The sequence below is a fragment of the Numida meleagris genome, chromosome 6 (assembly GCF_002078875.1).
Source record: "Numida meleagris isolate 19003 breed g44 Domestic line chromosome 6, NumMel1.0, whole genome shotgun sequence".
In the NCBI taxonomy this organism is placed as follows: Eukaryota; Metazoa; Chordata; class Aves; order Galliformes; family Numididae; genus Numida; species Numida meleagris.
The window spans coordinates 52,670,051-52,814,229 of record NC_034414.1 but is presented as its reverse complement, the minus strand read 5'-3'; the positions used below and the strand labels follow the sequence as shown (position 1 = coordinate 52,814,229).

General features: G+C 40.1%; 2 long non-coding RNA genes across 2 annotated transcripts; both read right to left on the bottom strand.

Moving 5' to 3' along the window:
- On the bottom strand, positions 88,955–123,480 carry LOC110402057. The gene is made up of 2 exons (XR_002440870.1): positions 123,381–123,480; positions 88,955–89,128 (listed from the first exon to the last, which is right to left on the bottom strand). It is a non-coding gene; the product is annotated as an uncharacterized LOC110402057 (long non-coding RNA).
- On the bottom strand, positions 124,682–143,921 carry LOC110401716. The gene is made up of 3 exons (XR_002440551.1): positions 143,695–143,921; positions 130,200–130,261; positions 124,682–125,212 (listed from the first exon to the last, which is right to left on the bottom strand). It is a non-coding gene; the product is annotated as an uncharacterized LOC110401716 (long non-coding RNA).

Below are 144,179 nucleotides of genomic sequence, written 5' to 3'. Positions count from 1 at the left end.
TTTATATTTCTTCTAAAACTATTTATGGATTTCAGCCAATCCTGTTTCCAGCCTCAGTAACATCCTAATAGCTACTGCACATGGAGCAGGGACTCATTGCAGAGACCTCACTAGGAAAGTGAAAACTACATGTCAGTAGCAAACAGGAGAGGAGAGAAGAAAACAAAAATGAAATTTTAAGACAAAAAGAACAGAGAGGGCCCCATTTGACAGCTTTTTAATGCTCATCTTAATATTGGCACCCAATTACCATAGTGATTGGCATCTGATTGACAGGATTACGTAATGGAGCTGTCTCTGTAGAGCAAGAGCCATATTTTCAGACATAAAACATCACTTTGTTACTGGAGATGGGGCTAACATGCAGTCTGCTCAGATCAAGGGAGGGTTTTGAACAGAATCTTCTATATTAGCAATTCCTTCCCAGTGAAATTCAAATGAAAGACAAATAGCCATCAGGACTTCAAGGCTGTCTAGACATCTCATCATCCTCACGGCCATCTGACAGAGCCTGAGGCAGCTGCCAGGCTGGCAGCAAAGAGTGCCTATTGAGTTAGCGAGGTGGCACCCTGAGGCATTACCAGATTAACTTCAGACCTGGAAGTGTTGCTTTCAGAAATGTCTCAGAAGAAAATTTTATAATGATGGTGGTAATAAGATAGAAGGAGATTATGATTTTTCTTTTTGAGATTTAAAATAGTCTGGTTTTATTAACAGGGACACTGTGCTTGGCATGACCTGCCCCTGTTTGTTCTGCAGGGCAAATGATGTCCTTTGCTGTTTTCCCCACATGGTATTCACATGTAATAATGATCTCACTTCTACAGGTGCTGTGTTGTATCTAGGATTTACTCTACTTCCCTTGATTTTTGAGAATGAAGTTTTGTTGTCCCTGCACAGATAATCCCTGGATTTGCCCACACATCAGTGGTTTTCACATGGACATTGAGGGAGCTTTCTTAGATTAGATGAAATGGGATGAGCTTCTTCAGGGACTGAACCAAGGAACAATGTGGTTGGAGTGCTCCTGATCATTCCCTTCCCTACAGGAGGCGCTCCCTAAATCTCAACTGACTTTTATCCCATTCTCAGCACCCAGTGGTGTAAATCAGTCCATAATGGGTCTTCAGAAAGAACTACTGGACTTCCTACCTACCATGCTTGAGAGCAATATGGTAATAGTCCTTTGGTCCTCGGAAGTAGGATCCCAGGTGCTACTCCAAGAGCAGTAAAACTCACCAGCTAATGAGCAATTGTCCTCTGCCGCCCTAACTGTACACTAGATTAATCATCAAGTTACTGCAAAGCTAGGGAGGGATCCACTGCAAAGTATGAGCAGCACAGAGCACATACCTGAATATGCATACAAATGCATCTGGTCAGGACATCATTGCGCGGCTAAAGACAATTGACAACTTTGGGAAGAGGCTAGAGGATAGGGGAAGCTTGTAGGAGCTGTCGTTTGATTACTCCAAAGAAACACTGAACACAGTGGGGCGGTGAGGGGAGCTTATTTCCATAGGTAGAAAATTAAGTTTCAATCAAAGGTTGACTAAGTTTTATAGAGACAGCTGGATATGATACATCTAACTCTTTTCAGATGATTTTAAAAAGTGTCAGAAAATCCACACAGTTTTTACGCCTCCTTTATCCGGCAGTGTTTCTCTATCATTTAGTGGGACACGGAAAAAAGTCCACTGAACTCAAAGCAAAAATGTCCACCAGAGAGAACCAGGTCTGGACTTTCACAGAATAACTTTATAGGCCCAAGTGCTCAGTGAGCCAACCTTGGAGAGTAGCAGCTCTCCTGGACTACATGCCAGAGAGTGTTTCTTTATAAAGATGCTTCCCTTTGGACTTCCAGCAATGACAACACCACCTATATGCATAAACACACATACAAGCGGTGGAGAAGTCATCCATCTTAGAAAACGTGTTCTGCCTTCTAAGTGTTTCTGAATCAAAGACTGATAAATAAAACATGGGTTCAATGTTAAAAGGAAAAAAGAGCCCTTTTAACAGATTAAAGTGCTCACAGTGCCTGACACTGTGAAATAAGAGTGTTGAGCAGCAGGGCAGTTAAGAAAAAGGACTGGTTTCACTGACAGGTACAAGCTGTTGTGTGTCTTGTAGCAGCCATTGCCATTAAAAAAAAAGAAAGCCAGAAGCTACTTTCCTGGCAAAGCCCTCCCAAAAGGTAACAAGCTATAACCATATGTAACTCAAGTTTTGCCTGTCTCTCGCTAAATGTTGGGAGGCAAAGCTTCTCTTTCTGATGGAAAGGGAAGAAAATGTATTTAAGCCCAGCAAAAACAAATAAGCAAACAAAAGCAGCATCCTTTCTCAGGCTATAATGGTTTATTCCAGCAGGAGAGCCTGCTATTTTTTTTGCAGCAATTCTTTTTTTCATCAGTGTCCTGCTGCTTCCTAAATCCTAGTGCACTGGCTCACGTCCTTGACTATTATTTCCAATTGCTCCTCAGCATTTGCAACAGAAAGGTGATAAAGCCCTATGCACTTTTCATTCCTTCAGGACTGTGAATAGGAAGGCCAGGCCATCTGAAAGCTGTATTTCTATAGATTAGAACATTTCTCTAAACAAAGTAGAAAAGGGGGAGGTGGGGGGACAAGAAGACTAATTAATTTTGTCTAATCAGAAAAACTGATCATTAAGACTGATTTTTTTTTTTTCACCCTCCCCTTCTCCGCCTGTTGTACCTTAATGGAGGGGAGGGTTACAGCAGAGGTCACTGAGAATCCTCCTGAATATTTTATCAGTTCTGCTTCTTGTGGCTTAGCCTACAAAGACAAGCCCCTCTGTGTGAAGGGCACGGAGCTGAAAGCAGGGGGAGGAGGGATAAACCTGTATCTGCCCTTCCTTTCCTTTCTGACCAGAACATAAGCTGCGGAGGTAGCAAACAAAGAACTAATTTTTGTGCACCATTAGGATCACACTTGGTTTGGAGCCTTGTTCTTATTAGCAAAACAGGGCACAATCAATGTGAATGAGAACCAGATGGTTTTGCTCTCAGGCTGGTAAGGAGCAGTTTTATTACTCCAGCTAGCATCCCGTAACCTTTTAGGACTAATTTGCCCACCAATTCCACGGATTTGATATGTTGCAGCAAGTAGCAAGTCTAGATTAGAGCAGAAACAGGCTGCTCTGAGATGCTCTTTCCCTAATGCAGCAGTACAATGTCACCATGCGGTGACCACTGTGGCAAAGCCATATTGCTGCCACTACAACATGAAAACAATTTCCACAGAGTTGTATAAGCCATCTCCAAAATGCTTAGAACAGCAAGGCATATGACCAGAAGTATATAGAAAACCTATAAAATTAAATTGCATTATTTATTTGTGATAGCCCTATTTTATTGATAATGACATCCTGCCCCAGGATGCTGTTATAAGTCTGTATTGTACACTGATAATAGCCATCTGCAATCAGATGATGACTTCAATATCTTTCTAAAATGATAATAGAATCACAGAATCATTAAGGATGGAGAAGATCACAAAGATCACCTAGCCCAACTGACAACCCATCCTCATCATGAAATTCAAAACTGATAGGAAGAAGTAATGCAAGAACATACTTTTCACAGGAAGCCATTCTGACCTTCAATTTTTCAAATGTGCACCTTTTCCAAAACTGTGAAAGACGCTCCCACATTGGTCAGAAAGGCTTGGATTTCCCATTACACCCTTTACTCAGCAGAATTCCCAAGTGCATGCAAAAGGTGATGCACTTCAACCGTTAAAGCCTGCTATCAGATCATGTGCAGCCTAGGACTTTTCACTTTTTATTTGTATTTGTTTACTCACTCACTGTAAAGCTAACAGCCTGTGAACTGAGAGCTGAGGTCTCTTCACTTGCTATCTGCTGTCAGGTGCAGAGCATTTGATCTTTCTTTGCCCACATGCTCCAGTCCTGACACACAAGGAGAAAGCTGCAGCTTCTGCTGACACTGACAGTTAACACCAATTAGGCCAGCAGTTTTGTGGAGTAAACATTTGCCCAGTGGGAGCCTGAAGGCAACCAGCTTACTTCCTATAGGCTAATAGATAGCTATTAAGTAATAATGATTTACTGACCTCAGCTGGACTCTGTCAGATGACCTAGATTTCATCAGTCTTCCCTGAAGACTTCAACCTACTAAACCTGGGACTTGTGAAGAAATAAATGTCACCCATGACTTAGTTTATTTCTTAAAAAAAAAAAAAGCTATAGAATATCTTTTTAAATCTTCTTTTACCCTGCTAAGGGAGATGAGCAGAATGGGATATCAGATCCATATTCCACAGGAGCAACTCTTCCTCCACAGTATCTCATAATCCTTTCCCGTTCTCCACAGACAGACCAACAGTAATTGGATTAGCAGCAGGAGTTGTGTGGCATCAAATAAAAGCAGTAGTAAAGAAACTGAGCCACTAAACCCTCAGCTACTAAATGCAATGCAGGCACATGTTTAACCAGTGAAAGACAGGTTGAGCAGAGGGCCTAGTATTACTGCTCTACAATGAGAGGTAATGGTAATTCCCCTTAAGTTGCACCAGGAGAAGTTTGGGTTGGATATTAGGAAAAGTTTATTCTCAGAAAGAGTGGCACAGGCTGCCTAGGGAGGTGGTGTGGTCACCATCCCTGGAGATGTCAAAGAAACATGGGAGAGGTGGCACTGAGGGACGTGGGCAGGGTGGGGATGAGTGTATGGTTGCACTAGATGATCTTAGTGGTCTTCTTCAGCTCTAATGATTCTATGATTCTGTGATACTATACTTTGGCATCTGGAGTCCAGGTCCCTTGATGAGCGGCAGATGCATGCACAGGTCCAATGGGGTACTCTCAGTGTTTTAGGATGTTAAATGCTAGTAAAAATAAATAAAGGAAAAGTGGTGTTCCCAAGTTGTTAGGAGCAAATTATAAAGGTTTTCTTTGTCTGACCCTTAAAGCAGCAGCAACTTACTCTGTGTGCCTTCTTCTCAGTCAATCTCACCTCTCTAGGAGGAAGGGGGTCCTTTTGCAGGTGTCTAGTGATGGACAATAGAAATCCCATTCCTTCTAGAAGGGCTGGAGGTGCTCCAGCAGTCTGACCAACTTAAGGGGTCAAATTTAATCACAGGAGTAAGGAGAAAACATGCAACTATCTCCTCCCTCTAATTCTGCAAAAAAAAGTGTCTTCTTTTTTCTAATTAACAAATAGCATTTTCACACTATGGCATTCCTAGCTCTGCTGACAAGTCTCCTTTCCCTAACACAACACTGCTTCTTTACATTCACCTTATTATTCCCCAAGGTATCTCACTGCAGCCTTGTGTGCCCCACAGAGTCATGGAAGGCTGCAGTGCAGTGCTAGACATGTCTGCACCATGTGTAGTGGGATGAGGTCCAAACACACTGATGTTTTTACTTATCAGGCACCGGCGCTTTTATGACTGCTTCTTTCCTGAAGCAAGCAAGCACTGTTGCTTTTGGAGTCAATCTCTGAACAGATGGAGTTTCGGGAGGGTAATAAAGAGGAGGGCCTTGCTGAGAGGGAGTGGGGAAACTGCTCCAGCAGAAATCAGAGAGAGGTAAGGGCCTGGTGCTGGGAGAGAAGGGTGGTGAGAGGGAAGCAGAGTGATTTTAAAGGGCCAGACCTTGAAACTCTAGGGGCTGACATCAGTGGCTAACCATGTCCCTCAGTGCCACATCTACCCTTTCCTTGAAAACCTCCAGAGACGGTGACTCCACCACTTCCCTGAAACATCAAACCCTGGCCAACCTTGACTACAGTTTGTAATTCCGTGCTGGCTGGCTCTGTGTCACAAGACATCCTGTGCATCTCCTCCAGTTAAGAATGTAATTTCTCCTTCAGACTAGTTTCTTGTACTCAGAAAATACCACAAATTCATGAAGTTACAACCTGGATCTCCTACCCTACAACAGACTGGAGCCTAGCAGAGTTGATAGAGAAAGATTCTAATAGGGATTATTTTGTTTCTTCAAATTAATTTGTTTTATTCTGCAGAGCACTGCAGGACCAAGCAAAGTAGAAAATCTCCATTTTCTCAGGTTGGGTCCATTCCTGAAATGTACAGGTTTCTTCTTGAAGTCCACTTTGCAGCTACCGTCACAGTCCAGGTAGAAGAGGCAGATGTGGTAGAAAAAGGTGTAAGAACTAGAAAGACAGTGAGGAAGAATGTCTCCTCAAGAGAGACGATGCTAAAGCCAGCCAAAACTGCAGATTCATTCGTCTTCGCGTTTCTGTGTCTCCCAAAGCCATTTTCTATGCATATCTTCCCTCTCTTTTCTTTTACTACAAATAGATGCTACTGTCTCTGCCATGCTATAAACTTTTTATTAACCCATTTAAAGAATGAATATATTTTAAATAAAATCTCCCAACTGTTCATCCAAAAAAATTACCAAGTAAGGTACTCAGTGTATACTGATGCAAAAAGTGACTTTCGACACTGAAGCTTCCCAGCCTCCTCTACTAGGCAGCAATTTTTGTTTTAAAAATAATGTTTCCTTTGTCAGCTGCATTCTCACTTAATGATGTTGAAATGATTTATGGCAGAAGTACATACAATGGTAACATTGTTATGTTTAAGTGCCTATTTTAGCTCTAAGCCATAGAGCTTTCACATTCATTTGCTAAGAATATTGTTTGGCATGTTTTTTGTTGGGCATGCTCTTTTTTTTGGATGCCTTCCTTTACCTCCTCTCTCTCTCTGTAATGAACGTGTTTGTTTTCACAGGTATTCATTAAGTCGCTGTTTAATTTTTGCTGAATGGGAATACTGGAAGTTTGGCAATTTCTACACTTTCTTATATTCTTTCTGCAATGTAGCAAACTATGATATTTTGGTCCATCTCATTTTTAGCTTCTTTGCACCTATTTGCTGAAATGAAGCTCCAAAACTGATGATTTTTGCAGTGTCTGAGGCCCAGTATCTTGGCTTCCTCAAAAAGAATTCGGAGAGAAGGGTAAGTTTTGATCTCGGAGCTGTGATTTAAACCATTCTACAAATTTCTCCCCCAAAAATGACTTTGCTACCATACTGCTATATTGAACAGGTCACACAAGTCCATGTCCTACTGTAAAATATACCGGTATCTCCATTGCAAATGGAAGAAAAAGTGTTCAGATGAAAGAAAGTAGAACTTTGTTATATCAGAGGAGAAGTTAAGTCTTGAAAACGAATTGCAGGCAACAGCTCAGAATGTCCTCGGGGTCCCTCTGACCCATTGGAGTGGTATGAAGGCACTCTGATATCAGTTTCCCTCTTGATTTTGCTCTTCTGATTAAAATCTGAGCACATCATTTACATTATTTTATAAAAGAGTTAATTCTGTTCTTGCTATTCAGGAAACTAATTTCTCCTGCTCATGGATGTTCCCCTAGACTGAGCAAGCTGAAATTCACTCCAAGTAACCAATTTCTGAAATTAAAGAAGCCCCAAGTTTAGCATTATTCCCAAATCTTGAAGGGAAAAAAAAAAAAAAGATTTTATTTTTTTGCTTTAAGAAAAATGGGTGAAGCATGAAATTGAAACTAGCTTTGCTGGATAAGACGAGTAAAGATGAAATCTTTTGTCTTCTGAGAGGAATAGCAAGCATATCAGTAAAGCTGACCCTTCGGCCTCCTGAGAATGCTAATCAGGGTACCCTACCAATATGGTCTTGTTCTGCATTGAGTTTTTTTTATCTGAGATTGGATTTGCCATCCACGCCAGGTCAATGGGAAACAGCAAGGTCTTGTTTATTGATAGAGCACTGGTCTGGTGCTCCTGGTGCTGGGGTCCAACCACTGTCCTGGTTTTCACCTCTCCACGTCATTTACGTGCCATGCCAGCCTTTTGGGTTTTAGGAGGAAGTTCTTTGCTGTTGTGTTCCTACAGACATTATTAACTCACTTCTCTTTTCAAACTGATAATTTTCACTAAAAATACTCATACCGAAAATGTTGAAAATCTCTACCATTTAACTTACTATTTACCTGTGCTAGTGGTTCTTGCTGAAATCAAAGAATCCTTTGTGCTTACCATGGCTCCATCATAGGTTCACTCTCTAAGTTGAATACTTCACAGATTAATAAGGCAAGACAGACCAAAATGAGAAAGTGCAAAGGCAAGTAACTTGCAGGCCATGTGCAAAGGTAAAACCACTTCCTTGAGAACATATAGCAGGTTATTGCCAGAATCAGGGACAAAATCCACAGCTCTCCAACCTCACTCTTCAACTTTCCCCTTTCTTATTATAACCCACATTCTGGATTAAAAGAAACTGTTGACTTGAGTAGTTCTTTTTTTGCCAAAAGAGCAGGAATAATGTAAAGTTAGCAAATCTCACTTAAACCTGAAAATTCAGCACTGCAGACCACCATACAGCAGTAAAAGAGTATTCAATAACGAAACTCCCATTAGTATGCTTGGAGTGCTTGAATAAATACATTATATCTATAGATGCTTTTTATTTTTATTTGCTTTAAGAATAACTTTAAATTGGAGGTATACAATTCACACTGTTTCCTCCAAGGATGGTAATTTTTCTTCCCTCTCTCTAAATCTCCATCCCCTTTCCACATCTCCTTGCTTGTTGAGCTGGTAAATGACTGCATTTTTGCTAATTGGCCATCTGATACACTCCTTGCTGGCAAACTGGCTGCCACCACTTGGCGTAAGTGAATAAAGTGCTGAATGGTAACTGCCTTTCCCTCCACACAGCACTAATCTGAATTGTTGATCCCTTATCTGGAGCCAACTTTCGCAATCCTTTTAGGATGCTCTGTCCATCTGACAAATTTAGTTGAATATGGAAAAATGTTACTGGGGGGATGACTGCCAAGACACTGTGGTCATGCAGTTGTCTTTCCTATAAAAGCTGAGATAAACATTTCCTGATGGCAAGTCTAAAGTGCATTTTGAGGGGCGGTAAAGATTTGCCCCACTGGAGACAATGGAACAAGAGCCACTGCCAATCCAAACACCACAGTGGGATTGATTACAGTGTTGTCTCTTAGGCAAGAGAGCAGTGCTGAGGGGCTTTATAGGTAAAGGGAGACCTTCAGAATACAGCTTGAAAGTGATCTAAGAAAGCCAACATTCATACAGACCCCCAAACCATCATGTAAGAGAAAACAGGCGGCACCAATTTAGATTTGATTTGACATCTCATTCCTTGTGCATTTTCTTTTTACGAATGTATTTCATTGTCTTTGTTCATTGAAAATTAGTTTCAGGCCTGTCAATGACATTTGTTTCATGATGAAATTAAAGAAAAAAAGGAGAAGGGGGAGGGAATTTGTGACAGAGATGGTGGAATCGGTGCTGGAATTCATCCCAACCAATTTCCCTGAAACAAGAAAAAAATAAACAAATGCCCATGATGTTTCTCAGGATTGCTCCATATTCTGCTATTGTCAGAATTACCATGCTGGGAGAGAGGGAGGGAAGGCATTCACACTGTTGCCTGGAGTCTGAATTAGGAGGTTAGACACCCTGAATTCCCTTACATAGTCATTGGAAAAAGAGATATCCCCAAAGGCTAATTCAGAGCACCTCAGGGCATGGCTTCATGGGGTAAAGTTAGCTTATGGTTGATGCCTCAGTAGCAATGCATGCCCCTATCTCCCTGTTCCCAGTCAGGCACTGCCGCCAGAGCACTCAATGTCTCATCCTCTGAGCTACTTCAGACAAAACTAAGCCAGGAATTATGGGCTGTTTCCTGAATTAAGTTTGTTTCCAAAAGGGGAAAGCAAGGAGGCACTGGCAGAAGGGATGCAGCCCTCCTTCTCTGAGTGGCACCAGGCTGCTGTATTGTCTGTGGGTCTACAACTTACCCAGGGAGCTCACAGAGACCAGGTTTTGACTCAAACACCTCACTTCATAACCTAAAATAAGGTATTCTGAATACCTTCTACTGCACCAACAAGACAATCATTAATGTCCTATTGCTGTCTTGCTACAGCCTAAAGGTTTCTTTCAGCCAACACTCTCAACATCGACTTGTCTTCTCCACAGCAATCCCCACCGTTCCCTCTCCTGGCAAAAGACCCACAAAAGGGACTGGTTACTCACAGCATGTCTTTACCTATCTCTTCCCGGACTCTGTGCATTATGAAATACTTTCTTCTCCGAGCTTTTATTTTTTTGTACTTGATTATACTTTATGTAACATCAAGCACAGGATTGCTGCTGGTTCCCTTGTATCTATCTATTCCTGGTCATTTCTGGACCCTAGCAGTCCAGGGAAGTTTTATTTTTATATGCACCCAAGACCTACAAGGAGATATATTATGTGTGCTGAGCACCATGTTCACACTTCACTTTCCCAAGCCTTCAGTCACTTGCTTAATAAAAACCTGATATTCCATGCACACATATTAAGTGAAAATATGGACTAGCTCAGCAGTGTAAGAGATGATTCTTCATCTCAGCTATATGCAAAATATAAAATTCACCGATTCTATCTAACTTACGTTTTTCTTGCGTCGATCTTTTGATATTTTCCTGAGCAACCGGGAAGAGTGTTCAGAGCACAACGGATGTGCATGTATCCACAACCTCCTGGAGTCAAGAGAGGATCAATCCAAGGGTATAATCTACTATAATCATGTCATTTTAGGGGGTGTCATGGTGTCTGAGAAACCCCTAAAGATCGGCAGGTTCAATATGTGGGTTATCCATGTCCCCTGGGCACTGGAACAGGGTGCAGGCCTAGGGTGACACTAAGTGCCTGCGTTGAGCATCTTGAACCATTCACCAGATGTCTTTCCATTGGCCTCAAGGGAGCTGAGAACAAGACCCAAATCTCTAAAGAGGTACAGCAACATCTCTCACAAATTAATGAATAAAATTGAGTGGCAGTATTGGCACTAAACTAAAGTTGGCTTTGACTTACATTGACCTAAATCACAATCGACTTTCTACGTATTCAAGAGATTTCTTGCAGTAAGTAATAAATGGTAATTTATTATAAATGGAGATTTACCACTAAATGGTAAATCACTCAGGGACATGACCAGCTTAATGCTGAGAGCAGCATGGCTGATTTTACTCAGCTACAGTAACTAACTGGTGCAGTTCCACCATTTCCAGACCTGAACCATCTTTGCATGACTTTCCTCAGCTCCTCCACTCTCCAGGTCAGCTTTCCTCGAGCCACCACTCTGACCAGCACTGCACTTGGGTGTACAGATTATCTGAGAGTCCTCCTTCTCTTCTGTGATCCCCATCCACTACGCATAAATCCAAGCTCAGCCATGTAGTTCAGATAACATGTTGCAAACTGCCTGAAAAGAGAGGAATTCTTGCAGAAGACGCTTACTTTTATTTGTCAGTATACTTGTTCTTCCCAAATAAAGGCATTTAATATACCATGAGTTGGTTTGCTCCCCCTCCTCCTCTTTTCATTTAAGGGCTAATTCATACGCAAGCTAATTTGTTCTGGCTATTATCACAATTTATTTCCATTGCTACAGGGCAGCCAATAACTTTAATAAAGGAGGTTCCAGTTACCCAATCTTCCCAGTTAATAAACTGCATTGAAAGACCCAGAATGAATTGGCTCCCACATGCTACAAATACAGAAAATTACCATGCTGTAGTGTTATCACTACCACGCAGGTACAATTAAATGTGTGTTATGCATGGAGCTGCACAGAACATTACCAGTAATGTCAAATGCAATTAAAAAGGAACTATTGTGTGATTCCATCTGAAAAATAAGCCTTTTCCTATGTACTTTACTGGATTAGTCACTGGATAGTGCAATATTGAAGCGTTTGGTGCTTGGGATTCAAAGGAGAGCACTAAGTAAACAAAGAAGCATAGCCTGCTAGAGACATGGTTAATTGTGAGGAGATGAGGCCTTCCTTCTTGGGTGAAAGCATGAGATATTTATTTCCTGCATCACTGGAACACTGTTTGATCATTAATACTGACCTTACTGGATATAGGCTCTGTTCTGAGGCTGGCAGGTTTTGTTCAGCCATGTGCACGATCCTTCTCCTCCAGAAGTGACAGTTTTATGCAAGTCAACTGCTCGGTTTCATAGATCATCTTTCCATCACGTTCTGCTCTAGTTCTTCACCCTTTATCTTTAAGTCTCAACCTTCTTTTTATACCCCTGTCAGCCCAAAGACATCCCCTATCCATGCTATTGCTACATTAAAATTGTATCTTCCTAGAACTCAGCTGTTTGAAATAAAATCCTCTCTTGCGAGCCATTTCTTTATTAAATAAATATGAGCTCAGTATTTTGATTACTTTCATTTGGTGATTTCTTTTGCTTACAATGCAAAATTGCAGTATGTTTGGACCAAATTCAGTGATTGAAAGCTGAAAGTCCTACTAAGTCTCTGCAAGCTCCACTAATCATCCTTATTCCAGTATGTAGAGACTTATCAAGTCAGGACAGAGTTCGGGAGGGAAACTCTGAATTGCAGATGTCTTAAAAGACAGCAGAAAATGAGATACACTTTTCATTTGACTGTTATGCATAAAATTCACAATCTACCTGGTATTAGAGGAAGATTAGCTTTGAAGTTAAGAGGATAAGCTCAGGAACACAAGTTGGGAGGAGACCTTGTGGGTCTCTGAGGGCTGCTCACATGACTGTGGGTTATCACACCTCAGCATGATACTGCCCATTGACTTAATTGCAGCAGCTTGTGCGAGCTCTTCTCCCTGCAAAGCAAAACGAGCCCTGGCCCAAATGTGCACATTTGCCTTGAACTGTGAGAGCGAATCAGATAACCTTTCAGCCAACAAGCAGTAACTGTGTATGTCCCAGCAACCCCATGTCTCGCACATCCTATGACTGGGTGCCTGTGATCTCACACATCGTACAATCCCCTGGATTACATGGTCAGAGTTGGGTTTTAAAACAAAGCAAAAACTCCGTACTCTGCTATGGTTTTCACCATGCTCTTTGAAATACCTCTAAAATAAGCATGATGCTCCTAAAAGGAAGGATGAATTAAAAGCTAAGTATAGATTCGCTACTGCCTTAGAATGCTGTGTTGCATGTTGGTCACAGTGTCAGGCTTTGGAAGAGAGAAGCATAAAATAAAACATTTCTAAGACCATATCCTTAGACAGAATAAATCTGCCAAGCTCTGTGGAGACCACTGGAGCTACAGTGATTTACTCCTGCCAGTATCCAAGCCAGTATTTTCATCCTTTCATTGCAAAGTTCAGAACAATTGGAAGTTTGGTCTAAATGTCAAGTCAACAATAGTTCCGTGAAATTATTCAAAAATCTCTCCTTTAAGAAGAGTGTGTTTGAATATTTTCTCCCTTAGCATTGTTGAGGAGTGCAGCTCTTGGCAGTCAGTTAATTGTGGATCATCTTCTCACGCTGGAGATGTTGAGTGAAATTTAGACTGAGAGTTCACAGAATCATAGAATCATTAGGGCTGGAAAAAGTCTCTAAGATCATGAAGTCCAACCCCAGCTCATCCCCACCATGCTCACTGACCATGTCCCTCAGTGCCACATCTCCATAGTTCTTGAACACCTCCAGGGATGGTGACTCCATCACCTCCCTGGGCAGCCTGTGCCAATGCATCACTACTCTTTTGGAGAAAAAATTCTTCCTAACACCCATCCTGAAACTCCCATAGCACAACTTAAAGCCATCACCTCTTGTCCTATCACTGTTACATGGGAGAAGAGGCAGACCCCACACCACTACAACCTACCTTCAGGTAGCTGTAGTGAGTGATAAGGTCTCCCCTGAGCCTCCTCTTCTCCAGACTGAACAATCCCAGCTCCCTCAGCCGCTCCTCATAACTTCATCATACCATCCCCTGTGGGGTTGTGTTCCTTCATGGTTGTTGCAGTAAGCAATGGCATCTGGAATGTGGATGTGCTCTGTGCAGGCAACAGCAGAATGCAGGGGGCTGCCAGTTGCAAAGCACATGCTGACGTTGCTTAAACTGTCATGCTACTGTGGTGTTACAGTCGTATCAAATGCACTGCATGCCATAATATTGGGTGGGAGCAATTACAGCATGCATAATCACTGCCTTCCTCTCCCCCTCTCCTTTCTCCTCAGCCCAAGCTCCATGTGCATGTTATCCTGTGGGTGAAAGCTAATATAATATAAAGAAAATGGCACGATTCCCTAACGTCCGCATCATGCAGATTGATTTGCATTTACTTGTAACTGAAAACACATGGCTAGTCACAGCTTAAGAGAAATAAAAAGGATTACAGCAACCTGAGACCATGACTAAAAGGAGTTACTCAGCCCCTGCACTGTATCATTTAGCTTCACAGTGGAACAGATACCTAATCTAACATACAACAGGCCATCGATAATCAAAGAGTTTGTTGCTCCCCAGCCAGCCTGGAACAATCACTTAAGCATTTGGCATGACAGATATCCAAGGCTCGTTTTGAAAGGGGAAAGTAGCACCAAAGGGAAAATCTAGGTAGGAAAACCTTTAGGAAGCTGATTGAAATTGCAGGTGACAAGGGGATTGATGGCAGCTGCAATTAGGCGGCCTCCAGGAAGTAAATAACTGTTGCAGATACAAAGACGTGGTTCTGTGCGGGACATCATAGCCATGCCCTGGTCAGGCAGCAACCCACTCCCTTCTCTGAGGCAGCAGAGTGATTTCCAGCAGGGCTCCTGCTCTGCACCTCATTGTCATTCAGAGAAGCCCAGCACTGAATATTTTCACTGTGCTCATACCCCGATGAGATTTTTCTGCCACGCCGCAGTCAGTACAGTGGCTGAGAAAATTACTTGTGAGATGCTGGGCTTCAAACCATTGCCTTAAGTAGACTCCTTTGGCTGAATTTAAAGCATGATGTGATTGCGGGTGTTTGTGTCCTTTGCTTTCCTTTTCTTACTCGCTTGCTTTCTTTTCATTTTCTTTTTATTTTATATTACCTTAAAAATTCCTTCAGACTCTGGATTGTTTGTTTTTTCATAGTTCTGGGCTCATCAAATTGATGGATAACTATAATGAATCCCATGACTGCACTACTGAAATTATCTCAACCACCAAAATGTCTGTTTAATCTACATCAGAGTAGCTGCGCTTCTTTTGTGCCTGGATAAATCACGTAAGCATAACAAAGTACCTTGAATGTTCATTTTCAAAGATCTGAAAAGAAGTTGTCTTGTCTTAGTGGAGTTCTGTGGCTGGCAGCTGTCTGGCAGTCTTTCTGAGGAAAAAAGGTGAGGGGGGAGAAGAACGGGGGAGGATGAAACTTCTCTCTCTAAAATAATTCTTTTTTTGTATTACAATCTGAATGGTGAACATTTTGTTTTGCTTTAATTTCTATTGCCAGTCAATCAATATTCTGACTGAGAGATCTGAAGATGCTTTTAGGAAAAAAAACACTTGTTTTCTTCTTCTTTGATTATCCTTTCTTTTTAAGTGGACAGTTATCTATCTGAGGCAGCAAATACCCCACAGATGTGGGCACAATTCCAGTCTTACTGAAGTGAGGTCTGAACATAAAAGGCCAAAGAAACACCATGAATGCAACAGCAGTCCCTGCAGTTCATGTCTGCCTCCATATTTGCACAAGGTCATGGTCCATCCAGGAGCAGCCAGATTCTGGAGTCAAATTTGAAGCTGTGGGTGCCAGAAGACAACAACTGAGCCTCCTGGGGCACATCCCCTCTGTGGCACTGAGCCAAAGTGTGGGGATCTTCTTCCACCATTGTCATGGTGGGGCTTGGGGTTCAGGCTCACCCAAAGCCATGCCACTACCCCACAACCGGCCTCCAGGCTCCACAAGTGGGAAGAGGTGGGGACAAGCACTGCCTGAGCAGGGGCTCCCTATCTCTGCTGATTCAACCAAACCATCCCAATTGACATATTCTCCACCCTTACGGTTTCCCTGCAAGTTGCCCAAGGTGTCAGACATACATAAATTGAGGAAAGGTTTTGTAACTTAAAGCAAGTGACCTTTTAATTCTTCTAGGATGATAAATGGAAATAATAACATTAAATAATTTCCACCCAAGTAAAGTTGTCTGGATCTACATTTCTGTGTTCTATTACAAATCTTAAATAGAAAAAAAAAATCTAAACAATATTTCTCTGTCCTTCGTTCCTTAAGACAATGGAATAACATGTATTTGTCATTCACTAAACAAATATCTCTGTGCAGGATATAAAGGAACCACAAAAACTGACAGATGAAGAGATTCATTAATCACAAACACAATGAATAATAGTTTTTAAAAAAGGAAGCACAAAAGACCACAGAACATGGGGTGTACGTGGTGGATCATGGCAGCTGGGAGCCTTGACTATGATGCCTGCCCCATTCAGAATAACCTTTCCTGGAATATGTCCTATTGGGTTTTCTGTTTATTTCAATACCCTGCTAGTTTGTTTGTCATTTAGAGCAGTCCAACTGGCTGTATTACCTGGTGAGATGCAAATAAAATTTAATAGCAAACTTTTAAAAATGTTTATTTAATTGTACTGCAGAAATGTTTGGTTAAAGAAAAATATTCCCCCCACAGCCGTATGGTTTCTGTTTGAAGTGCTTTTGGATTGAACTCAAGGCATTTGGGAGTTTGCCAGGAAGGGGTGTAAACAAGGGAGGCGTGGAGCTTTTATTCTTGGAGAATATATGGCTGATCCAGGGTTCAGCAGCGCCAGGATGTTTGTGTTTCAAATTCAAATAAGACACACACTAGCAATAATTAAATTGGGAAAAAAAAATAATGCTGGGATCATCTTGTTGTACAAGTTAGATAAGAAATGAGTTATTAATTTATGTGGATCAGCTACTTGTGAGAACACGGTTGATCCTTGTACACCTTCAGTACTGTACACTCTGGACTCACCCGAGTAAGTATCTGATAATCAGCAGGATTTGATTACAGCAAAAATAATCCTAATTTCATGCTACTCTGTTAAGTGCTAGTTCTAATTCCAACAAATACATACAAAAGTCTTTTTTTTTTTTTTTTTTTTTTTTTTTTTTTTTTTTTCAAGAAGATATGTCACACTATTAAAAAGTAGGGCTGGAAGATCCTAGGTGAGATACTCTACCTTGTTCACCTAACCCCAAAGCAGAATCTACTCACTTCTTTTAACTTGTTCGTAAAAACCTTAACATTCCTTCTTAAATGATGGAAATGTCACAATATTTTGTGGAAATTTCTTCTGCTACCCTGCTATTTATCATCTAATGTTTACATTACACCTCCTCTCCTGCAAGTTAGGCAATAACTCATTAGTCTTTGTTCAAGAACATTTCACATTCTTGGTATTTTATCATCTCTTTTCTAATAGAAGCCATACAGTTCTTCCTAAAAGGGACCCATTATCTGGACTGTTGATCATTTTTGTTGCTCTCCATTTGATACCTTTTCATTGTCTCACCTCTTTTCTAAAGTACAGTGCCAACAATATCAAAAGAGAAGCACTGCCTTTGCAGAGCTGCACGGAAGGATTCTTTCATGTGACTTTTATGTGCAACTCTCGTGTTTATACAGCCCACTATAATGTTTATTTTTTTGCAGTCGTGTGACAATGTTGACTAAAGTTCAGTCTGTGAACCCTGGTAACCTGCAGATCCTGTTTCATAGAGCTGATGCCCAGCAGACATTTTGCCTTCGGTGTTTGTATAGTTCATTATCTCCACTTAGTAGTGTTCACTTTTCTCTGTTTTCATTGAATTACATCCAGATTTTCTCAGCTCATTTCACCCATTTGTCAAGCAGATTTAAAATTCTAATCCTGTCCCTGAAAACGATTGCAGTTCCTCTTTGCTTGATATATGTCCACTGAAGATTCCACCACACCTCAAACTGGGGGTAATCTTCATTAAATGTAAGCCATTTAACAAATACTGTGTCCAAGAACTAGAAGACGCTTGTCGCATGTCCTGGAAAGCTTAGAGAAAGGTCAGCTTCAGACATGGCTCTTGAAAACAAGGTTCTTAAGACGTACAGTCAGAAGGTTTTGGACATAGAGAGAAATGACAGTATGGCCCAAGCTCATGGCTGTCAGTTTTTCATCAAGAGTTTAGGAATGTGTCTACCCAGGAGTTACCATATCGGCACAGCCCTGCTGCTGGTCATCCTATGAAAACTCAAAGTGGAAGCCATGAGCTGGGCTCATGATCCACCTGTGTAGCACAACAAGCCCACAGAAACTGTCAGGCACATATGTAAATATATTCTGGTATGTCATCCTTAAGAATGTGTACTGTAACACATGGTTAAAGTGAATTGTATCCTTATATGTAACACATTACACATTTCTATTTGATATATATATGTGTGTGTATTTTTGCCCGTTAGAAAAATAATTAAAAGCCCTGCCCATTTCACTTAGAGACAATTGATACTACGCTATCTATAACTGCTGTAAAGGAATTCATGGTACAAAGCACTCTCTTCTACATCCGGCCAAATGCATATTGCATCTCCCTCTAGTGGCTTAATCTACAAGTCCATTCTTCAGCAGTAAGTCTATGTGTTGGTACTAACTCTACTTTCTTGTCAGAGACTGGAACATAGCTCACCCATGTGGGAGATAGCTCATTTCTGAGTGTATCTTTCTTTTGAGTTATCTTCTAGTTCTTAAGCTCCTGACAATGTTTAAAGTGTGCCTGAATTCTCTACTGTAACACAACTAAACCGTGGTTTTCATATAAGTAAAATTACATAAGGATAAAATTGTGGATTTCCAGTCTAAAATTAGCTTTGTATTAAACTAACAGAAACAATGAGACAGAGGCCAAATTTCAAGTATGTCAGGCAGCTTTGTATCAAATATTTGTATTTTTCTTTAAAAGACCAGAGGCAGCTCAGAGAACAAAATGATTTTTTGAGCTTGGGGCACTCGGCACATGCTGGTAAGCTTCACAGATCTACAGCCAAAAGAGCTTACATGGTGTATGCACCACATACGTAATTGCCATATTCTTGAGTTGTGGCTTATGATCCTATGTCAGACACTTGTCTACATCACTCACACTTGCGCTACTTGTTGTCAGACTTGCAAGTAAGTCATTATCCAACTATTCAGCTATAAAACAAAGCACTCATGATTCTGAGTAATTTCTCCCTTCTATTCCCCTCAATGAAATGTTCCATATGCCACTGAGCACAACACGACCACACCAGATGAAAGCCAACAACTTAACTACCCTCTTTGTTCATTAGACATTCAGTGCCTCTCTCCAGTCCAGTGTCCTTCCTCCAGAAAACACATAAAACCAAGGTCTTGGGCACTTGTGTTAATTAACATTCCCATAGTCCATTTTTGCAAAAGTAGAGATAATAGTCCTGGTGTGTTGGCCAACTTCCAGTGTGCAAATTACATTCAGCTTACCTCAGATTCCCCTGGCAGCTGGAGGTGGCTGAGGTATTCAGATGTTCCAGATGTTTAATATCTTTATTAATGATCTGGACAAGGGGGATTGAGTGCACCCTCAGTAACTTTGCAGATGACAGCAAGCTTGGAGGAAATGTCGATCTGCCTTGATGTAGGAAGGCCCTTCAGAGGGATCTGGACAGGCTGGATCTCTGGGCTGAGGCCAGTGGGATGAGGTTCAACAAGACCAAGTGCCGGGTCCTGCACTTTGTTCACAACAACCCCAGACAATGCTACAGGCTTGGGGCAGAGTGGCTGGAAGACTATGTGGAAGAAGTGGACTTAGAGGTGCTGGTGGATGCTTGGCTAAATATGAATCAGCAGTGTGCCCAGGTAGCCAAGAAGGCCAATGGCATCCTGGCCTGTATCAGAAATAGTGTTGCCAGCAGGAGCAGGGAGGTGATCATCCCCCTGCACTCAGCACTGGTGAGGCCACACCTTGAGTACTGCGTCCAGTTTTGGGCCCTTCACTACAATAAAGATATCGAGGCCCTGGAATGTGCCCAGAGAGGGACAACAGAGCAGGTGAGGGGTCTGGAGCACAAGTCTTATGAGAAGCAGCTGAGGGAACTGGGATTGTTTAGTCTGGTGAAGAGGAGGCTCAGGTGAGACTTTATAGCTCTCTACAACTACCTGAAAGGAGGTTGTGGCAAGGTGGGGGTTGGCCTCTTCTCCTGCATAGGTAGTGATAGGGCTAGAGGGAATGGCCTCAAGCTGCACCAAGGGAGGTTCAAGTTGGATATTAGGAAACATTCTCCAAAGGAATGATCAGGCACTGGAATGGGCTGCCCAGAGAGGTGGTTGAGTTACTGTCCCTGGAGGTGTTCAAGAAACGTTTAGATGTTGTACTGAGGGACATGGTTTAGTGGGGAAGTGTTGGTAGGTGGATGGTTGGATTGGATCATCTTGGAGGTCTTTTCCAAACTTGGTGATTCTATGTTTCTATGATTCTATGATTCTCCATCCTACTCTGTGCCATGCACAGACAGTGAGCTCAGCTGGGACCTTTGATGTATAGGGATGTGGAAAATCTCCCCTTTTGAAAAAATGCTACCAGCTAAAGGCACAGTCAAAGATGAGAACTAATACATGAAGTTTATCTACAGCTAATAAGGAAAGCACTGTGTTTATTTACTTCCTACTGAGTAGTACCTAAGAATAAATTAGTAAGCTTTCCCATTTTTCTTCATTTTCAGTAGACAGCTACTCTTATAAATCACAAGCAACAAACCTGAGACAGAAGTCTGTAACAAAGCCATAATTATGTCTTGCAATTTAGGTTTCATATTATTAGCATCTGTATCTATATTCACATTATCCATGGTCCTATACAAGACATTCTTCTTGTTCCAATGTCTCATGCAAAGCTAGCAGAAAACTAAATGTGGTTTTTGAATAAAAAATTGGGGCTTTTTTTGTTGTTATTGTTTGTTTGCTTTTTATTAAATTTTAAGCTGAAATACCTGCACTTTAAAAAAACTTTCTCAATGTTGACAGGAATACAAATTCTGTTTGGGATACCTGTTTTGGACCCCGAGCCCAATGCTAAATACATATGGCAGAGAATTATATCAAAGTAAAAAAAACAGTGAAGCAAAATTTTGCTAAGTAATTGCTTCAGTGAAGCTTTTCCATCTATTTCTACTTAATCATAAATCCATATTTCTGCTGGGGAGGACTGGAAGACTGTCGGTGGATTCTCCAGGGTCCTTTCTGATGCTAACATGCCCTCTTCATGATGGAGTTATTCCTTCTGTCTGGGGCTGTCTGGGATATGTGTAGAAGATTCCCTGAGAACTCAGAATCCAAATACAGCAAATTGCAGCAAAACATTGTCTCCCAGAACCCACTTGATAAGTCAATGTGATTACTAAATTGCAGAAGAAAAATTCCTTTGATGATGGCTTTATAAACCCCATGGCTGCTATGTCTACTACAGAAGTTCCTTAATTTTCACCTCATTCCACACTGTTGAGGTCTAGGATTCAGTTGCAAGGTCACCATGTAGGTCTGGCTAAGAGCTGCCAGGAATCAACCTGCATATTCACTGTCAGCATGCTCACTTTTATAAGTGCAAAAGAAAACCTGAATGGAGGCCAGAATCTCAAAAAGAATATTGATGGGTCATAAAAATGCTCACCTAGCCCATTCATTTGTCCCTGCTGATGGCAATACCATCACTTTAGGAAGAGATAGTAAGAACTAATTAAGCATAGGGCAGCGTTTTTTTCTGTTTTCTCTCTCACTTTCACTCGTCAGTCTCAACATTATATGGATTACATGACAACAACGCAGTAGAGAGGGAGGGAGGACACAGTGCAGCACAGGGGAAAGCAAGGATGCTCATGCTTCCAAGAAGTCCAACACAAAATTACGCTAAAGGAAATCAAATTGACTATTACAGATTTTAACCCCAAGCTGTTCTGAGGCCCGAATCTCAGCTAAAATCATGCAGTCCTTTTGTTTCAAGGCAGCAGACTGACATGGATATAAACTGTTCTCATAGACAAATCTTAAGATTAAGAAGTGGAATTAAAGGATTCTAGATGACAGAAAAGCTATTTCCTGCTCAAATCCCAGAGACTTCCTCACTCGCTGGTTAATTCTTTCACTGTAGAGTTATCTTACATCTGTCTCAAAAGCTGGCAGGACAGGATGCCTACTAACCTCGTTAGTTTGTTCATTATGCCATCGACAAAGATTATTATCGCTCTGCTTGAAGTTTTAGATCACCACTTCTTTCACTAAAATAGAATAATTCTCATTATTAACATTTCAAACCAATTAAGAGATATTTATGATACTCTACTGTATTTATCTGCAAGATGAATTCATCCATCCTAGGTTGTGGATCCCTGCTTGATCTTAGATTATTATGATTTGTTTGTTTTATCTGTATCTCAGAGATTTATATTCTGAAACTCTTCCAGTGGCACTTACAGATATTTGATTACCCAGGTGATAAACCTGTTCTGCTTGTAAGTTTCTTATAAAACTTCATTACAAGTGAAATTAATCACTGTAGATTTTAATGAGAAGAGAAACAGAGGCACCTATTTGATGGACTGTGTTCAAAAAGCTGGGTAAGCTTTATATCACTCTATATGATAATAAAAATTACAGTGTAAGACCAAGGTCATATCATAACACATGAGCAATAGCACTGTGTGCTCACGGTACATTGACAAAGGATGCTTGTTCAGCTTTATAACTCATACTGTAACCTTTCTCTGCTTCTTATGCTCTCCTAACACATTTGCAGTGCAGCTATCTAGCTGAAAATAGAAAATACGTTAGGAATAGATGGTTACATTTAGTTCCAGTTAACTCACGAAAAGCCTGTCACACATGTCTACATGAATTTGGGATTTTCAGAAGTAGAGGCCTGTTCAAGATCTATGTTCAACTAAAGGGATGATATGGTAACTCGTATATATTATCATTTATATTCTTATTTATCTCTTGCTCAGTCCTTTGAAATCCCTTGAAATCTCCAGAAATAAAGTAGATTCTGCGGGAAGAAAAAAGGAATAGCACGGTTTGTTATGTTCAGAAATCCTCTGTCAATGGGGAAAGAGTAATCACAGTGAAAAGCTGTTCTGTTCAGTATTGGAAAGGAATATATCACTCATTGTTTTGTTCAGAGCAGGAAAATAAGTGTTAAATAAAATACTTTTAGCTAGTACCTACTGGCGCATGAAAGGCAGTAATACGGACTTGTCTGGAATGAGCTGAAGGAGGAGTGTGTCCTACAATGGCTCTGAGGCAGCAAAAGAGAAATTTTTAACAGTGCTCTACTACTGCTTGCCCATGGAGCACTCAAGCAAAAAGAGTCACTTACACTTTCACATTGTCGCCCATCTACTTAATTCTACCCTGCAATCCTGGCAAATGAATATTATACAGCTGAGACCTGCACGGAGGTTTCCTGGCCCAGTAAGTAGAAGCCATTGGACCATGAACATAAACAGATGTTAGCACATGTGTGATTCACTCAAAGTAGCTAGCTTGGTTTAGAGATGTTGCTTATAAATGCATAGAAGATGAAATGATGAAATTACAGTAGGAAACTAATTATATCCAATTCCACCAACAGGCATCCTGTTCTTTATAATTTTTAAGGTCTTGAGCCATCTCAGTTCGGTAAAGCTAAAATGAGACTACACTAAATATAACAAATATTTCTCTCACTAAACAACCACATAATACAAGATACAGAATCATACATAGAGGCAACAAGAATTGCATTGTCTCTTTCATCATTGCCATTAGGATCAGATTCTGACCAGCTGGCAACTGTGAAGCTCTGTAGCTACATCATTTTATAACAGCAAAGTCTGACCACTTGGTGCTGGGGAAGTACAGAAGGAATCTGCAATGGAAGACAAAGTTTTGTTCAATTGGTTAGATGCAAGACATATATTATACTTTGACTTTTTTAGGAAGACAAGAACAGATTTGAATGTCTCAAGTCCTAGACGAGGAATTTGTGATAAAATTATTCAAATGTGCGCAGCACCAAAGCAAGTCCATACATAGCTGCTTTGCAGAGTAATTTCATGCAGTCACGGGTGAATGTGATTTTCTTACCTGAACATGCAAGATGAGATGACATATTTAAGTGCTTTATGTGATTAAGTAGACAAGGTGGCCATTTTTCTGCATTTATGCAGAAGCAATAAAAACGCATGGTCACACATCAAATCATAGGGTCAAAAATGCAGTTACTGCTCAGGCAAAACTCCCATTGATGCCTGTAGTTTTTATTGAACTTGGGCAGCAAGCCTTCTTTCATGCTTTGTTCTTAAATAGCACCATCAGGTAGCTAAGGTAAGGAGAAAAAAAGGCAGTCATTTGAATCCCCCAAGACTGTTGCTTTTGCAGTCCCCAAAATCATGAGGATTCAGCCTGTTTTTTAACTTTCTGACACCTGAGCTGGTGACTTGAAACAGGATCCCTGTCAAGACAAACAACACTGCTCTGGTTGAAGGCATTCAAGAAAGTTTTGGGCCTGTTTAGCTTTCTGACCCATTTACGGCTTAAAACAGCAAACAGCTGAGCACACTAGCTGTACAGTGAATGAACTGAATGGCTAAAGTTTGAACCCTTTGAAGATCGTGTCAAAAACAAGGGCTCCTATTCTGTCATTTCTTTTGCTTGACTACTTATTCTGCTACATACTGTGCATGAGCAAGGGTTTAGTCCATTATATTCTGTATTAAGTTGAATTTCATATAATTGTAGAATTGTCTGAGTTGGAAGGGACCCAAAAAGGTCATCCAGCTCAACTCCTCTGCAATGAACAGGGAAACCTACAGCGCCCTCAGGTGCTCAGATCCCCATCCAGCCTGACCTTGGGTGTCTCCAGGGACGGGGCATCCACCACCTCTCTGGGCAACCTGTGCCAGTGCCTCATCACTCTAACTGTAAAAAAACTTCTTCCTTATATGCAGTATAAATCTCCTCACTTTTAGTTTGAAACCACTTCCCTTCTCCTATCACAACAGACTCTGCTAAAGAGTCAGACCCCTTCTATCCTACAGCCCCCCTTTAGATACTGATAGTCCCCTTTTACATACATTCAACTTAAGGTTGAACAAGCTCTATCTACTAATATCAGAAATGGGAAATAATTTTCTTTTTTTTTTTTTTTTCACATTACATCCTTCTCAATTCCCATACCAGGAAGAGCAGAGAAGGGGATGTTCTCTCAACCAAAAATACTCTCCCCTTTGTGAAGCCCCGCAGTTCTAACCAAGTCAAACAAGTCGCACACCAGTGTACTGCACAGCACTCTGAGCCTGCCAATGCTTGCACTGGCTAATTTCAGACTTGGATAATAACAATGAAACATGATGGAGCTGCTTGACATTTACAAAAAGGTGCTTGTTAAAAACAGTTCCTCCCAACTTAATTAACACTAAAACCCTTTAGGTGTTCCACCAAGTACATATTAAAACAGCTGTCCTTTTCTCTGAAATGGAAGTAAACTAGAAGTGAGCTTCAATAAAACCAATGGACTATGACTTCTTCCAAGCACAACTATAATGAAATGTTACTGCTGTAATATCCAGCTAAATAAAGACTGGTGAGCTGGCTGGGCCAGCTGCAGTGGCAGATGCAGGCAGGATCGTGGGCTTTAAACAATGCTACCACTGAATAAACACAGACAAGGGGATAACATTTCTACACCTCCCCAGTTTCCATGAAATTAGTTTTTGTTATTCTAAATCCTAAAGTTGATAATCTTCTCACTATAAAATGAATGGCAGTAACTATTTCATAAATGGTATTATAAACTACTAATGGTTATTAGTCAGGGACGTTTAGAATAATGGGACACCCAGCACTGGAAATTACTTTACATAGTGGAGGAAGCTTGGTGCTTTGGCTGTTGAGATAGATCACCTGTTGCTTTCACAAGTGATTAGGTTTTTTTCCTGTATCCCATGCTTTCCTTCTTAAGACAGTTAATGCATGAGCATATCCAAACTGGAATCCTTCCTTATGGAAATACCCCATTAAATAATATATTAAGAAATGTCTGAAGTTAATAAATTCAATACAAATATATGTTTCCTGGGTTAGATGTGGTCCAAAAATATTATGTATGTCCTACAGGATATACTGAGGTTTTAAAATTAAATGCCATCCCAAACTGAGGTCAAAGTTTTAAAATCTCTTTTTTTTTTTTTTTTTTTTAAGAAGAAAGACCTTGATGTTTTGTCTATTGCATATGGTATCATCTAGCAGCATGTACATGAAAAAAAGAAACAGAATGAGAAATATTTGGCAATAATATTTATGGAAACTTTTGAGAAATTGCTGTGATCTTGTGAAATGTTTGAATGTTATCAGTGTTTTCCAAAGAAAAAATATTTAGTGCTGTCAATCTCATGACAAAACAGATTCAAAAGAACATAAAAGAAAAATAAGTACCAAAATTTACTATATATCCCAATCTAAATGCCAAAACATATAACTTTCCAAGCTCAGAACCTTCCATTATCCTGTAATCACATGGTGTTCAAGGGCTAGGTTCAGATATCTATCTCATCCTTTCAGCATTCATTGCATTTTATCTTCTTTAAAACTGAGCCTTTTGACCCAATAAAATCAGTATGGCAAGATCAAAATCTATATGGCTATAGGATACAACAGTATGTTTAATAATAATAGGGCAAATTTGGTTAACCTTGCTCATATTTTGTAACATTTTACCCTAAAATGTGTTCCACTGAAGTCAAAAGACAATCTGAGTAACAAAGTGGCCCCATGCCACAATGAACATGGTTTAGTCCTATCCATGTGCATTTTATTGGATACTATTTGGCCAGCATCCGAACAGATGAAGTACTACTATTGTGGAAGATAAATCGTCACAAATTCACCCTGTCATCTAAGCTCATTTTTAGAGTATTTTCAGGGAAGGAGCTCTAAACTCAGATAAATATTGAAGATGACACTGAAAATAACCAGTCATTGGGAAATAAATGAAATGTGCATAGATATTGCTTTTAAAGATAAACTTGGTTGCCAGGATTTGAGGGTGCACTTAACATAAGCCATCAAAATGAAACTCAGTTTATTGTACAGGGATTCACATGGAGCCTACTGAAGAGCACTGCGACGATTTGTGGGTGCCCCTGGGGCCTGCAGGCTTCTCCAGAAGGCAATGGCCAATCTCCTTAGGCACAAGCAAGAGCAGAATGGGGCCACAAGCCAGAGGAAGGCTCTCTCAGTCCCCTGTTACCTTTTCACATCATGCATCTTCCCTCTCTTTGTTCATATGAATGAAAAGGACTTTGGTTTTATTCTCATTGTAACACCCCCATTTTCTAGTAGGGGAAGGACAAAAGTGTTGGGAAGTATTAAGACCTTTGAATTTTAACAAACAGGAGGAAGCAAGGGAGAAGCAGGAAAGATCCCACTGTTTACATAACTACCCTATAGCAATCAATTTGGGACAGACAACAGGCACAGATACTTGAATTTTATTATTCTTTGGACCAGACACAACAGTTTATCTTTTAAGAACAAACTCAAGGGAACGCTTCCTTCCCTCCCTAGCATCCTGTTACTGTACTATAAGACAGGAGTGATTGTTTACCATTACTTATAACATATTATCAAACAATTAAGCCCCCTTCAACTAACATGATGGATTTGTAATGAATTTGCTTAGCAAAATAATTCATGCATAGATCCTTACCAGATATCAGTTACCTGTTTCTCAAGATCCAGGGCACCCATCAATCAAAAGTGCCCAGATCTTTGTTAATTTAGAAGCAAATTTTTCTACTTAAGAAGACTTTCTAGTAAAAGAATTTGCAGACAATAAAACAAAGCATATAACCCTAGACTTTTCCTACATTTCTGCTTTAGTACCCTACTTAGTTACTTGATTGTATAATAAAATTATAATTCTCAAATAGCAACATCAGTTTGTCACCATGGAAATGAATATCTGACCTCACAAATTCTTCACTGCAGTCTGAAGAGCTACTGACATTTCCTTAACCTCTACTTTCTTAAAGAAATATCAGTTGTGTCAAGAACAATGATTAAGATTCACATGAATGTAAGAAGCAGTCATTTCATTTTCATACACTATAATTTCTTAATCCACTATTTTCTGGGAAAGATGAACTGGTATTGAATAGGCGGGCTTAAATCTCAAGAGAGACAAATTGAGTTCGTGGCTCTTTCTTCTCCCTGATTCCAACTATGTAGCTTATCTGCAGACCTTTTATATTTCTTAATAAACAACTGAACTGGTCAAAAATAAATGAAATTGCTCTCAAAATTTGTGCTAATCAACGCTAGCAGTATTGCAGCATCCATCACTAGGAACATTCCTTTCCCTCTGTATCACAAATTAAAACAGCTATTTCCAGTCAAGCAGAAGTACTGATTGAGAGAATGATCATTTCTTTCCATCACTATAAGCTAAGTTCAGGCAGTTTGGGGCTGGCTTTATGTATGCATTACCTTACAAGCCAGAGGTCAATTTACATCCACAGGTGTGCACGTGCACATCCTCATAGCTCAGAGTGAGAGGATAACCTGCAGTCAACACACATGGGTATGACCATGTTGATATGCTGGGGAACCCTGAACAGATTTGCTAACTGGAGAGAGTTTAGTAAATCACAGGTTATCCAGCTTCATCCAAATTACATCAAGGAATCATGCAGAGTTGTCAGTTTAAGAGCTGACTGCATACTGCTATTCTCTCCCTCTGATGATGTTAAAACCTGAAAACATTCACCTTCTGGCTGGACCATTACAATGTTTTTTTCTCATTTTTCAATTTTCATAATTATTGTCAGGAATGTATCAGGGTTGCAATTTTTTCTATTTTATCTTTACACACAGATTGACTGTTTGTTCTTTCCAAGGACATTTTCCTTGCTGTCAGACAATAACACGATCAAATAAGGGGGGCTTAAATTCTTTTACTTCTTTGCAATTAGTGAACAGACTGAAAATGGAAACAAAGCATCTTATTTATGTCTTTCTTCCCCCCATTACAGCAGCCTTCAGACAAGCCAAACAAAGCATTTTTAGCGCTTCACATCATTATCGTTGTGCTTAATGAAATTACGGAAATTTGTTAAAGGGCTGCCAGTCTCAGTCTACCGCAGCTTACACTGCAGATGGTTAGCAGCCACAAACAATGGATGCCCATGCAAAGCTGCAGTTTTGTGCTAGGCACTGGGACAACATGGCCAGAAAAGCTATTTTGAAGAGATGAAGGTGTGTGTGAGAACTCACTCCTACATGGGGAGAAATTATAGAAAGCCAGAGAGCAGCTAAGGGTACAGTTCTCCAAAATATGGGATGGATACCATATATTCCTGTCAAGCCAAAGCCAAAAGCATGGCTTGAAAGCTTCAGCTGAGTGTGCCTGAGCTTGTCCTTTGCCCTACAGGTTGGGCAGACCCAGAAAAATTCCTGTTACAAAAAAAAGCGCTGCCAAAACATCCTTCTCAAGTCTAGTTTCTCCACCTTATGCCCTCTCAGGTGTGCTGCTTCAGCATATGTGGATAGCACATCAGAATACAACAGAAAGTGAATTTATTTCGGTATGATGCTCCTGAGACAATATCAGTAATCCTTCTCTTTCTTATTTATTGTACTGGTGTTCTACTTCTTTATGTTGAACTTAACCATTGTCTGCTCAAAGAAGTATGGAGGAACTCATCCCTCGTAAAATAAGTAAAATTATGGGTATGTTTTCCTTCTGCTGCCCCTCCCTAATGGGACTGTTGCCATTTTGAATAATGAATCTCTAGTTTAATTCATCCTTCTTTTCTGCAAAAACTAAAGAACTGCACTATAAATCATTCAGAAAAAAATAAATAACTTTTTGTCTGTTATGCCTGATTAAGTGTTCTTTATGCTTATGCCCTTCTCAGGAAAAATAAAATAAAACCTGGAATACCACTTGAAATGACTTCATCTTTTGTTTTTATTTAAAGTGTCATGAAAAGAAAGGGTTATTGAAGAGGTAGCCAAATACCCATAGAAAAGGGTCAGACTTCAGGACCCTCCAGCCCATAATTCAGGTAAGCAGGGACAGAAGCTAGTCAAAAGTCAAGCAATCAAACAACAATACTGAGACATATTTTTGCACTTCAGAATGATCAATGGATATGATTGTACAGAAAATACCTACTCTAAAAAAAAAACAAATGGAAAATATAAGCACACAAAATATGGAAAACAGTTACTATGAAGGCAAGGTATTGTGGTTCTGCTTTAAATCAGCTGTGAAATGTTGCTTGGGGAAAAAAAGAGTGAATGTTTATTAAAGGCCATTCGTCTATATTTAACTACATTCATCTATTTCAATACTCAGTCTTTGAAAAAGAGGGATGGCAATAAAGGGGAAATGCACCTGATGTCTGCTTAGACCAGCAGAGAGTTTTAATTTCAGTATACACCTGAAATCTGTATTTTCAAGCACTGAGCTCTTTAGAAGGGTCTTTTCAACTTTAAGAAGATCAGCTTTCATGATCAACCTTGGCTGCCATTCACATGTCAAATGTGAATACAGGCTCATCCCTTGTCAGGCACCATCACCAGGGCACACTGGGCCACACAAGTCTGAATGTGCACCAAGAGTTGGCTCCTCGCAGCACCAGGCAGGTTGGCTGTGAAGCTTTATCTAGGGAGGAGGCAGATCACTCAGTCCCTCCTGCACCTCCATGGTTAACACTCAGCCTCATAGCCACAGCCAGACAATTAGTATCTTCTGCTGTTAGCCTTTGTGAGCAATCATCTATAAACTCCTGGAATCTGCATTATGAGGTGGCCTTCTCATTCTGGTTATTTGCACAAAATCACAGTGAATAATACTCTTATTTAGCTGCTAAAAATAAAAAATAATAAAATAGAAGGCACTCATTTGCTTCTTTCAGTGAGCCATCTTTCCTGAGTTTCTTCCTTTATGAACTATATGTCTGATTGGCCTGAAATTTGATAGAATTTCAGCTAGGCTGTGATCATCATTTAACTCTCATATGCATAATACAGCATGTTTTTGACAATTTCTAACAGCTACTGAGAAAGATCCTTTCCTGATAAAAACATGCCTTGGCAGTCATGTAGTAAAATGTTTACCCACTTGTCCACATACCAGTTTGCTAGTATTTTTATGCTCACTCTATCTCCAGGCATGTTTGTTAAGTAGGATACACTGCTGTGCAAATGCATTATGCTATCATCTGCAAAATAAATTGAATATGGAAGGTTTAAACCACAGGTTAATAAAGAGCTGTAAACTCCACGAGTCAGTTCAAGAGTTGAGAGTAAAACTCTCTGCCTCATGGCTAACTGTATGCCTAAAGGGAAATGAAGTCAAGACCAGGATGCTTGCCAGTGCTTTCAAAGCCCTAGGGAAAGGGCACTGCTGTTGTTCTCACTTAACACTATTCTGTGAAGGATGTTATTTTCCCCAAATTTCATGAGTATAATTTAGTAATTTGCTAGTGGGGTAAGAAGCTCATTTTCACTGCAGTCACTGCCGTGTTCACATTAGGTGCCTTGTAATTTTAGGTAGTCACTAAATACAAAGAAGATTCATTGGGTCTAGTTTCAGGCACAAACACCAAGGAGCACTTGAAAACAGAAAACAACACGGACTGTATGGGAAGAGGATATTCCATCAAATTCAGTTCAGTCATGCTAAGTAATAAAGAACTAAGAGTTTCAATAAATTTCAGCATTTTCCCAAACCAACTAAATAATTGTTACTCCAGTAAATATTGTTCTGATCATCTTTCTCTTTGGTTGTTCAGTTTCAGAGAAAATTTGCATGTGGGTTGATTTTCATAGAGTATTTTTATAATGCTACATGGAACTGAAATTGAAAAAATGAGGAATGAGAAGGGAAGAGAAATTAGAGGATATATATGGAAGAGGCCAAAAAAAGAGACTGAACCATCTTTACTGAGGTGGGAACTATCAGTAAAATTCCTGTAAAAAAGATGTGGGGACAGAACTGACTGATGTTATCTAGATTTACAACCAAATATTTGTTATTTGCTGCTTTTGGGATGACACATAACACCCAATGGGACAGTTGTGTGGGCTTCAGAACATACTCAAATCCATCAGGGAACATGGCAAAATGCAAAAATGCAAAGTGAAAATCCCTATAATGAAGGACAAATTAGAAGAATTTCTACAATGAGCTGGGAACTTCTTATCTAGAAACTGAAGAAGTGGAAAAAAGACTTGGATGAATCAAGGAGGTAATAGTAGGAAGGATTCATAAGAAGAAATTGTATTAGAAAGCTGTTAGAAATGGCAGCTGTCGGGTGCTAAAGTACTTCTGGCCTGAAAAAGAAAATGAAATGAAAAAAAATGTCTAAGATGGTAAGAATTTCTTAGGCCAGCTCAGTCATCAGATCAATTAAAGCAAGGAACTGCACCGATATATTATCTCTTTTAGACATGTCAGTGATTAATAACCACATAGGCTTTCATGCAATGCAACTGTGAAAAAATAAATGCAATTTACTGTGTCTCAGGCAGGGCACTTAAAGAATGGGGAGCATTGTTATTTTACAAAGAAATGCTAAGATTTCATATCAAATCAAATCCATGAGTTGCAGTCAAGAGAGAAATTTAAGCTGAACTAGGTAATTAGAGGAATTACTAATGTGATATGGAGAAGACCATCTTCAAGATAAGCCTGTTAATTTACCAAAACAAAGGCTGAGAATTAGGTAAGCTTGTTCACTATAAAAATATTGGAGGAGTAAGCACTAGGAAAAAAAGGGAGTGATTTAAGGTGAAAGAGTGTTTGCACAGGATATATGATCATGAAACTGAAACAAGAAGCCCAAATGAAACATCTAGACGGTAAACTTAGAATTTCTCATCTATCAAAGAAAGTAGATTCTACAACAGCCTTGTGGAGAGATGGGTGGGAGCAGCCCCAGACCACCAGTATTCAACCTGATCCAAGAAAAGAGGATTGACACAATGGTCTGAATATTTTACACAGTTACATTCCCAATTTTTTTCCACCATACAGACATCAAGAATTATTAATGCAAGGGATGAGGTGGAGATTGTGGATAGGAAGCTAATGAGAGAATAGAGACAATCAACAATTAAGTGATTGGTCTTACAGTGCCAATATTGAATGCTTGCAGAGAGACTCAGAGGAAATTAGTTTTTATCAGGTACGCTTGCATGTTTCCTGTCAAAAAGATTCATCTGGCAGTAGCAAATAACTCAGATCCTTATTTTAAAAAGTCACCTTAAAAACTATAAATTTACTGAGTAAATTATTCAGTATGGATTGTTCATGCAACTCTTCCTGTGATATGTGAGAAGAATGAATTCAACTATTTTGAAATCATATACGTGCTCTTCTTTTTAATCAGCAAAGTTCCAGAGATAATAGAATTTATTCATGAAATTTACACTTCAGTGGTGTAAGAAAATGATACAAAATCATAAATGCGAGATCACAGAAAGTACTGAAGCAAGCACTGGCCTGTAATTCAGCTGAGGATTTTGTTTACTTCATAAGCCATCATAAATTTCAGATACAGTTGCTGTATCTCAGTGACATGGGTAGCATTCGGAGGAGCCCATGTGCCATGAGGATATTTTCCAGAATGTCTGGTGAAAGCACTGTTCCTGGAATTGCCTTTTAAAAGGCCTGCCCATAAGCCAGTGAAGGATGTGGAAGAATTCTTTCTAATTCCCTTGGGTTTTGAACAGCGCATTTAATATCATATGATTGCTGAAGCAATTTTATTGAATTTCAGAAATTGTGTTCTCTTTTGAGGAATTGGTCCAATTTAGTATTAGAAAAAAATAGCATCTAACACCCCCCAAACAGACTTCATACATAGATTATGAATCAAAAGCTATCTTGCAGTCTGGCCTTGAGAAGAAAATTGACCATGGGGCTTCTTGTTTGATCCAGTCCTTAATAAAAACATCATAACTTTTTTTCAATGATTAAGAGTCAAAAGTAAACTCTTCTAATTGTTACAGTGAATAATTTACTATCACATCATAGCCCTTACGTCAAACGTGAATTTATCTATTATCCGCCTTATTCACAAGAGTATATCTAATATTCCAGTAATCTTCAGTTACTCTATGTAAACAGTGAGGAACATCAGTTTTGCCATAGCACCTCCTGCTGTCAGATGGTCATTTATTGGGATCACTGAGTTATTTTAAAAGACTACTTCCCTGTGTTGAAGTAGAACAAACATTCTTCACTCCTGAATGTCTGGTTAGCTTCTTATCTGTATAAAAATATACTATTTTTGCAGCAATCCACTTATCATGCTATCCAGATAATTCCCTATCAGTAATTTGTCTTCTTCGTTATTTGCCATGCCATCCTACATGTCATCTGCAAATTCTATCAGAAATGATTTTAAGTTTTCTTTCAGATCATCAACAATGTTCAAGAGTTCAGGAAGATGAACAGCTCTCAGCAGCCTCTCAGCAGAAATTCATGTACTTTCTAGTGATCTAATCTATAATCATATTGTGAGACAGCCATTTATATCCATTTTAGGTGTGTCAAGAGCATTTTAATCATTCTTTTCACTTATCAAACAGCATGTATCCCAAGCCAAACGCCTTAGGAAGCCTGAGTATGTGATACACAACAAAGCAACAATGCATCCTCATTAGGGAAGGGACAGTCACATTTTAACTACTGTGTAGCATGATGCTTGCATTATTGTGGGACCTACAGCCAAACTATGATCCTTTGAATATCTGGACATGTACGCTGTATCAACATTGTGACCTTTATCAAACAAGTTTAGAGTCATAAGCTTGTACTCAGTTTGACAAGACTCATTTCCTACTAACTCAGCCTTGTTATTTTAGCCTCCTTTCTTTCTAAGTTAATTGAAACCAATACTAGCCAGCCATTATTTAGCTTGGGAAGAATGTCAGGCCCCTCTCAACTACTCTATTCAAAGTATTAGATCAACATTAGTTTCCCTTCAGTCTTCTGGATCTTTTCAATCAACAATATAAAACTTTCCAGACAACTCTTTTAAGACTTTTGCTTTCAAGTTATCTAGATAAATATTCAATATCAATTTAATTTAATGTCTTTATTATTAATTGACAGAAAATAGTTTTCTCTTCATTGGATAAGATTAGTGAAGGATATGGTTTTGTCCCACACATAGAATGTGAAGATGTATCCTTTCTCTAACTTCTATCTAGTAAGGTACCAGAACAATCACTGATATTTCTTCAGATCTTTTGTTCTCATTAGCCTTAATTCTGTAGGCTAAACATTTGCCTTTTTCCTCCTTTTACCAGATTTCTGCAATCTCCAGTTTCTAATTTCCATTCTTTTCTAGTAAGTCCTCAACAGTTTGACCTATTGTAAAAATAGGTGGAAAATAATACATATTTTTCCCACCTGACAGATTGTTTATTGGTTTTGAGTTGCACAGACCTAATGGAAAACACAGATGCCACAACAAAGTAGTGTTGCTTTCAGGCCCTTATTCAAGTTACCTGAACCTGCTCAGTTCAGTTCTCTGCTGTTTCCTCTCTATTCCTGAGCACTGGCAAGCAATTCTCTCAGTGGGACATGCACAGCATGCAACATGTCCAGAAAGCAGTGGTAGAAGAGCTCTGGGAACAGAGGGGCTGATGAGACTGTAAGAGATGAGCAAGCAGGAATTGGATAGGGGCATAAGGTGGGACACCAGGGCTGTGATGTGCGGTCCTGCCAATACTTACAATTCATGGGCCTGTAGTAGCTTCTCTATTATGCGGTCCTGCCCTGCTCAATTCATTCTGGCCATACACCTGCTTGACTTCCCGTCCAAGTGTCTCTTAAGTCTCCCCAGACAGAATCACCTTTTATTTGGTATGCAGGTTATGATACTATATGAAAGAGCAAAGGTTCTCTCAAGGTACTCTCTTAACATCAGGAATCTTTCAAATACAGTCATAGATCTAGCCTTGTTTTAAATTCATGTGGCTTGAAAGTCAAGGAAAGAAATGTTCATGCAGATCTTTGCAAAAGCAAACCACCTTGATTTGCATGTGACTTTTCACAGCTGCTTGTAAAGGAACACATTTTTATGATCAAATTGGTTTATCTTTGTGCAGGAGGAGGTTTCTCTCTTTTTTTTTCTTCCTCCAGATGTCTCAGTCGAGAAAGACAATGAGTCTCTCTGGGGAAGAAGAGACCTGTGGGTATGAGGGCAGCTGGAGTGCAGATATGATGTCAGATGTGTTTTAACACAGCTGGTGGAATGCTATAAAACCAGCATTTAGTGTTTGATTGAGGAGGGATTTGCATGAATTCCAGATGTTCATATATGATCAATCTTGCTATGTACACAACAGGTGTGTCCCCATGTACATGTAAAACAAAGCCTGCCTAACCTAGGGAGTGAATAAGGGCATGCTTGCTTTCCTGAAGTCTGTTGTTTACTTTTCCATCTAGATCTCATGTATCAGGTCAAACACAGCTTCTGTCAGGCTCATGAGATTAATACTGGACTTTATGGCCGCTACAATGACGTAATACCTTGACTTCACTGAAATTGAAGAATCTGTACATAAGAAAATGAAGTTAAAATGACAGTGACTAACAGTAACCTGTCTGAGCCTTTGGAGATGGGCACAGATGCTCATATTTCAAGATATAAACCAATCTTTGAATTGGAGGTGAAGGAGTCTTCTCTATAGGCAAGTCATACCACATTTGTTACTAAAGCCTTTCTTGTCATGTCCTTTAATGCAACTGCTACTAGCCAGGGTCGTAGACACCCTTGAGAGAGTTGGATTTCTGGCTTGAAATGGAGCAGTAGTTCCTGAGTTCCTGTCAGTCACTATTAATTTGTTTCATTATAAATAAGATTGGGATCAAGCCCTTTGTATTTCACAGAGAGCAATGGCTCCACTCTTTCCAAAGGCATCAGCATTTTAGTGTTAAAAAGCCTAATGCCCTCATGTAGTCTCAACAAAAGCTATACATGAGGACTATTCTCTGTGGACTAAACCTTTTTTTCATTCTCCACAAGCATTACAGCTTAAAGCTACTCACAATACAGAAATGTGACTAATGAAACAGAAACCGGGAGCTGGAAAGTACCGGGATTAAAGCCATGCACAAACCATTAGTTTTAGCTGGAAGGCTTCAGGAAACCAAAGCCAGCAGACTTGATTTGTTTGGACTTAGTGGCTCTGAAGCTGGGACACTGGGTTTGTTGCTCAATTGCTGCCACTCCCCCTCCCTCCCCCCCACCCCACAAGAATTACTGCACTTGAAATTCTTTTGGTCCTTCAAGCCAAATATGCCAACCATTGGAGGCTTAACTTTCAAAAGTATTTCCATTGGCTCCAGCTGAGTCAGATTTTAAAATCACACCCTTGTCTAATCACATCACAGCGAATCTAATCATCAAAGACTGGAAAGTGGGCCCTGTTTGGGCACTGACCATGCTGCCATACATGCAGAGACACAGAGAGTGACACAGCTTGGATAAAATTTCTGGAATGTGCAGAAGCCCGCAGTACAAACTGGAAGTCTCTGAAGCAGTGGGGGCAATGGTAGACAGCGTTAGTATCAAGATGGAAGTCCCCATGGAGCTCCCAAGCCCATGAGCCTTTCTGAGCAGGCAAGCTCGCTTGTTGGTGCACAGCACCACACCAGGGCAGCTCAACTGATTCTGAGGCAAATAGCCACAGTAGCAGGTGGACAAACCATGAACCATGGGTCTGTTTGCCATGCTCCCACTGATTGAAAGGTTCTGTGGGTATTCCCTCAGTTTCACCTTTCCCGGGGGGGCAAAAATCAGAAAACCAACCTATTAAAAAAAGAACTAGGAAATAGGATTCTTGAAGATATTTATGACTCACAGAACTAGCATGATTCAAATTACTTCCCAATGAAATGCTGCTCAGTTCCTCACAGAAAAGCACTGAGATTCCACTCACCATTTTCTATTGTTTGCAATCCTCACATTAAGGCCCTTATTTCAGTGCAGGTACTTTCTGGGTAGTCACTGAATGACATGCAAGCAACATTTGGTTTGTTAAACATTCATGGTCATATTCTTTGAAAATCTCAGCGTGGTTTTACCAACCAGCTATATTTTCTCTTCACACAGATAGAGCATTCTGAATACCAAATAATCCATGAAGTGTGTTTAAGCACAGTATTAGTGGAACAAGATTTCTGCATTATTTGTGAACTTTCCCATGGGGGAAAAAAAAGGCAAAGCTGCAATAAATCTCCAGGTAAATCTTGCTTTAGTGGAGATCAGTCAGAGACACGCTTCATTCAGAGGCAATTAATTTATTTCTAAAAACAGTAGAAAATATTTCCATCAGTCCCAGGATTTTGCAGAGGATGAGGAAAGTACTATACTGGATTGAATGCAATTTCTTAGCACTCTAATGGCAAAATAAATGTTATTGCGCTGTTGTTCATGTTGGCTGCAAGGAAAGCACTAAGCAAGTAAAAGATCCCACAGTTTCTCCATAAGGGCAAAGTATTCCTTATTGTAGGAAAATATATGAGATTCTACACTGTGACAAGAAGAATCCTACACAGCAGAACTAATGGGGTGGCATCTAGATGGTCTCTTCTCCCTGTGGGTAGTTTAATAGAGTATTTTAGCTGTGAGAAAAGGGAAAATCACTTGTGCTGGATTATGCCTTAAAGAAGGAAAGCCTTTATTTAAAGGCGACTTTCACTGCTTATTTTTTACTATAAGAGAATGTAATTGGTTCTGACCAAGATACGCTTGCTTCTTACCAGCTTTTAAGTCAAAAACTCCTCAGCCAAAAAGCTGTGATTTCCAAGTGAAAACAAGATAGAGGGCGCTGCCGTGCTCTGGACTCCTGTGCAGCTCTACTATGCTTTCTGCTGTCTGCAATCACAAAAAGGACAAGATTCATCTCATCTGTATGTTGGTGCCCATAGTACACCTGCCTACATCACTGCAGGTTGTCTCAGTCCTATCCAGTCAACTCCGTCAGAGAGGACAACCAGTGATTCAGTTCACTCCAAAGAAGGCACCTACATTTCTTCATATGTATCACACCTTCACTCTCCTAAGTACACTGAGCAAGCCTTTTTTTGAATGCAGTGAGAGCTCAGGATGACAAACTTGGATTAGATACTTTTATTGCAGTGACACAGATTTCAGCAAGATGAATTACATCTGAAATACCTGATGTTGGTGATGGCGATAGACTAGTTGGAATGAGGGAGCAGAGATAATGCCTCTTTCCTTCAGGAGTTGAAAGCTGAGCTGATTTGGATGGGAACTGGAGCTAGCCTAAAGCTTCTCAACTTTTTGCAGCCAAAGAGGAAGTGTTGAATTGTCCCAGCTACAGAAACTCTGCTGGGAAATGGAAGAGCTGAAGCACCAGGAGATTTGCCACCACATGTCCAATTTGTGGAGTGTGGGAGGTGGCTATTCCTGCTGGGCAGGATTCTTCTTCTCCTCACTGGGTGCTGATGATTTGCACACTTAGTCCATCCACATACATGACAAAAAATAAAGACAATGGGGCCCAGGTCATGTTTGGGGTCAAGTTCCAACATGTGAGTCTAGCCGGCACAGCTGAGTACGGCATGTACCTTCGTATCCTGCAAAAGCCAATTGCTGGTATTGCAGAGAATGCTTAATGTGCTATGGTAAAACAAGTTTCAGCAGCTGTTTCAACATATGCAGCTTAATGCTATGGGAAAAGGTACACAAGATGTACCAAAACCAAGATGTAATGAATATTCCCATTGGGGAAGACGCAGAGGAAGAACAACACGTTTTAATAAAAAGAAGGTGTTTTAAAAATAAGAATCTAAAGATGAATTTTCCTGAAATGTTCATACTATCTGTGTTGATTTGTAAAGACATCTTCTGGCTTTGATTCTTTTTTGAAGGGAAAAATAAAAAAAGCAGCAGTAGTCCACCTGAATTAGGACATCTATTTCCATTCTTCCATTAGCTCTCTTGCCTTCTCCTCCTTTAAGAAACAGCCATGAAAAGGATCCAAATTATCATAATCATGCCATTTCACAATGACATACTATTTAATTAATATTAAAGAACCAATTTGGATATCAGTTACAGCAGTGTATATCCAGTAGATTTTTTCCAATGTCAATGGCATTGCAGCAATATATACCTACAGTGAGCTCAGAATGAGTCCTAAACCTTTTGTTATTTCCTGGAAAATGTAATTTCTATTCATTTACCTCATTCTGAATTTCAATGAAGCCTCTAGTATTATCTCTCAATTCCAGTTTTAAGTACTGGTAGTAACCTGCTGTGTGACATAAAAAATATCCAGCCTTCTCTCTTGCATTATATGCATCAGTTTCCAGTAAATAGGAACGATCCTGACATAATCTTTGAGAGCATGTATTCAACAAGGTTAGAGGGTATTTTGTGGTTAATGTATGTATGTTACAGTCATATTTGGATTCAAAGCCAGTTTAGATCACAAATAAAAGTAAATTATGTCTCATACCAACTCCTATACCATAAGCCATCAGTACAACATAGATATATGACAGCACTTAATGAGGAAAGCCTAGAATTCATGTAATTTACAGAAATGATAGATTCAGAAACTATCCAAACTTAATATTAGTTCAGGGTTTGCTGCTGCTTCGCACCACTGTAACACCGAGTAATTGGGCTGCTCATCTGGTCATATGATTATGCTTTAATGAAAGAGGCAGCTGTATGGGAGGCTTGGATGCACAGAGCATATAGGATCAAGACTTGGCATGTAGCTATTAAAAATGCTTAGGGTCGTATTCAGATCAGCTTCTGAGAGTTGTAACTCCATTAGCGTCATGTAAGGATGTATTTAAAACTAGAAAGAATCTTCTCTTTGGATTGCCTTTTTAACCCAGTATCTTGATCTTAAGCATTCTGAAGAACTGTAAGTGAATCCGCATCCAGAATTAAATTGCCAGTAGCTACTCTCGGAAATGTCAGTAAAGATAACTTTGAATCTGACATATTGTTAGGTTAGGATCGCCCTTGCGTCAGAAAGATTGAAATTCTTTGCAAAGCATCATTAGCTCATGTCTCGTGCTGTAGGCAGGAGAAATGAGCATTTTACATTTTCAAAAAAAGTAAACAGTAGTAATGACTGGGAACATTTGTAGAAAGAAACGGCCTACTGTGTTTATAATAAGGAACACTAACTTCTTCAGTAGCATACATGATCTTTTAGACACTTTTGCCCTCCACAGACAAGGCCATTACAGAAGACTACAAGTGGAAATTTGGTGTGTCTCTCTATCTTTGCATATAATTTATGATTCCCTTCTGTTGCATTCTTAAGAACTCTGCAGATCAAAGAGAAAAAGGAAGAAAGTGCAATGTAACCTCTACAAAAATGCAAACAGCATAATTATGCCAGACAGTAACAGAAGTACAGTTCCGTCATCTCTCCAAATCAGTGAAAATGAAAAGGGACACACGCAAACAATCAAATAAAGAAAAAATGAGGAATAAAGGAAGAGAAAAACAATCTTGCACCTCTCTGCTCTTAGCATTTTTAAATAGGGAACATTCTTCAATGCCAAATCTGTCAGTTCGTATCCTGTAATTACTGCCGGCCATATCTTTTCCAGTGGATATTATTCTAAATGCATAACATGAAGACGCCAAAGCTCTTGCGGTTAAATGTGACTGAAAGGAATACCATTATATGTTGATTTATATTTACCATTCCTTGTCCAGATACTTCTCTCTTCTTTGAAGTATACTAGAGATTATATGCAAAACTGCACAACTTAATGCATTGAAGAAGTTTGATGGTAACACTTAAGATGCCACCATTTTTCCAGGGTTCCTCCCTGTTGCAATTGACAGAGGTGTTTTCTGAGAAACCAATTTCAGACATCTTAAACTTTGCCCATTTTCTCACAGCAAGGCTAACTTCACAATCTTAGGAAAAAATAGCGAAGGAAGAGGGCAACTGTTAGTATTTTTACCGGGAAATGAAACTATAAAAATAAAAAGAAAGGATCCTGGCAAGTTTCTGCGTACAGCTATGTATCTGTTGCAAACAAAATCTAGAGCACTACGGGCCTTGTTTGAGGGGCATTCAATTCACATGTGTCCAACAGTTTTGGACACTTCCAGATTCCAGTGAAGTCAGTGCACAGATTCTCAGATGAATCAGAAACCCAGCATACTTGGGCTAGAAGTATCCATCCCAGCATGACCTGGTTGCAAAAGTTAATAGATTGTCAAGATCAGAAAATCTCGATGTATATCCTTCTAAGCTGCCCCAGTAGCAAAGGAAAATATGAAATGAATCTCTTTCAGTGACATCTAAGGAAATATGTCCTAGCACTGGACACCACTGAAAAAAAAATCTCTCTCTGTCTTTTTTGCACTCTCCTTTCAGGTATTTAGACACACTAGTAAGATTCCCCTGAGCCCCCTTCTCCAGGTTGAACACTCCCAGATCTTCCAGTCTTTCCTCATAAGAGAGGTTCTCCAGTCCCTTGATCATTGTAGTAGCCCTCCATTGGACTCTTTCCAATACATGAAGGTCTCTCTTGTACTGAGATCTTTGCTAGCTGCTATTTTCAGCCCATTTTCTTTGAGTTGCCCAGTGGCAGGTTCAAGACTTTTTTTTCTCCTGTCCTTACAAAGGAAGGACTAGCCACTAATTTGTGTCCAGTAAGTGTTAAAGCACAAAATTAAAGTTGAATATGAAGTCTAACATGGGAATGGTTAAATTCAAGACCACTTTGAATAGGAATGGAGGAAGGGGGACACAGTAACTTAGTGATTCAGCTTCTTGGAATCACTGGCAAAGCAGTGACGAAAAATAAATAAAAACTAACAATTCCTTTTAAAAAGTGAACCAAATACAACCACATTATCTCAGTTGTTACTGTGTTTCTGGTGGTTTGTGTGCGAGCAGTCATGTATTACATCAGATTGCCACATCCCAGGTACTGGATGTCAAATCAAATAAATAAAATCAAATAAAGCCTAGCAAAAATCAGACTTAATATGATTCATCACACAGAACAATCAGTATGTTGCAACTCTCTGCAATCTGTGCTTGAAAAGATGCATATTTTCCCTTTCTAATCTATATTTGCAGAAAAGAAAACAACATCTTAAATGGGAAGTGTGTTGGATATAACATAGATTGTGGAGTGGAAAAGAATTTTTAGAAGAAATAAGCTTGTGGATAGTCTTCACTCTTTAGGAATAAAATTCAGAAATCTTTTCAGGTAGGATAAGCAGTCACTTCAGTCACTTTAGTCTGTCATAGAATGGCCTGGGTTGAAAAGGACCTCAAAGATCATTGAGTCTCAACCCCCCTGCTGAGTGCAGGGTCACCAACCACTAGACCAGGCTGCCCAGAGCCACTTCCAGCCCGGCCTTGAATGCCTCCCGGGACGGGGCATCCACAACCTCCCTGGGCAAGCTGTTCCAGTGCGTCACCACCCTCTGAGTGAAAAACTTCCTCCTAATATCTAACCTAAATCTCCCCTGTCTCAGTTTAAAACCATTCCCCCTTGTCCTATTGCTATCCACCCTAGTCTAGTACAAGGACATGTTTCCAGGACTACACAAGATGCACGATGTCCTTGTTTCTTGAATATTTTGTTTCAGTGAGCTGATAGAACTCTTATGCAACCATCACATAGCATATACTGGCATGTACAATCATTATTACATTTTTACTACTAGCTTGGATTAATAATTCATTAATAGCTTGAATTAATTTCTTAATAATTTTTATAATTAAAAATCCTGCATATTGTAATAACTAGGAGAAAAGATTAAGGTTAATTAAGGATTTAGAATCAGCTGGTGTAAAGCTAAATTAAGATGTGAGATAAAGAGCACTGCAACCATGATTTGAAGTCAGACTGAAAGAGAAGGAAACAAAAAATCATTTCTTGACTCTGTCTTGTGACAGATCAACTCATGAACTACCAAGGTTTGCTGGTATGTTTTAATTAAGAGTAATTTCAACTGCAAATGCTGAGATTCTCATAGCTATCTCCCAGTATACACAATTCATGAGAGAGTTCATTTGTCCTTGCTGTTTCATACAGCATATGCTAAAAAGGTGCTCTGTGTAACAACTGACAGTCTTTCCCCTCTAAAAGGACACTCTTGCTCAACTCAGCCCCTCCCAGAGAAATCTACAGGTATGGAAGGGAAAATTACCCTTCAAGACTGGCCAGGATTGGTGGCTTGCAAGTGGCTAGTAGTAAAAGGCAGCCAGACCTCTTTTTTCCAGGTGTAGGGTTATGCTGTGGGTTTGGTACAAAGGAGGGCATAAAACAAAGCCAACACCTCTGTGTTCAGTGATGAACATTACAGATGTCCATACTGTGACTGAGCCCTTTTGGTCCAACCAGGGCGGACGTGACCCCATGTGAGGTGTGGCACAGTGAAAAAGGTTTATGAATGACAACCACCTCTGGTCCTTGAGGACACAAGTGTTACATGAACACGGCAAAGCATTCATCACAGAGAGACAGAGCAGTGCACATAGCCACAAAACAAAACAGAAATTTTCCTCTCCTCTGACTGAATCTACTTGTGAGCTGCAAAATAACAACCTGAGCCCACTTAGTAAACGAGGGATAGATGCCAAACAATGTCATTAAACAAACAACAGCAGAATCAGCAAATCTGTCCTCCAAAAACCTTTTCCCTGTGGTAAGTTAGTGCATGAGGGAGGCACAACAGCCATATTAATTATTTTGGGTGATACATTGTGCTTCCAGTAATTGCTTGTACTGGTGTCTTGGAGAATTTGAAATGACGGCAGCAGCTGTATTTCATGTTGCACGCTGGTACAGTGGAGCCTCCATTTATTATTTATATTTGCTTTTTTTCCACTTATATTTTGTATTAAAACTTGTAGTATCTTGGCTTCAGAGACCATGTTCCTTGTTTTGGGAAGTGTACTCAGTCTGGCTGGGATGGATTTACCTTTCCCCATGCTGCCCATATAATGCTGCACTCTGTACTTGTAGCTGGAACAGCATTGATCCCGCACCTAAGTTTTGTGTAGTGCTAAGCAGTGATCGCATAGAATTAAGGCTCTCTCCAACCACACCCTGAAGTCAGTAAGCTGGGGACAGACAAGAGGTAAGGAAGGGGTATTGGCAGGGCAGCTGACCTTTTCAGGCTGAAAGAGCTGGGGTTTTTCAGCCTGGAGAAGAGAAGGCTGTAAGGTGATCTGATAGTGGCCTTTCAGTATTTAAACAGGAGCTACAGGAATGAAGAGGACAGACTCTTTACCAGTCTCCAGTGATAGAACAAGGGGAGATGGTTTCAAGCTTAAAGAGGGTAGATTTAGGCTAGACATAAAGAAAAAGTCTTCTACAGTGAGAGTGGTGAGGTTGCCCAGAGAAGTGGTAGATGCCCCATCCCTGGAGACTTTCAAGGCGAGGCTGGATAAGGCCCTGTGCTTATCCCTGTTCATTGGAGGGGAGTTGGACTAGATGGCCTTTAAAGGTCCCTTCCAACCCAAAGGATTCCGTGATTCTCAGATTCAAAGTCAACCAAAGGGATAATCCATTCCATGGCTTGCTGGGTATGTGTTATTGCAGACTGAGAAAGGATGGTGACTGGGGATGTTTTATTTATGGTTTTAATGTTCATGCATGTGTCTGTATATTGTCCTGAAAGACACGGCATAGTATATATTAAACGTCACTACTCTTCTCAATGTGGTGTTTGCAAGCAAAAAATGTCATTCGTTTAAATTACCTACTTTTCATTAAAATGATAATCTCTAAATATTGTTTGGACCTTGAATCATACTTCCCTCGTTGGAATTTATTGAGTATCGCTCTAGTTTCCACTAAGTGAAGGACTATAATAACAAAAAGCAATGCATCAGAGCTATGATACAAAGCACATACTTTTTATGATCAGATACTGCAGCTGTTATATGGAATATTTTGCTCAGAATAAATGTGACAGGCTCTAGAGACAGGATTAGTGAATCACTGAGCTCTGCACTTCTTCCAGTCTCACTCCAGGATGCTATGATATGCCTGTATACACATATAAATAACACTGACATTACATCTGTTCTTCTCAGGTATGGGGAGGAAGAGAGTAAGGACAGATGTCAGGAAACTTCAGTTATTACTAAGGAACTACTGAGCCAAGGAAAAAATTGCTCTTATTTCCTTTCTAGAAGTGGATGAATACTCTCACCACCAACAGTCTGTGATTTTCTCAGATCTTTTCATTCCACTAGACACAAAATAATATCTATGGATAATCCTTGCTCAGTCAGGAGGAGTTCACGGTGTGGGCTATTTCAGATCCTTTGTGTAGCACATGGGTCAGATCTTGCCTTTGTGTCCCTGGATTTTCCAAATGCTTTCCAACTACAAACTTCACCACTGGTCAATGCATGCAATGTGTACCATGCAACTTCCAGCTGATTTACTAGGAATACTGAACCCACTGCAAGTCCTGTCTACAGATGTCAGTCTGCTGACTGCAAATGAAGAGAGGTCCCAAGACTTCAGCTGTAGGGGTTCTTGGTAGTTGACATGGCTCTTGTGGTGGTCCCTGTATAGCCACCACCGGTCCCAATTCATCTGGCTGATGGCTCCGAGATGGGATTTCTGGTACTGCTGTGCAACACGTGGATCTAAGTTCCTTTTTCTCTGGGTGGATGCTATGTTTTGAAAGCCAGACAGTGTTATAGTCCAGAATACACATAACAAAGAGAATGATTTTGCTTCATAAAGTTTATAAAGCAATAATGCAAAGATGCCAAAGTAGGAACAAGTCCAGATAAAAACCTGCATTTGAACAGAGACTCTGGGCTTATCTGTTGGCCAGCTTCCCCCACATTAATAGCTTTCTTTTCTATCGTGTAAGCTACTAAATATATTGCAGTAGTCTCTGTAGCTGTCACAGGAATGGCAGGTGTTTTTACTCCTCAGACAGAAGCATGAATATTATCCCTATCTCTTAATATATTTATACAACTTCTTTCATACTTTACCTTACAATCTTTAGTGTAGTTACCCTTACAACATCCCTGGGAGGTAAGCAAGTACTGGGAGGTGAGGAAGCACTTTCCCCATTTTATAGGAGAAATGAGACAGAAAAGAGATACAGGACAGCTGGGCTTTTACAGCATGTAAACATCTACTGCTCATTTAGAAGAAAAATAAAACCTCTGCAGAATCTTTTCTTATTCATGCATGTATGCTGTGGTAGTAAATTGAGGAGGTGAATACCAGCATGCCACCTTCAACCTCCAGAGCAGGCTTCTCCTGGGGATGACACAGTGCTCCTTCTCCATAAAGACAGGGCTTTAGCCCTAATTGGCAATGATACTAGTGGTTTTCCATTCTATCTTGGCCCATTATCTACAACAGACCTGTAATATAAAAGATTTTCTCTCATAGGGTTCAGATACATATCATAGAATCATAGAATTTTGGAATGGTTTAGCTTGGAAGGCACCTTAAAGATCATCGAGCTCCAAAACATCACCATGGACAGGGACAACACCCACTAGATTAGCTGCCCCAAATGCCATCCAACCTGGCCTTGAACACCCCCAGGGATGGGGAACCCGCAACTTCTCTGGGCAGCCTCTGCCAGTGCCTCACCACCTTCTGAGTAAAGAATTTCTTCCCGATGTCTAATCTAAACCTACCTTCTTTTACTTTTAAGTCATTACCCTTTTTCCTGTCATTACACTCCCTGATAAAGAATCCCCTTCCAGCTTTTCTATATGCCTTCTTTAGATACTTGAAGGCTGCAGTGAGGTCTCTCCAGAGCCTTACCTTCTCTAGACAGAAAAAAATCAAGCTCAGTCTCTCTTCATATCACATTCCCTTTCAAAGAAATCAACACTGAGGTTTTTACACAGGACTGGCTTCTCTAGCTAAAACTTGATAGCAAAGAAAACAATTTAATTGAATAAAGGACTATGAGAGAAACAGGCAAAAGCAGTTCAGAAGTTATCAACAACATTCAGTCTTCAAGTGAAGGGAAATCTGATTCAATTTGTTTAGCTAAAAGGTATTTTTAATTGTCCAAACAAGCCATAGTTTGCTTCAGATTAATTATCCCTGCATATCTTTATATAAAGGTAGCATCAGTCAACAATACTCTGCGGGTCTGCTTTATCAGCATAATATGGACAGTTTTTGAGAGTGTTGATTCTTGTGGAAAAACTGAACAAAATTTGTCTATCAAGTAGTAAAGGCATTTTGATAATAGACTGTGACATTCCATTTATCAGCACAAAGCTCTTTTTTCTTTCAATTCAAATTGCATTGTGTGCCATACGTGATAATTACATAAAAAGAGGAAGATAATAAATTAGATGAAAGTAAGTGCAAGAATCCTGAATTTCAACTTGTCAGATTTTGTGTTTTGGTTTAGGTTTTGTTTTGAATGAAGGCATGAGCAAATATTTCCTACTGGATAACAAAACCTTGATTTACAGCAGCCACAAGGAGGAAATAAAGAGTTCGCACTCATTCTGTGCTTATCCTCTTATAGCTTCAGTTTGCCTTTGAGGATGTTTTTTTCTATCTGAACTTTAGAGATCCCAAAGAAGGACTCTTTAGAATACTTAAAATATATATTAAGCAAAACTCTGCCTAGAGGTCAGTGTCAAGCTTTCACCTATCTCAGAGAGCACTTTTCAGTCTTCTATGTATTAGTCTTCTCTACAATTCTAGATGTATAGACTTGAATAATACAGCAGGCATGTTTTCCTTCTAAGAATTGACCACCATCATCATACAGCTACTGCCTGTTCTTCACATGTTGACTTTGGCCTGAAAGGTACTGTAGAAATAGCCAGCAGAAAAGATAGAAAACCTTCTGTTCTTATGACCCTGCTGTTTGACTGAGATGACTTGACCAGTATGGTGGAGATACTGGCATTGCTTTCAGCTGCATCCTGTTATCTGGAGAACAGAAAGCAGCATTACAATTAACCATGGCTCATTAAAACCTTGCATAGTTGCACAGGACATTTCCATTTTTATGGGTATATGGTGTCACTGCTGTAGACATTTATCTCATTTACACTAATAACAGTGCCACTGCAGTCAGTAAATGCATGACTACTTTCCGATCAAAAAGAAATAGCGATCCAATATACCTCATTTTTGTGTTCTGTTATAACAGGGTGATAATGATGTATGAAGGTAATAGTCAAAATCTATTTACAATTTAAGTTGAAGAGCTGAGCTGGATAAATGTTACTGCTCATAAAGTTAGTGAATTATTGATTTTTGAACACAGGTAAGGTACTTTTGTTTATTAACATTCCTTTAATGGCTGGTGATTCTGCTGTTCTTTGTATTATAAAGTAACAACACATGGCAATTCATTTTCCGGAGAATTTACACTCTGAACAGGAGGAAAGGTAGGATTTTCTGCAGATCCCTATGGGAACACTAAACTTTGCATGAAGTGACATTCCCAAGTTCATAAAGGCAAAATGGAAAACTACTTTTATAAGTAGGACTGAACTCACATCTAACTCTGTACCTTAATTACTGCATCAATTGTGCTTTAACATTGAAACAATTACTTTTTCTGAGGTACAGGACACCAAAACAGTGTATATTAAATGGGTAATAGATGATAAGAGAAGAACTTCAGGTTCTTGCCATGTGCTTGGATCATCACTATCTACAGTTAAGGAGACCTGACAAATTCCATTAGGCTATTTTGGTTTTTATCCAATTCTTAGAGCAAACAAGTTCAGGATGTAATTTCTCTTGCCCAAATTAGGCCAAATCTTTTTGAGAAAACTTTAGCTACAAATAGTCCCCACATCTGTGGGAACAAAGGGACAGAGAAAAGTATTTTTTGTTTTGCCTCAGTGAAAAAATAATTACATCGGTTCCGCTGACAAACTGCCATACCACTACAGGTGGGAGGACAAACTTGAAGATTAAGTTGGGTCCTCCATTCTGAAGAGCATACTTTTTATTTACCTGGTGACTGATGATTTTTTAATTCAGTTAATGCATGCTCATAAAAGACTTATTAAATAGTTTAGCTTCCAAACTCTAAAGAGTTTATCTGCCCTGAATGTGGCCCTTTCCTTTATTCTCTCAAGAGATGGTAGAGGATTTCCTCCAACAGGCTCTTTACTAGGCAATGGTGATGCTTCTTACTGGTGCCTGTAGATATTTCTGTCCCCAGAAACTGATCATTCTCCACCTCTCCTACTTGTCTTTAAAATCTCAGACATTACTGCAGACTTTTTTCTCATAAAGAGATAATGCACTACTGCATTTTCTCCTTTTCAAGACACTATCCTCCCCTGAAACGTGTGCTCAGTGAAAGCACCCATTTCTGTCTTGGAGAAGAATGATTTCAATTTCTTTTTGCTATTCTTTAACCTACTCCGGAGATGGTGCAGTAAAATTCATTACAGATGTTGTCATTTTGCCTTTCAGTTCTACATTCACAAATAAACTTTTCACTGCACAATCAGTACAAAATACATTGTAAAAGATGATTTCACATGATCAAAGGCAGCTCATTCGCGCACAGGAGTAAAGCATGTTGATGATAGAAAAGTATATGTCTACTGTTTGGAAGTAATGCCATATCCGAGACAATGCACACTATCTATTACCTGATTAACAGGCTCTCCCACTCAAAGTAACAAAGATAAAACGCTTGGCAGTTTTGTTATTTTGGGCACGCACTCCTCCACGTGACACAGACATGTCAGCCAGAAAGATGTGCTCTCACACACGCTGTTTACATTACTTGATTCATGTTACCTGTCTAGATTTCCAAAACACCTTTTTTTTTTTTCCCCCTTTACTACTGGCAGCATTGTGAATGACCCTGGAGGAAACATTTTATGAACTATCTTTCAGCTGCTTCTTGTTATTTTATATGTTTAAAATGACAGTTTATGCCATGTCTTTTTAGTGGTCAGACTAGCAGTTCACATCCCAGTATGTCCCACCTTCATATACAGAAGCTACATGAACACTTTCCATAGAATGCAACACCTAGTGGAATAGCAAGATTTTTTCATTCTCATTTTCTTTTTACAGTGTTTTAGAATTCATATACATGCTTCCAAAGACCCATTTGGACCATTCGCAGTAGACATATGTACACAGCTCTCTGAAATCTCCAATAAGTTATCTGGCAAAACCCAAGTAGATAGTCTCCCACATTACATGGTCATGTTTAAACCAGCTGCTCCAAGCTAGATGGAGCACTGCTTTAAATTTCAAAGCCCTCATCCAGCTTCCCTGCATGTTTAGTCTAGGGAAGAGGAGACTGAGGGGAAACCTCATTGCTCTCTTCAAATACCTGAAAGGTGATTGCTGTGAGAGCGGAGCTGGTCTCTTCTCAGTGGTGACAGGTGACAGGACAAGGGGAAATGGCCTCAAGTTGCGCCAGGGGAGGTTTAGGTTGGATATCAGGAAAAACTTCTTTACAGAAAGGGCTGTTAAGCACTGGAATAGGCTCCCCAGGGAGGTGGCTGAGTCACCATCCCTGAATGTGTTTAAAAACTGTTCAGATATGGTGCTCAGGGACATGATTTAGCAGTGGGTTGTTAGAACAGTACGGTTAGGTTGCAGTTGGACTTGAAGATCTTGAAGGTCCTTTCCAACCTGAGCAATTCTATGATTCTATGTAGCCAACCAGATGTAGATGTAGAAAATGCTGTGACTTCATATTCACTACATATCTCTACCTCAACATCCTTGCCTCTTTTTCCTATTTATAAACAACAAAGTATTCATCCATTTTAACATCAAGAGACATATCTGAAAAACTAGCTTGTATGTACCACCATCCCTCATGCTTCTGCCAGTTCCTATGCATTATTAAGCCCAGAAAATACTAATGATGCTGACCAGACACAACAAAGGATCACTTCCTTGATTTATCAAGCATTTTCTCCTAGAAATTTAGACAAAGTCCTGATGGTCACCTTTCCATATAATACATTAGCCTTCATAAATTGAGCATGGAAATGAGACACTTGTTACTTTCTAGCTATTAAGCTCTCACTCCCTGGTGGAGTTTGTTCTTCTTCCAGTTGCTCAGATTAGCTTATTTTGAGAAGACATTTCTGCTCTTTGAGAGCACCTTTCTCAACTCCTTCTGGCTGGCACACTATGGGAGTTGAGATGGGCTGGTACTAATTGCAGCACCTTTCCTCTCCTCATCTCTTGTTCCAGTCATAGCTTGTCATGCTCTCCTCTGGAAAGGGGAAAAAAGAATGCGATGGATCATTCTGTTTCTGGGGTGAGGAAGCACCACAGATCACAGAGAGAGGAAAAAGTTGGCAAGTATGGTCACTCCCAGGCCTGTAATCTTCCTCCTTGAGTACAAAAGGCTGTTGTGCACAGTGGTGACAGATCTGTCCTTTGGATTAATTTCAGTTGCTGTCATCCAAGGAGATGAGGGTGGTCTAGAACACATGGGACCTTTGGCAGAGGGAACACATTCCTTATTTGCAGGTTTAACAGTTCACCCAACCCTCTCCAGCCAAGAGTTTAGCTCAGAAGTGAAGTCTGGTTTCAAAGTCTCATCTACTTATCCCCAAGCCTAACTAATTTTTTGGTTCATGTGAGTCATGTTTAGCCTCCTGTGACTAGTTTTAAGCCTTCACAGTTATAAAATGCATTAGAAAGTTCTTGTTGTGAAATCCACAGCACTTCCTGACCTGCATTTCCAGACCATAGAGTCCACATGCAGAACCTGCTGAACTGAGGCTGTGTCACACTGACACTCAGGAGTCACTTAGCAGGGTTAGAGAGAGTATTCAAATGCCAGCAGTATAATTTTTTTCCTACCACATGAGCCATCCCATCTGGGCTGTCCAGGTGAGTAGGACAAGACAATGGGTCATCTGCTCTACTGAATCTGTTGAACAAGATTTAACCCCTCTGACTAGGAATGATCATAAGGATAGCCAGAAAATCTCCTTCCAGTCACAAGTGAAATTTGTTGCCAGTATCTCTCACTTGTTCAGGACCCATGGTTTGGGGATCCGGGTGGGACAGCTTTCCTTAGGATTCCTCTGGAATCCTTCTTTTGACTGCTCTTGGCATAACCAGACATGGTTATCCCTGGAGATCCATCACAAAGATACTAGGACCTCTTTCATTTCATTTCTTACACTTTCTTGGTAATGTTATTGGCTGTTATTAGGGCCCTGAATCAATTAATTCTAATTGCCATTCTTTTAAGCCCAACTTGGCCAGTGAAAGGAAAATAATGGTTTTCCATTTTCATTTTTATATTTCACAGACCTCTAAGGTACATAGGATTAGATGCATTTATAGGTACATCTCTTGTTTTTTGAAGAATTACTGGCTTTCACCTGTTTGATTCAAAAGCCGCTGGATTCATAGGAATATTCTCCCTGCAGGCACAGGACAGCCAGGGTTTCACTTTGTGCTGCTTGGTCTACTTCTTACTCTTGCTGGTGGTGGAGGACACTTTCCACAAGATGATCAAGTAGATGCTGAAAGTGCTTGAACAGTGGTGAACCACCAGCTTTATGTCTAGCTGTCCTGGTGCCCAAATGTAAAGAACATTCATTTTCCTGATCCTTCTTCTTTGTGCTCTTCTGGGTTTCTACCCCATACTCCTTCTTAACATCATCCTCTTTCTAATGGGTGACTTTTCTGTTGTCATCTTTTGCTGTGCTAAGACATGCAAACAATGTTATACTAAATAGGTAAGTTACAGCTGATCTCCGGACCAGAGAAGAGAATCTCATATCCTCTCATAACGCTGCAAGCCCTGCATTATCATGGGATTTGAACATCTTGAAATGGGCAAAGCAAGACCACGTCAGATCAGCACTGAGATAGAACATTTAAAATACAGGCAGAGGCCTAGGTAGCAACATATCTTTCTACAGAAGGAATGTTAAATGAGCATTTGACTAATGTTTCCAGAGATGAGAATGGTTGAATGCCAAAACACGGTTTTCATAACCTTTAAACCTGAACTATGTAATTGTTGCATGAATCAAAAGAAAAATCAGTGACAGAAATGAACAAAGAAAATCTGTCAGTTATGTAGAAAGGGGAAAGATTTAAGTTGTGAGCAAGACAAAAAAAGAGTAGAGGGAATTCAAACGAAGCCAAAAAATAATAATAATAGTGTTGAAATTAAATTATTTCCCTAGGTTGAAAAGAAATTTCAGTTATAATTAAACAGCCTATACGCATGTGAACTGCTGTCATCTAGAAACAATTATAATCCTTCAGTGGCTGAGAAAACAGATGCAGTCCCTCTGTATGGCTAAATTAAACCCAGTTCTTTCTCCCCCTTTGATAAGACATCCCAAAGTGAGCCAGTGTACACAGCTATTACACACTAATTAGTGAGACATGGCACAGTCTCAGATTACCAAGCAGCCACACGGCCACAGCCCATTTCTGCCTGCCTATCTGTCCCCTTGCATCTCACTTCATAATAGCAGATTCAAATAGCTGTGCAACAGCAGCCACAACGGTCTAAAGAGGCAAATTTCATAGAGACATGAAGTACCTTTTATTAGCCAGTTCGTATCACTGCAAGAATTGATCAATCTTTCCATGTCTTTCATCTTTCCCAGAGATTTGTGTGCCTAACATCTTGTTCTTTTTCCCAACTACGTTTGTTACTTGAATAAAACATTTGTTCTCTCTCTGTGAACTTGCTTCCTTTATATCAGATCCAGGAGTCTGAAGCCATTCACTCCCTCTTCAATCCATGGGGAAAGAGTAATTATTCTACAGTTTTAGTGACCTATATGATCGGAGGAGGAGAGCTGAACTACTACTCTACATTTTTTTGCATTTCAAACGAAAATATCTTGCTGCACTTTGGCAATATTGAAATAGCCTCTTGGCTGTCAGAGGTTGTCCGTAGGACTATCATTTTGTAACACAGTCTACAAAAAGTGAAACGAGATGACCCTGAGATGGGAGCAGGGGCCTGAAGTCGTTTCTTTTACACCGTAAAGCTGCTGAAAAGACCAGTAATTGGAAACTGCACTAAAGATGTTGATAATAGGGTTCACCTCTCTTGCCAATGCGATAGCTGGTAGAGTTACCTCTGAGGTCATTAATTAGTCTATTTTAAATGAACCTTCCTCCATGTAACTTAATCTCACTAAACTTTCTAACTTCTGCCTTGTCTCCATTTCAGGCATATGGCTTTCCCTCAATGAGGCTGTTAGCACGATAATTCCTTCCTTGCCAACAGCAATCAAGAAGTAATAAAACAATTTGAAATCTTTATTCATACATTAGATTTTCCTATCAAAAAAGATACATTTGCATCTTAAATGCAGATTATTAAAAAGCTGCTGATTTCAGTATGTTGTCAAATTTAGTGAAGAACACAGCGTGCTTACTTCTAAGGCTCATCTCCGCTTTGCTTCTTTTCCACAGGCTTAGAAAGACAGAGTCGCTTAATGAACCTTTGTTAATATGCACATTTATATGATCTGATTGGCCCCTGCAGCAGCCTAGAAAACCTGTGAAAAGACAGCTGCTGGAATTACTGAAAACCTCTCACTAATTGGAATTATTAATTGTTTACAGTAATATTTACCACAAAGAGAAAAAAATAAAGGCTGTGATAGAAAATCCCTCTATTTTCAGAGCAAGGCAGGCTGCTAACAAAATGACACGGCTGTTAAATCACACATGATCAAGTTTTAATTATGTGTATTTTTTTGTATCAATCCTACAGGTAAGATCAAAGTGTGTGTTTCCTATGAAATGTATTGCTCTTCACTTCTGGAGCCCTTTCTTCCAGGTTCTGGGCAGCCTGATTAGTAGTGTGAGGGTGCAGTCTGCTCTGTGCAAAGGCAGCCCGAGGAGGGGAAGCATTTTGCTTTGCTTTTCAGTCAAGGGACCCAAACTTCAGAGTGCCGTGGGCTGCCTTGGCATCCTACCAAGAGGCTCAGGGCTGCCCCTAATCTACATAGACATTTGCATAAGTGCTTTTTCTTGTGTTTTTTTTTTAGTTTGTATTTTTAATCAACAGTGAGACACAACGAGAGTGTATCCTAGTTGGTTTTGTTTGTTTGTTTTTAAGTTTGAGACTCTTGGAAGCGTTCTTGGCATGCTGGTACAGTTTTACATGGCAGACACCCTTAGTGCAACTCATGCATCGAGTTTTGAAAGGAATAAAGCAGTGCACAGCACCAGTGTTTATCCTCCACTACATGCCAGTCTTCTTTGGTACTGCACTCCTTGGGAGAAAATCCCCTTGGGTACCCCAAGGGGAGATCTTCACTGTTTTTTGACATGTAGGGAATTGCACTTGGGGGCAGTGAAAGAGCTCTTAAACGCAGGATAGGAGTGAATGCTGTAAAACATACCACAGCTTGCAACTCTATACCCTGTTCTCAAAACTTATAGGAAAGAGCATGGGGCTGGGGAGGGGTTCAGACATTTCAGATGTTTTGGGTGTTTCTGTACCTACATATTAGTTGTTCTGTGGCTTAAAGGAAGGAGAATACTTCTCAGCAAATCCCGCACCCCTAAGAAATCACCCAGCATATAAATCAGCTGCTCTGGTTGTTTGCTGGAGATAAATATAGGATTTGTCTGTTTGCCTATCTTCCAGAAGAGATTATTAAGAACTGCTTGTTGATCGAATGCTTAGCTGATCAGCTTTCTCCTCAGTACGTAATACAGGAGTAGTCCAAGAAACCTGCCTCATGAACTTTAACTATTGGGCAAAATATGATTTTATGTCTGCTGGATTCATTGAAGTGCTTTGTGATAAGCACACTGTAGGAAGTCCCATATTACTGAGATCTACTGATTGTGTGTCAAAATAAATCTTTGCTTCTAGTTGTAGCAACTGGGCATCACAAGGCCTGCAACATAAGGGTACTGTGTCTCAGTTCTGGCATGGATTTCTTTAATGACATCAAACAATACTCTGTATTGAAAAGTGCCACCTCCATTACATGCCTAGCCATAAACCACCCATCCTTCCCCCAGATTCCCACAGCTTCCAGTAGGAGATTCCCTGGATTTTCTGTAATGCAAGGGCCCTTCACTACATGGAGGAAGGAACATCGCTAGCAAGTTGTTAGGAAATTGAGAGTTTGGCAGAGATGGGAACAAGGGGGAACATGACCTGGTAAAGTTCAGTGACGCGCCACATCCTTGCCTCTCAGCAGCAGCACTGGAAATTCTCCCTCCTTTCAAGCATAGCCCAAATGGTTTTATTCACATGTAGCAAGTAGGGGAGGTCCAGATAAGGCAAGACTTCAGCACACATACCATAAAAGCTCAGAAACAACTCAAATAAAATGAAGAAATGACTAAAAGAATCTACCAGTGACTACATTTCCATGTCATATTTCAACCAGTTTTGTAGTTCGAAAGAAGGCAGTGAGATGACTCATGTTGAGAGAACTCTTGAAGCTGACAACACATTTCAAAAAAATATTTCCAAGGTCAGCCTCCCTCCATTGCTTCCTCACAGTGGTACGCAGCTTGCAAGCCCCTGAGCACGCAGTAGCTCTACAGACTGACCTTGCCTGAGAAGGACTTCCACAGTGCAGTAGGCAGAGTACAGCTGCCTGAGGAACCGCCTGCCATCCCTAAGCAGCCCCATGTGCAATGCCAGGAGGCCATATCTATGAGACCTGTGTCCCAGGACAAGGCACAATCTCCCCTGCAAGAAACCCTCCAGCCTGAGAATGTTTTTTATGCATATTCAAGGTGAGAGCATATTCTTAATGATGCTGGAAAACAGACCTTACACAAGCAATCCTATAGAAATACACAGATATAACTGCTTCAGATGAAGCTTCAGGGAATGGGGGGGGGGGCGGCGCAGAGTTGGTCTGTAAACCAAATCAGCATGCGCCATGAGAATATACAGCCAAAGAAATGTATCTAACACAAAGCTCAATTATGTGTATGTATTTCATAAAAGGCCATTTCCTAATCAGTTGAGAATAGAGTGCTGGGAGGACTCAAAGATAATCACCAGCGACTCTCAATGACGTAACACTTATGTTCCTACACACTGGCACATGCAGGCAGACTTTTCTAAGAGACTGCTGGCACATAGCTGGTTTGCATGAGGCAATGCATTGCAAGCAGACATGAATGACGATGTTTCAGATTATTCTGAAAAGAGAGATACCAGGGAATGTCTTTTTTCCCCCCCCTCAGTTGCATGCCTGTTCTGAAAGATCAGACTCTGTTGGGCCTAAGAAGCCTTGAGGAGTTCCAAGATTTGGGGTTTTTTGACCCTTGGAAACCTGCCTTCATAAAATTGTTACTGTCTTACCTGTTCCTCTTGGAGGAGGAATCAAATGAGATACATGGGAGCCAAATCTTCTTTCAGATCAAGTGAGTTTGGTAGACGTTTTTAAGGGAAGGCACAATCATCTCAGGTATATTCCATACAATCATGTCGGGTGGCAAGCCTCCAAGTGCAAGCTAGATGTAAATATAGTTTTATAAACCACAGGTGTAGATCACCTATCCAGAGCTCGTCCAATCCAAAGGAGGTGTAAGACTCCATCTTGGTTAACTCAGAATAGAGGATGGTAATGTGTGGAAGTCACTTTATTTATCCCATTATTCCCTCAGGAGTGCAATGACATCAGTTACTTGCAATACCAGTAATTTTCAGTCCCTAATGTAACTATTACCTCTTAAGGTTACCTGCCACATTTCCTTCTTTATCTCATATATGGTCTCCTTTGCACTTCACCTCCCTCTCTTTAAACTAGGTACTGCTTTGCTGTCCTTCTCACAGATAATAAATTCTTTATCTCCATTGTTATACTTGGTTCTCCTAGACAAGCTGGGGCCTATGGCCCTATAGTTAAGTCCTTCTCTTGTTTACTGCTCCTCACACATTCCCTTCCTACGAGCTGTCTCAGCAAGCTAACTCACTCTTCTGCATTTGCCTGGCTTCTGGCCATGTGGCAAAGTCTTTCGGCCTTAACAATACATTTGCTATCCACAGCACACCATTTTGCATTCAATTGCAGCTTGTTTTGTTTAAAAGTTAACACTGCAACACTACGATCTATGTAAAAATCAGTAACAGATTTATTAACCACCCACCTCACCTTAGATTATAATGGCTCTGATCTCATCCTTGGAAGAGCGAAAGAATAAATCTCAGATGTCTTGCAGGTTGTGACTTCATTTTTTACTGGACTTCAGAGGTGAAACAGATTTATGAATACTTCAGAGGTCCAGATTAAAAGCTGGAATTCATTGGTATTAAGGTTTGGTCTGTTGTATATGGCTGTAGCGATCATCAGTATTGATTAAGACTCTGGCCAGTGTTCGTATGCTTTCAGCTAAATATTTGCTTCCTGTATGTTCTAGCACTAATTATAGAATATCTCCATAATATATTTAAGATCTGTAGCCTATGGAATTAATAATACCTTCACCTCTAAGAATTAGTATTTACCACGCTTTAGTAGATAACTGGCTGTGGATTTTAACTTTCTCTATTTGAGAGCAAGAATGATCCATTCCTGGTACAAAGAACACATGGTTTATTACAGTGAAGCACAACACTGTTTATTGTTGCTGGGAGAACCCTTCCAACCCCTTATAATTATATGTCAGAGGAGCTGCTTTGAGTTGAACCTTTTTAAAGAGAAATTGATGTTTCACTTATTATCCAGCATCTGCACACAGAGTGCCAATCAAAAAATCTACCACTACAAAAAGCTTGTTCCTACCCTTAGATTGCTTTACTATGCCCATTTTTTTTGTTTTCAAATATGGTCAAAATATTCTGAGCTCTCTGAATACATCTAAAAGATTTATCTCACACTCAGAGAGAAATTATCAGGGAATATCCTGAATCGCAAAGGACCCATGAGGATCATTGAGTCCAACTCCCAGCTCCACACAGGACCACCCAATACGTTCACTATCGCTATCCTGAGCAGTTTAATGGTACTGCATCCCAGATGGATACGCGAGATTTTAATAACAGAAGAGATGCAAAACCTAATTAATCCCAGTAAAAAGGAAAGGAAGTAGAGTGAGAAGTTTCATGACTCGGCGCTAGTGTGGGCAATCTTGCATTGCTAGAGCTGATGTGATCTTGCGCACTTTTTGTAGGCTGCTGCAGCAGCATAATCTTGTCATGCTGTTATGACCTGCATTATACTGGGGATGTTCGCATGGTGTGGCTGTACCTCACGCACACTTTCTGTTTTATTCTATCTTCTGCCACCATGGTCGCACCAGGGTTGTGAAAGAGTGATGATGGGATGAGCATTTTCATGTTTAGCCATGGCATTGGGTGGTGAGAATAGTCTGGAAATACTTTGTGCAATATTTTAAATCCTGGATGATCTTCATGTAGGTTGCTGGAAATAACAGCTTTGGGCTTGGACACCAGTTCCGCAAATTCTTATCATAGATGCCCTGGATGAGCCTTTCAAGCCTTGTTCTCTGCATCTCCCTGCCTCAAGGTAGGGAAAACCGAATCCAAGTAATTTCTGATAGCTGTTTGACTCATCTATCCTTAAAGACATTCAGTGTTGGAGACTGCACAATTTTGCCAGACAATCTGTTGCTGTTCTACCCTGTCCTTGCCACTGAAAGCATGAAAGTATCTGCCAGGCATTTCACAGGAGATGGTTTCTTTCAGTCTTTCTTTGATGTGGATCCTTTGTGTAGGATGTGGGCCAGGGATGAGAGGTTCACTCTGACAAGTTAATTCCCAAATATTCTGGGTGCTCTCAATGACATTCTGCTGTCCCTCAGTGAAGCAGAACATATGCTGTTGAATCTGTGAACTCCTGCGTGCATCACAGGAAGAGCAACAGAAGACTGTTATCAGAGGCTCCAGTCCCTTCCAAACATTGTATAAACAAGCCTTGAGTAACTACAAAATCTAGCAAACTGCAATTACTACCTCACTACCCTTCAGTAAGCATCCCACACCAGATTCCTCTACGGTCTCCCTTGAGGCACAGTGAAGAACACCAGTTCTTCTTGATATAAGATGTTGTTCTACATTTGTGAGACAATGACTGTTTGACCCTTTAGTTGTTAGAAGACAGGGAAATACCCTTGGAAATTTGACAAGCTATAAATACGTTCCTTTTTGCCCAGAATTACCAGGATTATATGCAGGGTTGTACAGAAGGATTATTGCATGAATGGGTCTTAGTTTTGCTCACTGCATGCGCAGTTCTGTCATTTCTGATCCTGGATAATTTTTTTTCCCCCCAGCATCAGCATTTTAGAGGTCATAATAAGCAACTGAAAGGTAAGAATTGATTAAAGCCTATTTCAAAATGCCATGGATCTCATACAACTCCAGAAATCCTCTTCTATTTTAATTTCCAATGGGGAGGGAGGGAATTAAATTATGCAAATCAGCCACAAGTTGCTTAACCTTTCTGAGTCCACCTTACCTGGGAGGTGGAAATAAGCGCATTACCAGCAACAGAACAGCAAACCCATTTGGGAAGTTCTAATTGATCCTCCTTACCCCCTCCATTGGCCCAGTGAAAATTACTGTTTGCAAACTTCTTCTCTTAGTGCAGCTAATTTCATCCCAGGGTTTTGAGCTGTGAAGCATGCTGGATGCTTTGCAAAGACGATGATGTAGAAAGTACCATACTCCCTCCATTCTGTCAACTACATCGACATGGCTGTGCGTTATTAATTACTGATGACAGCCAATAAAATCAAATAAGCACATGTGCAAATGTTAATGGATGAAAATAAAACTAAATAATGTTTTAGCAGGCTCTGACTGCCTTGATGTTGTTTTACTGCCACATCAGACAGTCCTCATTGGGGAAAAGACACCAAGTTCTATAACCTCTTCAGCAGGAAAGATATACAAAGGGTTTTTCATAGGTAATTATTTACAAATTCTCTACAACCATTCTTCCTCTATTTTTTTATTAACCTAATAAAATATATTACCTAGAGAAAAGCTCAGGATATACAGCAGTTAAATTTATATGTGTTTTTCTAGTATGACAAATATTTTGTTATAGTTTGCTAGCAATTATTCAGAATAACGCAAACAGCTTGGGATGATTGTAGCCTTGTGAATTGACATTTGAAATATTTATAAGTACAGCCATGCTGCCATATGGGCCCTCTTTGGAGTTATCAGTCACCGCATCCTATTGCTTCTGCGACTTGAGTTCACATCCAAACACTGTCTGGTTCTGTCACTTGTGGGTGTGCAGCTCTGGGCACTGCTCCTTGAGCCACAGCTGTCAGCCACAACAAAGAAAGCAAAGGCTCGCCATGCACATTTCTTGCTGAGGCGTTCTACACACCCCTGCTTAATGCCTGCATGTGCTGTTTAATGTAGCACAGTTCATACAGCATAATGGATCTCTCTGAAAGTGAGTTTTAAATGCAAAAGCACCCATCACTGATCTTTCACTTTGAATGGTGTTATTATACAGAGGGCATCTTTCCTTGACCTGCTGGTTTACAGGGTCTCTCCTTATCGTGTAAAATGCGTACAATGGCCTGGTTAGCAAAAGCAGGACGTGTCATGTCATTGTTTCCTCCTAAAATGAGCTTTTCCTCTCTTCCATTCAACAGCTTATGAACAAATAGCTGGTATTTACCCATTCAGCAGGGACTTGCATCTGCACAAAACTCTTATTGCCTTCACTAAAATCACATTCAGTGAAATGACAGGGTCTGTTCTGAGCATAGCCAGGCACTAAAACATATGTAGTATTCTTTCTTTAATTAATTAGTAGTATCTGTGAAGTCTTTGATGTCACAGAAGAAGGTGAAAATTTCTCCTAGCAAATTCAGCAAGGTCAGGGTTTCTGTCCTGGGAATTCAATTGAATGCAAGAATCATTCAAAACTATAAAGAAAAATAAGAAAAATTAGGAGGGGAAAAAAGGAGAAAAAGGAGGAAAGAAGAAAAAGAATAGAAAAAAGGGAAAAAAGAAAAAGAAAAGAGAAGGAAGAAAAATATTTCTACAGTCACAAAGACTCTTTTCTCATTTTAAATCATCATTAAGTAGGAGAGAGTGATATTTCATTACTGATGTATTTTATGTCTGCACAGGAGAACAAACCCCAGAGTATTCCCAGGCTCAGTGTATCCACAAAAAAAGGGGGAGATGAGGTAGGAAAGGGAAAATCACTTCTTGCTAGTTCTGGGGAATTGCTTCAGGCAAACCAAGTGAACAGCTCAGAGAATTAAGCTCCCCAAAGCATCTTTTTTCCTCTAAATACAAAGGACTTCACAGATCCACTGACAACTCCGGCCTCCCCTCATCTGTCTCATGCTCACAACAGTGAACATAAGCATTATGGGCTGGTGTTGGACAGACAGCTTCCTAGATGAGGCAGTGGAAGTGAATGAAAGCCTGACCAAAATGTCTTCAGCCATGGAATAGTCAGAGGGAACAGACATGGTAGGAAACACAGCTTCTTTCCTTCTGTTTGCTTCTGCTTTGCTGTTCACCTCACATTCAGTGTTCAAAATAATCTTGGCAAAAGGCCTCCAAAAAATACCCAGGAAGGGTCCTGACAGATCTCAAAGGCCAGGCATATTTGCTCTTTAGAATACATCTTGAGAGGAACTTGTCAGAAAAGCTTTAGTTCATAGCAGTGTTTTTGGTCTTTACCTATGTTTTGTTAGATGCTTATACAATTTCTCCAACTCTAATTAAATACAAGCCATACTGAGGGCAGTGAAAGAAAGCAGAGCTTCTTCTCTAGGGACTCTCCAGTCTCACTGGACATGCTACAAATTGAAAAGGCCTTGAGCCTGTCTACTGAAAAAAAGAAAAATGAAAAATATGGGCTTTGTTCAGAAGACAAAGCAGATGAGGCTCAAAGCACTAATGCACAGAAGGATTAGGACACAGCATAGTCTTTCATTTGTCATGGTCTCCTAAGCTTGGATCTAAACAAACCCTTAGATGGCTCCTACTCCTTGGCTTAGAGTAAATTCCAGAGCCTCCCTCCAATACATACAAGGAATTAGTAGACAGAGAGACATGTTTGGAGGCACATGAATTTTTATCCCAGAAATTGCATCCCTTTGGACAAGATGACTGTCACAAGAGAAGGGACAAACGAGGCCAGGTACATCTTCATTCTAGAAGAAACAATCTATTACACAGACGGGATGCTGACCAGGTAAAAATGTGTGGGAGAACATGGAGGGGAGAGCTGGCAAAATAATGCTAACCTTTGAGTAGCTCTGGGATGATGCTGTCAGCCAGAAGGCCATGTCAGAGCTGAATGTCACCTCTAAAATTCCCCCTACTTTCCCAAACAGGCCACACTGCACTGCTGGGCAGAACCCAGGCTCCTGTGCTCCAGGGTTCTGCAAAGATCACAGCAGCTCTTGGTGGCTCAGGCCCTACAACTGTTCATCCTATCAATGGCTTGGACAATAAAGCCTTCTAGTCCTCCTTACACTGGGCATCTGGTCTGCCCTGTCCTTAGTGCACAGGAAGCACAAAGCAGCTTAGAAAAGGAGTGTCCCAGGAGGTAATTTTTATAGAGCTGAGTCCACCAATAACCTTTAGAAAGATCTTAAACTGGTGTAAGTAGCACTTTCCATGGTGATACCAAAATAATTACTTCCATTTTCATGAGTAGTAGATCCAAAGACTTAATGAGTCATATTTTCACATCAAATCACATGCACAGGAGTTTACAAAATCTGCATTTATCATCACTCTCCAGTCCATTTAGATAGAAATATTCTGGTCTTCACATTGGTTTCAGTGTTGTGAGGGAGGAGTGACCCCAAAGAAGCACATGGGATTCCAATGGTATAAATGTGGTGGAAGCCAAAGCAAAAAAATCAAGAATCAAAAAGTCTCATTGATCATAGCTCAGTGATCTTACTGCTACCCTTATCAAATATTAACAGTAATGACTTATTTATAGAGCACTGACTGCGAGCTAGGTGCAAGAGGATAGGCGTAAGTCTCACAGAACTAACAAACTAAATAATAAATACATATCAATCTAGAATAATAAATTATAAATCTCATATTCCAAAATTGCTTCTTTTTTTTCCTTCAGAGGCGTTTGCCCTCACTTTTTCTGATCAACAGGAGGGCTTGGTTAAAAAGAACAGATTAGAAATGAACATCTTTGATGTTTACAAAGGCAATAGGGTTTTCACACCTTTCCAAGTGCAATTCAGCTGCAGGTAAAGAACTCTGCAGCTTGTGGAAGTGCTAATTAAAGCCAATAATAACAGAAGTCACCTTCAACCTTGCTCTGAAGTGCCTAGTATTTTTTTTTTTTTTGCCAGAAGGAGATGTTGCATCTCCAGGGCACTACATCTGAGGACCTCTCCCGTTTCAGGGATCAGCAGTGTAGCAACCATTTGGGCTGGAAGAGGAGGGAGCAAAGTTGTTTAAATCAATCTTTGTCATAGGATCCCACTGTATATTGATATTCTGAAGGTGAAAGGTTAATGTTATACTCAGGAAACCACTCATCCTCTAAAATACTGTTATTGTTTATCTTGCTGAAATCTATTTTTATATTTCCCAAGACATTTTTATTTCACTTCTGCTCAAGGTTGTCTTTACTGTGTTTTCATAGTATCACCATACAGACATAATCCTTTTCCAATCTGATATTGCAAGTTGTGATGGGAAACACCAGGTGTCTGGTATTCTTTTAAGTAGAGAGATTAGAAGAAAGAAAAATTATTAACTTCAGGCTACTTATTTTAGCAGAACATGAATTATCAGGGACTCCAATCAAGCACTGAAGTTGCAAGTAAAAGATCAGAGTAAACACTTGTCCCCAGGAATAATACACTTGTCACCTTAGTGGCCTGGAACAGGTTTTCATTTACCCAACCATTTTCTTACCACAGCAATTATAAAATGGCCAGCTTGAAATGAGATCTGCTTCTATTAATCTTGTTCTCTGCATTATTTTTAGTCTTTGTACCTTCTGGTTAATATAAGAGCAAGGAAGTGAAAAAGTACATAAATCTGCAACATAAAAGATAGCATTTCATCTGGACAACTCTGCCTATGGAATTCATTGCCGAGGGAGCTTTGAGTTAAGTATAGAATAACTGGAGTGTGAATAACTACTAACAGCCGTGATAATACCAGTAAGCAAACATGGAATTTCAGAATGGAACTGGTATCCCTAATGCAGACATAGGGAAAGTTATCTCGTTCTACACTTGTAGTTAGAATTTAGGATTTTACTCTCCTCATGTTTATTTGAAGCTACTGGAAAGAGTTCATAGATTCCTGGTCTAATGTAGATTGGCAAATAACTATCTACCTACATTAATGAACCTGGAATTACAAGAACATCGTGATCAGGATGTTGAATCAAGTTTCTCTCACAAAAAGAATCTGGCTCAACTCAAAGAAAAGACTTGAAGAATTGATATTAATCATATACCATCAAGACTATAGAAAACACCAAGGTCCAAACATAAGTACTGAGGAGTTATAAATAAGCTTTTATCACCATGAACATTTAATATGAGTCAAAGATGCAAATAAAAATCTTAATTTCTTGTAAGCTTCTTGTAGTTTTCAATACCTCCTGATTTCTCACATATTAAGATGGAGTGCAGTTCTGACGTAATCTGATACTCCCTCTATTCTCAGAAAATAAGAGGCTGACAACCAAGCAAAAGCATCCTATGAGCAACAAGAGATGAGCTTGTTGGAAGTATTATTCAAACCAACTAAGAAAGTTCTTCATTAGAATCCACCATTTAATAGGACAAAATTTTGTGAATGCTGCTTAATCTCTGACATTCTCCAAACGTGCACTACATCCAGAGACTCAAAGCACTGACCATTTGTCTTCCTTGGTCTGCCCACTCAGGCTTTCCTCCTTCCCTTCCCAGAAGGCCACCTCTACACACAGAGATGCAACACACACCTTCCTGCACATAGTAAATCCTTACAAAGACAACTGCAATGTATCTAGAGTTCTAATAGTCACAGCAGGCAAAGGGGTTCTTTAGTTTGGGTGCAAAATTGTGGAAAGGGATGAAAAGAATCCAATTTTATTTGCCAAAGGGCAAAACTTTTCCTGCAAGTCACTGGTACTGAACTGATGATTTATGGAGAGCAAGCACAAAGCAATACAGTCCTTGAACCAAATCCTGTTGGCCCCAGGGTCTCAAAGGTGAAGAGCAGTAAATAGCCCTTTGCTTTGTTCTTAATATGAAGACTTTACTGACAGGAATAAGCATCCCATGGAAACTATGCAGCCAGTGGCTCCCTGGACAACTGCTGGGAAGTGCAGCCTTTTATGAGTTGTTCATTACATTCATTTCCACTGCTGAGAGACAGCCATTACTTCTCTCCCTACAACACCAGCAATTAAATTTTATCATTCCTATTCCCATCTTCCCAGTTCTTCTCTGCCACTTCCTATCGAGAGCAATACTTCCCTGTGGGCAGTGAAGCAGATCTCCACTGCTCTGACTACAAACCTCAGCCATGACCTGCATACAAGTATATCTGGGCAAAAAAAAAAAAAAAAAAACCATTGAAATGAGAGATACTGCACTTCTCCTTGCTGCCCCTACTTCCTCCCAGACATTTTCTCTAGGAGGAATTCTTGGCTCAGCCAAGGCTTTCCCACCTCTCTCTCCTGCTTATCTTCATACCAAGATATTTGCACTTAATGTCCGTATCATCAACTGCACAAGAAGAGAGTCATCCAAACTAACCAAAACAAGCAAACCTTCTCACTGCAAAGCTTTTTTGCTATGAGAGTCATTCCCCAGAGGACTAGTTGTGAGTACATGTTTCAGCAGTTACTTGCAGCAGCACTTTGGAAATGAGGAATGAAGGTGGTAGTACACTGGGGGCAGGACATGTTCAGGGCCCTGTATCTCCAGGGAATGGCTGAGAAGATCAACCACCCTCCTTTATCAAACTCCCCCTTTCCCTAGAAGGAATTGATGGGTCAGTGGTTGGACTAGCTTATCTTAGTAGCTGTTCTGCTTGCAAAGAAGTGAAATTGCTTCTGACAGGCTATTGGCAACACCAAACAAAGTATTCACAGGTAAGCCAATAGTCATATACAAAAAGAAGAATGGAACTCACCCAGCTGGTGAGGTGGCTCTCTGGCTATGCACCACTCCATCTCACAAAGCAACCAAGGTCCAAGAGAGTTTCTCCCTTTGGTGGCTGGTCCTTATATGAGCCCAGGGCGGCTCCACACTGGGTCCACCCCTACTGGTCACATGGGGAGCACAGGTGCAAACAATATGCCCTAGGCCAGCCACACCCCTTCACCAGGTGCTTAATCACCAGTTCAAGCTGTGACCCAACAGTTCCTCTACAGTTGTCTTTTCCAACCTTAATGATTCTGTGAAAGCCTAATTGCTTTTCAGTTCCTCTCTCCATCCACTCCAGTCATCATTCGCACCCTTCACTAAACCTCACAACCTTTTCCTCAGTGTTTCTTTTGCAAGAAAGCAGAACAACGGAAGATGCAAATGTTGGTTTCCAAATGTTGGATTGTTTATCTAGGTGCATTAAAAATAGCATAGCCAGCGGGTCGAGGGAGGTGATCCTCCCCCTCTACTCTGCACTGGTGAGGCCCCATTTAGAATACTGTGTCCAGTTCTGGGCTCTGCAGTTAAAAAAAAAGATAGAGACCTAGAAAGAGTCCAGCAGAGGGCCACAAAGATGATAAAGGGTGTGGAGTATCTCTCTTAAGAGGAAAGACTGAGTAGCCTGGGTCTGTTCAGCCTGGGGAGAAGAAGACTGAGGGGGGATGTGATTAATGTTTGTAAATATCTGAAGGCAGGTAGGAGGCAAATGGATAAGGCTAGGCTCTGCTCAGTGGTGTGCAGTGGGAGGACAAGGAGCAATGGCCTAGAAGTTGAACGTAGGAAGTTCCATACAAACATGTGGAAGGTAAGGGTGATGGAGCACTAGAACAGGCTGCCCAGAGAGGCTGTGGAGTCTCCTTCTCTGGAGATGCTCAAGATCCATCTGGACGTCTACCTGTGCAGCCTATTGTAGGAACCTGCTTTAGCAGGGGCATTGGACTTGATGATCTCTTGAGGTTCCTTCCAACCCCTGCAATTCTGTGATTTCAAGAAAGTGTATGTGTATGCTGCTTTTCTCATCAAAGAAATAAAAAGGTAATAATCAACTCCCAAATGCAGCTCACAGTTGCTATTCTAATTCAAGAACAGCATGTAATACAAGCAGCTGTGGTAGGCTATAACATTATAAATGACACCCCGTTGGTGATGAAGACAAATCAGATTATGTGTGAGTAGGCTATTGATTGTACTTAGATTTCTTAATCTCTTAAATCAATGAAAGAATAGTAGATAACAGAGAGAACGTGTGCTTGGAGGATAAAACGTCTTTTAATACTTAGTTTGCAATGAGCATTTTTTAATACTCAGTAATATCTTAACTGGAAAGACACTCAGCCAACTTGAAGTATAGGTTACTATTTTTTACTAAGATGCCTCAATCTAGTTTTCTCTCTTAGTGTTTATACCAGACATCAATCCTGATTTACCTCTTGTTGAGTTAATGAAAACATCTTATGCAGTTTTATTAAAGAAAATAAAGTCTTCAATTGACTTCCTCTGAAACAGTAAAACAAATTCTGAGGAGATTAGCATAAGGATTAAACATACAGATTTTGTTCCAGGAGTTGTTTTCATGAATACAGCTTTAATTGATTGTAGCAAAACAAATACGCACTTTGGTAATGCATGCTGAGTCTCCAATTCAATGTTATTTTAATTAAGTCTTTTGAATGATGAATTTCAATACAGCAGATGTTCTTGAGTATTCAGGTATATAAATATAATCGACGTCAGTAGCTGATAAGCCTACAATTTGAGAGTTTAAGCGCATATGAAACTGGGCCAATTGTTGAGAGTTGAAAATGGAAAGAATTTGCTAAGCCACTGCTTGCACCTGTTTTGAATTATTATGTTGTTCCCTCCATGCTAACCTCAGGGGAGAGAAGGAAAGTTTCCATTCTTGTGTGCAACACCAGAGCATGGGCAAGGAGATGTTCACTCCCCATTTGCAGTTTGTCAATAACCAACTGCAGCAACTGAACATTGGGAAGAAGTAATTTCAGTACATTTTTTGTATTGAGTATTTTATTCAACAGCTACAAACATTTCATCACAAAATTTAAGGTGAATAAAAACATGTCCAAGTGTGATCAAATGATTTTGAAGCTCAAATTATATTTCTTCCCCAAAATGGAGGAACCTAAGCAGTCCTTTGCTTTTTAAATAATATCTGTTCTGGCTGGAACTGTCTATCGAATTTTAAAATGTTTGATGTTGGCTTGAATTTTAAATGAGATCAGAAGCGTTATTGGTCTTCAAAGTATGTGAGTGTGTTCTTATTAAATTTTAATTATGGATTTGTAATCAGTGGTTCCACCCCAATCCATGGAGTTCTTATGCCTCAACCCCAGGTCATTCAGAATGGCCATTCCTTTGTAGCAGGAAATACATTGATAAATGGACTTACTTATTCAATAACTTGACATTTTTATTGTTTTCTACCTTCGAAGACATATGAGCAGAAAATCCCTCCCCTGTTTTGAGCATGCCCAGACTTCCATGGAAAAGCAGCAGAGGCTCTCATCTGTACATAAGAGACTGAGGAAAGGATGAAAAGTAAACTCCACAGGCACAAAGGTCTCCTACTGAAAAACATCTGCTTTCAGAGAGCACTTCTGTATTCCAGGAACTTTTAGGTGCTGAAACACATAAACAAAGAGAATTTCAAGCAACCATCTGCTGCAGCCACTTCTGGGACAAAAATAATGTCTCACATTTGTCACAGTTGAACAACACTATGAAAGAATGAAAGGGAAACTCAAGGAGGATTCTCTGTCAGTCATTTTAAGACAGAATGTAAGCTGGAGCTATTATCAGAGTTTAGGTTGAGCTGTATATATTTGAACATAGGTGTTTGATCTGGCATCTAAAACACAACGCCAAGAACAGTTGATCTGAGGGCACAAGTTATAAGGGAAAAAGCTGCTTCACTTGTTAGAGCACTGCCATGCTGAGCACATAATGTTGCCCAGCCATATTTCTGTGAGCACTGCCTGGGAGGTGTGACAGGGAACATACACGATTCTGGATACCACCTGTGTTACCTATCTCCCTGTTTTGCTGTCCCCATCAGTCTCAGAGACCCAAAGGTAATTTCAGGAAACCTGAGGTTGTGTTTTCCATGTTACAGAGGCCGCATTGCAAGGGCTGAGATGAAGAATCTGTGCAACCCAGTGAGACGCATCATCCCAGACTGGGCTCTGCCCAGGGCTCACATCTGGCTCATCTCAGCATAGAGAGATGCAAATTTTCAAAAATGAGGAAACCAAACTTCACCTGCAGCTCTGAATCCCCCTCCAGCCCCCTTGGTTTCACACTTAATTACATCTTCAGTGTTTCACTAGAAACACACCAACTTTTTGTTTTATCTTAAGTCCTGCTTCAGGATGGATTTCAGGGCCAGCACTACACGTGTCTGAAAATCTTCCTTTCTAATATTCAGTTCTATGCCTTTCCTCCTCCTTTTGTCCCTTTCATTCTCATCCTGAAGCTTTGCTGGCTCTGAAGCCAAAGACACTAATCCATCACAGGCTATTTGACACGAAAGCAATTCACAGTCTCTCAGCTCCTGGCATGTGGACAAGTGTGTTGGACGATGACCTAACATTTAAATAATGATTCACCATTGAATATTATGAGAAATTGGCAGACAATTTCAAGGTAATGCCCTTCCAAAGACATACAGTATTAATTCTTTACTAACATAACTGTATGTTCACTTGGAGAATCTTAAATAAAGTTTACACTTCACAGTTAATTTAGTGAAATTCCAAATTAGATTACTTCCAATAAAAAATATTAAACATATTACAACTGTCTGGACACAGTCTTCTAAATGAAAGGGAGGTTCAATTACTTTAGTAGAGAAATATAAACAGTGTCAAGATTAACCACTGCTCAATTTAATATAACTTATGCCTAATTTTGCAAATCATTATTTATACAGTTAACATGCATAAAAAATTAATAAATGACCTCCATAATATTGCTTTTGGTATAGTTAGCTGTGTAGGCAATTATTACACTAACGCTGAAAAAATCCACCAGAGAAATCTGTATGTGCTTCCCAAACAGAAGGATGGCAGAAGGGGCAAGAGAAAGGGATGAACAAATGTACAAAAAGAACTTTACAGAGGAAATATTGGCCAGGAAGCCAGTCTTGCAACTCTTCTTAAAAAAGTGAGAAAAGTACTTGAAATCAAGTGTGAGATCTGCAAGCAGTGAGAGTCTACGATGAAAATTCCTGCCACCTTTGTCCGTTCACCAAGAGCTGTTCCAGGATAATGTGAAAGCAAGAACCTGCTTCCAGCCATCTTGCAGCAGTTGTAGGAGTCAAGTCTCAGGGGACCTCAGGAGCACTGAGAGCCCAGACAAGCATTAGTGCTAGGAGTTGTCTTATACAGCGGGGAGCACCAGAGACCATCAAATACTCTTTCTCTCTAGAGAGTTTCCATCAGGAACCATTTGACATCCCCAGGACAGTGCAGATTGGGTAGTGGAAGGACCAGAAACCATTGCCATATTCTGGTGGTTTCAATCTGTGGTCCATGGGCAGCTACTTCTATGGGTCCAGGGAAGGTAATTAGGAAAAACAAGCTTTCTGGTGGTTAAGTTGCATGCATTTTGGATACTATCTCCCTTTACTTCAGGGGCTGTTGAGCAAACAAAGGTTAAAGATTTCTGTTAGAGAAACAGATACTACAAGGAGGCCTCCAAAGTATAGCCTGCCCGATTCCCGGGTCTGCATGGGACAGAGCTGAAATGACCATGGATAGGACATGTTACACCAAAACAGTGCAGAGGAAATCCCAGCACTCCTGACATTAACATCACCTCCAGCAAGAGCAGAATCCTCGAGCTTTGCTCTGAAATGCATGTTAGATTTTCAGATAGGGTATATTTTCACATATTCATACCATTTTGAAACATGGCCTCTGCTGGCAGAATACTATTTCCTTTTCATTTCTTGTTGCTGTCTTTTATACTTATGCACCCTGCTGATTTACATCTGGAAGCATTAGTAATAACATTTGGAGGCACCCACTGTACAGTAATTGCTTAATTCCTTTTCAGAAAAAAATGGAAGGAGGCAGGCAGGATTGAATGCAGATAACATTTTGAATGCTTCATTACAGAATACACCAAAATGGTCTGAGTGCATCCTTATTCCCAACAAAAAATAGAGAAATAAAAGAGAGAGAAACTTGTTGAATCTCTTCTGAAGCATGGTGTAAAACAAACACAATAAGAAGTTGTACAGAGCTACCATAGGGGCTGCTTCAATACCAGAGTATTTCAAAGATGTGTGTTCACCAGAGCCCTAGGTGGTACTTCTCTGTGTTTGCAGGATGAACCTCTGCCAATAACATAACTGTGAAGCACTCTTTTTCTCCTATTTAAAAGGCTTCTAGCAGATAATAGAAAATTACCTCTTCAGACACTGTAGAGAGGTTTTACTACACTTGATAATACTATAGGAGATATTCACTCTTCCATAAAATTGTTGAGGGTATTTTTAAATAGTTTTTAGGAAGGTCAGCAGGCTGAGTCCCTAGGCCTCCCTCATCAACATCAGAACCAGATTCATGTCCAAGCCATTTTAAGAAGAGGAGAGACTCTCCACATCCACTAATACAGAAAGGATTCAAACTACTTCTAGGGGAAAAAAATGAAGCAGCAGTTTATCTATTTGCTATGTTGATTTTTCTGTCAGCTGGATGAGTAGAACTGACTTGCTGCATTGTCACAGGAGCCAGAACCAGCACAAGGGTGGTCTAGGGGCCAGGGAAAGAAAGCAGAAGAGGACAAACATGGAGATATCTAGTTTGGGGGGAATCTCAGCTGGAATCGAGTTTTTTGCTATTTGTTTCTATGGAGGCCAAGAATGTCGGGGAAAGATGGGGAAAAGGTTTGACGTCCAGGGATTTCTCATTTCCACGTGGAAGGAAACAAACCATGAAATTCTGTGCATCCTCTATTTTCTTTTTCCTCGCATTGACTTCCCAGACCCATTCGTTTCTATTCCTCTTCACGTATTCTTCATTTGTCAAGGATGTTGAGAAAATCAAGGAATTATGAACATTTTCAAGTATGGATCAGAGTGAGAGTCATCAAGGCTTTATTTTAGTGTGGCAGGAACTCTGAAAATGGAGGACTGTGACAATTAAGAATTCCACACATTACTCCTAATGGCAATGGGCAATAAAATATCAGGATACATTGCCTACATTCCTATACACACACAGGAGAAAGAACATTTTCTTTTGCAAAGCTAACATGTACATTCCAAGGCACCAAGAGAAGTAATTTGTGCACCGAAAAGCCTGTCCTCAGCCTGGAAAACCATGGATACATGTGGTTGCTCTCTCTATGCAAGCTTATCTTTCAGCTTGTGAGAGAGGCACTGTGATTTATTGAGCAGCATGGTCTCAAGCAAGTCCAATATCTCTTTACATATTAAGGTTGAGAGGGTATTTCATCTCCAACTTTTTCCCAGTGCTTTGTATCATCCTATGCAACAAGCCAACGCAACATGAAATGTCTCCTTGTACCTCTTGTTTCTCACACTTCCTGGCACTAATTAGTGAACTCTGGCATGAAGTCATGGATCCAACATTTTTGGGAGACTTGGAACATAGTTCATCTTCACATTTTGCAATGAATCTCTCATGTCTGGAATAGCTCAAAGCAGAACTGCAGATCCTCTCAACCCTTAAGCTTTGGCATGTTTGAAATCTGGGTCTTGACCAGAACGCCAAGATTGTGAGTTGGATGAATCATATACATCTTCATGAAAGCTCCATGCCTCTCTTATACTGGGGAGCCCAGAACTACATGCAGTACTCAAGATGTGGCTCCACCAGGGCTGAGTGGAGGGGGAGGATCACCTTCCTTGACCTGCTGGCCACACTCTACCTAATATAGCTCAGGATACCACTGGTCGTGGCCACTAGGACACACTGCTGGCTCATGATCAGTCCCTTCCAGTTCTACGTTTTATAAAGTTCTCACTTGTGAGCATCTTGTGAAGAAGCCATTTGTTTTAGGAGTGCTCTTCTCCAGGACAAAACAATTTCTTGGCTATACTTTGACCTAGTTTGATATTTCATTTCTTTGTTAGATCTCCACATGTGGAAAAACAAACTTTATGTTCTATCAATTGTGCCAGTTCTCTTCTGCATCTAATTTGAGGCCTTCAACCTGTGTCGGCTGCTGACCACTTCGCTTGGTATTTCTAAGAAGGGAAGATTGGCTCATGTATAAAAACCCACAAAAGAGTGCACAGAATAGGTCATTGCATGCATATGTGCCTACTGGCATCTGAATGCATCTTTGTCTACACATGCAGGTACAAGGCCTTTCAGACAGAAGGAATGCAGGAGCCTTTGGGGTACAACTGTCCTATTTTCATCTTCTGTTGCTACCAGTCTGGCCAAGACTTGAACTCAGGAATGAGCAATGAAAGTTATGAGTAGTGAAGCATCCTCTGTCCTATATTAAAATTACTCCTGCCTTATCCTGTCAAAGTTGTATAATTTGTATCAGCATGTCACCAGTCAAGCCACAAAAAGACCTTCCAAACTATGAGCTCAGCCCACAAATCACACTCATTAAGATTTCAAATTATTGCAGAGTACAAATAAGGAACTTTGTAAGTTCACTTATGTCTGTGTATGAAACCTCTACAATTCAGTAACCATTCCAAACATTATCTTAGACTGATTTACAGAAGTTGGCACCTCTGCTATCATAAATGAATCACTGAGAATAACATCTCTTTATTAAATTTATACATCTTGGCTCTAAAATAGCAGGGCTAAGTGTAAAAACAAGGTCTCAGAGAGCAATAGAAGTGCTTTTATTAGATTCTGAATGGTCCAAGAGGACAAGGGTGATCATAACACCAGTAATGTGCTTCAGCAAGGGCAAAATAAAGACAAGTATTAATCCTTAGGCTTGCACAAGGCTTACATCTCCCCCAGTCAAAAACATTAAAAATTCAATGTTTTATTAAACGGGTTTCTGCAGTGGGGAAATGCTGCTAATTAGCAATGAAATATTAGTGCAAAGCAAGCAAGCTTAGCGTAAGTTAACGTTCGCAAATTCTCACTTGCCTAGTAGGAAAGGTTAGTTAGACAATAAGTCTAAAGACTGATTAGGTGTGTAATCATGTTGTTATTACAATGATAGCTTTGTTTGTTGCCATGTTATCAACAAAAGATTAAACAAATCCCTACATGAAAGCCAGAGGTGAAAGAGTCTGCTGGAGAAGGTTTTGGAGTAGCATCATTGTACTATCGCCACTTGTTTGTGGAGTAGTTACTGCTGTATTCCACGCTTTCCTCTCCATTCTCAAAGGTGGTGAAACTACAGATGTTGAGCTATTTTGCTTACAGTTAGTGTTGCCCCTTGGACTGACTTGGTACAAGAAGGTTGCTTATTTCATCAGAGCTTGAGCCACCAATTAAGCAAGGCAGCACAGAACGGGTAGCATGGAAAGGCAGCTTTGATGCTATAGAAACAGCATCATGCTATGTATGTTTTTTCTTAATACTTTACACCTGGAAGCTCTTGTACGGCCCACTCCTGTTGGGCTCTGCCAGATCTGCATGTGACCAATGACCCAATCATGTTTACGCAGCAGTATGTATGTACCAATCCAGGAAGAGGAAAAAATTAGTTTGCATTCTGATGCAAATAAAGTGTTCAAACTCCATCGTCATGCATGTCTGCAGCATGGCACACCTATCTCACATACATCAATGATTTGTGGCTATTCCATCCTGAGATGATCTGCTAAGATTCCTCAGGTTTTGACTTTTTTTTTTTTCCATTTTGGGGCTTCCCCTTGCCCCTGCTGCTGTTCCTTCCTACGCTCATTTCTTTTAGGACTTATACCCTGTGCAGATCTGGTTAAAGATGGGAAAAGTAGTGCTCACTTTAGTTTACAGTGAGATAAAGTGTTATGACTGTCATAGGTTTTATGTGGGTGTGTTCAGTTGCCACCACGATTCTCCAAAGGAACTGAAGAAAGATTTTGGTTCTTTGACTGTTTAAAACATCATAACTTACGTGATTTCAATAGAATGCCAAATTTCACAACAGCTTCCCATACAGCCTTTTACAGTGTCTAGGTCCGGATGCACATAATTGGCAGAATGTACAGTTTCGTTAGATAAATTTGGAATTTGGATTTATTTTGGAATATTTTTATTTTTTGCAATAAAATTAAGTTCAATCTCAAAACATATCTTGGTTGGTCTCCAGAATTATATTTTTTCCTCCAAAAAGAGGAGAAACTTAAGCACTTGGAAACGAAGCAAATAACAAGATTGCAGCTAGTCCCTTACAGAGTTCTCACTAAGCACACGCTGAAGACTTCATCTATGTATCCTGATACGAAAGAGAAACAAATCTTTATAGAGAACACAAACATTGAAATAATCATGAAGCTAATTATGTTACCTTAGTGAGATGTAAACATGCTTAATTTTATGTACACTCTCTATAGACTGCTGAATCGGCAAATGGAATAATGCGATGGATATCTGCAAGCTCTAAATAATGTAGCAATAACAACAAGATACTGAAAGAGGAGTACAGCATTACTGAAACCTGTGTATTATTGCTGAAGCAACAGTTCCAGCCACAGTATGATTTATCTTTCCATTCCAGTGATGGCAATAGCTTGAGTGAATCACAGTTCAACACACACCGTATAGCCCCAAAATTGTATTTAGCATAAAATCATCCATCCTGAGCTTAGTTTTCAGTTTGTTTCCAGTTTGCATCCCTGCTTCTATTATGCAGTTCTTGTCAGTCCAATCTGAAACACATTTCGGGTTTAGTTTGGGTAGATTTTACTGGTTTTAATTTAAAATCTCATATCAAGTTTGTCTCCATGTAGGAAAACCAGATTTGCAGAGAATGAGAGGGGTGAATTCTGGCTGCTGAGCTTGTGGAAAGTGGACAGGGCGATTGCAAGGTTGGCTCTGTCACCAGAGCAAGTCGTTACCACAGCAAGTCAACCCCAGGCCCCTGGGGAAATTGTGAAGAACGGTGCCAAGTGCAATGTGGCTTTTAGTCACCATAACGGCATTTATAAAGCCTCTAGGCCACCTGCTTGAGTTGCTCAGACAATTAAAACACAGTAGCCAGGTCATAAAATATGTATTAGAAGAACCAAGCCTTACACTTGGGCAAATACAAGCAAACACAAACTCTATAGATTGTCCCAAATCTGGCAGCTTCACTGTCCTGGTACTGGACACCAAATCGGAGGGTGTTGGAGCTGTGGGTGAGTGGGGTGGGCCAGGGCTTCCCTCTAACAAAGGAACTGACCACTGATGGTCTGCAGTGCATTTGGTAAACTGCTGTAGAGGCATGGAAACACAGAATATCTGAAGTTGGAAGGAGCCCACAAAGACGGCCTCTTGACATCCCCTCACCCCCATAAAAATAGTCTTGGAAGAAATATTACATACAATGCTATAAAAATGATAATATCTAATATTTCTCCAATGTCACTATAGTTACCTTTCCAACTGAGTGAAGGGAAGTGTGCTGCTGTGGGGGTTTCCTTTGGTTTTGTGGATTACTTTTTTGAAGGAAACTCAGTAGAGGTTAAGCAATGACTCTGGTCTAAACTCTACCATAGCCTGTGAGACCTTCATAGGCTTTCATTCCTCTGTAGGTTTAGTAACGGAAAGCTGTAATAGTTTTTCTTGTACGGTGAAATCTTGGTGCATTTTCATGGTTTTCCACTAGATGCCTTAAGTGCAGGAACAGCTGCTCAGAAAGCAATGCCCTACCTTTCCCTGAGCAGCTAAATGACTGGTTTACCAGAAAATGGTATTTTAATATTCTCAGACTTACTGTAAGGTCAGAATTGTCAATACTCCCTTCCAGACAGAGCACTAGCCGTCAACTGTATTTATTACATATCCTGGGCATTGCAGAAAACCTAAAAATAGATTAAAAAAATATAAAACCCATATTAGGTTAGCTTAGGTACATTTAAGTTTTTTTTTCTCCTGAGAGCTTTAATGCACTATTCTGAAAAATCAGAAAGCTCTTGAAAGTGGGGAGTTCTGGTCTGCTCTTAGGGCAGGTGGGGATCTTAAGAAGGAATATATAGAATTAACTATAATTAGAGGTGCTCATTATTCATGGCAATAAGTTGGAATCTTCCTAGCCAGAGATGTTAATATTCATCTTAATGAAAATAACTTAAAGGAAACAAGTATATATATAAAGAAAATATACTTCTAAGAACATAGATGAAAATGAGAAGCAGCTTATAAGAGTAACTTTTACCTATATAGAAAAGGCTCATTCCTAGAAAGAATTTGACTCAACAGAGCATTCACTGCCACTGTCCAATGCCATTTGCTTAATGAAATCAAGCACAGGTCACCTGGAAATACCCGTAGCATCAGGGACTCATCAGGTGGCAGAAAGATGAAATCAGCCCCACTCTCCTCACACCTGTCCCCCTCTGGGAAGAGGGAATCATGAGATGCCAAATCATCAAACTTTGGGCTGGCGATTATAATCTCTGGCAACCAGCTGAGTCTGGCATCAATTATAGCACACCTGAGGCTTTCTAATACCTGTGGCCAACTCCCTCAACATCTTTTCACCTTTGTTTTACCTCTGTCGATGGTATGCCAGTAAACCAGTCATAGGAAAAGGCATGTTCTCTCAGGGGGAAAAACATATTTTCCATAACAGAAAACAAAAAGAAAACATTTTGGCTTTCCACTCAAAGGTGTTATTTTTCATGGTAGCATCACAAGAAGCTTGGGCAGGGAGACCTTCGGGATGGGATCATGAAGCAGCAGTGCAGCAGCAACAAAGGCTTCTCTGCAGCTGAGGTGAGTTCCACTTACACCTCCCAGCCACCACTGTCATCTTTCCAAACTGGGTCTCTCTCAGGGCATTCAGCTCCAAAACTAAGCATTTCAGCACTACACTTAGAAAACAAAAGATGATGTGTCTCTTGAGCTGGTTTGGAGAAGCTCTAGGCAAGACAGTGACATATTAAGCATCATTATTAGGAAGGGAGGAGGCATCAGATGCTGGATAGCCCTGATGATGATTAACCACTTCATCACCAGACAGGACTCAAATTCCAGGCTGGGCATTAAAGCTGCTAGAAATCTCAGGGAAATATCCTTTCTTTCTTTCTCTGGCTTTTTTTCTCAGTATTTTGCAACACTTAACCCACCCTGATGAATCCTCATTTTTCCAGTGATTCTTTTTCAGTGAAGGAGCAATTCAAGTTGTCATCACCAGAGCCCAAGAGAGAAATCTCTCCCTCATCCCCTCTACATTCTTCAGGTGATCAGCATTGTGCCTATCTAAATCATTCACTGCCCAGGGGAGGGATCACTTGTAGGCTGCTGTAAGAGTTTCCCAAATACTGGTCTAGTGACCTTTCTCTTAAGCCATGTTTGATGACACTATTCTTTCTTAAATCTAAAGCATCCATTTGAAATCTCTGAGAAATCCAGCATCTTTCTTAATACATTAAAATCTACCCTATAAAAACCTATTTACTTCCTTTTTCTGAAGACAGTGTGCTAAGGGAGGACAAGATTTCCCAGTAGGGATGATCCAGTCCTGAGCATAGAACTTTTTATAGGCATTTTCTGAAAACCTGAAAAACGCCTGGTTTGAATTATTACCAGCTGCAAGCCGATCCATTTATATCAAGGACACCAACAGCGCACACCTAGATCATACGGATGATCATTCCACCGCACATCAGTGATTTATGGTTGCAGACGGAACCAGCCCCTCTCTTATAACAGGGTAACATGCTCACAGGTCAAATGATAGATACCTAACCCTTAGACTTAGATCCTAGGGCATACAAACAAAGAGGTGGTGCTTTGGCTATATACCATCTTGTTTTTTATAGTCCCAAATGTAACATGAATAATAGTATAACAGAAGAAGTTGGAATTGAAAAGTTCAGACAGTTTGTGTACCTTTCTGTGAATAAGATCAAAGCAAACAAACAAAGGAGATTAATTATTCTTATTTAGCTAGATCATGATATGAATAATGTATGCTTTTACAGTTTTACCTTTTTTATTTATATGTTCTCTTGTGCACTTCATTGTACAGAACTATTCTTGCTTTTTTTAAATTTTTTTGATGTGATGCAGGTAACTATAATTTTCACATCTGGGGCTCTTTGGCAAGTTACTTTCCTCAAGTTGCCTGCAGAGCCATTAATATTTTGGTTAATGGAATGAGATATCCAGCCCCTCTAAAATGGAGACTAATTTGTATCTTGCCTTGGCAGAACAGAAGATAAATTCCAAATCTGTGGGCATTCTTCTGAGCAAAGAACCACTTGACGGATATCCATGTATATGCACATCTATCCACTCATCCACTTTTTCATGCACAATAAAAATTACAGAAAAAAAGAACAACAGAGAAGGCCACCAGACTGGTCAGATAATATGTTAAATATAGAGATGAATTCAAACCAGATATTTCCACTTGATACTATAATCAGAATAGGGTCGGGCTACCTCGGTCCCTGGGGTTTTTCAAGACCCAGTTGCACAAAGCCCTGAGCAATGTGACTCTGCTGCAAGTAGGAGGTGGGACTGGAGTCCCTTCCAACCCAAACTGTTCTATGGTCCTACAATGCCCGGTAGTGGACAGGTCTTTCAAAGGTGTGGAAACTGGTAAACAAAGGAGGCAGAGCTGGAAAACAAACTATGTAGAAGATAGTTTAAATACTGCTTTAAACAGGATATGATTCAATACATCATAGCAACCAGGTAATACCTAGGAGTGTGACTTATCGCTTTCAGCTGGCTAGAAAGTTTTATAGAAATGTTTTTGTAAATAAGAGGAAATTTGTGAGGAAAAAAAAATGCAGAATATGAGTAAATAAATATTTGGAACTGGCAATACAATTTCAAATCTTAGCAACAGAGGAAAATAAACTTCTAAATTAGAAATAATGATCGCTCCAGGATTATTCAGATAATTTCCATGGTTATTAAAACTGCTTTTTTATTCTCTGAGATAATTCTATAAAACTATCAGGGTGGTAGACATGCACGAAACTGCATCTGCCATTACCCTAAGTGTCTCAATTGTTTGTTTTTCAACTACAGAAGTGGGAAAGAAACTGTTCAAGTATTCCTTAACGTAATTTACTATCCTACCACCATCTGCTACATTTGGCACTGAATGGGTAGCTGAAATCCCTTTTATAAGTGTGCCCTGAACCAGGAAGCCAATTCAGACCAGAACCAGCGAGTGTTCCCAGCCTCTCTCAAAGCACGCAGACACACACACATTAACTGTGCCTGCATTTTACAAGCGTTTGTGTTTTGTGAGCATGAATGTGCCAAGGAATCTGTTTTAGCATATAGCACCTCATAACATATATATAACCATATAACACCTGTCTAACACTGCAAATCACTGATGCTAGTAACAAGAGGCAATGACTGGGGACATTTGGCGACCACACAGGTTCTCACTGTGACCTGCAGCTGGGGGTGGAGCAGTAGCTCCACAGCAGTATGAATCCCTGTGTCACGCATGTATGTTGCCCACTGCTTCAACTGAATGTGAGCCAGACCTCAGGTTATCACTAAAGGGTTCATTTAGGATTCAAGGCTGGATCCCCAGCTGCTGTGAATCAGTGCAGTTCTTCTGTTGCTTACATCTCTCCACCGTGGCAATCCACTCCGCTCTATGGGGCACCCAACAGCCATGCCTGGCAGATGGCATCCTGGATTTTACAAAATCCACTAAATCTGCTTTTGGCAAGTCAGTACAATAAGGTGAAAGAAATGTGAAGGGGCACTTCTGAGTTTCATGGAGGACATCCCAGGCCATTTCACAGAGAATAATAGCTTGTGCTTTCTTGGAGAGGGGCTGGGAAATATCTCCTGAGATGGCTGGGTGAAAGCAGATGTGCACAGCCTTCAGCATTTGACTCCTAGAATCTTGCTGTGGAAAACTGTATCTTATACTTCAAACCAACTCTTCTAATGAGATCAAAGGCTGCTTGAATATATAGGTTACTAATAACATGGAGATTAAGCAAATCAGTGGCACTATTTTATACTTGAACATACCTGAATGTATGTTGGGTATTATTTTAGGTTTTGTCTTGTTCTGCCATACGGTGGCTTATCACCAGTGAAAAAGCTTTAGTGTTCTGCCAATTTATTAATTAAACCTGGGAATCACACCATTTCTTGAAAGGTGTATTTCTGACATTGGAAAGAGGAGGAAGATACTTAAGGGGACATGATCGTTGAAAAAATAAAGAGAAAAGAACATGTAGATCTCCAGAGACAAAGCAGAAAGCCAGATCTCCTCCTGCTGCCAATGCTAAAGGAGAAGAAAAACTGAAAATCAGCAGTGACCAAGTCTGAAAACAACAAGAGTATAAGAAAGTGTAAATAAAGAAAGGCCATATTTACCTGCTTAGAAAGAGGCATTGACAAGAAAGGGCAGTCTCAATAGATCAGGTAATTAAAGAGAGAATTGTTGTAGTGAAGTAGATAAAATACAGTGAGCTTCTGTGGATGGTTGGAGAGAGTCAGACTTATGAAGGATTATCATCTAGACAAAATCACTACAAAGCTGATACACAAATGCCTGAAAAACCTTATGCAAAAAGTAGTTATCAATAGCCTGCTGTCAAGCTGGAAGGTCACATCATGTGGGCCCCACAGGAGCCTGTCCTCTGCCCATTGTTATTCAATATTTTTATAAATGACTTGGATCATGAAATGGAGATTACACGTATAAAATTTGTGGATGACATCTTACTGGAAAGCTCATGAGAATTTTTGAAGACAGGATTAGACTTCAAAGTGATCACAATAAATTGGATAAATGACCTGAAATCAATAAGATTAAATACAATACAGATGCTGTATTTAGGATGGAAAATTAAAAAATGGAAAATGGCTGGCTAGATCATAGTATAGCCATAAAGAATCTAAAGGTTTTAATGGGTCTCCAAATTGAAAACGAGCAGCAAAGTGGAGATCCTGATAAAAAAGCATAAACCCTATGGGAAAATAATAAGATCTAGGTTTGTTTAATCAAGAACAAGTGATACGTGGGGCCTATAGGGAGGTAACAAGCTATCATAACATAAAAAGTTATTCTGAAAGATAGAAATCAGCTGTATTCCATATTGAAATGGGCTAAGTATGTAAGAATGGATATGTAGGTGAGATGTTAGGCAAGTAACTTGCTAACACTTACAAAAGATAAGGCAGTCAAAAGAAGAAATCCCACAATCCCACAATCCCATTGTTAAATGAAGGGAAAAGTTATTGTTTGTAGGAGGAAAGTGAAATATCTGTAACTATTTTTGCATGTTCCTATTCCAGCTTAATGTAAATGTTATATTAGGATTCCACTGTTGGTTTTGGCTCTGCTGGTTTTAGAGCAGCATTTGCATGTATTTCTAAACTTTATGTTTCTTCACATTGGTACAATATATGGGCAGGGAGAGACTAACACTGACTCAAACTCATATTTATGCAGTAAATAGAGCATCTGCCTGCAGGTGTGCCAGCAAGTGTCCTTGTGAAGAGATGGAGATTTCTGTAGGTTTGGGTCACCAGGTAACAGTAGTGTCAATATGGGCTCCTTCATCACGCTTCACCATCTTTGCTGTACTGCCACTGAAAGCTCTCTTAGCTCTTTGGGATTAATGAGATCCAGACATTTTATCTGACCTCATTATCCTCCTATTCTTCTTCACATAGCAGGCTCCTTAGGGTCATTCTTTTATTTGTCTGTATCACATCTACTATAATAAATGAGATGTCTTGAATAGGCAGCCATCAATTTAGGTACTATTGGCTTTTTCAGTATGCAAGTTTTGTGTGTTTATGGAGCATGGATAAACATTGATAGCCATCCCATTGTTCTGTTGTTTTTTTTTTTTTTTTAAGGAATAATTCAATATTGAGATTTATTATCTCATGAATTAAAGAAGTGAATACAGTTTGTCAAATTCATCTGTTTAGAACATCAGATTTTTGCCTCTTGTCACTTGTGTTGAAAAGATTCCTAGTCCTATTTGCTCTGTTACAATCAAAAGTCAAATCCTAAAACTTATACCTATTGTCACCTGAAAGGCAAAGAGACTCATGAGAAAATGTAGCCTAAATTGGGATAATTTGTTCAATACCCTGGCCTTATTTTCTCAAGGTTTGCATCTTATCACTAATGTTTTCCATTCAACTATTTAAACTATTGTTTGGTCCTCAACAATGGGAACAAAGATATCAGAGCCAATTTTAATGTCTACAGTAGTACCAAAAGGAATGGAAGCACTAACATCTGAGGGAAAGAGGTGCAAGAAGGGTCAAAAGGTGCCAGAATTGCCTTCAACATATATGCTCAAACCTGGAAATTCTTGAGTTTCTCCTCCAACACGCTATGTACACTTGGCTTCCATCTTAGCTCAGCAGGACCACAGGGCACCACCCCTTCACTTGGGCTTTGCCCTAAATTATCTTACTGTCCACATCAGCATCTGTTGATTTGCAACAGTGATCTGCCTGAATTCCAAAAACCTTCCCATGGAAGGGACAGTTCCTTTATTGTAAAGAGAAGACAATAGGAAAAGTGTACTAGCACAATTTGTCATAATTATAATCAATCCATTTCTTTCTCCTCCAAAGTGCAAGCATCATAGGTGGAAAATACACATGTGGACATGCAGAGAACAGAATTGTCATTTCAATATCCAGACTAGCTATATATTTTAATTTTTAAAGGAAACGAAAATGTCACTGCTTTAGAGAGCAGCACAAGACTGCAAAGACTTATTGCCTCAATTAACTTATCATGACAGCAAACTTTATTATAAGTACAATGTTATTCTTCCAAGAAAAGAGAGGAAAAAAAGATTTTCTTCCTTAAAGAGATGTAAGAATATTTAGATCAAAACATATTGTGCAAAAAAAAAAAAGATATGTTTCAGAGACTATCATTTTTAGAAGTGTAAGATTTTGGTTATTTTGTATGTATATGATATTGGTAGCAAAACTTCTTTGATTTTGACTGTAGTCAAATGAAGCCAAAAACAGGGTTTTTGCAAAATTTCACCTGAAGCATTTTTCAGATGTATGGAAGCATTGCAGAAGGCATCTCACTTCAAGGCAAATGAGCCACTCATTTACCATGATGTCAAGCAAAAACTACAAAGTTAGAGAGTTTGCAGTAGAAGTATTTACATACAAGATACAGAGCTGATCAGGTCATTGAGGGTTCAATAGATGAAGTATTGAAAACTGCAGTGATTCATAAGTGAAAATGAACAAAAGCATTACACAATTGTAAGGGTAATGTTCTCTAGTGTTATTGGTTTCAGAAATTTTGCTGCTCCTACTAAGCCTAAAGCTCTCCAGGGACCAACAGGATTTTGTTGACAAGTGAAATATTTTTCTGGAAGAAGCAGCATTCTATCTGTTTTCTGTCCTAAAAACATTTCTACATAAACCTTTAAAAAACTTTCACTGGTACCTCCTCTAACATTCAAATTCATTTCTATAACCATATTTGACTGCAAAATGAAGTTTGGGAAGAAAACACGACATGCTATGTGGAGTGTTTATATTTTTGTCATTAATGTTGCAAATGAAGACTCTCCCTCAAAGATGATGTTTCTTTTGGAGAGAGAAGGAAAAGGAAACAGGGAAAGAAGAATTAGATGAGCTAAGAATACTGGGTAGCACTGTTGGTACCTAAATCAAGAATTCTTAAGGTAAGTGCTTCATGTGTACAGCAATCAGCAAGTAAGAGTTTTCTAGGAGTTCTTCTGAGAGTGGCATTGAGGATTGTAGTCCAAGTCCACTTAAATCCCCCTTCAAAGAGGGAAAGAAAGTTTTTCTTCTGTCCGAACAAAGCACTATCTCAGAGGTGGGATGCCCTCAGTTCAAATTCACAGCCCAAGCTCTAGAAAAGATCATCCATGATTAGGAACAGTGCTCAAAGCATCTCACCCCAGTACTTGGGATACCTCTGGAACTTAAACTCAGTTCTGTTCAAACTTCTCAGAGGAAGAAGGCCCAAGAGGCTGAGAAGCATCCCAAGGCCTCCACATCCCTTGGTACCACCAGAGCTGCCAGGCAACTTTTGTGAGGCCTCTGCATTTTAGTAGGGCTGAATCCCTGGTTTCTTTGGATATTCTGCTCTTCCAACCAGCTCCTTCACCTCAGGTCGGTGCATGACACGGTTACCTAGCTGAATCTGTGCTTGTCAAAATTCATACCGCAGGAATCATTCCTTTCTCATTCTGTAAGACATATGGCATTGCTGACACTTTTTATCTATTACAAAATACGATTATCTAAACTGCAATTTTTTTGTTAGAAGATGACTTACTCTATTCCAATTACTATCAAATACACAGTCCCCTCACTACATTTGCACAGTTGAAAGTTACAGAATAATTTAAGTTACTGTGCTTCATTTAATTCTGAATTATTTTATGATCTAATTGAATGTTTTAATGACATTATGAAGCCTTTGTGACGATCCAAGTGACTGGTCACAGAATGAATTAAACAAGACCAAGCTCATTACATAAAGAAAATAACTGTGTAAGGAATGAGCTTAAGTACACAGAGATGCATGCCAAAAACTGGCGTGGACGGATGGAATTGCTGCATTACTTTCAGTGGGACTATGCTGTTTTACCCCTGTTAGAGACTCTCACAACTACAACTTAATAAATGTAATCAACTGCAGTGCATGTGAATGAATGGAGGACTGATTTACTCTTTTCACTACTGCCTAGTCCATTCACAGTTCCAAGTGATAACAATTGTTTTTAAAGTTCTAGGCCCTGGGGAGGAAGGGAACGCTTATTACAGCCAGATTCTCATCAGGTGTAAACCAGTACAACTCTGTTCAGTCTGACAGAACTGGACCAGAGGTATTGAGAACCTGGCCAGTTATGTTAAGTAAGTTTGATAGTTTTAATACTCTTTGTCTTGAAGTGGGGTTCATGGCCACTTTGTGATGTAAAGTATAAATTGAGGTTTGCTCAGCTGCGCACTATAAATCTCATGCAATGACACTGCTGTCGAGCTGAACTATTGTCTTTTACAGCATACATCAGGCAAGGGATTACAGTAAGTAATTTGTTTTGGAAAGCTGGCAACCCTAATGGGGCATGCCTGATAGTGTTCAAAGGTTCTGATTAGGCACAGTCCACAGAGATGTTCTTTCAACTTGAATCTCCAAAGAAAAAGGCTTAATTTTTAACAAATCGCTTTCTTCACAGCTTCATCAGTTTGATTTCTTTGAAACTCAGTAGCAAGATGTATCAAAGGAACAGACTGTTTGCTTAAAACCTATCAAAAAATGCTCTTTGCCTGAACTGAATATACTTAATCTATTTTCACAAGTCATTCAGAAATGATCCTGTAAGGACTATTATTTCTATAATGGTTTGTGAAGCTGGGGCTCTAAGTAGCCAGCGAGGTGCCTCTGTGCAGCTGGAATGATATGAGCGTGTCCCAGCTCTTCCAGAAGGACTAAGCAGGATCAGGGCTCCAGTTCCCGCTGGAGAGGTGAGCTCAGGCTGCTCCCTGCTGGATAGCAGAAAGTGGTTGCAAACCTGTAGGAGATGAGATGCTTTTCCATGATAGCACTGACTTTCTGTCAGCTGCATGGCTGTCCTCCCTAAAATAATCCAGAAAGTTGCAGTTACCCTGTGCTTCACCTGACAAAATAAAAGCATTGAGATGGCCTCTTGTCTGGTTTCACAGCATAGACAAAGCATTAGAGGACATTAATAGTACCAGATCGAAATAAGGTGAACCTCTCCGTTGTTAAATCTGTCAGTAATCTCCTCAATACTTTCAACTCCCAGAGAGCCAAATCAGGGGAGACGACAGTTGGAAATAGCTTTAAAAGGATATTATCTCATTGATTTTTGAAAGAGGGAGCTTCTTTAGCAAGAATATTGCTTTTTCGGTCTCCATCTTTAATGTTTATTCATTTGGCTGCTTCACGGGGGAATGCAAATCACAGAAATGTAGGAGCTGTACGGTAGCATGCAAAACGAGGACCACAGGGGATTCAGGGCTTCATCTCTTCATCCCAGCTTCTGAGGCAGAGAGCTTTGTGTGCTGAGGGCCTGGGAAGAAAAAAACAGCAAAAAGCAGGATTATAATATCCCTTTTTCATGCAGATGTTGAAATTCATATAATTACCTGGGATTTGTGTTTGAACCACTGTTATGCATACGTGGGTTTGTAAGAGAACAGGCAAAATAACTTATTTACAGTTATTTCACAGGGCTTCTTCAAGGTTCTATCTTACCTTTCTGTTGCTTGGTTTGAAGGTTTAAGCATTTGTAAGGCAAATCTCTAAACCTGGATTTGAATTTAAACCTCCAATGTTTTGTTAGAGTTGTCTTAAACATTCACTGGTAAACACAGGGAATGAGCAGCCGTAGGAAAGAGCCTCAATGAGGCATTTACAAACTAGGAAGTGAGTCATCTGAAAGTTACTGTGAAATTGTTTGTCGGAGACAACTACAACAGCCACCACAACATGGGGATTACTCCCACCCCCAGAATATCAGCTAGCTCACAGTGAGACTTCAGGGCAATAGGGGGAGACTGGCACCACAAGGAGGCATTTCCTTCCATCTGAATGCAGGTTACTCAAGAAGATTCTTGAAGAATCAACCTCAGTGAGGCAAGTCCTGCCCAGAATGCAAGCTCCAATGACAGTCTTTCTGGATTATTTTAGGGAGCGCAGTCTGGGATTGTTCAGTCTGGAGAAGGCTCAGGGTGACCTTATTGCCCTCTACAGCTACCTGAAGAGAGGTTGTGGTGAGGTGGGGGTAGACCACTTCTCCCATGTAACTAGCAATAAAACTAGAGGGAACGGCTTCTAGTTGCACCAGGGGAGTTTCAGATTGGACGTTAGGAAAAACTTCTCCAAGAGAGTGATCAGGTGCTGGAATGGGCTTCCCAGGAAGGTGGTGGAGTCACCGTCCCTAGAGGTTTTCAAGAAAAGTTTAGAAGTTGTAGTGAGGGACATGGTTTAGTGGGAAATATTGGTGATAGGTGGATGGTTGGACTGAATGATCTTGGAGGTCTTTTCCAACCTTGGTGATTCTATGGTTCTATGACTCATTCATATGCGTGTACACTTTACAGTGTAAAAAATACTCAACGCTACCTTAGGCATCTCTGCTATGAACTTCCAGTAGTCAGTTTAGTTTACAGAATAACTGAATGAGTTCCAGAAAACATGATTTGCCCGCAGAATTATGAAGTCATTGGCTACTAGGCCAGGCACATTAAATTTGTCGTAGTTGTATGTTCAACTGAGTCAACAGGTAATTATTATATATTAAGATACTTTTACTGTATTCTTAGTGAGAAAGGCTTGAAAAATTTAATCAGAGTTAACAGGAAAAAAACGACATTTTCAAGAGAAGCTTAAAGGAGAGATGAAAAGACTCACTGCTATAGCCAGATAGAGTTAAGTACAATATGTGGTTAATGCATTTATCCCTACTCAGTGCCAGCAGAGGAAGTAAAAGAGAGATCTGCTAAGCATCGTGAGTTCCTCTCTGCTCTCTCCCTCCTAAGATGCACTTAAGTGCAGGTGGCTGAGGCAATGTCTGCTCCTGCCAGGTTTATGTTAGCTGGGAATTTCCTTGTACCCAAGGGATACTCTACTCAGTGTTTGTGGATGGAGTTCATTCCAGTCCACATATTCAAGTGGCAGATTTGGGCTAAAAAACAAAGCCAGAGACTACAGTGATCTCACCTAGAAAAAAAGTTCAGCCTAGATGCATATTCTGCTACAAGGTCAAAGGAGTGTCTGAGGGATTTAAGCAAAGCACCATAGTCACAGTAACCTATGAAGTCAGGCCTGGTCAGTGGAAGGAGCTTAGGGTACCAAAGGGACTAATGCTGGATGTATGTTTGCTCAGCATTGTTATTACTCATATGAAATAAGAAAGGAGACGATACGTTAATTAAACTTGCAATTGAGACTTCACTAGGAGGTGTCAGAAACACCAAAGAGGACAAAAAAAAAAAAAAAAAAAAGGATTTTAAAAAACCTGGAGAACATTAAATAGGACTTAGCTAGGAAAATAACATTTGCTAATGGCTGAAATGGCTGAAGGAAAAAGTAATCAAATCTAAAAGGAATGATGCCAAAAAAAGCCTATTATTATAGTGCTAGAGAGTTCTGTGGCTTCAACCTCGGAGTGTCACTTAGATCAAGTGGAAAATAGCCATTTGAGGGAGCTAATTGAGTTGGACTCTTCATACAACAGCATAATTTCATAAATTAGAGAAGAATCTATATCAAAATGAACAAAAGCATGTCTCAGACTCAGTTCTCACTTTTAAAGGCAAGCTAGTTTAAAAATTTATATTAGCAGAACAACTCTAAAAGATTAACGTGTGAGGCTCTTTCCAAATTATCTGGTGACTAAAATGCTGTCTTGCACAGCTGGAAAGTTTATCTTTATTCCCCTGCCTGTTACTGAACTTTTCTACCTATTTGTAAGAATGGGATGTGAGCAGAAAGTAAGGTTCCAGCCCAGTGGCATTTCTTTCCTTCTAGGTAGGATCTTGCTTGTGTGTTCAACTGTACAGAGAGACAGAAAAAAAGACATATGGGTTTTACTTCTCTGATTTGTGAGATGGTGGTGGATAAAAGATGCATTCTAAAAAGCTTTCTGCATAGCCTTCTATTTGCAGAGAACCAGACCACAGCAGTGAAGCAGCATTTCTGTACGTGCTACACAGCCACAGAGCAGGGCATCCCTGTGCGTCCCTCCAAGAACAGGGTGACTTCATTTCAGCAGCATCATGAGAAAGACAAATAATGCTAAGAGAACACACAGCACTTTAGACTGCTTACAGAACTCAACAACCAGTAATAGATGAATATCACATAATTAGTATTTAATTATAGGACTTAAATTATTAGAGGCTTTACTTAATGAAATTAATCCCTCCCTTCTTATTCTCCTGCTTGGCTTAACAAAGTTGGTGGTATTTAGTGTAGAGCAAGATGCACCCACCACCAGCAGCTATTTTAGGTGAGCTACAGAAGGACCAAGACCCAGAGACTACAGACAAGAGGGCAGGCAGCAAGCAGCAACTATTTAGGTCTGTTGTTGTTCTACTCCAGGGGAGATATGTGGCTACCACATGATCCAGGGAAATTCATGATGTGGATGAAACTTGAGCTAGTAAGCCCCAGATGGTCAACAACACCCAATTTACCACCAAAGGCCAGGTTGGATAGGGTCCTGGGCATCCTGGTCTAGTGTTTGGCAGCCCTGGCTAAGGCAGGGTGTTGGATCTCAATGATCTTTAAGGTCCCTTGCAACCTAAGTCATTCCATAATTCTATGATACGATTCTAAATCTCAGCTTCTCCCAGCCTTTAGCCACCTCTCCCAGACGTACCAAGAGCTATTTTCCTTCTCCCCAGGGCTGATGCCTTCTCCGCGGGTGAGCACATGAATGCCTCCACTTCAAGCCAAGCCAAGGTCACTCTGCTTTCATTTTGAATATTTTCTTTAGGGATTCAGTCTCTCCATCTCCTAAACCTCACACTCATCAGGTAAAACAGGAAGGCAGGCAGGGAGCTGGTCCATGTTTCAAAAGAGAATGAAAGAATCAGACACAAAACAAAAGGAAATTCCGAAGCCTCCTGATTACTGTGTCACCACCTTGCCTCCTACGACCCTATACCATCAGTAATTTACTCTCCCTATTAAATGGCTGCATGATAAAATAACTTGAAAAAAGCCGAAATATGCTCGCAAAAATGCACTCTCTGGCTTGATCCTGGGTGGAAAAAGCTACTATCTGGTATTGACTCAGGGCAGGCTGTACAGTTACTCTCCAACCTTTGACAACAAGATGCTTTAGCATAACTCTTACCTGGATTTAAGATTTTCTAGGGGCCAGTTGTTGATTTTTTTCCTCATACTTTTCTCACCCAATAACATATTAGGCAGAATAAACATGCTGGGATGAAGAGATTTGGGTTTCTCTTCTAAGCTGTATAGAAATCACACTGTGAATTGCAGAATTTCATCAATGAAGAATTATTGCATTGTCGCACTTCAAAATTGCTGTAACACAATATAGCAATAGAAAAAAAAAATCTACCAAGCTCCCATATACAGGGAAGACTATGCTTATGAAGTATGTAAGTATATGGGTAACTCTGTAGGAAACCCACAAATCTCGGCAAGGTGGTACTTGTTATTTTAAAAACAAACAGAAAATAACAAGGATGTTATCCATTTGTAATTCAGGATTTGCTTATATTTATGTATGAAAGCATTTCTCCTCCTCCTCCTTTAGGAATTGTTTTTCCAATGCTTTGAAGAGAGAAGGAAGAGTTTCATGAAGACTGCTTTTCTTCAAAGACATATTTTGTCTAAAACTGTGAAATTCAAAATCACACGGTTGTTTCCTGAGGACTTCACATTCAAACACTTAGCAAAAAGATAATGCTTAGCTGGCTTCAGGATGACCAACAGTGAACAATTATTAGTTATTGAGAAAATCTATGTAGGTCCAGTTGCCACTCAATAAATGTTGTCTGAGTTTCATCAAAGCCTCTTTACATTATGCTGTTGATGTAACACAATGTCAAAGTTAATATATATTATGGTTATGGGTTTTTACAGTATAAAAAAAGGCATAAAAGGGAGTGTGGTATGATACAAAGAAGTCCTTCATACTTTGAACAGTATCTGGTTCCAGTCCTGCCATATGCAATTAACTGGAGATCTTACCAAAGTAAGATCTCTTGCCTTCAAAGGCTATTTGCTTTCCCAGAAATTATGTAGAATAGCTGCCATTCAATGATGCAGAAGGTAGGCGTCTCCTTTTGCAAGGGCTATGGATTTTACTCAGCCCCTACTACTGGGTATGGTGAGAGTGGTATGATTATATATATATATAAATTTATATATATAAATATATATATATATTTAAGGCTATATATGCAAGCATTCTTCTTAATGAGAATACAAGTGTTTACACCACACAGGTTCTCTAGACAATTTCTGGACGGATTAAAAAGATGGTAAAGGGGGAAAATACAGATGCTGCATTACCAGGCCCTGCAGCAAGTGACATTTCATTTCCTCTTCTGGTGTAATCCATCCCCACTGAATGCTACAGTCCACAGGATTATCCAGTTTCCAACCTCAGACAGACCACAGTGGCAGTGTCGTATACTGACATCCTTTTGGAGTTCATGATTTAGTGTTCACAAATATCTGAATGTATTTGCACATAATTGTATGGGCTTTTTTTTTTTTTTTTTTTGCTTTCATCTTCATGATGAATGGCTTTTGCATTACAGATCTTTCAGCAAGATGTCTCCTTCCATGAAAGGTAGCAAAAGTTCCGCCTGAATCCATGTGATTTTGGGTATGGTGCATGTATTTATGTATACCCACTGCAGAATCCACTTCTTTCTATGAATAGTGTATTTTAAAAAACAAAAAAAAAACCAAACAAACATTAAAAAAAACCATCAAAACAAACAAAGAAACCCACAGTCCTCCGTGTTTCCAAGAGAGTTTCAATTATATCTGGCTCCTCTCTTTTTAACATTTCTACATCGATTTGCAGTGCAAACTTGGAAACCTCTCTTGCAAGGTGAATCTTTCTATCTTGCATTCTTCACAAAACTATGAAGCCACGCCTTTCAGGAGATGAAGCCAAATTGATATTACTTCAGAAATGGAAGTAAATATTCAGGGAATCCATTTAGCAGCTTCACTGTTGCAGTTATACAGTAAGTTGCTCTGGGGTAATGTTTTGTCATTCGTTTTTACACTTGACAAAATCTAATGATTATATTGCCAGGATGAGTGTACTGTAAGATGTCATTAAGCTCCTACCAGGTTTCCTATTTGAAAACTGCCTTGTTAGGTCTATTTAACTTGCAGCATATTTAACTATTAACAGGGCACAATCAGCATTTTGATTTACTTTTGGGGATGAGAGAAAGAAAAATGTTGTCCTGCATCTTGGAGTTTAAGGATGTGATCTCCCTTTTGTCTTGATGGTCAGTGAGATTTTGTGCATGGTTAATTTAAAATGGATGTCAGTCGTACATACATGCATTCACACACATACACACACAAATGGCTGAGACATAACCACAAGGGGTACTGAATAAAGCAAATAATTCACATTCTAAGGCTGGTTTTGCTGGCTTTTATCACTGTTCTTATATCAGGACTGCTAGTTTCAGCCCACTTGTAAGACTCTCATTAATCTTAATTCATCCTCCATCTACCTTAAAACATGCCTTGAAGTCATTTTTTTTCCCAGCCCTTTTAAACCACGCTCAATCTCCCAGGCTAAAGACAAATTTATCAAATTCATACAGCACCATTCAGCACCTTGGAATATTTCAGCCTTTTGAGAAAATCTCCTTGGGTCTTCACTGCACCTTCTTGAGCCTCGCTTCTCACATTCCCCCCAAAATCCAGGATTGTTTCATTAATTACCAGCATCACCACCACTGCAATATAAATCTCCGGCCATGAGAGCTAAGTACAATTGTTTCAGAAAAGATGACTCTTCTCTGCACAGACTATGTCACTTCCTCATTCATCACCCTCAAGTGATCACAACTGAATTACTTCCCACCACTGCCACTCATTTTTCAGGCCTCTTGCTAATTCATGGAGGCTTGTTAAAATGCTGCAAGCAAAGGTGCCCTTCTGATCTTTCCAAGCATCCACTAAATGGTTTGAATTTATTCATTGGACTGAGCTCATCCTGGGTCATGTCTCTTTTTTTGTGTGTGCCTCATTGACTTTTAAATTTTCATTAAAGCTGCAGCATCTCCTTTTGTTTGAAGACAGATCTATTGAGGAAAGTTACTGTTTTGAAGAGAAAGGGGTTAAAAATATCTACATGAAGCAACCATAGCTACAACAGAAATGGAACACTATACACAAGAAATAAGCTTTGTGCAGAGCTATCAGGGGCTTAGACTAGGAGGAGTTTCAGTTTGGTCTTTGAAACATCTGGGGAGAAAATGGCTCCCCTTGCAAGCAAAGAGGATATTTCTAAAAGACACGTTCCAATAGTAAGTACTACCTTTTTAGCTTGCATTTTGAATTCAAACTAAACAGCATTTTCAAAATACAGAGAAATAAAATGATTGCCTGTGCTATGTCGCAAAGCTTCCACCTGACAACAACTGATTAGTTTAGGTTTTCAAGCTTTCTTGCATTCCTGTCTCTGGTATATTGAATTTCAGAGCTGAAAGACTGAGGAGAGTCACAGGAGGAAATGAAGAGGTCTCCCAAGTCAATACAGGTTAGGGCAAATGCCAACCTGATTGAAGGACTGACACAGTGCCTGCCTCCACCATGGTAAAGATGGGACTTTACAAAAATAGTGAAATAAAGAAAACAACGTAAGGAACAAGATCTTCTCCTTGACCTTGTCATCCACTTTGCCTCTCATAATGATACAATATTTAATATCTGCCCCAGAAATCCATGCAGCGGAGAAAGATGCACTGCAGAAGAAATGTTTCTCAGCCTTCATCCTCCAGTGCCCTCTGGAAAATGATGCAAATGTTGCCACTGAAAGATATTACTAACAAGAGCGGTAGGCAGAAAAAAGCATCCAAAGAGTTGTTCTTCCACGTGTTCTCATCTTGAGCAGCTTAGGATCAAGCAGGTTTTGTGGCTTCCCTTTTTAGGTAGCTGCTGCCCCTCAGTGCCACCTCCAGTGAGCAGCACTTCAGGGGGAACAGACATCGTGTAATTACTTCTCCTTTGTTCTTGGGCACTAAATTCCAGCTCAATATAGAGAAGCTTTCAGCCAGCGCTAATACATGTGTTCAACATATCTCTCTCTCTGGCCCCCTTGCACAGTCATGGTGATCACAAGGAAATGAGTTATGAGCCCTCATAATGCTATTTATTCTTTACTTCATGGGCAAAATTTGCAAGATCCTTTTCCAGATACTCTTCAATGGGATGCCATAAAGGGCACTTTCATACAACTTGGTAATATTGATGTCTCTCCCAGCACCTCTTTCCTCATAGGTGAGCCTCAGAATGTATCCAGGCATTGAGTCACACTGAAGCCACTTAAAATCTTAGTTTTTCCCTTTAGGTATTATCTCTTCCTTTACAATAAAAGCAACAAAAATACTGTTTTGAAGAATTGTAATAGCTATGTCTGAGGTAATTGTGCAGGATAGCTAAACACTTCTTTCAGAAATAATATCGTGGGATTTTTCACAAAAACAGCTTTTGTTCATCTGATTTTCTACCCCTTATTGACAAATATTTTTCAAAATAGTTGCTATTTTAGGCATTTTGCTGAGCTTTCAAGGCAAAAAGAAATGAACAAACAAACAACCCCACTATTCTCAACAACTGAAGTTAATGTTAGCCTTTTGTGGCTAAGGAGACAAATATATTTAACAAGTATTTGCATGCCATAGTGCTAGCCAAAATACTTACGCATCTGATGAACTTATTTCTAGCTAAACTGTTCACATACAGCTTCTGTTTTCTAAAGGTCTGTTTTGTGATACAAAGACAAAATTCCTGGGGTGTGCATGCTGCAACTCCTCTTGAAATCCCACCCCACTGTGTTAATGGGGTAAGATTTGTGCAGATGTGTCCTTGTTCTAGTACCCATCCCCTCCTGGACAATCACAGCAATGGGCTACAGAGCTATGCCTGCAGAAAGCAGACCCATGTGGCTTTGAACATGGTCCCATCCTTTCTCAGAAATAGTAAATACTGTTAGTGTTGAAATGATCGTGGCAATGTTCTTGTGAAACAGGGAGCTGCTTCTTTTAACCTCATCTTAGATCCAAGCCTCAGCTGGAATACATGAGAATCCCCAGTGTATTGGCCTCTTGGAAATGTACAGTTGTTAAGTACTTAGAAGTCTGGCTCTAAATAACACTGAAAACTAGTGTCTGGTGTCAAAAATTCTTCAAATGAAATTTTTCAAATCTTATTCCCTGCTATAAATAACACCAAGGTCTGCTGCACCAACCCAATTATTCTGAGCCTTGGCTAACTTGTAAACCCTTCTTAGGAATGGCACTGACTTGGAAGCAATCTAATAATTAAACCACTGACATTTCAGATGTGCAAAGACAGAGTGAAAGTCCAGTTTCCACAGCATGCCTATCTAATTCAATATTTTTTTTAGCCTATACTCAGCTAAGTTAAGCAGGATGACTCTTCTAGGATCCTACTCTCCTCGCCGGGGTAAAAAAGTCAAGACCTGCTCTAACCTCTTTGAACATTCATAGAGACTTTATAATATGTAAACACACCTTCATTCCATTAGTTAGCACTAACACTGTTTCCACAGCTCATTATTTCCTGCGTGAAATAATGTTTAATTAGTGCTGAATTACAAAGGAATTGCTATGGAACTACATAAACCATCCTTGCAAATTCCCTAATGAATTCAACGTGATCGCTGCCATTGCATTGAATTCTAAATGAATTCATAATGATTAGAAACTCAAGGCATACCTGCCTTTCATCGATCGGTGTGTGACAGCAAGATTTCTTTATAAACAAGAGTCATGCAGACAATATGTTGATACCAGTATCTAAAGATTTTTAGCTCCTCTTGGGAGAAAGCTGGTGGCTGTGGCATTTAAATCCAAGGCTACAGTGATAAATGAATCAAATCTTCTTAGTTTTTCCCAGGCCTTTTGGGGTTGGAAAGTTACCAGCCCTGCTGAATGCACAAAGGAATTTAGGTTTCTGCAGTGAAAAGAGGGATGATACTGGATTTAATCAGAGGTATAAAACACGCAGGGTCTTAGCTCAGGTACAGCTCATGCTCACAAGACTGTCTTCCCACAAACCTCTTTTATTTGCCATTGCTGTCACATAGAAAGTTTCTCTGTTTTTGCTGGCTGATGGATTGGATCCCAAGTTCACAAAGTTGCTTTGTAGAGGCTACTGTCTTATGTCTGTACCCACAGACCATCCAGCCCCAGCTTTCACCTCTGCGCTGCAAACCCAGAAGAAACATCGGCAATCCCACAACGGGGACATCTGCCTTTGGAGTAAACTGCAAACAACCTTTTCCAGCTATTTCAATACTCTCATTCAATATTTTTCCAATCATGCTTATGATCTTGGGGTAATCATGTTGGGACTCAGATCAGTATATTCCATCTTTGATGGGTAATTCAATTTTCCTGTCTAAAATTCAGGTTATCATAGTCTCCCATGCACTGAATCCTACATGCCTTGAAACCAATGCCAAAACCGCTACTAATTTCTGTAAGAATACTCTCAGGCACATATATACAGAGATTTATTTTTTTTTTACTTTTCACTCTCACAATCTTCCCAGTTTGTAGTATCCTTCAGACTTTGACATGTGGAACAGGTTAGGCTCACACAAACATTTCACTTTAATACCCACTATGTAAGATTTATTCCCACAGACTTATATTGGTCTGTGTTCAAATTAGCAATGGTTCCAGGCAGTCTGCTTCCTTAGGCTATGCTGGCATAAATCTACTGACTTTGGGGGAGTTACTTCTGATTTTCACTGATAAATGCAAGAAAGGACTCAGCGCTCCACCTAAGAGGCTCAGATTAGATTCCTCCTGGCTCCATTAATGTTGCCACTGGTATTCTTTGTGTGTTTCTTTTGCTGTTGTAAGTGCTTTTTCCCCACCTTTTAAGCCATCAAGGTAACTGAAAGCCCTTTCCTTTACTGAATTCCCAAACTGATCTCTCAGTCTGCAGTGAACTTGAATGCACTTTGCAAAAAAAACTTCTGTCTCTGAACTATACACAGGGAATTGAATTAGACAGAACAATCTGGGTCATTGAATCTTGTCCCTTGTAATCTCAGCAAACTATAATAGCTGCTTAGTCCAGATTGGTCTGCAGAACAACCCCTCCCCACATACCACAAACCGCAAGATGGTTCTTCACTACTCAAGAAGCAAACTCAGGACCATTTGTTAACTTTTTACCCCTAAATAGTAAAAGCTGCCTAAATTTTAATAAACATCAGAGGAGAAAAGGTCAGCATAATTCTGTTTGATGAGACACAGGTGGTATTTACAAGGTACTTGACTTCAGGGGACAGCATTGAATGGACTGGACCCAGAGGAGGATATACAACACATGAGTCCAAACTCCACTACATGCTAACATACCTCAGAAGTAGGGTAGTCATAGCATTGGTGTCAGTCAGAGACAGACTTAAGAGGGGGAAGAGAAAAAGTTCTTATAACTCAACCATCACTTGTACGTGAAGTATTTGGGGTGAGCTCTCAAGCAAAGAAAAATTACACACACCACCTGTCTATGGAGCTGGAACTGGTCCTCGAATTTCAGTGCTCTAGGACTATCTCTGTTTATAATCACACTCCCAATTATGGGCTCTGTTTGTGCAGGTTGACTTTGGCAAGATGCAGATAGGAATCTTCTTAAGTTCAAATGGGAGCTTGGTGCAACTGACTTATAACTGTGAGAGTCAACAGTTGGGTAAAGAATCCTTTCAACATGCTTAAACCAGGTCAAGATGTAGACATACTGTGCATTGCTACAGGCAAATGTTGAGGAAATTACACTCCCATCTAACTTCTGGCAGAGTTGATCTATTCCTAAGTCTCATTAAAAAGGTTTATTTCTGACATGTTCTGGTTTGCACTAAATGTTCTATACTTTAAAAGTAATAACATGGTGGAATATCCTCCCCACAAGCTATTCTGCTCTCCTTCCAAGTGATGCAATCTGAGACAGATCAGGATGTGTTTGTGTTGTCTGAGCACCCTTCTGTTCTGACCTCATGCCCAATGGCTATGAAGACAAGGCCTGGTAATCATGCATAGTCTAGAGATAAGTGTGTGAAGACATCAGGAAACATTCCCATCACCAGCCTAAAGTAAGCATTTCCTACAAAGTACCATCACTCTCTTGTTGTCTGGCATGGATGCTGCTGGCCCCACTCTCACAGCTTTGAATGTTTGACCCTTTTGAAATGGTTGAACACATTTGACCCTCCCATGAGAAGTGAAGAAGGTTGAACACAAGTCTAATTCCTAGCTGTGCAATATGCACGATAATGAGCCTCAGCAACTCATTGGCAGGCAGTGACTTTAAGTGGTATGCATGCAAAATATGCAGCTACATTAACCAGTCAAGCAAGGAAGCAGAGACATTTCCTGAGGTGGGAAACATATTGAAATGCTAATAGACCCCAGCAGGTGTTGTTGGTCTTTTGGGGAAAGATACCTAGGAGGAACTTCTTAATTGTATGTTCACCAGATCCTTTCAGCAGATCAAAAGAGACCACTGATAAGAGCAAATAAACTTTGATATATGCCTTTCACTACTGGTACTAATTGGAAGGAAATTCCCTGGCCTGTGGACCAATGCACTTAATTTAAAAGCATTGGAAATGTTAATTGAATAAGGGGGGAGGGCTGATTAGAAGCATGACCTCATGTCTAAAATGATAATGAAGGCTCTTGACACCTGAACAACAAAAGGTCATGAAAGTATAAACAATGAGATGAGAAAGAACCATCAGCTAGAGCGCAGACAGTGACATATGAGTCTCATGTGAGTAAGGGCGTTGGGTGGAGAGGAAGCTGCCAGCTTCAGGGCTGGGACAGTCACACACACTGTAAAATGGAAGATCCATATTCTTATTAACCTCTGTAAGAGTTTCAGGGCTCTAATTGAAAGCAGAGTTTTGCTCTTAAATGCTTAGCTTTCTTCCCATCAAGAACCCAGTGTTGTTGGGCAAAGTTGTACCTGAGTTACCCAGCATTGTACAGGTCAGAGAAGATTACCTCCAAATGAGGAGTTAGGGAGGCTGACAGATAACCCTCAGATAACCCGCTAGAAGGGGTATGCAGAGATATGCAATCTACTCCTACTTAGAAAAGGTCATTCCCTTGCCTTCAGCAAGGAGAGTCCCATAATTAGGTCAATAGCTGGATTTCTGTTGTTGGGAGAACAGGACTTGGGGGCATGTCTCATCTCCTTGACAGAATCCCTTGTATACAGATGTGGAGCTAGAGCAAAGCAAAAGAGAAGGCAATGGATGCATTAGTTTTGAATTTCATTTTGGACAGTAATTGCCTACATAAATGTTGTGTTTGAAAACTGCTAAACTTTATCAAGTGTATATTCTTTAAAGATTTCCTTTTAACTTTCCTCAGATATCTCTGTTACAATATTATAAAATAATTTTTGCAATGCATGAAAAGGATATCATGAGCAAAGGCTGTTGTTTGTTTTCCAGAAAAATGTTGCAAGACCTGCAAAGGGCTGTTTTCCCTCTTCAGTCTCATCATTGCACATGATGGCTGTATCTTAAATTGCAAAGTTTGAGGGTGTGTTTAGGGTTATTGGTGTTTTTGTTGGGTGGTTGGTGGCTTTTTGTCTGTTGAGACATAAATGAGGATAAACCCAAACAGAGTCAAAGTAGAGAAAGGGCATATCTTGTAGCTCAACATTTTCCTCCTGGAAAATCTGTAAGACAATAGGTTTATATCAACTCGGCAATATCCCTAGTCTTCCCATCCTCATTTTCAGTACCAAAGCAGCAGTACAGTGTGGTGGGAGAAAAAAATGCAGTGAGAAGATAGATGCGTGGATGTGCTCTGAGAATTTGTGGATGGTTAGTAATTTCCCACACAGAGAATTTGTTTGCAAACTGCTGAACCTCTACTGAGTATATTCCCTCAAGAGTTTCACTCCACCTCTCTTCTGAAGTCTGTTTTTACATTTTCAGCCTTGCTTGCAGTCTTCAGATTCCACTTACAAATTCTGCCAGCCTCCTAACTCTTCTATTCCCAAACCCTATTAATATCTGACCTAAAGTGCCTTCAATTCTCACTTTTTCCTTCATACATACTTTACTATCACTGCCTTTCATGCTGATGGCAATCCAAGAAAAAAAATCTTATCTTCCTCACTCTTCTTCACAAAGTAAGTCAAATTCTCCTCCCAATAATTCCTGTTCACTGCCATATTAGCTTAAAATTATTTGCATTCAATTCTTCGAGCCCGTTTTGGTGATACTTAGCACAGCACTACCAAAGCCTCTCCTACATGTTGCGACGTTGTTACGCATATTGAATCGACTTCATGAAATACACTGTATTCCCGTGAAGGTTTTTTTTTTTTGTTTTGTTTCTTTTCTTTTTTGAAAAAAGGAAAAATAAAAACAAAAAGAGAGAGGAAGGAGGAGTATTTCCAGTTGGAGGAAGTGGGTTAGATGTGACATCAATTGCATTTGTAGTAATCAGCCTATAAAGAGGCTTAGTACAACCATCTCCTTCCCTTATTAGCTTCCTTAGAAATTATGCACACTTCCACAGCTTCTCAGGAATGATCTATACATTGGTAGATTCAATTTGTTTAGTATGTGCCATCACAAAATATGATTTTCAGCTAAAAAAAAATGTGTGTTTTGCCTGCTGACCCCCAAAAGCTACATCATCCAGCCAAAACAGAGCTCTTAAAAGTGGGAAGCCTGTCACTCAGATAGCAGAGCTGAGAGGGCCAGGAAATGCACTCCAGACAGACATCCAACTCATGCAGCTGCCCCGCAGTCCCCTCTGAGAACCTGATTCTCTGGGAAAATGAGCAGTTCTCAGCCAGTGTTTTCCTTCAGACCTCGTGATGCCAGCTGAAACTGTACTTTCTCATAAAATCTTGATAATAATAATAATCATTGAAAACTGCCAGTCTAAATTAAGAGACTCTGCTTCTCAAGATGCCTCACTACATCTAACGAACCCAACATGCCCAAGCAGGAGGTGAGGTTTTCCTCAGTAACGTGTCCCAAAACCATCAGCAGTGACTACCTGAACTCCTGCCAAGCTGCCTCCATTCTCCTCTTCCATTGCTACTGTAAGAGTTCTCATTTCTCCTCCTGACTGCTGTAGTTGCTCAGATGCCACACAACCCTCCAAACAGTGGACAGAACCCTCAGTCCTACAACCCCTACAGCACTTTGTGAAGTTCCTGAGAGGAGTTCCCACCAGCGATGCTGCTGATATTATTGTTTCCTTCCTCTCCTCAGCACTTACCACAAATCTGGTCTTTGTACTCATTTAACCTGGTTATCATACTGGGCTGACATTTTTACGAGTAAAATTTTCTGCTGATGCTTGTGGAAAGTCCTGTTTTGTCTGAGGCACTGCCTCCAGGGGATGGTGGTAAGAACCCTGTTGGTGGGATGTTTAAAATTAGACAATAGTCTGTTCAGTGTACAAATAAGGAGTAGTCTTGCCCCAGTACAAAAATTGGCTAAATGGCAGAGACTCTTCTGCCTATAGGTGCTCTGAATGTGCCTATACTCTGCTCTCCTGAACTGTATATCCTGGATGGTGATCAGAGAGGAAGCGGAAAACAGCTGCAAAATGGATATCAGAAGTCTCAAATTATTTTTGTCTCTCAGATTGCTCACTGCTTTGTAAGATATTTTTGGGGGAGCAATACTTCAGTACTCCAGCCTCATCCAGCATGTTTTGTGGAGTAGAAGGGCTAAACAAATTCATAAATAACTGTGAACACACACAAAAACGTTATGAGTTTAGGGAAGGCCCATGTAGATCCCTTTAGCCCTTGTAATCTCTTTCTTTTTCACACCTTGTTGATCTGGTTTTCCTTTCAACTCCACGACTTGTCAGAGTTGATACAAGTCCTGTTAACAAACTAGTCCAGATGCCAATCACCTATCTTTCTTGTTTACATGGTTATGTTTAGTTTCGTCTTTGCTTACTGTGGTGACTTACCATTGGTTAAATCCTATGAGATCACTTTAGGAATTCATAGAATAGAATCACAGAATTAGGTAGGTTGGAAAAGACCTACAAGATCATCCAGTCCAACCACCTACCTACCACCAATAACCCCAGTAAACCATGCCTAATTCGTTGCCATTCAGCACAGGAATCTAACCCTATACAATGCAGGGTTATTTCTACCTTACCTGCATTTTAATAGTTCTTCCAGTCCATTATACTGTAGACTATGTAGCCCTTCCCGCCAGACATTAGCACATTTTGACCTCAATTTGAGAGGAAACGAAGTATTGCAAATGACTTTTCCATGACTAAAGCTCCAGATAAGGTTTTACAAATGGAAGAGCCAGCCACAGAGCATCATCTGTGTTACACCCTCTGATTAAAAAAAAAAAAGAAACATCCAGCTACTACAGGCTGTCCCACCACTTGTGACACTGCCACCCACTGCTTTGCACGATTCATCCAATTTTAAAAGTAACAATTAAAAGGTGCCTCTCAATCCTCTAAGATTAAAACACAGGCTGTTCTCAGCAGAATTGTCAGGCAGGTTTGTGCTCAAGTACGCATTCCTTCATACACAACCACTGGTACCCAAAGCTCAGAGCTTGCCTATCACCACATACAAAGAGAGACGATGTGCACTGCTCCTCCTGCAGCATTTGCCACTGCCTCAGAGTGCAAGCTAAGCACAGCAGCAGAAGCATTTTGTTGTTAATGTTAACAGTTTGGGAGTATGTATTTATCACCGAGGAGACTTGACAACTTGTACAGACATTTACATTTGCATCAAATCCCAGTTTATTCCCACGAGAGGCAATAGTTAACTCCATGTACTTCACAAATGCTAGCAACTCCATGTTCGTGCCAGGGTAAATTTCTCCCTGTGGCATTCTCTGCTTCCAGCCCCTACGTGTTGTGCAGCTTGGCTTGTTCACTATTACAAGTCTCAGAACTGCTTCAGATTTTTATTATTTTTCCCCCTAGTTAGCTGAGATATTTGGAAATTTTCTGTGGGAAACAAAAGAGCAAAAATAGACCCTGGCATGGTGCTTTGTTCTTTCTTATTCACAACTTGCTTTTAAACAGAGATCGAGTTCAGCATCTCACTTCTTTTGACCAGCAAGTCTATGTGCTCCTGAAAAGCTTTCAAAGGGAAAATTTCATAAAGCCTCAAATGTGCCTGTGAAAGGAAGCTTCAGACACTTTGTATTTTCATCAAAAGGTTCTTAACAGACTCAAATAAATACAGAACAACCTTCTTCCACTAGAAGTTAAAAAAAAATACTGTTGTTTTTTCAAAAATTGGCAGAACAACTACACACACTTTGGATTTATAGGTGCTTTCAAAGTGTAAAGTATCATTTTGTTCTGATTTCAAGGGGACAAGTACAACGGAACAAATTCAGGGGTTCCTCTACTTGCTTGTCAGCTGTAGGAAATCATTCACTATGAACAAATCACATCTTACATATTCTTAGTATTAACCTCCAACCAAATGTCAATGTAAGACACTATTCTACAGAAATATTTTTTTTTTCCTTAAATTTCAAGAATAAAAATTAAGTTCAGACTGTGGAAAGGTCAGTTGGCTTAAGTTTTTGTTAAAAACCAAGACAGGTTTGGATAAGGATCACTGGATTCAAGCGAATACGTGCTGGCTTCTCTCACAGCTGACAATCTCTCCCCCAGTTTGGTTTTTTATTTCAATTCTCTGCTAAAAAGGAGTTGAAGAAACCCCCAGGCCCACATAATTGCTCGCTATTGTCTCCCAGGCCAGCAAAGAAAGCAAAACTTCAAAGCCTGATATATCTGTTACTAGTTAGGAGGATAATGTAACCATGCATATTACAGCAATGCCTGTGGGATAGCTACAATGTGGCCTCTCACTGTGGGGAAGTAGCAGACGGTCACAGCCATGGAAAGTCTGTAACACAAGCAGGGAGGTGAAAACCACATTGTTGTTCTAAACTTCCTTTGGAGATGCATTTCTAAGTTAGGAAGTAAATCAATCATTGCAGAAGCTCCCTCTGACCCAGGAGCCTAGAACAGACAATGCATTCAGAAGTTTTTAGATAAAATCCAAGTTTTGCTGGAAAACATGTCTTGTGAGACAATGTGGATTGCTGAGTTTGATGAACTTCTAGCTCAAGTGTTGTGGTAGCCTGTTTTTTCTTGGTTCCGTTGCAGAACCAGCAGCCTAATGCTTCTGGTCACCTGTTCAGTGCTATCCACTGATGGATCACAGTCAAAACCAGGGATGCGGTCTGAATCAGACCAGTGAAATGTGAATTTGCCCTTACTAACCTTGCTTTGGTGCCATAGGGCACCAAATGCAAAGAGGAAGCATTGGTTTCCCACTGACCCTCATGAACTCTGGGTGTAGAGGTAGAGGGAGCAGTCACTTGTTGCTGATCACAACAAAATGTCCCTGTCATGACAACAATTGAGCCCATGTTTACTCAAGCATGAGAACATGTTGTGATTCTTCTAGAATAAAGCCATTCTTACTTAAGAACCTAGAAATTACTTTTAAGAAAATCCACAATTCTACTGGCATTTGCAATTCACATCTAGAGCCAAACCCAGTGCTTAGACTCCAACTCATCGATAATCAATCCATAATATCCTAAAGTAATTCATTTCATCTGAAATACAGAATGATGTTTTTCTCTGAATGCAAACAAGGTAAGGTTCCTAGGTTAGAATAAAGATGATACTGTTCAGGAAAAAGTAGGTGTTGTGACAGCAGGGGACTGAAAACGAACAGAACTGTGCTATCTCTCCTGGTTTGTTTACAAGTCCTGGTATCAGTCATCAGTGCCTGAAGCTAGAGGAAGCGAGGGCTTCAACCAGCTCTTTAAAGTGTAGATTGAGTTACTCCCGTTGTTGATGTTCGATGTGGATCATTTAATTCATTCAGCAGAAAATGTGAAAATCATGTGTCTACAGCAAGTTAGCCCAGCAGCAAGTCGTCTTGAGAGCTTAGTTTTCTCTCTTTTATTAGGAAGCACTGAAACATATCCTAGTGGCTACATCAGTGGCTCCACTAATGTTTCTGGCAGAAGAGAGGTAACTGGTGCTTCATGCTGCAGGGGTTTAAGATGGTATATTCAGTAGTTCCAGATGACACACAGATGATACCAAGCCTGCCTGTGAAAGCGCTTGCAGCCACTCAATGTCAAATAAAAAAAATGTTCACCACTACTTTTTTTTTGCTGAAGGTTAAGAAATGTGTCTGAATTATAACAACAAAAACCAAGAGACATTACACTTCTTCCTTCCCTTCCTTCAGATGCCACAGTGCATCGTTCATGCTCCCAATTTGTCTACTCAAGGAGTCCCAGAGCAGTGATGGTGATACAACTAGGGTCACCTCTGCAGCAAAGGGGTGAGAGGAGATGGGATTAACTGGGAAGTTAAAGCCTCTCCCATGGCTACTGCAGAGAACAGGACATGGGTCTGTTCACTGTAGGGGAATGAGAAGCCACATGGTAGTTCTTCTGTATGTACCTGCCTGAATATTGTTCTCTTTTGACAGGGAGAGAAGGGGAAAGATATGCAACTACAACCCCCTACAAGGAGTTCAGGGATCTCAGCACAGTATTCTGACTGATGCACAGTACAGGGTACACACCCAAATTTTACGTAGGTTCTCACTGACATATATTTTTCTGTCCCATTGTGAAGTCTGAGCTACAGAAGCCCTGAGGTTCTCACCTCCACATATCTGTGATTTGTGTACTTTTACTTGCCATTACTCTTCAGCCTAAGAAAACGCGCTGTCCAGAATGAGGCACAATAGAATCATAGAATAACAGAATAGCTTAGGTTGGAAGGGACCTTAAAGATCATCTAGTTCCAATAAATGATAGGATTCAAGCACTGACGTCCAGTAAGTTCCCAGATGTTCAGAAATAGTAGGCAAATCCTTGTTTTGCATTATGTTTTCCATTTTCTGGTGGAAAATTACATTAAATAATCATTTTCATGGGACATGGAAAATTCCACCTGCAGTATTTGTGTTCTATTATTGCAGACGAGGGAAATTGTAGATATTGTTTACAGAGGCAGACAGCTTGTTTATTCAGCATTAGCTTGAGCTGGCCAACCAGCTTTAAAATAAAACTCCATGTGAAAAGCTTGCAGGAACCAAAATGATTTACCATCAGAAATATCCGTTCATCCAATAAACTCAGCTAAAACTTCCAAATACAGCCTGCAGTTTGATTAATGTAAGAGTCTATAGAGCCATGCTTTAGCTGGGACTCAGGATATTGCTGATCACTTATTTTTGATGGATGGGAGGAATGGGATGTCTCTGTCACAGGAGGACAGGCAAAGTGTCCTTTTGGTAGTCCTATACAAGTATACCCCAGGACAAGTGAACAGATGGGGTTAATTCTGGTGTGACACTAAGTACTCTGTGAGGGATGTTGCTTTCAACAAACACACTAACTTGTTACCTGGCTGAAAGTAAGAGGTAACTTTTATTTGATTTTACAGCCTGATAATGGCAAGTTATAAAAACTGTGACAACTGGGGCATATGAACTCTCACTGACTCTGCTGGAGTCACTCACTTAAGACTTCATCTCACAAAACATTTAGCTTTTCCTTTATGACTGTCCCATAAAACACCCCCAGGCAGGAGATTTTCTCTCACCTTGATTGCTCAAACCTCTTCCTCCTTTTGCTTGCTTAATATCCTCTTCATTCTCCTCTCATCCTTTTAAAAATTTAACTGGAAATGTCCTTCAGAGGAACTCTCTTTACTTGGCCACATCTGTTTAATTAGGTGTTTCAATAGCACATGAAGAAGAGGTTTTCTCATCTTTCTGTTTATTTAACATTTTTTTTCAGGAAAAACAAAACAACACAAGCTCAAGGTGTTAGAGCATTTTTTCCGATTAAATCATAATATAACCTCAATAAGCTTCAGAGGCTAAGACCAGAGCGATAAAGTTTTGCGATCCCCAATCACCTGGTCCAGTACTTATAATCTGGACTCTATAAATAAAAATGTCATGCAAAAATATTTGGAAAGAGAAACTTTATAAAATTCAGCTTGTGCAGCTCTAGCACATCAGGACAATCCAGCTGGGAGCACGTAAAGGTGCTTTACATTTACTCCTCATGATCATCACCTTTGTCAAGGGAACCAGAAGAGATTCTGAACCCGTGAATTATTGCAGAGCCACAGAAAGATGATTTTCTCTTCCTGTCTGACCCGGTGAAAAAGCCTCAAGTGAATTTTCCCCTTGCTGCCTCTCTGCTGGAAGCAGCCAATTGAGGAAGTCTGCTTTCCACAGAGTCCATTTACAGCTGGCAGAGTGTCTTGAAGCACTGTACATTGAAAAATGTTCTGCCATGTATTCAGTATGCAGAAGGGTGCACCTCAGCAATTGCACGTCCATTGGCTCTACTTGATTTTCTCTGTGACAAGCCTTTCAGGCTTCAGGGTAATCAAACCAAACATTCACACACAATACATATCTCAAACCACACCTTTTTGTTCTCTCTTTCTGACGGCTTAGAAGAATCAGCCCCCTGGCACACCTGTCCTCATACCAAAGCTGGGCTCAAGGGGGTTGATAGCTCACATTCTGGGGGATAGGGCCAATTTTTGGCCTCATTATGGAGTATTTTCAGTACCAAGGATTTTCATCAGCACCAATCAAGCATGGAGCAGGTCCTCCGGGTGGCAGCCAAGCTAGCATTAACTCAAAATCCTTGTCACTTTGCTTCAATTTTTCATATGTTTTCCTATACGTTCCTGTGTTTTAAATCTTGCTGAAGTCTCACTTTCCCCTTTCTAGGCCATCCACGGACTTCTAGGCTGGTGCCTAATCACTGCTGAGAAGCATAACTCAGGGAGACAGAGACAGACCCAGGGTAGCCAATGCCTTGATAACAAGGCTGGTTGCTGAGAGGGGGGACCTGGTGTGGTCAGGGGTGCCCAGCAACTTCATAAAATCATAGGATCATAGAATGTCTTGTGTTGGAGGGGACCAATGCCCCTGTCATTGGCAGAGACTCATCCCACCAGACCAGGTTGCCCAAAGCCCGATCCAACCCAGCCTTGAGTACCTCCATTGATGGGGCATCCATAACTTCTCCAGGAAACCTTTTCTAGAACCTCACCACTCTCTGAGGGAAGAATTCCTCCTAATACCTTACATAAATCTTCACTCTTTGAGTTTAAAACCTTTGCCTCTTGTTCTGTCACTATCTACCTGTGTAAAATGTCTTGTATCTTGTGAGCAAGATACCCACCCCCCAGCCCAGCTCCACCTCATCCACATGGCCAAAGCACCTCTTAGAGCACCAAACTCAGTTTTGCCCCCACCACAAAAATGCTTAGCCCTGGGACTACCAACTGGAGCAAGGAAGGCACCTACTTAAGTTGAATTCCAGGTCGGGCACTATCTAACAGTCATCATCCTCACATCAGCCAGCATGATGATTAACTCTGAGCAGTTCTATTGTACACAGCAAGTTGGTCAAATCTAGCTGTGGAAGGAGGTTATCTTCGTGTAATTGCTTTCAGGGTCCAGCAACAGAGTCAGTGCGGAGTCACTGATCACTAACTCTTGTGTGACCATAGCCTACAGACTGTCCTACAGACAGTCCATCTTGTTTAAAATAATTACACATTTCTTAGTATCTGCTTACAGCTGATAATTCATTCCTAATGTAGCTGTCTCTGAAAGATCATTGTAATAGTTGCAGTGCCAAGCTGCAAACAGGATGCTGGAAGGTTACAGAGATGACGCACAGGGTAAATACTTCTATGTAATCTCACACAAAGAACCCATGGCAGCAATTATTTCACTGTCAGAGACAAATGGCAAAGTTTTATGCTGGTAGATTTTTGTTTGTTTGTTTTCTCATTGATTGTGGCACATGAGGTATGAATACCAGAGGTCTGACTGCACCCTTATGTGGCTGATAATCCACCAGAGGCAGTGTGAAAACTGTGCTAGGTAAGAATTTCAGACAGAATTTCAAAAAAATTGAGCTCACTGCTGCTGATTACGCATTATTAACTCTGCAGTCCCTCCTGTGGAAAAGATAAGCACTATGACCTCTATTTTGCAAGTACAAAAGCAAAGGCAGAAAGTACAGTACACAAAACACATGCTTGTACTGCACCGAGTATTGGAGTCTCAACAGCTACACTAAACATCCCCAAGCCCATCCTAGGAGGATCAATAAGAAGAGGGAGAATGCATTAACACTAAAGACCCTCATACAATTCACATTTTGAAAAGAGAACTAGCAGGAACACCTTCTTCACCAGCATGGGTTAATACCAAAGCATACAGTAGAGCCTTATTTTCAAATTAGTAATTCATTCCTAAGCGCCCTTTAGCATACTACATCACAGAGCAGAGATGACATTTCTATCCTTGCAAATATGCTGCGCTATTCCTAATCAGGAATAGCTGTATCAGTGTTGCTGCCTGGTAATACAGCCTGGCCTACTGCAGTGATCTTATTTAGAATGGCAAGCCACAGAGCTTTCTAAACAGTCCTTCCTTATCAATGCAGCCCTATCTGGTAAATGTGCCACATTTGAATCACAGCTAAAATATGAAGTGTAGCAGGGATTAGGAACTGCTTTTAACAGGAAAAACACATTGTTGACATATAGACAAAAGCACATAGATTTATAGTCTCCTTCATCCTATATTCTCCCTAGCACCAAAGGTGGTGGAACAGATTATTGCATTCCCCTGCCATCTTGCATAGTTCAGTTTGGCATTCCCTTCTTTTTGCCTTTTTTTTTTTTTTTTTTGAGCAATACTGTAAAGCACATAAATGACATTGATTAACTTGGAACCTACTCCAATGCTGATGTCTGGAGAAAACGGTTTTCAGTGTCTTCAGTTATCCCATCTGAGTATAAAAAGAAAAGAATCAGCCACAAGGTTTAGACTACAGTCAAAGAATATTTCTGTGGTTTGCGTTAGTATCTGGAAATTAGGAATTGGATTAGTGGATGGTGAGGTGAAGTCCATGCTCTAGCTGTATCTGCATGAAGATTGACAGACCCACATTGGACTGTTTGGAGCTTTCTTTATCAGACAAAATTACTCCCAGCTTCAGTACCACATTGAATTACAAGAAAGTGAAGGATGACTCTAAGTAAGATACTTAGTGTAAGTGGTAAAGCTGTTTTAAGGCATCCTGGACCTATTGCAGCTTAGGAAGTTTTCAACAGCTGGAGGCAAACGAGGAGACATGAAGCACTCAGACGTCTCAGTGTAACGCTATAAAGGAATGGAAAGTACCACAATAATAGCAGGGTGGCAAAGTCTTGGGCTATAGCAAACGAGAACAAGCCCAAACGCAGCAGCAGATGCAGAAATGAAGGAAAAGAGTTGCTTACCTTTGGAAGGCCTCAGGTAGGCAGGGATCTCTAACAAGAGGTACCCTCACCTTCACTGCCAATCCTTAAATGAGGTCTGGGAAGGAGTGGATCCTAGCTCCACCCTTTCCAGTCACTCAGGTGCATTGCATGTACCTGAGCTCCCCTGAGTTGGCCCTGCCTTCCCACCAGGTGCTCAATCACTGTTTCAGGCCATGACTTAGCATTTCCACTGCACTCAGTAACTCAGCTTTGTATTATTTCAGATGGACTGTGAGTTTCTTGAACAATCTGCCTGACCACATTTAGCTCTTTGAGGCTGGATAAGAATTGATACTTAACAGTCAGTCATTGGTGGGAAAATCCATATGGGGATATTAAAAGAAAATAAGGATCTGACCCAATTGTTCCCCTCTTCTATTCCCCAACTGTGAGTGCTGCAAACAGCAGACTGTTTCTCATGTTCTATGTAAATAACATCTCCAACCACTATTGCCTATATTATCAAGCTGACACTAAGCCCTAAGAAAAACTATCAAACCTCTCTAGAAAAGGGAGAGCTAGTGTGGGGAAACAGAAAGAAGCCAAATGATGTCAGGAGAGAGGGAAAAAAAAAGTGAGAAAAGACTTACGGTCACAAATCTGAAAGAGAGGAAGCCAGCTGGAGACACACATCAGAGTGACCTTAATATCTCCCTCCATCCTTGAACATGTCCAGGGAGCTGGTGGACACTGTCCAGACACTGGGCTCAGAGGAGCTTTGGTTGACTTTCTGTAGCCTTTCTTGTATTCTTGTTGATAAGTGAAGTGATATACAAATGAAAGAAGCTGGTATGTTAGGAATGGCTGATTTCCCACTAGCATCATTAACAAGTCAAAGGGAAAGTCTGAGACTCACTTCAGATCTTTAGGGAAGTCTGTCTACAGCAGCTGGTCCTCAACATTCAGACCTTGTCCTCTCTCTCTCCTCTCTGGAGGATAATGTAGTATGCACACACATGGTTGTGGGGCGGTTACAGAGAAAGCTATTAACCCTAAACCAGTCAAAATTTAACATTAAAGGAAAGCCATGCAGCATTCAGAATAAATTACTTAAATGAAAGATAATTTTACAAAGCCAAAGACAGTAAAAAGGACAAGGCATGGTTTGGTGCCACCAATTTCTAACTAACGTTTCTACACCATTCCCGTATGTGTGGCATCTACAATACTGCTGTTCGGCAGCAAATACCGTAAACATAACTAGCAACCACAGCATGCTTTTCTAACATGATAGAGGCACCCAGGAGACCAGAAATGTTAGGTTACAAATCATACCCAATGCCCAACTCGGTAGTGTAAAGTACACAGACATAAGCGAGACTTCCTCTTGCTACAATTTAGACCACCTTGGGCCCCCTGTGATTGCCTCAAAGATCTCTACCAGCACTCTACAATGCTGACGGGGAATTTGAGATTGTGTAACTGATGCTTTAGAAGGCTAGCAAAGAATATAATAGTAAATGGTTGGCCACTCACATGAATTTACTTGCCAGAGAGCTACTATCACATAGCTCAGACTCTGGGAAGTCTGCCAAGGACAGAATCTCCTTCAATCTAATTTAAAGGTACAATATGGGGGGAATCCAAGACCTAGGCATACTCAGATTTTCATTGAAAATTGGCTCCATATGTATTCAAAATTTTGGATTTGGAGTATCATACACGTTTTTGATGAAGTGTCCTTGAAATCAATGAGCTGGTATAGCAAGTTCTTGGTTTCTGAATTGAATTTCTCTTACAAAATACCAAAAACTACTGTTTATTGTTGTTTTAGGTTGTCCAGATGCAAATGATCATGGGGTGAGACCATAATCTGAGTCATTAGAGCAACGTTTTCTAACCACTTTGGAGCAGTACACAAACATAATTTCCTCACTGCAGTGAGAAGTAGATGTCTGATCCAGTCATAAGGACATTCAAGTGGAGCTCAAAAGACTCAGATTCTACTCAAGATCTCTCTTGGTGAGTCACAGTATTTCTTCACATTTTGGTTTTGCAGTTTATGCAATTAGACAAATGTCCTTTTCACATATATAAATGACTTAAAAATACTGTCTGGAAACAGCTAATGAAGAACCTCAGTAACACGGAGACTGAGACAGGAAGCCAGTAGTACAGTTTCTGATCTTCCTGTAGTGCAGTTTCTAGCAACACACTGTTGCTGTTCAGCAGTAGCTTACAGTGTTATTTAGAAACTGACCCCAAAGCCTGTATTTGCTCATTTTGTCGGAACAGAGATTTACATTACATGTTCTTCCACTAGAGTGAAAGAGTCAAGCCTTTCCTACAGAAACTGGATTTCCCTTGAGGGTTTAGAATCCAAGTGCATCCTGACCTTACTCACTGCTTGACAAAAATATTGCTCGTGGTGCTTTGTTTCTATAACATATCTTGAGAAATGCCATTATAAACTCAACATTTCAGGCTGTGTGGATTACCAAATGTCTTGGTTTAGAGTTTATAGTAATTGAAAGGGTTCTCTTTCATGTTCCACTTGCCTTCATCCTGGAACAGCCAGAAACCTGAAAGCTTTTGTATTTTTCATGAACAATGAAATGATTTTTCCATTCTCATACCCAACATTTTGTCATCTTTCTGGATCTCTCTTTGTAATTTCAGCAGAGTGTATGTTATGACTCCGCTTGCATGGGACATAGACAATATGCCTATGATTAAAATAAAAGTATCAATAGAGTATTAAGTACATTCTTCCTCCTGGAGAAAATGTACAAAGAATTTACTCACCATAGATATTCCAGGAATATTTACAAGTAGTTCACAAGTCTCTGAAAATGCTGAGGGGGCTTTCTGCTTCCAGGGAGCAAGCCTCAGGTCACTAGATTCAGGTTAGTCTTATACTCCAAAGGTAAAACATCCTTAATCTCCAGCATGCACTGACTAAATCAAAGAGAAAGTTACTTTTCGGCAGTGTACTGGCATGTCCCAGAGAGTGCATTCTGGTCCTACAGTTGAGACAACTGAGGCTACTGAGAGTTTGTTCTTCACTGAAAACTGGACCTATTGGTCTTTAAATGCTTGGCCTCCTACTGAAACAGCAAATAGGGGAAAATTGTATGAGAATTATATAAAGTGAATCAATGACGTGGTACTTAGTAGCTCCTTCCGACATCAAGAGGCTTCAGCCTGAACAGACTAGCTAAGACCTCTCCTACTTGTAACTTGATTTCTTACTGATACTAAGAAGTGCTGGTAGACATCAACCACAATAAAAGACAGTAAAGGACACCAACAGAGGACACAAATAGAGAGTGGTTTAAAACTATGGGTGGAAAGGAGGGAGAAAACTAGAAATCTGCATCCATGCTTGCTCTAGGAAAAGTGTAAAAAGGGGAAACAGCACTGAAAAAGTAGAGACAGCAGAAAAGGGCAAGCAAAAGCCCTCAAAAGCAAATAAAGACAGTGATGAAAGAAAATCAAAAGAAAGAAAATCTCTATTTGGGCCTATTTAGCTCACTGAACTTTTTTTTTTTTTTCAATAGCGAGTATATGAGGCAATCTATATTCTTAAGCAAAAAAGAAAATCATTCCACTGCAATCTAGATAATTTCCCACTCCAGTTGATGATATAATGCACTAAGAGCAAAAAGCTCTAAATCATCCAGAATAACCTACCAGTCTTGCTTTTCACTGAAAAAAAAAGGAAAAGACTTTATTCTAAACTGTTTCACTCTCAGAGCTAATGCCTTGTACAGCCCCCTTTAGGTACTCTGTACATTACTACATTCCTCCCACGTTGCTGTGGAGGTGCTGCAGATAGTGTCCTTCCCATGGGTGTAGCTGCTCTAGCAGGGCTCTGCCCATACACGCCACCACGTTATCTCCTTTCCAGTGGCCTTCCCAAGACCATTTCCATCATCATGGGCATAAGCAAATAAAAGGAAACAGAGATTGCATTAAACCCATCTAACAGTGCTAAGGAATTGTTTTTAACTTCATTCTGCCCTTTTCCTGCAGTAGCAAGCTGCTGTTGTGTTTTTCTCTCCACTCCGCAGAGTGCTAAATCCAGCCAGAAAGCTGTTACAAAAAATACCCAAGGGAAGTGTAATGGAGAGTTTTTCTTCACTGATTTCTCTTCTAACATTGTTTCCTTCCTTCCTCCCCTCTCCACCCTGTGGACTCGATCCTCAGCCCATTGATGTCAAAGGAAAAACTCACACTGACCTCACACGGCTTTGGATCACCCTTCCATTCCTGAGCCATTTGTTTTTATAAATGAGGTAACAGGAGCACTAAAAAACCCTGTCAGAAGAGCTCTGAAAGTGCCATCTGCTGCCCTGAAGGCTGGAGCGAGCAGTCAGTAGAACCACATTGTTTGAATCTGGGATAATGACTTACCTTCAATATACCACCATTATGAATTCATCTGACATTCAATGTACAGTAATAACAATGAATTTGCAGGATATTGAATGTCACATACTTTCACAGGTACAGCATTTCATTGTAATGCACAACAGCTTTCGTTTAATGATAGCAAAGTTTTTCCAGGATCCTCTCTTCAAATTCCCCCTTTTCTCCATAAGAACAATAAATAGTCCTTAACAATGCCTAAGAAAAATAAAATCATACTTTGCTTTGGGAGAGAAATATGATCTACACATAAGGCCTCCAGCGAGCTGAACAAAATGCTTCCTGGGACACAGCAAGCATGAATTTGCGTGCAGAGGATTTTTGAAACTATAGAATGGATGGCCTGGAATATTAATCAGTTTTGTTTTGCAGGTTTTTTTTTTTCCTTAATTGATTCCAGAGTGCAAAAGGAAATAACCCTGTTTCAAACCATCCTACAGAACAAATATAAAGATGTCAACCTGAAGGATGGCCAGGAGATTAATTTTAAAATAAGAATTATAGAATCTCTTGCTGAAGATCTCAGGTAGTGAGGGACAATGTAAAATTGCTCAGTACAAAGCAAGATAGGAATGTGACTTTTGACAATCAGGGCCAAATCTCACCTCTATTCATAGAATCAACTGAGTTAGAAGAGACCTTAAAAAGTCATCCAGTCCAACTGCCCTGCAGTGAATGGGGACACCTACAGCTATGTCAGGGTGCTCAGAGCCCCATTCAGCCTGGCCAGGACTGTTACATATATGGGCTGTCCATAGGAGATGATCAGATCATATTGCAAGAGTTCCATTTCCACACAGTGGTGTGAAGGCCTTGTCATACACTGCCACATCATCTGCAGGGGAGGTACCTGGGTGGCAGAATGTACCCAATAAACTTCAGGAGGGAAAATGAGCTGTGCGCAGAATGGATTTCCTAGATGTCTGCTGGTTTTACAGGTTCTCTTCAAAGAAAGAGAGGCATTCAAGTCATCTACTACCATAGAAAAAATGATCACTGTACAAATTGAGTTCTTTTCCCAACCTGTTTTCATGCAAATCACTTGGATATGCCATGTCTGCAAAAGTCCATAAAGAAATCAAGTTTATTTGTTAAATCAGTCTATTCTATGAAGCTTTATTATTCAACATCTTAATGGGACAATTGGTAATACTTCTAGTGACAAAGTAAATTCTGACATCAGCTGCACTGCTTGTAGTGTAGAATCCTTCAAGAGTCGTGGGAGGACTTTGATTATTGCCTAACGTTTTGCTGAACTCTGCTGAAAGAGTCGGGTAAATCTATTGTTTCTGTAAATGGTCCTTCTGCAAGATGAACTACTGAGTGAGCAAATATGACAAAGCTTGAAGGAGAAAGACCCCTTGGTGGGCTCTGTGGAAGTCCAAAGAATGCGTAGCTTGCAATTAGCATGTGGTATGTGGTTGTTTCAGTCCTTTCTTTATTTAAAAGCTCTTGGAGCTGCAAATTTTGATGCTGTCTCTTCAGCTTTATGTTTGCTTACATGTATTCTAGTTTTCACCTGAGAGTAGGAAGGTTGTTTCCAAGGCAAGGTGCCCTTCAGTTTAACATACTGAAGCATGGTGAATATATTAAACAGCAAAATGAATAAGAGTGCAAATGTGACTATTGCAGCTTACACTACATCACCCATCCTTGCATAGAAAGAGTTGAATCTACACAATTATTTGCAAAGAATATGCTCCAGAAGACCAATCAGCATTCTGAATGAAAGACAACCTGGGGAAAAATTGGCCATCTCCGACAAAATAATGAAGGCAATAATCACTGGGATAAGACAAAATGGATGGCAAGACCCATTCTTTAAATATTAGCTCTTCAGAGCCATACAACAATAGAAAATAACTGAATTCTAAATGAGATACTACCGTGTTACCTGTCATGGATGTTTAATTGTGTCTGGGCAACATTATTTTTCCCCACTTCTCATCTAGCGTCATTATTTTATCAGCAGTATCGTATGTGGGTTTCAGACCGCTGTCTACAATGTGGGAGCTTTGGAGAAGTTTATGTCAAGAATAAGAAAGTCTGAAATCTGGTTTCCTCGTATTTAATAACCAAAGTGACTTTTCTATAATCAGCTCTCACACCATGAGTGGCCAAGACAAATTCTCACCATAATTAGATCCTGTTGATGAAATATTGTAGACAAAAGATCTCAATGTATGGATATGAAATGGGCTTGCCTCATATTTGTATGCCACATATTTAATGAGACATGGATTGATAAGTCACTAATATCTGCTTTGCTTTTTGTAGTACCAATGCATCATTACATTCAGATATATAAAGAGATAGTAAACAAATAGAAAAGGCAATGATCAATGCAAGCAGATATGTTCTAATGAAGAGTTACAAATAGGTGATTCTAGACAATGCAAAAAGGCAGAGGTTTCGATCACAGTATCTGAACAAAAGGTGGCTTGAAAGAGCTCAAAGCAAAGCAAAGATTTTTCCCAGGTGAGTTTGTGTTTTACCTGTCAATTCATACAATTACTAGTAGATCAAATCAGCTATTCTACTTTTAGAGTCTATGCAGAGATAGAGCACAAGCAGATAATTTTTGATGTGTCAGCACTTCAGTAGTGGGACATTCAACACTTCATGTCATGCTCATTATGTGCTTTGCTTCATGTGCTTCACCTCCTGAGCAGCAGTGAAACAGCAGCAGCACGAATTGGCTCTGCTACCTGGATAGTACAGCTACCAGCTTTGAACCATGACAAAGATGAACACAGAACCTAAGATACTAATCACAAAGCTACCTCAGCTGTGTGTAACACTTAATAAAGCAAGAACAGGGATCATTTCATGCACCACTTAGAGGAACGTGATTGCTTAACAGCACACCGCAACTCCGCCTGAAAGCTTTGGATCAGAAGAGAACTAGCCCACCTAATGGAAAGCGTAAGGCAGTCAAATAGGCAGTAATCACTCCATATGCAATGCATAGAGGATTTCACTCCTGAAAAGTACAGTTTAATGCTTCATGAACACCAGTTACTGTGACTTGAATTTTACATCTTTGCTGATGGCAATCCCAAAAAGTTGAACAAGTTAACACCATGATAGAGAGGGTGGTTAATTTCAGTTTTGAGGGAAAAAGAGTAACTCTACTGAATTAGCTATATTACTTCTCCTAGCAATTTAGAAGTCTCATGGACCCTAAGTTTTAAGTTACAAGATGTGACATGATTATAGCTTAAAGTGAAGGAGCTGCTTCTTATAATCAGATGGAATCTGACCATTAATCTAATATATCAAGCTGCACTTACTGCTTCTTTTAATAAAAATGCAATTTTCTTACATATTCTGTCTAGGTATGATCATGAGCTGCCTGAACACACAAAAACCAGACATTTTGCACTTTCATCAAAAGCTGTGTTATGTTGTGACATTTTAACTCTTCAATTATGCTTTTATAGTTTCCTAGAAAGGAAATTTATCACAAGCTACATGTCATCCTATCAACACTTTACTTCCTGTCCTTTAACATAACTTTTACTCTGGCAATTTACATTTTGAAAAGGTATGTTTGGCCACATGCAATCTCCAACTTCAGAATCTGTCCAGAAGAATGAAACACTTGGAAGGGGAGACCTGACATTTGGGTTGAACATTTTTCTTACAGAAGGAGGAAGAAACTGAAAGACAGATTGTTAGGAGATGAATAAAAGCATGACTTTCTGTAACTGAAATTGTTTGAATATTTTCCTGGACTTTGTCCTGTACAATTAAACAAGGTATTTAAATTAAAATCTCTCTAGCTTAGCCTCATTTCCTCTCATGGAGTTTATTTCCACAATCTTATGTGTACATACTTCCTTTTGCTCTCTTCCTCACCATTCCTTTTCCTTTCAGGAGTTCTATTTCAAATCAAGTTGCAGTGTGCTCACCCAACATGCAATTCAGTTTCTGAAGCACGCCAGAAATGTTTGAACTACTTTCACAGAGTAAAGTCCGATAAAGAGCTGTGACACCATTCTAGCATTAACGTTAAACCTCAAGTCAAGCCTTTGGGCTTTTTTGCGTTTTCTTCCAGTAGCTAGTGACAAGGCTTGGAAAACCAAAAACACGCCTTCCTTTCTCCACACCAGTTACATCCCCAAATAAACAATCTACCTGTAAGTGTTTACTCTGCATTGGACCTGGTTTTGCTATAATCATACCCAAATTTGATACCCCTTATATGCTGTTACTAACATGTTTTTTCTGGTGCTAGTGGACTGACAAGATTTGACTCTCTCCAAAATCTCTGGTGCTCCACTTTCTTGTGTGATTTACCTTTCTCCCACAGCTTCTTCTCAAACACCCATGCAACACAGTCACCCCTCAGAGATGGCTGTATCTATTGTTAGCTTCCGATGTTGCCATCTATCACATCCAGCAATTTCTCATGTCATGTCCAGTAGTTTTACACATCCTATTCAGTTAGCTGAATTTCAGTTCAGTCACTCCCTAGCCATCTGTCTGCAGCCCTTATGCTTCCCTTGCAAGACCTGCAGCAGCCAATGATCTGTCTTCTGAATTCCTGTCACCTATGTTACCGTGCACAGGTCTTGGTGAAACCACCTATTTGCAGGCAGATGCCTCGATTTTCTTCATGTAGTTTTGTTATCTCAGTGCTACTATTTAAAAAATTATCTTGTTTTGGTAGATGAACCAACTTCGCTGAAAACAAACAAACAAACTCAGCTGCAGTACTGATTTCCCTACAGCAGGAACCCCTTGATCTGAAATTTAGTAAGATAGAATGTTTTATTTTTTGTTCCCTTTTGCACAGTGTTTTCCAGTTACTCATTTTTACTTCAGAGCACTGTTTTATATTTCGTAGAAAATTCATATACAATTGGCACAGGCTGCCCGGGGAAGTGGTGGAGTCACTATCCCTGGAGGTATTCAAGAACTGCGGACACATGGCACTGAGAGACACGGTCAGTGCGCATGGTGGGGATGGATTGGTGGTTGGACTAGATGATCTTAGAGGTCTTTTCCAACATTAATGATTCTGTGATTCAATTTGGTTTCATCATCATTTCCACTTTATCTAATTCACACATTGGGGTTAGTCGAAACAGAACAGTGCACTCCACAGAAACAAAAGCAGTTTTATCATTAAACTGCTCATACTGGTACATGTTCTAGCCTTGACCAGGAATGATATGCACAGATCAACACTGTGCCAGACTGCCTGCCAATAAGTAAATATGGGTGCTCAGGTACAGCTGAAGAGATTACAGACTGAAATATCATTCCTCACTTTTCCAGCTTCTCTGGGCAAACTGTTCCAGTGCCTCACCACCCTCTGAGTAAATAATTTCTTCCTAACATCTAGACTAAATTGCTCTTCTTTTAATTTAAAACAATTTCTTCAACTTTCAAGTGCCTTAACGTTGCTTTAGGGAGAATGAGTTCCATGATCTTCCCAGGCACAGAGGTGAGACTTACCAGTCTGCAGTTACCCAAGTCTTTCTTTATACCTTTCTTAAAAGTAGGAGTGATGTTTCCCTTTTTCCAATCACTAGGGACTTCACCTGACAGCCAAGACTTTTTGAATATGATGCAGAGTGGCCTGGAAACTACATCAGCCATTGCTTCAGGAGCCTGGGATGCATGTCATCAGGCTCCACAGACTTGTACACATTCAATCTCATCTGGTGGTCTCTAACTTGCTCTTAGATTACAGTTGGAATGATTCTGCTTCTGCAACCCCTGCCTAGAGGTTCAGAAATCAGCTAGTCAGATTGCTCTGAAACCTGTTACCTTTACAGTTCCCAAGCCAGCCAGTCAGCCAGAGACTCTGTCCCTCTGCCAAGCAGATAAAGAATGTGGCCTCTGGCCAGCCAAACTCAGTCATAAAGCAACAAGCAATCACTAACCAGCCAATTGGGAGACAGCTAACAGCACATGTCACAGGAAGCCTGAAGGTTCCAGAACCAACTGTCTGTTCCACCCAGCTGGGTCAAGTCTGGTAGTTAAAGGAATGTCACCATAGACACAATGGATGGACAAAGTTCCCAGCCAAAAACTCTCAGAGAAACCATTTATGCACTCCCAGTTTGTGGCAGTGTCCCCAGCCTGACTGGGTTGGAGAGCATCAACACTGACGCACAGGTAGTTCTTGGTCATATGAAGTGGCTATACCAAACAAAAATACTACTGAGATGCAAGAGGATTACACCACACCACTAGCAAACAATGTGGAAAAAGAGGTAAAGAATTCATTTAGTGAATATGTGATCATCACAGGTAGAAAACCACTTGGAAAATTGGACAAATGGGGAAAAACAAAGCAGGACATGGAATTACATCATAATTCATCACAATCTTGTGCAAATGCTGAGGTGAAGGATAGCTTCTATTACCCACCACAATCTATTGCCAAGCACTTGATATTCTACCCTTATTTTTTGTCAGCAGTGACTAGTTACCATGAATATTTCTCAATTTTTATACCAAGCATTTTTATCTGTTCAGTATTATTGTACATTCTTCCTGAACTTAACAGCATCAGCAAAATAAAGAATGCAAAAAATGTTCTCGATCTAGTAACAGGAACAGCCAAATAGATCACTGTCTCTTTCCATTTCAACTGAATATTTATAAGTTGAATTTTCCTATCACTATTCAATAAATTCATTCCAGTTTCTCATCAAAAATTTCTTGAGTTGTGACGACACAGTGCTGGTGTTATAGAGACATTATCTCTGGCTACGATCTTATTTTCAGCAACAGATAATTTACTTAAGAATGACCCAATCGTGCCATGCAGACTTCATCTGGCCAAAGACATCACCATTTTGCCAGGAGATAATAATTCTAACACTAATTCGTTTGTCTGCTGCCTTCTGTTTATCACCGTGTACTGGTTAAAGCCTGAGCTGGAGGAGGATATCTGGGGAAGAGCTCAAAGAAACAACTCAGAATACCAGGCCTTGGAGAATGTGAACATCAGAAATAATATTTAAGTGAATATGTAATTATATTAACACTGTTTCAGTGCAATCATAGAGAGAGTGGTGTGTACAAATAATATGATCCAAATTCTTACCAATATCCCATCTGTTTTACCAATCTTATCTCCACTAGGATTTTTGAGAAATTTAAATCCAGGCTTTCAGGAACCATAAACACTGAAGTGATTAGCAGATTATCAGTGCATACTACTACTTGATGTGAATGACACCTGCAGCACAGTATCAAACCCATGTACTTCTGAATGCCCATATTCTGAATGGGTGAGGGGGAGGATGATTTAACTGAGGCACTTCCCCTCTTTTCCATTTGCATGTTCCTCCTCTGCCACTTGCATGTTATTACAGTTCTGGTATTGAGACGAGAATGACCACTATTCTCGCTGCTTCTATTTTTGTTTCTATTTGACTTCAAGTAATAAAAGCAGCAAAGCTCAGGAAAAGAAACAATTCAAAAATTGTACCTATTCTGGAAGATTCTTTTGCTGCTGTTTTGTCCCTTGGAAACTGGAAGAAGGTGGTAAGGTTAACCAAAAGAGCATTGCCTGCTGTGCCAGTCCATAGATGTAGTCATGGGAGATAGGAGGAGACGAGAGAGTGTACCTTGGCAGTCCTCAATACCTGGCAGAAGAAAAAGAATTTGCTGGACAATGACTTAGACAGGTTGAAATAGGCAATTCAGTGACTCCTAACATACAGAGGGCATATTTCCACTTCAGTCAAAGGTGTGATTAGGGCAATAACAACCATTGGACCAATCCTGAGGGTTCCACAAAGGATGACTCAGGAAAACATTCATTCTTGCTGCCTCTGCCAGAAAAATATCAGGGCTTTGGGTATCAAAAGAGATGGGAATTTACTAAGTTAAGTCACCTCTAACAAGAGTGAAAGCACACAGACACACTATATACTTGCAGAAGATTCTGGGAACTTCCTTAGGTAGCAGTCCAATTGCCAAGCCAGCACCACATAGCTTTCAATTCTATAACATCTGAGGTGCAGGATGGAGCTAACTCAAAAAAAAAAAACAAAGAAAACCACACTACTTATGCAATCTCTTTTCTACACTGGAAAGCGTAAACTTGTCTTCCTAAGGAAAGAGCTAGTCGTTCTCAGTTTATATTAACTGACATAAATTTCTGCAACAGCATATATTATATCAGCCATGACCTTGCTCCAGGGTTCCCATGCATTTGATTGTACAAATTTTTATGGTGTGGTTTGCAAATGAATCTGTGACTCCATCAAATTCAACCATAAGAAAAGGTTGTTTAAGTTGCATTTGTGGAGCAGTACTTAGGTGTGAACCCAGAATCTGAGGCAAAGCTTAGTGCTGGCTTCGATGGAAGTTCTTGCCAGAGTTGAGATCTAAGCAACTGTCTTTACTATGCTGATTTTAAATACTAAACTCTTCAAATTTGAAATACTAAACTCTTCAAATTCCAGGCACTGTAGTAAGTATGTGGTTTAAATCACTTTAAACAAATTATTTCCATGGAACCGAATAAAATCCTACGTGGTTTACAAAATAAAACCCAGGTTAGTTGGAAGCAGGCAAATTCATCCCGGTTACACTTCCAAAAGATTAATTTTAGCAGGATTAAAATTACTACACTGGAATCATTCAAATGGAATTTTTTGGCTTTGCAACAAAGTTGCCTTATCTTTATTTAACTTCTCTGTTTTATCAGCTGCGTCCTGTTTTCTGCTTCATTGACAACTCTGTTCACACCTAGTCAGATAACATTAAATTCTGGACTGGAGGTCCATCCAACAAAAGCTTACGTTTCGGGGTTCCACAATTCCAATTTTCCTTTTTTAAAGATCTCCCTCAGTAATGCCAGGTATGTACAGCATCTGGCAAAGTGCCTTTTGAAACACTGAAGTTCAGGTAACCGAGGCTATTACCAAAATCAAAGAGCTCCACCAAAAAGATGCCTGTCCAAAATTAGTAGAAGAGGTTTCAGAAGGACCACAGGTCACATTTAGATTTTCTAGGCACCATTAAACTGTTTAAAAAATTATTATGCAAATCATGTATATTTAGCCTTCTAAACTGAAAAGAAAAATAATTTCAGATACTTGTCCCATAAGTAAATCCCTATGCAATGTCGTAGAATTGCACACATATGAATAATTACTTTGATTACTCACATGGAAATAATTTTATTTCTAAAAATAGAACTAACAGGAAGTAATTCTGTTTCCCTAGAGATCACTTTGGTGAGAATTTCTCTCTCCATCTCTCTTCCACACTCGTATCTCAATGCCAACACTCTGTAAATGAGATTCTTCACTGACTTTGAATATCTTTACATAAACAGAGTACCTCAACTTGTCCACCAAGTGTGTCTTCTTTATAAAAATAGAGAAAGAGATTCTATACTAAGAGAGATACCAGAGAACATCCAGGAAAAACAAAAAAACCCAACATCTGTCTGGATGTATTTGTCTCTTTCCAGGGATTTTTGGTAACTTCTTCGCACTAGACACTAAACTTTCCAACACCTATTTAGACAACAGGAACTCACCCATGACAGACTATTTACCAAAGGAAGGAAAACAGACTATTTTAGCTGAGGGTAATGAAGAGAGCTAAACACAGAATCAAAACATGAAAAAAACTTGGATGGAAAGGGAAGAAAACACGGCCATCTCTCTAAGAAAGGAAAATCTCCAACAAAAAGACAACAGTGCATCTCTCAAGGAGATTCTTAAATGGTAAATTCAAACTGTCATGAGCAGGAGCCATCACTTGAGTGCTGCTGCTCACATCTGGATGTATGACCACTGCAGTGGATTACTGCCTTCTCTTAAAAAACAAAATTGAGCATTTTCTTAAACAAACATTCTTGAAATAGGATTCATAGAGTACATTTGGAAGTTGTTTTCCTTCCCTCAGATTACCTCTACCAGCCCTCAGATTGAGGTTTGATATAATGAAACATAAACCTGGTTACTACATAATTAACTCAAAATTTAATGAGCAATAAAAGTACAATTATGCTCTTGTAATGCATTAAGCTTGTATTCCTGCTTAATCCATTTAAAAGGGCTCTCTAGGTGTTCACTTGGCAAATAACAAAATAAGGCAAGTCACAAATTATGCTTATTAAATGTAAATGGGTATCTTTAGCAATTGATATCCAACGTCACAGGACAAACTTGCCAAACTTAATTAAATGAATAAATGCGATTATGCACTTAATATTTCCTTAATTACAAGGCTAAATTATCTCTTACATAACACGCTATCAGCTTGATGGTTGCCTGCTACCAAGACTGCATCAGTGAGTACAGAGCTCTGCTCCTGCTGAGTTTGGAGCTCTTTGCATGTAACCTCATGGTTCTGGCTGCTGTTACTCATCCCTGCCATGGATACTAATGCACAGTTACCGCTTTATTTACCAGCTACCAGTCTTAGCACATCAAATATCCAACTTGTTTTTTCCCAGATTTGATTATGTAATGGAGGAGATAAAGATAGCTTCAATCTAATACTCTAGACTGCCATGTGATCCAAGACAAAAATGTCAAAATATCACAGTTTCACCTGCAGAAATGGTTCCATATTTTGACCAGCTCTATCAATCAGACTAACCTCAGTTCCATTTTAAATACACAAAGGGTAAACAGCACTGAGATTTTGAAGTCGGCTTTTTAGAAAAACTCTGCATTTTTTCTATTTAAGGTGTAATGAGGACAGCTCTGAACTTCTGAAATTCATCCAGACAATTTGTTTCTTTCTCAGAGCATATTTTAACAAGTACTTGGGTACCACCAAAAGGCCTTCATGACAACATTTTAATACGACTGCAGTGCATTCAAATTTTCTCTATTTTTCTAAAAATATTCAGGAAATCATTTCCTACCAAGAACACTGTTTTATCTCACATTAAAGTCAGAAGAATCAAAACACAAAACAGAGAAGGCTGCCCAGTTATTGAACAACAGTGCATCAGAGATTTGCAGAATAGTTAACAGAGGTCAAAAGGATTAGCAAAAAATGCAAGCTCCTTTCAGGAGATTCTTCTGAAATACCTTATTTCATTAAAGAAAAAGGAAAGTCTCCAAAGTGTTTTTTGAATGACTTCATGCAGCAACGTTTGGGGATTTTTCAAAACCAAAAATTCATACAACATGCTTTTATCCATGTAACTGTTGCATTTGGGTACTAAAAGATTTCTCATTACAGAGGAATCCTTGAAAAAAATGTTGCAACAATTTATCATTAAAACCTATAAGCTCTGATCACAATTTTTACAGTAATATAGGGGATCTACCAGGAGAGGTAAATTACACATGCCCTTGTTTCAACTGTTGTGAATGCCCAGTCTGGTTTTTCAGAAATGCCAGAGTCACTGAGGTTGAACACTAATATTAATTGCATTATATTCAAAGTGCCTGTCTATTGTGTCAATGCAATTTCACCATTACTACTACATAACTGAAATGAAAAAGATTTAGACAGGTGGTAATTCTGGACAGAATTTGTTCCCCAGGAGGAAAAGATGAATCAATTGAAACTAAATTCTGACCATTGAGATGATGTTAATCTACAAAAACTCTTCTTAAGATAGTGTGAGCTTTGGTTTGGGGATCCAGGGGTTTTTAATTCATCTGCTGCACTTCTTCAGATATTAAATCTTCCCTATGTTTAACCCTCTTTCGTATTATTCTGCATTACATCCTTCACTTGAGGTCCTTATTAGATATTTTTTTCTCCCCCTGGCTACTGGCATGTTGCATTCTGCAAGCAGATATACATACACACTGATGGAAACGCTCCTATTTCAGCTTACCTCAGCCAGCTTTAGCAAGGTTTTTATCAGCAGGAAAAGCTAGCCAGGGATCAAAATCAACACAGTATTTGGGATTCTGTCAGGTTTTCCTAAGTCCTCTGCAACAAAGGGTGCATTGGTGCTTTACAGTGTTGCCCAGTGGGGAAGGCTGAGGATGGCATCATGGGTGATGGAAGAAGAAAAAGTTTCATGTTGGCAAGCATACTATTTGCAAAGGGACCAGACTTTTGAATTATACAGAGATCATAAAGGTATTTCTGTCCTATTCTCCACTATCCTGCTCAGATGTAGGCATTAAGCTTTCTATTTAAAGCTGCAGGAAGGACTTCATAAGCCCCAGAAATGAGCTTGTGCTGCACTGGTTTTCCTTTGCAGAGCCACAAGACCTCAGGATCCATAAAATACTCTTAAGGGATTTATGGAAGGTAGCTAAGAAAATCAGACTTGAGGGGCTTAAATCTGCAGAAATTCTTGTATCAGTTGAAAAATAATTATACCTATACAAACTGAAGTTGATGCTCTCTAGTTCACCAACTCCAGATATTACTTGTAATTTGGGAGTTAGAAAAGGTGCTCAGGTGACAACAGAAGTTTCAGGATGCATGAGTTTAATTTTAATCTTACATACAACTGGTGCAACTTGGTGCTTTGTTTTGCCATTCAAATAATGAAAATTGTACAACTTCCACAAAATGACACTCTGAAGCTAATGCAACCAACGTTATGACATCTATTCACTTAATGAAGATCGTAGTATATAAACATACCCTAAGCTATGGTCAAAATTAGAAAAAAAATTACCCTACCTGGAACAGACCTGTGATTTCATTCTCTACACGACTCGTTTATTCAAGGCAGAGGAATCCTCCTTTGAAACAGAAATATATCAGGTGAAATTTTAATCAAGCTGTCAGGCTTCATTTTAATTCTCAGGCTGTCTACATGGAGGAGAGAAAGGGAAAGGAAACATTAAAACTGATTCTCATAAAGAGATGGAGAGACAGAGAGCAACAAGCTGCGCTGATATATTAATTATCTATTTATAATATGTAATCTTTTCAACTTCTGTCATGTTAAAATCAACAAAGAATTTAGCTGAAGACAGCCATAAAATGAACTGATTACAGCTTGCATACAACAGCGATGAAAGAGCAAATACACACAGCTATGCAAATGTGAAATATAACATGACAGAAAGCACAGCCACAGTGATAACAGCAGGTAATTGCCAGTCTCTGTAGCTCTCCCACCAAACTGACTCTGTGATATTTCCTTTGTTCTGTAACTGGCACATTTTTGGCACATGGGACGGAGAGGGAGGATGGAAGCTGAACACCTCATGAAAGCTGCTGCAAACGTGCAGCCTGGCAGAGCAATGGGAGAGCAGGGCTACACAGAGCTGAGCCTTCAGCTTATAACCACACTCAGCAGCTGGGTGGAATTGTTTAATAACTGTGTGCAGCCAAAGGTTAAGGGCTGGCTTTTGCCCTTTCAGTTTCCACCACAAACTCTCCATGAAGCCAAGATGTTGAACACCTAATCCAGCCCACAGGAGTCAATGGCAAGATCCCTTACCATCGTTATAGGGCTTGCGGTCAGGACCAAATCTGAAAGCCCCCTGGGTAGCAAATGTGGCAAACAACTTCACACATATATTTGCATGAATAGTAACTTGATGGGGCTACTTCTGGAACTAGAAATAAGTCTGAGCTCTGTGTGAAAAGTCATCTTTCAAGGTTTGTGGAGTTAGCATGTGTCTGGGAGCTATGCTGTTAAACACGGTCACATCTTGATGAGCACAGCTTGAAGCACTTCCTAGCTGCCTTCCTCCTCTTCCAGTGCTATACATCAGCTTTATTAAAAGTAGCCACTGCACCCAGGTAATACACTTAGCAGTTTTCTAATTTCAGTTCCTACTACTTTGTGCCACATTTTCATAAGAATTTGAGTGGTTTTGTGCAGGCTGATATTTGAGGGTGCAGACATATACCCAGACTGCATCAAATACAGCCTTCCCACAGGCAGGCTATACTAGAACTGAGAACCAATTTGGTGCAGCATTGTTTCTGTACTGGAGAGGGGCAGACTGGAGTCATCTTCTTCAGTATTCCTTTATGCAGAGCTCCACATAAGCCTTACTCCCATTTTCAGATGCAACTTTAGCCGTTGCATGTCAGGACTTCCATGACAGTCCATGTGCAATAATGCAAGTCACTTTGGAAAATAAACTCACTGAATCCACAATGCAAGTTTCAAAACTGCTAGCCCCCGCCCCATTTTGTGCTTTTTATCCTGTAAAGGCACTTCACTATTATTTCATTTATCACAAGCTAGAAGCTGGCCTTCCTACCCACAAGCAGGACAGCAGTCAAGTGATGCATCATCTTCCTTCATCATCCCATTTTACCCACTTAATGCTGTAGAATCTGGTCCAGTATCCACTCTTCCCATTTGTCATGTAGTTGCCTTACCAATTGTCAATCATAAATTCATAAGAAGGTTTGTGTTGGAAGAAACTTTTAAAGATCATATAGTTCCATTCTCCCTACCATGGGGAGGGGACATCTCTCACCAGATCAGGCTGCTCCAGTCCTTCAGGGTGACTTCACTGCAGGCACAAGTGACATGACAACGTGGGTTGCAGCCCAGGGCAGAGCACAGATTTCATCTCTGCCATTTCTTAAGGGAAAACATTTAAAGCTTAGGTGTAGAAACAGTGTGCAAAGTTGAAACATGACCCTGTTGGCACCAGACCTAACTTCTGTCTTTGATTAGTCCACAGATCCACTCACCCTTCTGCATTCAGTATTAAGCAACCACACAACACAGGAACTGACAGGAGTACAGTGAATCACTGGTTAGGTCCCTTCCAACATAAGCCATTCTATGATACCACAACGCAGTCTGGGCCTCTAACTTTGCCCTGTATAATTAAAGTTTGTTACCGCCACAGTAACCTCATTGTGCAGAGCTAGACCCAGCATAAGTTGTCAGTGATTTGCCACTTTGATAAATAAACATGTATCATGGCCTCTTGCTATCAAGCATGAAGTAATTCCTGTGGCAAAAATAAAGTAAAAACCTTTTAATTACAAAATTCATTAGAATCTATTTAAAATAAAATGCTTTGCATTTCTAATGTTAAAGTGATGAAAGTATCCAATGGACCAATACTAAACAACTGGAATGCAGCCTCTGAAAGAGCTGAGACTTGAGAAAGAGCAGTTTCATTTATGGAACAAACAATGCACTTAGTAGGAGTACCAAGTTGCAAGACACAGTGTAAAGACTCCTCAAAATTCACTGTTACTCAGTGCTTGAATCTCAATTTATTTACTGTAAGATATTTAAGTTCCATACATTGATCAACATTCACATTTTGAGGTGTATTTTTTTTTTTTGAGATTTCAGGTCTAGATCAGGGATTGCTTATCTTTTGCCTCTTCCATTTTCCAGTGAAGCCAGGCATTCCTGCATATTCTAAGCTTTTAAAATGTCAGTTGATCCACATGATCCAAGCTGAGGTTTTTCCACAGCAACCATAGATTTAACTCTGTATAGGTAAAAGAAGCCAGTTAACTTCAATAGAATTCAGACATTCTCCAGCATACAGTTGAGCATATACCCCAATTTTGGGAAATTTTAGAGGTTTTGTCAGTATGGGGAGTATTTTCATTTGGGGAATAACTTTTCTAAAAAAATCTAAAATTTCTAAACTTTTTTTCTAAAATAAACATGTAAATTATTCTCTTCCTGATCTAGAAAGCTCCGGATTTGTTTTTGAAAAGTAGCCTTGAGGCAAAAAGCTCCATAGAACAAGAGATATTTTGTTTTTTCAAAAACAACCCAGATAAAAAGCATGATTTATATGTTTCTGTTGCTGCACCTTGCCCCATCCATGACAGTTCAAGTTAAGACTGTGCCTGGTCTTTCACTTGACTCAGTACTGTCACTCTGACATCAAGGTCTTCCAAGAAGACCAAATGCAGATTGTCTTTTACTTCAGTGAGAGATGTACAGCTTGACTACATCACAAGGGAAGTAAATAGCCTTTGGCAGAGAAATCAGATCTGTGACCTAAGTAGCTGGTATTTCCCAGAAACATACAGCACAGGATTTCAAGTACAGTAGAGAAGTGTTTTGACCTCAGATCTTGCATATCCTAGGTAGATGCAGTAACATCTGTACTACAAACAAGTGATGACACAGGAATTGATTTAGGTGGTTCCTCTTCACCAAATTTCTGGATCTTGGAAATCTTTATGTACACTTAAACTCATTTTGGGGGGGAATCTTTTTGTCAAGGATTATCAGTTTATCAAAAATGGTTTTTATTGTCATAACATTTGCAGAAAAGTTTGGCGACATCTAAGATTTCTGTATCTTATGAACTCATGTGGCTACCTCTTGCAAATGTTGACAGCACTCCAATATGTTGTTTGGATTTGACAGTACTTAGATATGTATGTAGCCACTTCAATTGTTTCCTTGGTTTCTTTTTTTTAAATAAATTCCAAGATTTTGTTCCTGACAGTGGAGAAGGTAGCCCAGAAAATTTTATGTTTAGTTGCTGTAAACAGAAGAAAACGATTCCTGGTTTCCTCTGTTTTGGGAAATGTATTTGCTCTGAAAAGATTATTCCTTTTCCACATAAAACCTCTGTTTTCCAAGCATTTCTGCTCTAGATAGATTGAAACATGCCTCTCATTGCTGATAGAAGCATCTGCTAGAGGGTTACATTTGAGTTAAAGAACTCAGATGTTCTGAAACAAAAGATTATTGCATCAACCCAGTGGACAACCTGTAATTACCTTGTTCAATTTCAGCTGGAAATTTTTATGTTGCAATACATGAACAACAAATTAAACTAATGTGAAAGAAACCAGTCAATACCATTCTGCTTAGATCTCTCCGGTTCAAACTCCTAAAGCTTTGCAAAGATCACAGACTGCTCCAGTGTATGCAAACATAAGCCTTTCACCAAATTCAGCTGATCTACCCATTTAATTTCAAAGCAGTCATCTGCAAGCTAGCTCCTATGATGCAAGGAGGGACCAGGATGACATAGAGTTAATCTGGCATCGGCAGATGTCTGATGACAGTGCTACAGGGAAAAGGAAGACTGGGATAGTACACATTAGGACAGAGTATGTGTATGGGACTCTGAATGTCTGGGATCAAGACTGCTAAAAGCCTGTTATATTCAGGCTGCTTTCAGATTCACATACTTCCCTTCATGCTTCACATGTCATTATCTTCTTCCTTGAAGCAGAATATTTAGTGGTGCATAGTTTACAGATACTTTTCATTTTCCAAACTCCTTTCATATATACATTTTTGTTGGTTTTTTCTTTCATTTTTCAGTATTGATATTTACATGCGTTCAGGGCTAGTTATACACGATTTGCAGTGTGGGATCAGATGAATTGCCTGTCTTATCAGCATCCAGTCTCCTGAAGGACTGAGGTACACTGGGCAGAAACACAATAGCCTTCTCAGAGAAGCCCATAGGTTTATCTGACTTAGTTCCTTTCACATATGCTTGAAGAGAGCAAGTATATAATCTTTTTACACTAGCCTCATGGTCCAGGTGGGAGATATCGGATTTAAACCCCTCAATCTCAACTTCTTCCCAGAAAAAAATGCCACTGGTACCAGACTTGTCATTTGCAAAGGTGTGATTTTTCCAAGTCAAGTTGAACAATAGGGAAAGTGTCCAGCAGCAGGCAAGAAATAAATGTTATTATACTTAGTGCTTAGGAAAAGAGAAAAGTTTAGGGTTCACATTTCAATTTCCCTTTCCATGATCAGGTTTCTTTTTCTTTGTTTTCTAAGCAAGGAAATGCTTTCCAAGATAGTGATAAAGTTGAATAGCTGAAGGGATTGGTGCCATGCTTTAAGGCATGCACCAGGAAAATGATTCAAAGCCTGAACTCCATGGTAGGTCTCCCCTGGCCCTCCAAGTGCAGGTTCCAAGCAAATGTCCCACACTGCCCTGGCTTCAGCAGTGAGAGACTGAGATACCTCAGATCTGAATGTACCCTGCAGGCACCATTCTTCATTTTGTTATTCCATTTGCATTTAAGTGCATATCATTAAGCAGTGGGTCTCCAGAGAGCTGGAGTTAATCTTATTATTTTTCTCTATCATCTCTTAACTGCAGTATCATGAAGTTATGCAGCACCACAAAATACAGAACTACTTTGCGAGATGTACATCTTTAGGAAAGAAAAATTAGTAATAAGTACAGTTGTGATCATTTCCAGTCTGGCTGCCTAATGATAGCACTGTCCTTTCCCAAGGGCCATTGCCACTATTCTAATTCACTGACTGACACTTTGTACGCAACTACAGACCAATAAAATCTATAGGAAATGGAAATGTCCTGACAAGGCCAAATTGAGCCAACGTAGGTTGTCGATGGCTTTTTCACACTTATTAATGCTGTGTGACTCTTCCTGGGTATGGAGTGGTAAATTAAACAAAGGCAGAGCAATGCAGAGCAACGCAACGTCCAACTCAAATTGCCTAGCCTCTGCAGCAGAGCCCTGGAGTTACATACCTTGCAACACAGAGGAGCTAAGGGCTTGGAAACAGCACCTACATAAACCCACACACTGACAGCTTTCCCAGTCAACAGGTGAAGACTGAAGACAAGGGTGTACTTCATACACCACTGCAAAATAATCAGCTAGCTTCCCTCTTTGCACCCTACTCCAAACATTCATTCAAAGCTACTTTAACTTTTCATTGTAGTCCTTCCATGTGCTGCTATGCAAAAGACAGGTGGTTGATGAATTCTCATTAAAAAGAAACAGGTATCCATCACTTCTTGTTTTGGTCAGGTAAGTCCCAAGTCCTGCGTACAGTTATTTGGGAAACTGGACTTGGTCTTCACTTTATTGTACCAAATGGCACCTCCATATTTGTGTTTTGGAAAATTTAAAACTTAATTTGCCTTTCTGATTTCTCCTAATTAAAAATTAATATGTTTTAAAAATCAGCTCTTACACTTCTCTAATTAAATTTCCACAGGATATTTTTTGGTGGGAGAATTCAATTAGGTTTTAATTTTAGTAATCAAAAAAGCACTGGTGCTTTGAGTATTTGATTTTTAATTTAAAAATTTGACATGGCATTCCAATTAAAATGTTCAACAGTTGCATTGTAGCATAAAAAGTCTATTACATCTGGTAATCAGGAGAATCCAATGACCATAAAAAATGCAAACAGTATTTCAAGAACCCTCAGGTAATAACCGTATTTAGCAAACACTAAACACTTCAATTACAGCTGCCTATAGCAACTGTGATCACTCAGAAACCAGGGCAATAAGTGAAAGCAACTCTTTACTTATCTCTCTCACCATTAGATAAGGTTGTATCTTGGAAATATCATCTAAACTCAGGTTTCAGAAACACAACCAAGCCTGCCAGAAGCAATATCTAAATGGAAGTGTCAACTCTGCGTCCCCATTCATGCAGGCTCCATTTTCTTGCCTTTAAGCTAACTGACATAGCACCTTCTTAGTAAATAACATAGACTGCATCATGATAATCTGATGGATTAAGCTATGCTTAAAGAACATATTTCAGAAGGGTCCTGAGCACCTCTATTGGGAAACACAAATTGTCCGTTCCCATTTTGCAGACTTAAATCCTAAGCACGTGAACCAATCTGCTCCCCATACCCCCCCCTCCAAAAAAGCCATTCTAATAAAAGGAAACTTCTTAAGAATTAAAACCCTATGTATTATTTTTTTAGTCACACTTAATGTCCAGCATCTACCTGTACGCAACCTTTCAAACAATTAAAATCAGGAGGAGAAAGAAGAAATATGAATAGATAAAGCAAATTAACAGTACAAAAAACCCCTTGATTTTTCAGCAGATCTTATATATAAAACTTAGACCAGTACTTCACTTGTGTCCAGCACAAGCTGGGCTAATTGTATACAGAGCAACCTGAAGACTGTTTTTGTCCTTAAGAATTTAGTTAATTGTGATCATGGTCACAATTGGCTCCATATAGTCTACTGACCTGCCTCCGACAATGACAAATCCCCTCAAAAAATTCCAATATTGTCATTACTCCCAACAAATTGTATGACATTTCAGAAGAATTGTATCTATCTGTCCAGGCTTTCAAGTCCTCCACTGCTAAATAACGTAATATTACTGTGTTAAATTTTTCTATTTTCCTTTAAATGTCAACTCCACTGCCTCCCACTCGTCAATCATGTGATTATTACACATTATTTTTGGAGCTCCTTTGCTACAGATGGCATTGCATGGTATGGACAACAAGGACAGAGCTCAGATGCACCTACATACTTAAATGTGTACTTCAGTATTGCTGCGGTGGGGAGGATGGCAGGCTAAAGTTCTCCCAGGCTCTGGCATCTGAGCAAACTAGACAAAAACAGGCAATCTGTGGTGTGCTGGAGGAGTAACTGCATTTCGTCATACTCATATAGGCTAAAGAGAAGATGGAGAAAAAGAGTAGCTGGCATTTTAAGGAATGAATATGAAACTCAAAATTTAATAACAAACAAGAAAAAAAGAGAACAAGAAGATTAAACAAAAGTTGAAAACAGGCTGAAAAATAAAGGCGCAAGCAAAGGAATCATTTACAAACCAAATGAAGAGGGGAAAAGATAAGATAAACTCTGAATATTAATGAACAAGTAGAAGAAAGGAAAAACAGAAGCTAAAATAAGTCTATTTTACCACAGGCAAAATAATGTAAAATGTTTCAATCTTCCCAGTTAAATTACAGAATAAAAAGGAACCTTACTACAATATCAGCGTGTAAATCTCTCTCGAAACCACCCACATGCTGACTACTGTTAGAGACAAATAGCTACAATAACAGGTAGAAGGCAAAATGACACTGCCACAAAGCTGAATTTCCTTTCATGGAAAGTAAAGATAGTATGATAATAAACACAAAAAAGCAAAACCAGAGCACTGGAAATGACCAGCAAAGCTATTTTAAAGAAAGAGAAAATACATGCACCAGCTCAACCCTGTCTGAGGGGTTGAATGCATAGAAAAGCTGCTAAACCAATAACACTCCCAAAGCACTTTGATATTTCCAACTGGAAATCTCTGAGCTTGCTGATGGGAGAACCCCACCCATAAACAACACTGAAAGGTGTCATTCAGAGTGCATTTAGAGTCCAGACTAAAATGTCACACATTCCAGAAAGAATTTTGGAGAATATGATTTTGGAAACAATTTAAAAAAAATCATTGGTGCCTCTTCGATTACTTCACTGCTGTACTTTTGGTTGGGTTACATTATATAAGGGTAACCTAGGGGCTGCAGTTCTCCTGAGAATTGCCTGTTTGAAACAATGGCCTCTCTCATTTGCCATTGGTCTAGAGCAAACCTATAGCTGTACATCTGAACTGCTCATGAGACATTCTACAGTTCCGCTTGTTATACCCTCAGGGCACCATACACACTAATAAGACAGAGCAGGAGAAAAACCCATGTGGAAAGCCTTTGATGTCTTGTGATTAGAGTCCATGTGCAATCTGATATGTTAATCATGGCATTATCCATTATAATGGAGTAAAAAATTATAATTTTTACTATTATACATGTTTAGTTTCCTAGAAGCGATTGCCCAGTCCAGGTCCCTTTCCTAGCTTGATCGGTCCCTATCAGTGCCACACTGCTGTCCTGTGTCTCACTGTGAAGTCTACTGACTCCTCATCATGGGAGAGGAATGGTAGAATGGTGCTGTGGAAGTATAGATGATGTCAGAGACTGTCTACTGGCATCTTACATTCAAAGATATTTCTGATGCAAAAACGGTTTCTCATTGCGTGAATATCTTTTACTATTGCCCTGCAGTCTAACATAGACCAGTGCAAAGCTTTTGAATTCAGATGTTCTCTCCTGAACACAGATTCTGCAGTCTGAATGAGAAATGACACACGCTATTGCATTGGCTGTGCTTTTTGTTTGCTTTTTTTCTTGTTGCTTTCCAAAGATAATCCTCATGAAAGGAGACAGATGGACATCTGGGAAAAAAATACAAGCCACAGTCTGTGGTGGAACTTCCCTAGCTTCTGAAACCAAGGTCTGGCCTTGGTGAGCCCTGTTGTCCCCTGGTTCTGCAGAGCCATGCTACCTACCAGTGTTGCAAGGTTGTTCCTGAACTCCCACCAGCAGGCTTAGTCATTTTTATTTGGGATCCCTTCATTTTAGTTGGCATTAGAGACAGGAAAAGAACTTGCGCAGACGCTGACCAGGGCTGCGAGTTCACGCACATAAGTTTCCCTTAAATACTGAGGAACATCCTGTATTAATATCTTTTGGACTCAGCAATTCAAGGTAATTAATACAGAAAATAACTCTGTAGAAGATAAGGGAACAATCACCACATACTGTGCAGTGCAAAATAAATACTTGTTCTTTTTTAAATTATCTTGTGCAGATCCTGGCTCCAATGAGAGGCTACCATCTTGCTCAAGGGAATTTCAAATTAGCAATGTCAGTTAACCTCTAAGAGCTCTTTCTCCTGGGAATAAACATTTGTTTTGTTTATCTCCAACCAACAGCTAATAGCACAATAATGATCCAATCCCCGATCTCTTTGCCTGGAAACAGATACCTTAATCTCTGCAGTGCAAGTCTTATCAGTCTTTGCTCCTATGCAGTTTGAACATTCCCTTTATATCCATAGTGCTCCCTACAATGAAAAACTGCCTCAGATTCTGCTATCTTTGCCATGAATTACCTTTCCCTGACCCCATGCACTCCTTCTTCACAAATATGTCCTTTGAAGTATTTACTAGATACATCACATTTTCTTCTGGCCCATGCATGGCTGTTACTGAAAACTAGTGTTACTGTCTTAATTTTGTTTAACTTCCTCCATTGCTCATTATCTCACAAATCTGGTGTTACATTTGATCCAGTGGTCAAGAAAATTAAGTTCTGCTGTTACTCCCTGTTTACTGCCTAATTGGAATAACAGAGATGCATAAAGCAAGCATGAAATGGACATTTCTTTTGAATCTCAAACCGCATTGAACATCTCCATGCCGTCAGTTAGATCAGGTAGTACCTTAATGAAAGAGAAAATTAATATCCTCAAGTGTGGTCTTGTGGTATCTCTGGAGGATACTGATACAGGCTGGTTTAGCAATAGAGATCAATTTATTAGTTTAAGGACCCATACATCAGTTTAACAAAAAGGAATCTATGTGTACTAGCTGTAAAACTTCCCAGTTTAGCTTTGCTTGGTATGTAAACAGACTTGTTTTCCTGAACGATACTTGCTTCAGTGAAGCACTGAAGTCACAATAGACTTATCTTTGCATCCACCAGGTGCAACAACTTCTTGAGTTTCATATAAATTGTTTTGAGTTATAGTGTACCAAGATAGAAAGTTGCTCATTATGGCATAAAAAAAAAAAGGAAATTCACCAGACTGGGGGAAAAACAGCTAAAAGCTCAGCCTCAGTGACAGTACCAGCAAGTCCCAGGCCAAGTTTCTTTAGATTAATAGTCCAGCTATGCTGGTAGGGACCAGGTGATCATTAGTACAACTGAATTAAAACTAAGATTTCTTTTGAGGCTTATTGAGGCTTTTGAGGCCACCTACATACATTAGTGCTTCAAAATCATTTTGAAATCACAGAACAGTGAAAGCTCAGACACAACACAAGCAAAGCCGCTATTAAAATGAATGTACTTATCAGCAAATATCCTCATTCTTTGCTCTACATACACAGTCCTAGCTACTGCCTTAGCCAGTACACCTGACACATCTTTGTTTCTACCCTTCAATTCTCTTACACAGACAACCCGTTTCCTATCTACCTTGTGCACACTCATACATTGCAGCCCTTATCTCATAACTTGATGTGTAAGGAGGAAATAGCAGAGGAATAAGTCTAATGAATATTTATCTTCTTCAGAACACACAATCATGGAATCATAAGGGGTAGAAGGCACCTCTGGAGAACATCCAGCCCAATCCTCTGCTAAAGCAGGTTTTCTACAGGAGGTTGCAGAGGAAAGCGTCCAGGCAAGTTCTGAATATCTCCAAAGAAGGAGACTCGACAGCCTGTTCCAGTGCTCTGTCACCTTCGCAGTAAAGAAATCTTCCACATGTTCATATGGGACTTCCTGTGCTCTGGTTTGCGTCCCTTGTCCTGGTGCTGGGCACCACCGAGGGGAGGCTGGACCCATCTTCTTGACACTTACCCTGTAGATATTCATAAGTGCTGATAAAAATCTCCTCTCAGACTTCACCTTACCAGTTGAATTGTTTTATATGCACAACATTACTTAGACTCTCTAATCAGAGGGATCTTAGCAGGCAAGATAAGATACGATTTGTATTTTACCATTCTGAATTATTGCATGATGTGAGCACAACAAGTATTTCTGTATCCATGGACTTTCAGAGCATCCCTGTAGCTGTAGAACATTGAAAATCTCACTGTTTGTAATGAATAACAAAAAACTTCTTCCCCATTTAAGTTTCACTTGTTTGATAGTAGGCTTAGATTTTCCTTTAGAAATGATGTACTGATCAGGAGATGTGGCCATGTCCACCTCACAGTATGTCTTCCTCTAAAAACTGAAGTTCTAATTTTGTCTATAACAAAACATAATGAGCAGAAGCTGTAATGGACACATAAAGCTTTGCAGAGACCATGAATGAGTCACACACCGGTGACATTCTCCAGGAATGCAGATAACTGCATGACAAAAGGTTGCAGTGCATTCCTCCTCATTCTCCTCAGAAAGAGGCAAGCTCAGAAACCAGTGGGGAGCACAGGAACTGCCAACCTCAAGTAAAACTTGCATAATGTTTCCTTTAAATGCAAAGAAGCCTCAGTATATCTGATCAGGTAAACACCACTTCTAACCTCACAGTCACCATTGTTACATTAATCAGAGAATCTTTCAGGCCAGGACTCTGTCCTTTCTCCTTGTGGAGAAAAAGAAAGGAAACTGCCTCTAGAAACCAATTTTGTCCAAACTCTGGCTACTAACAAGCCTTTGGAAAACACAAGAGGAAGAGAAGTAATTTGGGAACTTCTGTGTTCCCCACTCTTTGTTTTTCCCTTCATCTTTTACTGTCCAATTATTGCTGATTTGAGCCCAAGGAAACCTGACTAGATCCAGCTCTGACAAAAACTGAACCTGACTGCTTTATTTCTCCAGCCCAGCATGGGAGAACTGCAAAGAATATAAAGCAACTCAGCTAATGGAAAACAAATCAGCCACTTCAAGTCCTTTTTGTTTTAGTAACTGCAAGCGTAACACAGCTTAGTAACTGCTTCAGTAACACAGGTGAGCATTTTATTTTTTAATTGCTCTATACCCTCACAGAGATTTAGCAAACTCAGAGGTGACCCAGGGCTTGTTCTGCATTTCCCTCTATCCACACCTCTTGCAATTGCTGTGTAATGCAGAGCTCAGCGCTGCTCCTCCACTCCCTGTGAGGAGCTGTAGGCCACCATGAGGCATCCCCCCCAGCCCCCTCTGCTCTGAGCTGAATAAGCCCAAGAAGAGAAAGGGGAAAAGCAGCCTCCAGCGGTGCAGCACCAGCTCAGCCTGTATGCTGCCAGCAGCCAGGAGCTGTCTTTGCTGCCTCTACCCAGCCCTGCTCACAGCACAGGCAGGCACCGAGCACTCACACCCTTCTTTGTCATCCCCACAGCTGTCACTGGGAGCCAGCAGTTTAAGTAGGGCTTGAATCAGGCAGCAGGTCAGTACAAAAGCCAAACAGCAGATTTCCTGCCCAGACCCTTATCCACAGCTCTCTCCTCCCACAGACCTCATACAACCCTTCTGAGGAAAAGATTTTGCTGAAATACTTTGCACCACCCAAATAGGCACAGCTTGACTTGCATTTGGTAAGGATGTGGGCAGGGAGAGACATGGGAGGGAAACAGAGGGTGGTGGAGGAAGCAGAAAAAAGGCAATGCTGGGAGAACTGGAGGGCATAAACATTAGAAAAGCCCCCACATCCACTAGGCAGGGAGTGAAGCATGGTGACAGCTGATGGGTCTCTGGAGATGTGTTGATTCACCTGATGTGCTCATCCTCCAGTAGCTCAGGGGCACTGGCTAGAACAGCATAGCTTTGATCACAAGGATGCCACTCTGGAAGAGCAGTGAAGATATACAGAGCGAATCCTATGCTGTTGCCCTACTACTGGGCAAAGCCTAGAATTTTAACACAGTGGAAGCTAGGGTAGGAACGTGGAAACAGAAGAGTTAAATTCCCTCACAACACAGTTAAAATATTGAATTCAGCCCTTACCTTGGACTAGCACCGAGTTTGTTAGTAGGCCCAGCTGTACACAGACTCTCAATCATTCAGCAGAGTTCTCCAAAAGTCCACTGTGACTTAATTATCGAAAATGATGTGCCTGAGCCATGAGGGTTCCACCTTGCCTTGGTGCTTACAGACTCCATAATGGCCTGGGCAGCTCCAGTTCAAATCTACCACACAGTACTGCAGGGAGATGGGAAGCAGACAGGAAGCCACTTTCATTGCTGACAGACCTAAACCCCTAAACTCAGGGAGGTGGATTTTTACCCTGAGCTCATTACAGCTCACAGCTGCATTGCATGAAGAACAGCAGAAGGGCCTCCTGCTCTACAGGCAGGAGCTGCCTTGTTCCACCTGTGTGTCTATCTGCAGATTAAAGCCCACATGAGATGATTTACCAGTAAGGTTTTGACACTTGTGCCTTAGGCATACAGGAAACCATAGCTCTTAATTCTTGAACAAGGGGTGCACAG